The following is a 144,179-nucleotide window of genomic DNA, read 5'->3' as shown; positions in this document are numbered from 1 at the left end:
GCGCTTGCGCGCCTGGGTAACGATTGTAAACAAAACAACACCTTGATCCGTGAACTCCCAGCATCCCCCAAGGCGCGTGATTCAAGAGTTTTCGGCTGGTAGGCCTATAAGTATTTTTTCGCGAATTTTAAAATAAACTTTTGTAAGTCGACGTAAAATACGTCCAGTTGGCACACGGGAGACAAAAAATGTCGACGTAAAATACGTCCAGTCGGCGTAAGAGGGTTAATAACTAATTCACTCTACCTCAGAATTAATGTTTTCATATATGTTAACCAAAGAGGAATTTTTTAGTTAAGAAATTTGTTGGCTCATGGGCTCGAACCACAGAATCAAGAATTCAGGATGTACAGTGATGGTGTTTTACCCACAAGGCTATCATTGTAGCTTAAGGCATGTATATGAATCATGATGATGTGATAAAACATACTTTTGGGTCATGAAATTAATGTGCTTACTGATCACAAACCCATTTGTGACTTGTTTAAATAAAGAGCCTTCACCAATAACATGAAATTCAATAGATGGTTTATTAGCGTACGTATTAGAATTTGCCCCAGAATTCAGATATATTGCAGGAAAATTTAACACTTTGGTAGATGCATTATCCAAATCTCAAGAAGAAATAGAGAAATGCAATACAACTAATACCTTTGGTTTTAGTTGTCAAGTAGTAGATTTAGATTTAGAAAGAGTAAAAATACAACAAGAAAGAGATGCAGAAATCAGACAAATAGTAGGACAGTTATTACTAGATGAATCCTTAAAACCTGATTTTCAATTAATAAATGGATTGTTGTATATAAGGTCAACAGAGAAAAATGGTTGTTCTCAATTATACATCCCAAAAAGACTAACCAGAGAAGTTTTAGAACTAACACACTCATATAAGTTAGCAGAACATCCAGGAATTCAAAAGACAACAAGAATCATAACCACAAATTATTTTTGGCCAAATTGCAGTGAAGATGTCAAGAACTTTGTACAAAACTGTATAGTTTGTAATAAACACAAAGGTAACGTAAATCTTAAAAGTGTCACTTGAAAAATATCCATCAGAATTAAATCCATTCCAAGTAGTAACTTGGACTTTTTATGTCCATTTCCCAGTACTATTAGAGGAAATAAGCAAATATTAGTCTTCTTAGACTATCTAACACAATATGTAGAAATAATACCAGTAAAAAACAGAGATGCAGTTACAGTAGCAGAAGCTCTTAAATCTAGAATTATCACAAGACATTCATGTCCACAAGTTTTTCTTTCTGATAATGCGACTGAATTCACTAGTGATCTTTTAAAGAAAATACTATGTGAATTTTATGAAATAAATAAATGTCAAATAACCACTTATATACCAAGTTCTAATGGAGCAGTAAAATGAGCTAATCATAAAATAAAGGATATCCTGAAAACTTTAGTGAGTCCGCAAACAGAAGATTCAGACTTAGCACTGGGAGACATACAGTTCACGTTGAATAATACTGTAAATGAGACAATAGGAGAATCTCCACGTTATGTGCTATATGGTTATCAAAAGAGACCACCTAACACATTACTAAATGATGCAACACCATCCAAATATACTTATGCCTATGATGATTATGTTGCATGGAAAATGAGACTTACTTATGAGACAATCATGAAAACAAGGGCTAAGCTAAAAGAGGTCCATGAGACTCATGCCAAATATTACAATAAAAAGGCCATCAAACCAGACAATACAGTGGCTACCCAAATATATTTACAAAGGCACATTCAAGAAAGACCAAATGTAAACGTTTCTCCTAAGTTCACTGGACCATATAGTTATAGAATTGCTGAAATTAAACAAATACGTTTAGAGTAATTCATGAAAAATGATTTAAAGGAAAAAGTAGTCCATCATCTAAAAGTCATAAAAACAGACCCATGGTCCACTGAATTTATAAATAACATAAGACAAGAGAAAGCTGTTGAATGAGTTGCTGACAAATAATCGATATAATCTCAGAAACCAATGGAGTTAGATAATTGAATGTGTAAATTGTTAGATTGGTGTTGGACTGAGAATATAAGTGAACCTTATATAGAGATTCTGATAAGTCTATTTTTACAGATCCAAAATGAGGCTCATCATAATCTTAGTTATAATTGGACTCATCTTTTCTGAGTTAGATAAGAAAAGGATCATTGTTAAAAGTACATGTAAAAGTCAAAATGATCGGCGAGTTAGAAATAATTTCTATCAAGATAACAGTGCTAAATAGTGAAGAAACATAAGCCAAATTCAAACAGACATAGTCAATAATACAGAAGGATGACAATAATATATGCGCTGAATGCCCCCTCGGCTCCGGTGCTTGGCTATATGCCAAAATTTTATAATCTAATCTAATGACAATAATAATGTTATACAATTACGTATTAGAAAAATTTAACATAGATATAGAAAATACAGTGAACAAGAGGTCAAAGAGATCCCCCTTACCCTTCATTGTCCTTTGAATTTGTCCCGGAATTCGTGGCCAAGACCCAAAATCCCTCTGTGGACGATGACAAGTTCACTTCATTTTCCATTCCATCAATGCATGACTTTGTGGGTGGTGATGCTCAAGAGCTATTGTTGTGCCCTGTCCAGGCCCTGTGTTGCTGTCTTATAAGGACTCTGCACCTTAGACCAGGCTGCCGCAGACTTTTTGTTAGCACAGGACATACTTGTCTCTTGATGATTCTGCCACCACGTCTGTGCAGGCTAGAGCACATGACATTAGGGGTACTGGTCCCTCTCTTAATTTCAAAAAGAACTTGGCTGTACGTAGAGTGCTGAGCGCTGGTACTTGGTTACGCCAGTCCACATTCACCTCTTTTTATCTTAAGGATGTTGCCCACAGATCTACGGACACGTTTTCCTTGGGTCCTGTGGTGGCTGCCCAACAGGTTGTGTAACTCATAGTTGCCCTTAACAGGGCACTTTTGTATTTTACCTAAGAGGATTGTGTGGATGAGAGACTGAGTGAGTTGGCTGGTCTCCTTCTTTCTGTTGTACCTTTCCTTCTTCCTTCGCCCAGGTTAAGGAATAGACACGTCATTTGCTAGACTGGTCTGATACAGGTGAGTGAGGTAGTCATACTGATAGTGTGGTCACTTAATATACAAATATCAAACCCTCTATTCGGTAGCATATGCTCCACTCCTTGGCAAGGAGGAGTTGGGAGTGGTAACAAACCTTGGTGTATTAGTTTGCTATTGGACAGTCAAAGTTTCTCTTTGGTTCCCTATACAATGATTCTCCCATGTATCATTGTACGTCACTCAGGGTCTGAGTGGTTAGATATCAATTTATCTAGCTTCTCAATGGTCTTCAGTCCCTCTCCAGAAGTCATTTCTTCTGGAGCTGGACTAGTGGGTAGGCCCCCAGCAGATTTCAGATGTCTTGTACCTCCCTCCAAGTATGAGTCTATCCTATTGTTAAGACCAAAGGTTTGTTCGCTTATGAACAAATGACAAATTGTCTAAGACAATTTGTATTTTTCATAGCTATAAACCTGAGGTCTTAACATTATACTGCCCAACCTCTAGCTGCCACTCAGTTTGTTAAGACATCCGAGTTGGGAAAGACTTGACATGGTGGCGTAGATGCGTGGCCTTTGACCATTCTTCACCCAATATACGCACGCGTTGCCAGATCTCACAAGATTCCTTGCTTTAATCTGCGTTTTAACCGGATCCAGCTAGGCGCTAGAAATTATCCTATTGTTAAGACCTCAGATTTGTAGCTATGAAAAATACAAATTGTCGTAGAAAATTTATCATTTTTCCTTTATGTGACCACATGACCAGAGATTTCACATCACAAAGATTTGCAAAAAATTAAAAATTTTATTTGGTAGCATATTTTTTACAACTTTAGATACTGAATTTATCACTCACAGTTCTGCGTGGAAGCAGATATTATTTGATACAGCAGCAAATTGTAAGTCTGTCGAGTTTCAGTGTCATGAGTGAAAATTATATTACATGAATCTTTACATATGTGTACTAGTAATAGTTGTTTATGATGTATATACATATTTAGGTTATATAATACACATATAACTTTGGAGCTTATGGAAAGTCCAAGGCATAGAAGGTCCAGTACCGGTGGATTTGAAATCCTCTTATTAATAGTTGTTTGATCTAGATGAATTATTTTATTTTATTTTATTTTATTTTTTTTTGTCTTTCACAATCCTCCAATTTGACTGGGTGGTATTTATAGTGTGGGGTTCCAGGTTGCATCCTGCCTCCTTAGGAGTCCATCACTTTTCTTACTATGTGCGCTGTTGCTAGGACCACACTCTTCTGCATGAGTCCGGGAGCTACTTCAGCCTCTAGTTTTTCCAGATTCCTTTTCAGGGATCTTAGACTTGTGCCTAGTGTTCCTATGATTATGGGAACAATCTCCACTGGCATATCCCATATCCTTCATATTTCTATTTTCAGGTATTGATACTTATCTATTTTTTCCCTTCCTTTCTCTTTAACTCTAGTGTCCCACGGTATTGCGACATCAGTGAGGGATACTTTCCTCTTGATTTTGTCAATCAATGCCATTTTTGGTCTATTTGCACGTATCACCCTATTTGTTCTGATACCATAGTCCCAGAGGATCTTTGCCTGATAATTTTCTATCACACTTTCAGGTTGGTGCTTGTACCACTTATTACTGCAAGGTAGCTGGTGTTTCTTGCACAGACTTCAGTGAAGGACTTTTGCCACTGAATCATGTCTCTTTTTGTACTGGTTCTGTGCAAGTGCTGGGCATTCACTTGCTATGTGGTTTATGGTCTCGTTTTTCGTATTGCACTTCCTGCATGGCTGACATATTTCCATCTATCAAGTTCCACGTTGGCCGAGTGCATTTCGCGCACTGCTACCAATCCGGTGGTCCGAAGTTCGATTCTCGGCTCGGCCAACGCGGAACCAGAGGAATTTATTTCTGGTGATATAAATTCATTTCTCGATACAATGTGGTTCGGATCCCACAATAAGCTGTAGGTCCCGTGCTAGGTAACCAATTGGTTCCTAGTCACATAAAAGTATCTAATCCTTCGGGCCAGCCCTAGGAGCTCAGTGGTCTGGTAAAACTAAGATATATTTAACTTAACTTATTTCCATCTATCGCTCTTTGAACATATCTGGTTTTTAGGGCCTGATCTTGTGCCGCTGTTATTCCTTTTGTTTCTTTCTTGAGCTCTCACCTCCATAGCCAATGCCATGTTTTATTGCTGGCCATTTCTTTAGTCTGTTTCATGTATTGTCTGTGCATTGGTTTGTTGTGCCATTCCTCTGTTCTGTTTGTCATTCTCCTGTCGCTGTATATTTCTGGGTCTTCATCTACTTTTATCAGTCCTTCTTCCTATGCACTCTTGAGCCACTCGTCTTCACTGGTTTTCAGTTATTGCCCCAGTTCTCTGTTCTCGATGTTGACACAGTCCTCTAGACTTAGTAGTCCTCTCCCTCCTTCCTTTTATGTAATGTATAGTCTTTCTGTATATGCTCTTGGGTGTAGTGCTTTGTACATTGTAATGTTTCCCAGTTTTCTGGTCTATGCTGTGGAGTTCTGCCTTTGTCCATTCCACTACTCCTGCACTATATCTGATTACTGGTACTGCCCATGTGTATGGCTTTTATCATATTTCCGCCATTGAGTTTTGACTTGAGTATCGCCGTTAGTCTGCTTATATTCTTTTCTATCATGTCCTTCATTATCCCTGGGTATTTGTATCCCGTCTCATCTGTGTGTTTGTTGTTGTTCCCATCTGGTAGCTTTATCAGTTCACAGTGCAGTGGAAAGACACTATGTTCACTGCTTTATACTTGTAATGAAGTGTGTCCTTGAGGGATTATTGCAAAAAACCATTGCAGCTTCTGTCCTGCATTATGAATAGATTCTCCATTAGGTTTTAATGTCGAGTCAGGTATCTTTACTGGTAATACAGCTGTTTCGTGTAGTAGAAATATTGTTGACTTGTGAGTGCTCCAGGTTGCATGAAATATTCTCATATTTAAAACATCCTTGGACTTACCTGTCATATATGTTATGTGAGTTTTCATGTTTAGATGTCTCTTAGTTATTAGACCTACAAACTTTTGTTTGTGACAATTGTTATGTATTGTGTCTCAACTGCAGATGCATTTTTTTTGCCCTCTGGTGATTTGATAAAATGAGATGGCTTTTGCTGTCTTAGAATAACTAAAACCCTATGAAGAAATTTGTGTTTGCCCTATTTATAGCCAAATTAAGGATGTGTTTGGTTTGTCATTGGAGGGAAAAGGGGAGCTAAAGCTGTTTTGTAGACAGCCTTCTGGAATAAGTCATACTAAATGGTCATTTAGCAGTCAGACAGGAGAGTTGTTCCAAAATTAGTGATTTACCTCTCAATTATTTGTCGTCAGAGGACCCATTGGTACTTATATAATCGTTTATCTACTTAACATTGTTCTTTAATGACTTTTTTTAAAATTTTGTATCTGGTGTACAGTACCTAGAATGGTTCATGCACCAATTTCTAGAATTAGAGAAAGCCACAAATTAAAGGTAAAATAAGAGTCCACAAAATAATGCATAACCCAAACTGATATCAGTACTATTAATTATAGAAATTGACCCCTTAAAACCAGAGTTTATATGAGCTGTGTAACAAGCCCAAAAAAATAAAAAGGGGGAGAATTGAATCTCACAAGTAAAATAAGGTCTCAAGTGTATCAGTAGCACCTCAGTCCAAAAGGTATTGCAAAAGTATTGGAGCACTGTATTTTCTAGTCCCCCAAGGCATCCTTGAATTGAGTTGTGCCTTTGATATAGAAAGTAACCAGTACACAGTACTTTGTATGTAAACACTCTCCTGATGCACCACAGTAATTTAGTTGAGCACGTATACAAGATTAAAAAGGCGTACTAACTGCTGTGAACTTTAACAGCAGGAGATATATAATGATACAAACAACATTCCTATTCTGTGCAGTGGATCAGCCTAGGGGAAATGTAGCATTTCACTCTGAATTGTTAAGCATTTAACACTGCTACCTGAAATTTGGCTATTCAAATGCAGTTGCAGTTGGAAAACACTGTCCACCCCAGTAAAGACCCAAGCAGTGTAGGGAGTTGTAGACTAATTTCATAAAGTCGGTTTTTACAAAAGTAAATGGAGAAAATAGTAAGTTCTAAACTTTTTTGGTGTATCCACAGTAACATTACCTTAGATTCATTGTCCCTTACATGAATTTGGTTTGAGTGCAAACAAATAGCTTTGCTATATTATTAGAAATAGAAAACTCTTCAGATATTACTGACAGGTTCTGCATTGGATTGAACATTTCTATTGGGCATAGTCAGTATTTATTCTGATAAATAGAAAATGTTGCCATGGGAAATTTAGAATATCCTTACATATATACGTATATAGTTTTACTATATACGTATATATGGCAGGCAGATTGTATTCTTGAAGCTGCAGTGATGAAAATGGATACCTTAGACTTTTATCAGTAAGATTCCAGTCCTTCATAGAAAAAATCTGTTTTCCTTTATAATGAAGACGTCAGAGGGGCCAAAGAAAGATTTTACATATAGTAATTGGATAATGATGAGAGAGTACCTATCGGTTATACTCGCACTCATACCGGATTTTTCTGTAATAGTAAAACCTGTGAATTTTCATGTAACAGATACTGCCAACTATCCCCAAATGATGCATTTTTTCCTTGTTATTGCAATGGCTTTGCCTAACTTGACCAGCCTTAGCACAGTTCATTGTTTTTATGCTAAACTTTTTAGATTGAAAATATTTTACAGTAGTACTTATACAGTTTATACACAAAGATTATTGTAATATGCATTATGTCTAGTTAGTCTTGATAACTTTGCATATTGTAAAGGATATCAATCTAGAATTCTGTCATCTCTCTCTGGCCAGTGCCCACACACATCTGCTCAGACACACACATGCAGTAATACGTACAGGTCTTATTGGAAAATTAACACCTGAATTGCATAAGCTCTCTCTCTCTCTCTCTCTCTCTCTCTCTCTCTCTCTCTCTCTCTCTCTCTCTCTCTCTCTCTCTCTCTCTCTCTCCATTAATGTTGTAAAATTAAGTATATGAGGGAAGTTTTGTACATATGATAGTAAAGTAAGATATGAAGGATATTGTTAAGGTATTCTGATATGCAGATGATGAAAGTTGTTTTGGGAGTTATTGTTGAAGGTGCAGCTTGAATGACTGGATGTAAAGTACTATTCCTTACAAGAGTCAATTGCGATTAGCACTATCGGCAACAGATGTGGTGGCGTGGTAATTTTTGATAAAGAGTAGAGCAACCGGGCTCATACAAGAGAAGAACAGAGTGGCAATGTTTTGGGACAGGCAACAAAATCTCATTACATTGGAAAATGTAATCTAACACCTCAGCTGCGTGGTTGGTATGGTATTTGCGTTCCACCTCAGTGGTCACGGGTTCGATTCTCGGCCATTCCATTGAGGAGTGAGAGATGTGTATTTCTGGTGATAGAAGTTCACTCTCAACGTGGTTCAGAAGTCACGTAAAGCCGTTGGTCCCGTTGCTGAATAACCACTGGTTCCATGCAACATAAAAGCACCATACAAACAAATATATTGGAAAATAAAAATTTATTTACCCACAGAAAACTATGTATGGGAGTGGTGATAAAATTGGCTGTAACCTAGAAAAAAGGCATGAAGGTCAATTTGCATAATTCAGAACTTGACCACTCTTAACATTTGATAACTTTTTTGGTGATTAAAATTGAAAGGTGCTTTTTCCTCAAATTTGGAGTGTCATCGTTTAGCAAATTTTAGCTTAAATAGTTCTTGTTTGTTGCTGTAGGTAGATTTAGTTGAGGAAAAGCACAATTAAATTGTTTTTTCTTCAAATCTTTTTAAATTTCACGAACCTATACGTAAATGTTTTCTTTTCAGCCACCGAATATATTTTTCTCTGAGGATGGAAAGTTGATCAAGATTGGGGATTTTGGCCTGGCTCGAAATTTGCAAGAAAGTTCTGTTAATAGTATCAGCACAGTTGATGGAACTGGCGACGATTTATCTATCACTCCATTTGCTACTCTAACACCAAATACTTGTGGTGTGGGAACTGCCTTGTATGCTGCTCCAGAGGTCAGGCTTAGTGATTCTTATGGACAAAAGGTAAGGTTTTCGATTATCTTACTGTATGTGTACGAGAGAAAGAGATGATGTTGAGGTGTGTGTGCATGCCATCTTTGTATTATCCTCCTCACTTTCCAAGATTCCAGGAACTATAGCATTTGGAGAAAACATTGGGTGAACCATTCAAAGTGAATCTCTCTCTCTCTCTCTCTCTCTCTCTCTCTCTCTCTCTCTCTCTCTCTCTCTCTCTCTCTCTCTCTCTCTCTCTCTCTCAGATTGTCTTTACTGAAGTCTTATTTCATGTTCTAAATATCCCTCTACATGTCTAGTTCAGCCGATTTTGTTAGTTCATAAGTAAACACCTCCCCTATAGTAGTACTTTCTAAGTCAGGACCTCAAATTGCGTAAGATTGTATAAAATTAAGCATGTAGCTAGAAGAGCTAAAGCAACCTTTCTCAGAATATCACATGTAGAGGAATCAATGGATGTAGAATTAATGTTGGATGAAAGAAATATTGATCAAAAAGAAATCTTTAACAATGATGATACATATGTACTAATATTACAGTGTGTAGCCCTTAGAGACTCCATGTGTTACCAACTTTTTTGTGGAAGTCATGCCCTGACTACTGTGTACATCAGGGTATAATGCTGATTATTGTGTCATAATGATGCTGAATACTTACTTGTACTTTCTTGTAATATATGGAAAGCAGAAAATTTACATTAGCCAAACATTTTGTTTAGAGCATGTCAGTTGAAGTCTAAGAATCTCAAGCATTGACATTTGCATGATCAAAAATGACATCAGACTCTGAAAGGGGGTGTAATCATTATGTTGATGATGTATCTTTTTGATTAGAAATAGCGTGAGTATATCAATTTTCAGATAATATTATCTTCAAAGAGATGGAATTGTATATATCAGATATAACACCTCTAGGCCACCCTTGTACATGTATTGATTCCATTGAGAACTGTAGTGCAAGGTTTATTCCATTTATTTGACTTTCTGACTTGCCACAGATAACTTTCTGACTTGCCACAGATAAGTACAGCTATTATTCACAGATTTTGCCCATCCTAAACCTCACAGTCTTTAACTTCCCAGTTTGCTTTCTTCTCATTTTTTCCTTTAGTCAGAGGCCAGAAAAGTTTCTAAGTTTTTTTTTCTTTTTACAATGTTATGATATGAGTCTTGAAATAAAGATACAGAAATCAAACTATTACAAGCAGTATTGAGAAAGATGCAGACCATAGTAGAATTAGTTCTACTAGTATAGGTCATCACTTGTATGATAGATATTGTAATTTGTATTTTGTTTTCAGAGTGATATGTATAACTTGGGGATCATCTTATTAGAGCTCATTCAACCCTTTAAAACTGGTTCCGAAAGAGTCGATTCTATCAGCAAACTCAAGAAACATAAGTATTTGGATCCTGAAGTTGTTAAGCGATGGCCTGATATTGTAAGTACACAAGTTATACATTTCAGTTGCATGGTTTAGTATGCAGTATAGTATTAGTTTGCAATACATTTATTGGGAAGTGTCAGATTTGTGTCTCACCCTAAGGAACCAGTCTTGGATGTATGAGCTAAATTAAATAGTGTGCCTAATTCCTGTCTTATTGTAGCATTACACCATGAGGTAATACTTGTCAGCTTGGGAGTCGAGTAGACCTAGGTAGTTGCTTTGAGAATGTAGAATGTATAATTGTCTCAACAAATTAATACCTAGTTGCCTTCAGTAGTTGAAATACTAGTTAATTTTATAAAAGTGTTAAACATAGTGCAATGGCATGTTCAGAGTTGTGCATACTTTTGAGTTATTGTATACATAACTTACCAAGTAATTACATAGCTAAAAGTTTTAAAAGTACTGGCAGCTAAATTCTGAAATTTGCAGTAGCAATTCTTTTGTTTTAAAAGTGAAGGTAAATGGCCCCACCCACTTTCGGGAAAGAGAGGAACAACTGAGCAGTGAGAACCAGTTTGTTTATGCTGGCTCTCAGCGACTGTTGTGAGCAGCAGCAATGTTTTGAAATTCTCCTCAATGAATTTTGTGGAATTATTTTACAAATTGTGGAAGTACTTTTGTTTTGGTAGCCTTTTGGTGATTAGATATACAGGCAGTCACCTGTTATCGGCGGGTGTTCCATTCTTGGCGGGGTGCTGATAAGCAAACACCGCCATTAACCAAAACTCAGCGATTTATGGCACTTATGGCACCAAGTTTCAGTTAATGGCACCTCTGTTAGGTATGTTATGGCACCATAAATCACTGAATGTATGGTGGTAGACAGGCGCCATAAAACCTGAACCCATTAACCAAGTCCGCCGATAACCAGGACTGCCCGTATAGGATTTCTTCTGAATTTTGACTTATAGTGACGATTATAGATAAGGACTTGGTTTTTTACTTGTAAGTTTAAAGATGGCTGACACATGTTCAACAGTATTCATTATTGCAGCACAGGCTGCAATACTAGACCTACTTCAGTGAAGTATGATTCACTCTAAATGTACATCTTGCAGGGGACAGGTATGTTCAGGTAGTTTGATTTGTAATGAGTTTAAGAATTGGGAAAGTAAGGATTGGAAATTTTAAACTCTCATTTGAATAAACTAGAAAAAGACAGAAAGAGAAAAGCAACTGCCAGGGAAAAGTTGAGCTAGTCAGGAATCAGTTAATTCTCCTGTTGAATTACCTGTTGTTTCTCTTTCTGCATTGTCCCCCATTAATAGTCGTGCCTCTTTTCCACCTAACCCCAGCCCAGTTCCCACACACTCAAATCCAATGCCATTGCCATTCTTGAGAAAAAATTTGACATGTTAGTGAACACAGTACAGGCAGTCCCCGGCTTACGACGTTCCGAGGTTACTGCGCTTTTCAATCATATTCCTCAGAAATTATTTCCAGGGTTAAGGCGCCAATCTGACAGAAGAAATATTACTCCAAAAATGGAAAATAATCAATATTTGAAAGTTTTTTTATGAAAAATACAAAAAAATGCAGTTTACACAGTTTATAATACCCCTAAAGCATTAAAAGTAAGGTTTTCTTAGGATTTTTGATGATTTTCAGCTTATGACACGTCTCAAGAACGGAACCCCTGTCGTAAGTCAGGGACTGCCTGTAGCTCAAATTGGGGCTTCCGTAAAAGCTTTTATGGAAAATAAAGCTTTGTGAGTGATCGTGAAGTGACAGTGGAGGAGCTGGCTACTACTTGGCCTGCCGATTCTCTTAGGCAAAGGTCCCCAGCATACTCCCCCACACCAGGGAGAAGCTATACCTGAAGGCCAAGCGAGGTCAGTGGGGTCTTCCCCCAGGTCTCTCAGTCTCACCTGCCGCAAATGCCCAGGTGTCGACAGATAATCAGTGGAAAGATGTGTTTCGTGAAATTCATCGTCTTTCAGCTAGTTCTGATGATTTGAGTCCTGAACAGAGGCGCCAGTGGCGTAACAGTGATAAGTCAAGACCATCGAAAAGGTTAGCAAAAGTACCTTGCACCCCTCAGTTGCCTTGTGAGGGAGTGAGAGAAGCTGTTCCCTCATGTAGTTTATGGGACAGCCGAGAGTGTTTTTCCAATGAGCGTACAGACCAATGTCAAGTGATAGTGAGACGCAAACATGCGGTAACACTTGTAGATTCAGGTAATGAAGTTTCTTCAGATCAACTTCTAATGTCTAAGCGGCAGCTGGCACCACAACAACATGCTCTGACTGAGCTCCCATTTGCACCCGAGCAATCTTATGCTCTTGAGTACCCACTTGTGCCCAAGTGCCATTTGCACCCAAGCAACCACTTGCACTCGAATAGCCACTTGCACCCGAACACCCACTTGCGCCCGAACATCCACTTGCGCCCGAGCACCCTCTCACTCCTGGACGGTCTTTGGTGCCAGAGCTTCCCCGTCACAAACCTGGATTAGAGCCTTCTCGTACAGCAAGACAATGTCAGTCCTCACTTTTGGATGATCGCTCGGAGTCAACTAGACGGTCCTCTTTACCTTTGAATAGAGCTTCTCTTGTTGAGAATCAACCATTGAATACTGGGTTTGTAGCTCCAGCACCTTTACAACAACCTTCAGTGTTGTTGGATCCCTCTTTCACTCCGATTGAACAGTGCTTTGACGACATTTTGAGTTGTTTAAAGAAGCCGTCCACAACTACGAGGGACTCAGCAATGTCTCTGGTATCTTCAGTCGAGGAAGTGGAAGAGGCCGCTCCTCCTACAGCTCACACAGCTTTATTGCGCTACTTACTACAGAGCTACCACCCAACTTACTTCTCCCCTGCAACACCTTCGTCTCCATTGTCAATTTTCCAATGAAGCAGTCCTTCTGCAGTCTGCTTATGTAACCAGATGGTACTTTCTATTTCAGCTAGGAAGACTCAAAGTAGTGGAAAAATGGATGTCAGAGAAGAGAGAATATGGTAATTTAATTTTGGTTACCCACTGTTTCATCTAAGAAGATACTCATACTACGTGACAGGAGAAGTGCCATCCTTGGGTGTGGCTGCCTCCTCTCAAGGGGACTTCTCCAGTCTCATAGACTTGGCCCGGAGGTCAGCCTTTTGTGATGCCAAGACCATGTTTTTGTCAGCCGAGCTGGACCATTTTCTTAGGAATCTTTTTAAAGTCTTGGAATTAGTGAGTTTCCTTGACTGGACTATAGGCTCTCTGGCTCGCAAAATTCAGGAATATCCCAAATTATTATCTGAACCATCGTTGGATCTCCTTAACGTACTTCTTTGTGTGGATAAAGGAATTTCTGTTTTCACCTCACTAGAGAGAAGGTCTGTTCCCAGAGGCTGTAGTGGATGGGGTTTCCTGTGAACTACAGAAGAAGTCTAAGCAGTATTTACTTACAAAGTCATCCAGACAATCTAAGAAAATGCATGTTTCAGCTTGTAAGTGTTCGTCACCTTTGCAACCCTATTCCTTTCAAGGAAGGGGTCAAAGATTTCTGCCAGAATTCGAGCCATTGTACGGTTCTCATCGAGGTCCATTTAGAAGTTCACGACAAACCCCCTCTAAAAAGTGAGCACAATGTCCTCTGTATAAAAGTAGATGCCTGACTCCTTCAATACAGGTATTCTCAGCAGGTTGCTGATGAGCGATAAGTGGCATTAACTGAAACTCATTTAAGGCTTATCCGGTTAATGGTGCCTCTCTTAGTTATGTTATGGTGCCATAACTCTATTATCAGTGCCTTAAGGTGCCAGTAACCAGAAATTGGTGCATTATGGCACCATAAATAGCTGATTTTATGGCACTAGACAAGTGCCATAAAACCGGATCCACCATTAACCAAATCCACTGATAACCTGGGACTGCCTGTATTCCGTTTCTGGAAACTCCTCCCTTAGCCAAGAAGCCAATTGCCTTGATCAGTTACTCCAAGAATTCACAACGATTTTAGACTCTCAAGGAGGAAGTGTCCTTCTTGAGAAAGAAGTAATAGAAGTGATCCCAGATCAAGATTCGGAGGGGTTTTACAATTGCCTCTTCGTAGTGCCAAAGTTATCGGGGGATGGTGACTAACGCTGGAAGTAAACGCTCTGATTGTATTCGTCTAAAAGATGAAATTCAAAATGGAAACAACATGTTCAATTTTAGCATCCATCCGTCAAGAGAAATGGATGGTATCAATAGATCTAAAAGGCACTTACTTTCACATACCTGTACATCTGAATTCCTGAAAGTTCCTAAGATTTGTTTTGGGATCAAGTGTTTCAGTTTTGGGCACTATGCTTTGGGATGTCAACCGCCCCACAAGTCTTCACATGCATCCTCATTCCCGCAGGTTGGCTCCATCTAATGGGGGTCAACATAGCATTCTACTTGTGCAACTAGTTTCTTCTAGCAAAATTGAAGGAACAACGTACGGACGACCCTTGGAAAACTCTTCTACTGGCACAGGAGCTAGGATTAGTAATAAATTGCCAAAAATCACAGATGTCTCCTTGTCAGGAGATAGTTTATCAGGGAGTGACTCTCAACTCTCTTCGTTTTCAGGCTTTTCCCTCCCTGAAAAGAGTGGAGTCATGTCTGCAGAAAATAGATGAATACAGGCAGTCCACAGTTATTGGCGGGTGTTCCATTCTCGGTGGGGTGCTGATAAGCGAAAACCACCATTAACAGAAACTGCAATTTATTGCACCTATGGCGCCAAACTTTGGTTAGTGGCTCCTCTGTTAGGTATGTTGTGGTGCCATAACTCTATGTAAAAAAAATATCTTTCTCATTTCATTGTTTTTATTTAGATTGGGAATAGAATAGTCTACGTATCCCACCTCCTGTCAATGTGGGAATCAGCTATGTAATTTGGTAAGTTACATACGTATGCAAAAATAGTATTTTTATCATAAAATTAGATTTTGTATATACTACCCAAGTAATTACAGAATGGGAGCCTGCCCATCGCCCCACACATGGAGATTTACATAAACAATTTGGTTCTCTCTGTTCAGTTGTTCCCCTCATTCCCAAAAGTGGGCAGGGCCATTTACCTTCACTTTTAAAATAAAAGAATCTCTACCCCAAATTTCAGAATTTAGCTGCTGGTATTTTTAAACTTTTAGCTATGTAATTACTTGGTAAGTATATACAAAATCTAATTTTATTATAAAAATACCATTTTTTTAGAACCTTCAACATTGTGCCTGAAGTTTGAAGTCATAAGTTAAGTATATCTTAGTTTAACCAGACCACTGAGCTGATTAAGAGCTCTCCTAGGGCTGGCCCGAAGGATTAGATATTTTTATACAGCTAGGAACCGATTGGTTATGTAGGCAACAAGACATACAACTTATTGTGGGATCAGAACCACATTACATTGAGAAATTCCTCTGGTCCCACGTTAGCAGAGCGGAGAAACGAACTCTGGACTACTGAATTGGTAGACAAGCACGTAACCCACTCATCCAACGAGGAACTAGGTTGAAGTCATAAGAATAGCATTTTGTCAGTTTAGCATTTCTTTTTTTTCAGTGGTAAATATTAGTTGCTTTTGAATGAAATTTTGTAAATTTTTACCAGTTTACATTTCAATTTTCCAAATTTCATTTCAGGCATCTTGGATAATGCAGCTTACTTCTGTGGATCAAGCAAAACGACCATCTGCTACAGAACTTTTGAAGAGTGTCTCTTTATATATTTCATCAAAGAAACATCCCAGAAATTACACAAGTGCTGGGAATGTCAGCACACTTTCACCAATAGAAAATGTTCCGCATTTGGAACTTAATTGTCTAAAAGGGTATAAGAATAATTGTGATGATCTTTTAAGACTTGATGATTTAAAAATTTCTCTACCTGAAGGTTCATGTAGTAACTCTGATCCATTAAACAGCAGGAATAGTGATAGTATGATTGATTTGAAGTTTATAGCAGATATTGTAAGTGAAAACAGAGAAAAAGATGAGGAAATTAAAAAGTTGAGAGAAGAAAATAGTAAATTACTGAATATGGTAGCCTTTTTACAAGAGCAAATTAATCAAACTTCCAGTTGACTCATAGTTAGCAGCAGCTTTTATTTAATGTTCATACAATTTTTGACACTCCATTTCAATTTCCATCATATATTCCATTCTGTCCCGTTTCCTTTTCATGATACTTTTCATTCTTCTCGTAATCTGTGGTATTACCTATACCATTCATTAACATTTAAAGTTATATATCCTTGCCATAAACCAGTTGTATATAATAGGAATTAATATTGTTGAAATGTACAGACCCTCATGGAGGTGAAGGGAGAGATGCAGGTTTACCTCTTTGTTGAGTATTTTCAGTATAGTTTGATTCATTGTTAGTAGCCAAAGAGGGAGATTGTTCTCTTACTGGCTCTATCTCCCCCTCCTATATGCAGATTATGTTTTGAAAAAAGTGCTTGTACATAATAAAGATGATGCACTAAATGATCTAGAGAGGAAGACACTATTTACACTTAATTGTATGAAGGTGAGAATTCATAACCTTAAATTTTTTTTATGCAGCTTGTGTGAAAAGTTTATCGAAAGGTATGTATGATACATTGATTTGATTGGAAGTATTTTCAAATTTGAATGATCAATGCATAATTTATTTTGTCAGTGAAATTCTGATCGGTCAGTATAAATGTAGGAATTACTTCATGTCATTTGTTTGTAAATACAGTAGTAATTTGGTCTTTTTCTGTTTTTTAATCCCCTCATGGTGAGTTATGTAAACATCTGGTATTAATTTTAACGAAGGCAACAATTGCTACCACAATTTTAAACAAACCAACCCAGCTCCAATGATTATACTGCTCACTTACCTCTATAGTGAATGCTTTGTCACAGTTCCTAAATGTTTTACCCCATAGTTGCCAAGGGATCTCCCCGTTTCCCCTTCCCTCTACTCCATTTTTCTATTCTCGAGTTATCCAGACTAATTCCGAGGTAACAAATGGAGTACAACCTTGGATATTCCTATGACTGCTATTGTTAACATGAAGAAGATGACTGCTCTTGTTAACGTGAAGAAAATTAATGTTGGATGGCATGTGTCATTGCCTGTAAAATTTGACTGGCTGATTTGGTAAATCAAAGAGAAAGGATTATGTTAATCTTAACCTCAGTGTGTTCCTAGGTTAGCTATACATGTGGTGCCATGGTATTACTGCACATGTGCTATAAAGGAAAATATGAAATGGAATAGTGATAAATAACAATGACCTGGTATGTTGTTGTGATTATGTGCATGCTATTATTAAGTTGTGAAACTAATCTTAATTGTGCGTTACGAGTGAAAATCATATTACTCATTTTCGTAACTTATTTGTATCTTTATATCTTTATCTATTGAAGTTTCTTGCTGTTTACCTTATGGATATCACATGAAGTAAATAGCTAGAAATTTATATTGATACAGATATAAATGCATGTTAACAAAATTAGGAATATGATTTTCACTCAGAACACACTATTAGATTGTTTTGACATCATAATGATTGTGTGCATGTCATGATGATGACTATGATAGAAGGCAGTTGAGAAGGCACATGAGGCAACCGATCCCTGAATGGAGGGCTAACGGTGGAAAGAAGAAGAATCATATTCAACAATATATTATAATCAACTGCTTACCACATCAAGTACATGACACCCATGAACCAGGAAAAAAAGATTATTCTCCCATAGAACCAAATCAAGAATTCCTGAAAGAGGCAGGGCCGGTTTCTTGGAAATAACTTTTAATATAATAAGTTTGTACCTTGTATATCATGGTTCAGCGTTCACTGCTTCTAGAACTTGAAATTCCATTATCCTTGAGAGATACCCTGTTGTCATTTCTCCATAACTTTTGAGGTTACCAACAAAAGATTTTTGGAGGACAGCAGGAATAACCTAATGCAACATCAAGAGCCAATAACGATCTTAAAGGAACAGTGACACATTCCAGTTGTTCCAATTGCACCTGTAACCAGGATAAGAGCAGAAACCAGCTGAGACTTGCCCTAATGATAAGGGTAACAAAGGTAATGATATTGACAGTAAAACAATTGTTGATTCAGAATTTAGAACCAAATAATCATGGGAATTAAGCCATTGATCACACTCGAGAATTGGAACAAACTCCATGATATGAAAGATGCCTGCAAAAAGTTTTATTGATGGCAGTATAGCATGAATATATTCATAGATATATATGTATACACATTTCTTATACTATCCCTGATTGTGTATACATTTAATACCCACTGGGTCAGGTAGCAGTCCTTAGTTGTCAACATAATATGCAATAATAAAGTATTAGAAATATTATATACATAATATACAATATATGTAAAATTTTATTACTATAATGAAAATTTTATTAAAACTATGTACATAACTATCACTATCATATCCAATACTATTTTGTTAGCTACAGGATAAAAACTATACCTTGATGATTGGTCATGATAGTTAATGCTTAATGGACGGATACCCTCATATGAATAGCAATTACAGGTTGTTCCTACACTGTATACAAACCCTCTGTCCTTTACATTAGGAATTACCTTCAGCAAAGCTGGAAACGCCTGCTAGACTTTTATAGCAAGGTAGTTCGGTGTTAAACTACTGTCGGGGGGGGAGATGCGGTTCCTCCCACCTGGGTATACGCATATCACTTTGCTTTCGGCCTCTGTTGAGTTTGGACGCACATTGCATCGTTTTCTTCCAAACTGTAGCTAGATTTATCTGCCTGTGAATTATGGTGAGATTGTTCTTTTTTGTTTCCAGTGCGTTGCGTGTGTTTGCTGTTTTGAGAATTGCAACATGCAAACCCATGAGTAAATTGAACCAGCTTCTAAAGCCTGAAGATCGTCTGTGGTTGTCGATCCTCATGCTCTCTGCACATCTTGCAGGGGCCAGGATTGCAACCCAGAGTTAACTTGTGATGAGTGAATCTCATGGTCCACTGTGCAATGAGTGAGTTTGCAGGGAGGAAACATTACCAAAGGAAGGGCTACAGGACGCCGTAGGAGGATCACACTCCCCCGGCAGCTCCCTCGTTGCTGGACTGTTCATCCTTATCTCCATTACCCAGCAAACTTTAGCCTATTGCTCCCTCTTCCACGCAGGAGGCCTCCTCTTTGTCCTCCTTGCCCGAATCGTTGAGCGATTAGGATGGAGGAGAGGTGGAGGTTCATGATGCCCTCAGTACAGAGGTCTCGGTTCACTTTGAGGAAGCTGTCTTCCCCTTGGGGCGAAACCTGGCCTCCCCCATTAATGTCATGGTTCCTTTTTCAGGTCTGACAGGGAAGCTGCTCTCGGACCTCTTAGCAGCGTAGCGTTCTCTTAGTTGAGCAGAACTCCATCGTTATAGGTCTTGCTGATGCACCTGGCTGCCCTCGTCATGACTCACATAGTGAAGACATCCACTCCCACCTCAGTCGCCACTACAGCATTTGCAAAGGTTCCGCATCCGGTGTACTGTCATCATCCAACTACTACTACACCCTTAGTGGTGACCCTATCGACACCTCAGACTGTGGTGACTCTCCCTCCGGGGTTCATGACACCCCCGACCATCATCACCTTATCCATTGTTCCAGAGGGACCGATTGCTCATGCCGATATACCAACTAGCTTGGAATCTCTAAAAGCTCTGCAGCTGATACCTACCCCTGCAACCGCTCCGGTTCTTATGGCCCAAGTGCCTGATGTTCATATGTCACAGCCAGCATCCTGGATGAAGGACTTTGCGAACATCCTGAAGAAGGTAGTAAAGAAGAAGTTTCTCCTCCTCATCATCATCAGCTCCTGCCTCACCCATTCCACCATCTAAAGCCTCCCAGCCTAAGAAGAGGAAGGGCGCTTCTCTTTCCAAGAAGTCTTGATACGAGTCTTCTCGGGATCTGCCCCTCTCTTCGAAGGAAGCAGAGAGTTCTCTCGTGGACATTCACCCACCTGCAGTTGGTGGTACCAGCCCGAAGGCCCAGCATAGGTCAAAGAAGTACTCTTCTAAGACTAGTCCTGTGTCAAGGCCTTGGTCAGACCCTGATGCCCCGAATGTTCCAGCCTCCGCAGAGGATTGTACATCACAACTAGCTAATGGAGGTTCTTCTCTCCGTACAGGGGAGGACACAGCACGAGAGAAAGGGAACAGGCACCCGGGTGCCTCGACTCTTCCTACCAGTACCTCCACTGGTACTCGGTTAGATGCCCAAACCAGCACTGGGGAGTGTGAACAAACACCTGGAGAGGTAAAAGTACTCCGGGCATGAGTAGAGAGGATCGAAGGTTCTTGTCAGCAGGCTCCTTCCCCGACCCCCACCAGCTCCCCATCACGTACACGTCAGTGGAGTGGATTGATGGAGTCAAGGAGGCCGTGGGTTGAGCCGAGGTATCGGCCCAGCCTACCTGAGCCAGGGTATCAGCCCGGCATAGCAGAGCTGAATACCCAGCCTACCAAACAAGAAAAACTGTTACTCTCAGGATAGCACCTTCCCTCAAAGGAACTCTCCTTGTTCTGTATCGCAATCTTCATATGACAATCGCTTATAGGTTGTCTCTCCTCCCTGCCTGGCTGGTGGGAGAGATGACAGCGCGGGGTCCCCCTCGCCTGTTCCTTCAACCTCCTAGGGTTACATCAGGAGACGTGATCCAAACAGCGAGGGCTCCACAGATCCTATAAATAGGAGTCCTGCTTCTCAAGCCATCGAACCAACCAGAGGATACACACAATTGGTAAAGGAGGGGCCCCAGGGGTCGAAGGAGGTCTCCCCCATGGGGAAATTGGATCGGGAAGACCGCTCCCTAGAAGGACTAGAGGGTGGGTTCACACTTGCAGTTGCTTCAGGATTGTGATAATATGGAGGAGTTATGGAGTTCCATTTGACAACGTCTGTGTGAGAGAGAGAGAGAGAGAGAGGGTGTAATTGCTGTATGGATAGTTAGTGACAATTGGTTGTTGGTAGGTTCTGGGCTGTCTGCGAGGAGTTATTTGAAGGCACTGGAAGTCAGTTGAGTTTTGACTGTTATTGATTTGTTTTGTTGATTTATTGTAAGTTAGTGTTTGCTTAGAGTTGTTGTGCCTGTGCTGTTGTGATTTTTTGTGTTGTTTGTGCAGTGGTCTTTTGTTGCGTTTCGTTGTTATATGTGAGGTTGTGTTCCTTGGTTGGTTGTTGTGTTGTTAGGTTGTGGTTATGTTCCTTGGTTGGTTGTTGAAGGGATTCGTGGGAGAGGGAGCTGTAGGAGGTAGGCCTACTGGGCCTTGTGACGGGCCAGGAGTGGTAAAGAAAGTGAAAGAGCGAGTGGATGAGAGTACGAGTGACGAAGGTGATTCGGTTGTGATAGGTAAGGGAAATAAGGGGAAGACACAGGATAAGGATAAACCTGAGGACAAGAATAAGATAGTGGCTGAGGAAAAGAAGAAGTCTAAGGGAAAGAAGGTTAGTAAGGGTGATGGACAGGATGAGACTAGGTCAGAATACATAGGGAAAAGGGCTGAGAGTGATTTGGATAGCGGTGAGTGGAAACAGTTAGGTAGAAAGAAGAAGGGTAAGAAGAGCGTAGTCAGGGGTATGGAAGTGGATTCGCTGTGTTCGGAAGAGGAAAAGAGGGGTCAGAATGGAAGTAGCGGAAGTCAGAGTGAGAGTGAGCGGGAAGTACGAAAGGCTGTGTATATGAGAGAGGTACCCCGATGTGCACAATATGAGGAATATGGTAGTAGGGACATAAGGGACTTTTTTAAAGAATATGAAAGGTATTGTGTGGCTAAGTATGGGGATAACAAGAGAGCTTGGGCAAGGGAGTTAGGTAGCTTTTTGACGGGATTTTTGTTGAGTATGTATGGGGCAATGATGTATGTAGGAAATGTGCCGTATGAGAGTGTAAAAGCTAGGATTGTAGAACAGGCAAAGAGGATAAAGAGTAGCATTAGATTATAGGAGAAAGAAGGATTTTGAAGAGGCAAGAATGAATGTTGGTGAGTCGTCGTCAATGTATGTCTGTAGGTTAGAAACATTAGCTAGGAAAAAGTTTGGGGACGAAGGGATAAATGAGTGTAAGGAGTTAGTGCGAAAGTTGTTGGCGACTGTACCAGAGAGTGTATATGAGTTTATAAATCTGAAACATAAGGAGAAAATGCGATGGACGAATGAAAGGTTAACATGGAACGACATTTTAGAAATAGTAGAGGATTACGAGTTAGACAGGTGTATGAAAGAGAGTAGAAGTGTTAGTGTTAGGACTGAAATAGCTGAGGTTGTACCAGAGTTTAGAAGCTATAAGGAGGCAGTTTTGGAAGGGCCGAGGCAAATGGCAGAGCGAGTGGTAGATAGGAGCGTTAGGGCAAGTAATGTGAGTGTAGTTAGCCCTAAAAGAGATAGGAGTGCGAGTGTTGGAAGAGTAGGGTCAGTTAGTCGTGAGCGAGATCAGTGTTATAGATGTGGTAAGCCAGGACACAGGAAGAATGAATGTTGGTGGGCGTTAGGAGCATGCTTCGGGTGTGGGCAAACAGGGCATTTGGTGAGTGAGTGTAAGAAAGATAGGGATATTAAATGTTATAGGTATGGACAGGTAGGGCATGTAGCTAGTGGATGTCGGGGTACCCGTATGAACATAGTTTGCAGCAACTGCGGGAAGAACGGGTATTATGCTAGGATGTGTAAAGAACAGCGTGCAAAATGTGTTGAATGTGGAATGGAAGGTCATGTGGCGAGTGTGTGTAGGCGAAAGAGGATGAGTCGGGTTGGGAATTCGGGAAACCAAGTGAAAAGGGGATTCAGTTGGGTGGGTCCTCTAGTGTGCGGCAGTATGTTCAGGAGAATGTGATGAGTGGGTGGTTGAAACTGAATAAATGTGAGCCGAGTGTCAGTAAGCAAATGGGTCTGGAAGATTAGCAGTTAGTGTTAGTGTGTGGGTTTGAATTGACAGGGTTTAGTGAAGTTTCACCAGGAAGGGAATCAGGTGGTAAGGATGTAGTTGACAGTATGAATGAGTCTCTTTGGGAGTTTGGCAGGAGTGTAAATGAGGTAAGTGATTTGGTGGCAGAGTTACAAGAGATGTTCGGACAAGAGTTAGAAGGGGTAGATGAGGTAGTGAATGGGATTTGGGGGGATGGTAGTAAGGGAGATAGTAATGGTAGTCTGTCTGGAAGTGATCTGGGAGAAGTTGATGGCGGTGTAACTGAGAGTGTGTATGAGGGCCCTCAAACAAGATCCAGGGGACCTGCATCTGAGCATCTGTGGGTGTTGCGGAAGGCTATTTAGTGTGGGTGTTGTGAGTGAAAGGAGACGTCAAATGTAACGGGAGGAGTTATGGAGTTCCATTTGACAATGTCTGTGTGTGTGTGTGTAAGAGAGAGAAAGAGAGAGAGAGGGTGTAATTGCTGTATGGATAGTTAGTGACTGAATTGGTTGTTGGTAGGTTCTGGGCTGTCTGCTGGTGCTGTTGATTGTTAGAGTTCTGTGTTTTGAGTGAGTTTTTCAGTCGGTCTTTGGTGAGAGCTGGTGACAGTTAGTATTGTTGGAGGAGTTATTTGAAGGCACTGGAAGTCAGTTGAGTTTTGGCTGTTATTGATTTGTTTTGTTGATTTATTGTAAGTTAGTGTTTGCTTAGAGTTGTTGTGCCTGTGCTGTTGTGATTTTTTGTGTTGTTTGTGCAGTGGTCTTTTGTTGCGATTTGTTGTTATATGTGAGCTTGTGTTCCTTGGTTGGTTGTTGTGTTGTTAGGTTGTGGTTATGTTCCTTGGTTGGTTGTTGTGTTGTTAGGTTGTGGTAGTGTTCCTTGATTGTTGTTGTGTTGTTGCTGTCCATGGTTGTTGTGTTGTTGTTGAGTTGTTTGGTTGTAATCCTTGGTGGTGTTGTGATGTGTTGGGTTGTGGTGTCGTGGTTCTTGGTTGTTGTTGTTGTTGTTGGTGTCCCAGTGACCTTAACCAGCGGACAGCACAGGATAGCCCGGAGTAACTGGATTGGTTTGTAAGTACATGGGTTTTGAGAGTTTTTTGTTTTTTGTGTTTTGTTTTTGTATAGGTGTAGGTCAATTGTCCTGCTGTATTTTGTTGTGTAAAGAAGAAAGTGTGACTGAGGGTGGGTTTGGCAGCTGGATCGATTAGGTTAATGTGGGGAGGGTTTTGCCACTGGTTTTTTTTCTAGCTTGTGATTCCACCACAATAAATCAGAAGTCGGACCTCATACCCAAACAGAGGATGAAGTACCTGGGCAAGTTGATCAATACAGTGGCGGCAAAAGTCTTCCCTACAGACTTGCATCAGCAAGGTCAGGAAATTTGTGCAGCTTTTTTTGTCCAAACAGGAACAACCAGCATGGCAATGGCAAGTCATAGTTGGTCACCTGTCGTCCCTAGAGAAGCTGGTTCACCATAGGCATCTCCACTTATGTTCTCTTCAAAGAAGAATAAGGGGACACTGGTCCCAGTCTCGAGATCTGCAATCCTTCCTCGTTCCTCTGTCAGAGGAAGTAAGGAGGGATTTGGAATGGTGGTTGGAAAATAGGAACCTCTTAATAGGAGTACCCTTGAGTACTTCCCCTCCCAACATGCTTCTGTACTCGGATGCATCGACCGAGGGATGGGGTGCACCCCTCGAGGAACTACTGACCTTGGGGGTGTGGGACCAACACGAAATATACCTCCACATCAACGTCCTGGAACTCAAGGCGGCCTTCCTGTCTTCTCAAGAATTCCATGACAGAGTGATGGACCACTCTGTGGTGCTCATGACTGACAACACCACGGCAGTAGCATATGTCAACAAACAAGGGGGCCTCGCTTCTTCACAGCTCCACCAGTTGACAATGGAGGTACACGAGTGGGCAATTGCTCAATCAGTGGAACTGTCATCCAGGTACATTCCAGGCAAGAGGATGTAGTGGCAGATAAACTCAGCCACCAAAATCAGGTGATAGGAATGAAATGGTCCCTTCACCAGGATGTGGCCGAGAGGTGGTTCGACCTGTGGGGCCAACTAGTATTAGACTTGTTTGCCACCAGGCACAACAGAAAACTTCAAGTATTCTGCTCAATCATACCAGGCCCATGGGCAGCTGTGGAAGACGCATTCCAACACCCGTGGGACAACCTCAATGTCTACGCCTTCCCTCCATTCTGTCTAATCCACAAGGTAATCAACAGCGATGGCCACTCCAAACCTCAGGATGATTCAGGTAGCTCCCAAGTGGCCACAGGCCATTTGGTATCCGACTGGTTGGCCCTTCTTGTCGAGGTGCCAAGATTGCTACTCGAATGGCACAACCTCCTGTGCCAGCCACTCGTAGAACGGTACCATCAGGCAGTGCACACCCTTGCTCTTCACGGTTGGAGGCTATCCACCATCTCTTGTGAGCAAGAGGCTTTTCACACCGAGCTGCAACAGAGATGCTGGATACCTCAGGTAGTCCTCCGCAGCCGTATACCAGGGTAAGTGGGCCGTTTTCTGTGGTTGGAGCCATCAGAGGGGTGTCTCCAATCGGAACCACTCTTCAGCAGGTTGCGGACTTCTAAGTCTTCCTTCGCCGTGATAAACTCCTCTCAAGTGTTGGCAATAAAGGGCTATCGAGCAACCCTCGGCCTAGTCCTTCAGCTGAAAGGAGTCTATATCTCTTCATCACTAGAGATATCCCTCTTATTAAGAAGTTTCAAAAAGTCTTGCCCACCCAGTGAACTCGGACCCCTGCTTGGGACATGACTCATTCTGATGAGTCTGACGCATGTTCCATATGAACCCTTACAGGAATCATCAAACAGAGATCTGACACTCAAGACCATCTTTTTGCTTGCCCTGGTATCACCAAAAAGAGTAGGCAAATTGCATGGCTTATCTTTCGATGTTAAGCACTTTATAAAGGTTGGGGATTGGTTACGCTCGGATTCGTAACAAAGGCTCAAAACTCATCATTCCCTGACACCAGGTTCGATTCCTTTACAATCCCCTCCCTAAAGGACTTTGTAGATAATGGTGCAGATGAGATGCTGTGTCCTGTTATGTCGGCGGCACTATCTGAAGAGGACTTGACAACTCCAGCCTGAATGTCGACTTCGTTAGCACTGGCTTGTCCAAGAACACAATTTCCTTCTGGCTTTGTGAGGTGATCAAAATGGTATATGCGCCATCAGAATCGGCCAGGGAAGAGGTTCTATTACTTCTATTTGGCCCCCTGTCCAAAATGATCTTTCATAACTTTGTATGATCGGAATGCTGGGGGGAGAGTGAAATGAACTTTACTGATGTACAATCCCGTTCAAGTGCAGGATTGTCATCAGTTTATCATTTTCATTTAATTTCTCATTTTTCCATCTAGCCATACTTTCATATCAGCGCTGAATGATCTTATAGGTCCCAGCGCTTGGGCTATGCTCTAAATTCCATAATCCATCTATCCTATTACTTCTATTGCCTATATATTCACTAATGGCAGCTTTGGGATTGGCTCAGATTGCAATTGTAAGCAGTTCAGGAGTTAGTTGTGATCTTGACTTCAAGGGGGGTATGTTATGTTTCTCTTCCTCGCATGATTTTTTATTCCTTTGCTCATAAATATATCCAGGGGTTGCTGTTGGTTTTAGTTCTTGTCTTTTATGATAGTTTGTCAGTTATAACAGTCATTTTGCAAAGAAATATTAGAAAAGTATGTAAGGCAGTCCCCGGGTTACAACGAGTTCGGCTTACGACGTTCCAAGGTTAAGGCGCTTTTCAATTATATTCATCAGAAATTATTTCTAGGGTTACAACACATATTCCATGGTTACGACACCTACAAGCTAATCTGGCAGAAGAAATATGACACCAAAAATGCAAAATAATCAATATTTGAGGGTTTTTTGGATGAAAAATGCAATAAGAATGCAGTTTACATAGTTTTGAATGCACCCAAAGCATTAAAAGTAAGGTTTTCTTAGGATTTTTGACGAAGTTCCGGCTTGCGACGATTTTCAGCTTATGACACGTCTCAAGAACATAACCCCCGTTGTAACCCGGGGACTGCCAGTATAATCTAAAAAAGTTACTGGATCTTCAATCTCGGTAAGTTTACATAAATATTTTACAACAAATATACTCAAAATTTGTTACTGATTTTAATTCTTATCTATTTTTATATTGTTTGCGTTGTAATTATGATTTTACAAAATAAAATTATTAGAAAAAGTATGTAACTTGGTAAAATTCGTGATTGTCTTATAAGAGAGGCCCCACAAGGGGTGGTAAATAGTCTTTTTCAAATTCTCGTGGAAGGTAGGGAGAATATTTCTGAATGGTTTTCTTGCACCTTGTGCATTTGCATATCATTCCTCTCTCCATTGACATGTTTTTTTTCTTGAATTAGCTGACCTCAAAGTTTCCCCAGCCTGGGTTAGGGTGCTGCATTCGCATTTTTTAGCCCAGCTCTTAAGGGTTAAGGTATTATACAATATGAATAATGAGTTACAATATATATATATATATATATATATATATATATATATATATATATATATATATATATATATATAATATATATATATATATATATATATATATATAGATATTATATAATATATATCCTTTATATATATCTATATATTATATATATATATACATTTAGATATAATATATATATTATTATTAGATAGATTATTATATATATAATATAATATATATAACGTATGTATTGTAATTAACGCTAACTTTTAAATGAAATTACACTAACTTTAATTTTATTTGAAAGTTAGCTTAATACTTAAAGACACCTCTTTTCTCTCTCTCCCTCATTTGTAGTTAGTAGTAGATAATTTTTAATTGATCTATTTTTACCTTTACCATCTAGAACTGTACTAAATGCGCTGTTCTAAAACACAGACACAAAACTAAGAGTTGTATTAGTCCAAATAAAACACGCTGTTTTGTTCATGAAAAAGAATTTCAGAACAAAGAGGAGAGAGAATAAAGAATTTCTTAAAAGTGGCCGAGAAGACTTCTAAAAAGAGATCGGTCCTTCAGAAGGGGGAAAGAAGAGAGAAATACGTTGCACATATGCAATTTTTACGCACTTATATTTTTACCAATCATTTGTTTCTTTTTTTAAGGGTAATGTATTAAGCTAACTTTTAAATGAAATTACAGTAACTTTAATTTCATTTAAAAGTTAGCAAAATACTTAAGGAACAAGATTAGGGTCATATTTAGTGTTCAAACTCTAGAGGTAAGCTTTTATTAGCATTTTAGAGAACATGCCAAACTTATGCGAAAATTCCTTAATACATTACCCTTAAAAAAAGAAACAAATGATTGGTAAAAATATAGGTGTGTAAAGATTGCATATGTGCAACGTATTTCTCTCTTCTTTCCCCCTTCTGAAGGACCGATCTCTTTTTAGATATATATATCTATATATATAGTATCTATATATATTATATATTATGATATTATATATATATATATAGATATATATATATATATATATTATATAATATAGGTGGAAGCCACGAAGGAAAGTGAAACAAACACTGGAGCACTGCGAGATCTTTTGACTCAAAGATCCTGTACTGAGCAGACTGATGTACATGAGGTGAACAAGGAAGGGTCGTATAAGTGACAGATAGGAATTATAAAAGGAATAAGTACCTAGAATCCAACACCTGGAGAATTAGTAACCTTCTCAAACGAAACATCTGTACACTTTAGGAGGTTTACAAAAAGATTAAGTCCAACTGCTCAGACACAGGGACAAGACAATTAAAGGATTATACAGGGCGGCATCAGCAATTGAACCATTGATTACGTCACCTTAATGTAAGCCTGTGTTAAGATGATGGGTTCCTGTGGCTGTAGTACTTAATTAATATCATAAAATTTATGTTGGAGAATTTATATGGTTTCCTTTAACCCCTCCCTCTGTATATATAATATAATATATATCTTATATATTTATTATATATATATATTATATATATATATATAATATAGATTATATATATATGCCTTAACAAAAAATCACAGTAGATGCACGTGACTTGATAAATAAGCAAACTTCCACAGGAAAAATGATAAGTCAGAAATCCAAGCGCTTTTGTCTTTACTCAGACATGTCAAGGAGTTAATGAGGTACAATTGGAGAGAAAGGTCTCAGGTACAACATAAGATCAAGAATACCAGATGGTTAATTGTCAAAAGGGTAAATTAAAAGAGATAATCCAGGATTATCGGATATCACACGGTATTGACCCTAACCGAAATTACAAAGTTTCTACAGTCCAAAACATGTAAAAACTGAATATATTAATTTTGTTGCTTATATTTATCTACAACTTTTTTCATTATGAAAGCATCAAGTTTAAATAAACCAAGACTTAAATTTAGAACATTTCTATTATTTGACTTGATGAAACAAGATTCAATGATATTCCTTTTAACTGTTTCATTACATGGATTAGGCTCTTGCTTGACTCCAGTTTATAGGATGGTCTAAATCTCTCATATGTACGAATAATGCATCGATATTTGCCCAGTTTCTCACAGAATTACTCTGGATGCTGTTTGAGATCGTTAGTGAAAAGAGATTTACCGGTTTGTCCGTAATAGACTTTATCACACTTTTTGCAAGGAATTTCATATATGCAGCCTGGAAGATCTTTAAGGAAGAATTTAGATTATTAAACTCTTGACATTAATAATTACTGAAAACAACATTTATGTTAAAAAGCTTTAAAATTCTAGGAATATCTAAAAACCTTTCATCATAGGGTAATTTTAGAATGTTATTCTTACTAAATTCAAGTGTCATAGTTGAATAAATGTTTTCTAGCTCTTTTCCATGCCACATCTACAAAAGTCCTGGGTATTTAAGTTTCATTGCAAATCATAAATAGTTTTTAATTTCAGCGTCAATAAACTGCGGGCTACAGACACGTAAAGCCCTTAGAAACATCCCAGAAAAAACAGAGAATTTGACATTTGATGGTGATTGGAGTAGTAATGAACAAAAGAGGCAATATTAGTTGATTTTCGAGAGACTGAAAAGGTGAAATCTATATGGACCGGAGTTACATCAAGAAAATTCAAATTACAATTTCTTTCTTCCTCTACGGTAAATTTTATAGAAGGGACTAAATGATTGAGCCTATTAAGGAATTCCTGGAGATTTTCGTGAACTGGCCAAATACAGAAGATATCATCCACATATCTAAACCAAATAATTTTCTGGGGCAAAATTCTTGCTAAGAGTTTTGTCTAAAAAAATTCCATGTAAATATTGCTAAGGACAGGAGATAAGGGATTACCCATAGCCATGCCAAACTTTTGTACAAAAAAATCCCCATTAAAACAAAATTTACTATCTTTGATACATAACCTTATGAGACTAATGAGGTTTGCCACACTTAAGGGAATGTCATGACGTTCTAATTCCTCCTCCAAATATTCAAGTAAGTCATCTACAGGCACTTTTGTAAATAAAGAGACAACATCAAAACTAACCATATTAAAATCAAAATTCAAATTTAAACTATTCAATTTGTTTATAAAATCAACATTGTTTTTAACACTTGTGTTAGAAATGTTTCCTACCAAAGGAGTAAGAATTTTTACAAGCCATTTAAATAAATTATACTTAACTGAGCCCACTGAACTAATGATTGGTCTGATAGGATTATTGATTTTATGTGTCTTGACTAAACCATACATGTAAGGTAGGGAGGCACATTACGGTGTAAACTGTTTAATTAAATGGTCCAAGCCCTTCAAAATGGATTTAATTTGTTTATTAAAATGGGAGTTCACTGTCTGTGTAGGGTCAGACCTCAGTTTCGTATAAGTATCAGTATCATTTAGCAATGTCATTATTTTACTTATATAGTCACTTTTATTCATTATTACCACTGCATTAGATTTATCTGCTTTAGTCACTTTCACTGTATCGTCTTCTTTAATTTTCTTAAAAGCCTGGAGAAATCTCACGGGTACATTAGAGGAAGAAAGAAATTGTAATTTGAATTTTCTTGATGTAACTGTCCATAGAAATGATAGAAATTTCATCTTTTCAGTCTTTCGAAAATCAACTAACATTGCCTCTTTTGTTCATTACTACTCCAATCACCATCAAAATGTTAAATTCTCTGTTTTTTCTGGGATGTTTCTAAGGGCTTTACGTGTCTGTAGGCCGCAGTTTATTGACGCTGAAATTAAAACTATTTATGATATTGCAATGAAACTTAAATACCCAAGGTCTTTTGTAGATGTGGCATGGAAAAGAGCTAGAAAAACATTTTATTCAACTAATGACAAACTTGAATTTAGTAAGAATAACATTCTAAAATTACCCTATGATGAAAGGTTTTTAGATATTCCTAGAATTTTAAAGCTTTTTAACATAAATGTTGTTTTCAGTAATATTAATGTCAAGAGTTTAATAATCTAAATTCTCCTAAAGATCTTCCAGGCTGCATATATGAAATTCCTTGCAAAAAGTGTGATAAAGTCTATTGCGGACAAACCGGTAAATCTCTTTCACAACGTCTCAAACAGCATCAGTATTCTGTGAGAACTGGGCAAATATCGAATGCATTATTCGTACATATGAGAGATTTAGACCATCCTATTAACTGGAGTCAAGCAAGAGCCTTAATCCCATGTAATGACACATTTAAAAGGAATATCATTGAATCTTGTTTCATCAAGTCAAATAATAAAAATGTTCTAAATTTAAGTCTTGGTTTATTTAAACTTGATGCTTTCATAATGAAAAAAAGATTGTAGATTAAATATAGCAACAAAATTAATATATTCAGTTTTTACATGTTTTGGACTGTAAAGAAACTTTGTAATTTCGGTTAGGGTCAATACCGTGTGATATCCGATAATCCTGGATTATCTCTTTTAATTTTTACCCTTTTGACAATTAACCATCTGGTATTCTTGATCTTGTGTTGTATCTGAGACCTTTCTCTCCAATTGTACCTCATTAACTCCTTGACAATGTCTGAGTAAAGACGAAAGCGCTTGGATTTCTGACTATCATTTTCTTGTGGAATTCGCTTATTTATCAAGTCACGTGCATCTACTGTGATTTTTTAAGCATAATGGAAACCACACGCAACTTCTACGCCTTTTCTTTGAATTTTCCTAGCCTTGTTCTATTCGTGACATCCTTCTGTAATGCTCTTATCATCGCTCACAAACTGAAACTCCGACTTAACTTTCTACGGAAGTGTATGAACAAGCAAGTGATGCCCAAGTCAATTTTACCAGTGAGAATTCTTCGTCTAGCAGAGCGACCTTTCGACGAGTTTCAACGCATCATACTTCAGAAACACATCGACATCACAAAAGTGGAAGTAGATGATGCGTTTCTTACACTTAGAAGCAGACGGTATGGCTTTAATCAGACAGTTCCTTTAGATTGGAAGAATCGGATGCTGGATTATTGCTACGGAAAATTGAGAAAGTGCTGCAACCGTCTTGAAAGGAAGCTTCAAGTCAAGCTGAAGAATCTTATTGCTGAAAGCCGATGTGGACTAAGCATGCCAACGTGGACTTCATGATTTACTTTATCAGACAAACCAGTGGATAGTGCTACGACAGCGGCTTTGGGATATGGGTTAAGCTTTGGTGTACAATGGTACCTGGACTGTGTCGACATCTCAAAATCCTTTTGTTATTTAGAAAAATTTAATCAAAACCTATGCCCTGATGAATCAATATTTGTAAAGGTATTGTGTATGGTGCTATGTGTAAGCCTTCCCCCCTAATGTACCCGTGATATTTCTCCAGGCTTTTAAGAAAATTAAAGAAGAAGATACAGTGAAAGTGACTAAAGCAGATAAATCTAATGCCGTGGTAATATTGAATAAAAGTGACTATATAAGTAAAATAATGACATTGCTAAATGATACTGATACTTATACGAAACTGAGGTCTGACCCTACACAGACAGTGATCTCCCATTTTAATAAACAAATTAAATCCATTTTGAAGGGCTTGGACCATTTAATTAAACAGTTTACACCGCAATGCGCCTCCCTACCTTATATGTATGGTTTAGTCAAGACACATAAAATCAACAACCCTATCAGACCAATCATTAGTTCAGTGGGCTCAGTTACGTATAATTTATCTAAATGGCTTGTAAAAATTCTTACTCCTTTGGTAGGAAACATTTCTAACACGAGTGTTAAAAACAATGTTGATTTTATAAACAAATTGAATAGTTTAAATTTGAATTTTGATTTTGATATGGTTAGTTTTGATGTTGTCTCTTATTTACAAAAGTGCCTGTAGATGACTTACTTGAATATTTGGAGGAGGAATTAGAACGTCATGACATTCCCTTAAGTGTGGCAAACCTCATTAGTCTCATAAGATAGTAAATTTTGTTTTAATGGGGAATTTTTTGTACAAAAGTTTGGCATGGCTATGAGTAATCCCTTATCTCCTGTCCTTAGCAATATTTACATGGAATTTGTTTAGACAAAACTCTTAGCAAGAATTTTGCCCCAAAAAGTTATTTGGTTTAGATATGTAGATGATATCTTCTGTATGTGGCCAGTTCACGAAAATCTCCAGGAATTCCTTAATAATCTCAATAATTTTGTCCTTTTATAAAATTTACCGTAGAGGAAGAAAGAAATTGTAATTTGAATTTTCTTGATGTAACTGTCCATAGAAATGATAGAAATTTCACCTTTTCAGTCTTTCGAAAACCACTAACATTGCCTCTTTTGTTCATTACTACTCCAATCACCATCAAAATGTTAAATTCTCTGTTTTTTCTGGGATGTTTCTAAGGGCTTTACGTGTCTGTAGCCCGCAGTTTATTGATGCTGAAATTAAAACTATTTATGATATTGTAATGAAACTTAAATACCCAAGGACTTTTGTAGATGTGGCATGGAAAAGAGCTAGAAAAACATTTTATTCAACTAATGACAAACTTGAATTTAGTAAGAATAACATTCTAAAATTACCCTATGATGAAAGGTTTTTAGATATTCCTAGAATTTTAAAGCTTTTTAACATAAATGTTGTTTTCAGTAATATTAATGTCAAGAGTTTAATAATCTAAATTCTCCTAAAGATCTTCCAGGCTGCATATATGAAAACCCTTGCAAAAAGTGTGATAAAGTCTATTACGGACAAACCGGTAAATCTCTTTCACAACGTCTCAAACAGCATCAGTATTCTGTGAGAACTGGGCAAATATCGAATTGCATTATTCGTAACAATATGAGAGATTTAGACCATCCTATTAACTGGAGTCAAGCAAGAGCCTTAATCCCATGTAATGACACATTTAAAAGGAATATCATTGAATCTTGTTTCATCAAGTCAAATAATAGAAATGTTCTAAATTTAATCTTAGTTTATTTAAACTTGATGCTTTCATAATGAAAAAAGTTGTAGATAAATATAAGCAACAAAATTAATATATTCAGTTTTTACATGTTTTGGACTGTAAAGAAACTTTGTAATTTTGGTTAGGGTCAATCTGTTTAGGTTTGTGACCTTGTGATATCCGATAATCCTGGATTATCTCTTTTAATTTTTACCCTTTTGACAATCAACCATCTGGTATTCTTGATCTTGTGTTGTACCTGAGACCTTTCTCTCCAATTGTACCTCATTAACTCCTTGACAATGTCTGAGTAAAGACGAAAGCGCTTGGATTTCTGACTATTATTTTCCTGTGGAATTCGCTTATATACTATATATATATAATATATATAATATATATATATATATAATATATATATATATATATACATATATATTTCTATTTGGCACATTTCTTTTATTTTTACATATTTTTAGCACATTTTCTTATGTTTTCCCAATTTGAAACACACACAACACACACACACTGACACACACACACACACACACATATATATATATATATATATATATATATATATATATATATATATATATATATATATATAAATGTGTGTGTGTGTGTGTGCGTGGCTAAGGGAAACTCTCTCTCTCTCTCTCTTCTCTCTCTCTCTCTCTCTCTCTTCTCTCTCTCTCTCTCTTTATATATATATATATATATATATATATATATATATATATATATATATATATATATATATATGATATATATAGATAGAATAGATGATAGATAGATAGATAGATAGATAGATAGATAGATAGATAGATAGATAGTGAGAGAGGTTGAAGGAAACAATATAAATTCTGCTATAGAACCCAAATTTTATGATATTAAGTACTACAGCCACAGGAACCCATCATCCTAACCAGGCTTACATCAAGGTGACGTAATCAATGGTTCGATTGCTGATGCAACGGGCCATTAGTTTGAAGGCATGTACTAAATTCAACTAACACTGTAAGTACAAGTAAAAAAAAAAGAAAAAAAAAGCACAGGTCACCAGCGATATGTAGGTACATGAACGACTAGAACGGCGAGGCACTTTAGCTTAAATGACTTTTTTTTTTCTTTTCCCCACATACAACCATCACTAGAGAAGAGGTTTGGTGGATGATGGGAAAGAAGAAAATATTTCTTGGTAATATTTTCTTCTTTTTTCTCATCGTCCACCAAACATCTTCTCTCCATATCCCGTTGCATCTGCATTCAGCAATTTAACCGTAGATTACGTCACCTTAATGTAAGCCTAATTAGGATGATAAATTACTGTATTTAAATTCATAAAATTTCTTTAAATGATTTTTTATTGTTTCTTTTGATAACTATTAAAGACAGAGAGAGAGAGAGATTACGCTTTTGTTAACAAACACTAAGACCTGACATACAAATATAAATAGACTGGTCATAGTTTCTCCCAACTCTGCGCAAGTAAGTAATGGAGTAATCATCTTACCCCTCCTAAAACAATGAAACCCTGCATTTCGCTCAATAATTCTGGTGAAATGTTTAGACTATCTATATACGTATAATTTATTTCTTAGTAATTCGGTCATTTGATTAACATTATGAATAGATATACCAACTTTGTCCACGCATATGAGATATCACCCAAAACTTAGTTATTTTGCGTTTCATCCACTCTTGCAAATGTTTTTATCATGCGTCGACAAAAAACCTATCTTTAAGTTGTGAAGCATGTGGAGACATGAAACTATTTATGTTTTTACTCTCCTCCAGTGCAGTTTGCACACTAATTTTTTTTATTAAGAAGCTCAAATTCTTCCAATTTTCTATTTCATGACATCCGATTTCTTAATTTCTCTTCAGTGTTTCTTCCTCATTCCCGAGTTATCAGTTTCAGTAAATATGAAATGTTGCCGCATCAGCAACTCCCAAAGGAAACAAGAAGCCTCAGCAGAGCAATGTTAGTAATGATTTGCTTTCTTCCATATTTTTAACATCAATATATGTTTTGGTTATCGGTTTTAATAAAATCCTCTATCGAGTCAACAATACGCGACTGAAAGAAAATTGCTCCCCAAATGGCTTTAGCTGATCAGCATTGTATGTGGCTTTCTAACTGCAGTAGATGTTCAGCTGCGTTAATAAGCTTTACAGGACAAAAGGAAGGACAATAATTCTCAAAGTGTATTAAATTTATTTCCTAAAATACTTTCAATATATAAAACAACTGAATTTCAGTTACCAGCTACAGTAATTACTTAAAGTCCTAAACACTCCGTCTTATTCATACTGAAAGAAGCAGATGAAAGACTCCTTTTGCGCTAGTATTTATAGATGATATTACCCCATATTTCAGCTAATCTTATCCATAATTTCAAGAAACAGCAAGAATTCACAGCAGACGGTAGCGGATTATAGTAACTATGCATGGCTATTCAAAAATGATATGAAAATACAAATTATATATTCTGCTATAACTAAAACAAGAACTTGCAATTAGTAAAATGACAAAAGCAATAAGAGTACTATGTGTATAATATACCCAAGCATAAAGTGGACACAGCAATGGATTCATTTTATTTATCATTGTTTATGAGCTCTCGGTTCGTTTTAGAGATTTGCTAACGTAGTTTAATTGTCTGTTATTTACTTATCGCACACTGACAACCCACTATAAACATAACAACGTACAGCAACTGATGAGTGTAGAACATTTCTTACAAACTGATATTTTGGGAAAGAAATGTAGTTAAGTTTAAACTTTTAACTTTCAATTATAGAATAGAATGGCATAAGAAATTTATGCCAAAGGCCAAGCACTAGGACTCATGAGATCATTCAGCGCTGAATGGGAAACTGTGAGGAAAAGGTTTTAAAGGTGTAACAGGAGGAAAACTTCACAGTAGCGCGATTAAACAATTGTTGGGAGAGGGTGAAAAGTAAGGGGAAGGAACTGCAACTAGTGGCCGAGGAGACGCTGCAAAGAGCTTTAAGTAATACCTACAAACTGTGCAATTGTCACTGATGCACTATGTGAAATCCTTCAGCGGGTGAATATGTATCTGCATGCTCCGTGTGCATCGATGAGAATGCTTGTACCGCTTACAAAATTATTACGGTATATAGAAATTATTCACATAACGACTACAAAAAGATACTAATGATGATGAGCAGCAAATAACAGGAAAACACATGCGTTTAAACTTTGAAGGTTTTAAGATTGAGAGTGGCAAGATGGCAGCTCATAGTGTCATTCTGTTTGTCAGGTGAAACATATTGGACGATCTGTGCCATGTCACTCTATCGTAGTTTCTGGTTGAACTTCCGTTTTCTATAAACGTAGTCTTGCCGTCTGTCAGTTTCGTGACCAAGTAGATCCACTTTCATCTCTCGACTCTCGAAAGTGGTGCGGTTGCAGTGCCACTTGCCTACAAGATTCTGGTTAACAATGAAAGTCATCGGATCGAAGACGGACCCACCACTTGGTAAGAGAAGTGGTAATGGCCTTAGCGGTTTGCCTATTTTCGTCATTTCGGGCAAGATTGGCCTGGCGCTGTACCCAGGTCGTCAGGCCTTACTAGGCTAGCTAAGCTACCCACTTTGCTATGCCCATCGAAACACCCTGACTTCCTTTCTGTCTGTCTGTCTGTCTTGTGGCTTTTGTCAACACTATTTGGATCACATCATTCGACCTGCAAATCCCTCTTGCATCCCTAGTTAGCTAATTAGTACTTAGGTATGTTGTGGGAGCGGGTGGCTGATCGGCCCAGGGCAACCAGCCCTTAGCGCTGGGAAAGCATGAGTCGAGTGACTTAAGCCGAGAGAACATGTAAAACACGTATAAGCACAAGAATAGCCTACTTAGTAGGTATAGCCTGGGTAGTAGCTAGTACTAGCTAGGTAGTACCTACTACTACCTAGCCTATCTAGGGCTACTAGCTTTCTAGGGGAAACAACTGAGTGGACTACCTGGGCCAGTCTTGCCCGCTTGTTGACCCACCTTCCAGAAAAAGTTAATTTAACACGTCCTAACACCGGAGATGGACACCAGTCACGAGTCATTGGTCATGGAAGCAACACCTCGAGACCTCGACTTTCCTCTCGAAATGAGAATGTTCCCCCAAAGTTCAAAACAATGTCATGATGTAAGATTAAACAGAAGATATTGACAGTCTAATCATGCGCAGTACAAAGTTACCTCCATGACGCTTTCAAAATTTTTACTTAAAAACACTTTGTGTAGAAGATTGACGCCATCTCATGTTTGCGGAGTCACTTGTGCCAATAAACTTTCCATTTCATGTGCAAATCAGCACACCACTCGTACCCATAGACAGTGGGACACTTTCTTCACAACATTCTTAAACAATGACAACATTCGCTCTCGAGTCCAAGGAAACTCGCGATTTTTCGGGAGGAAAGGAGAAGAAGAGTGCGCTGGATAATTTTGAAATAAATAGTTAAATTACATAAATTTATTACGTATTCATGATAATTAATTTGAAAATATTCGTTGTTGAAAAATTAACTAGATTCCAGACTCTAGGGGGAAAACATCACACAGGCCAACCCTCATCACGGTAGACGGGTCTTATTCACTCGATATTTAATTGGTGAAACATGAATACAATTGCAACTCTAAGCATACCATTTAAAAGACTGAAGTTTCGTCAACATATTGTGATATATGAAAGCCCCATACGAAACTAAAATAAGCAGTGAGCTCTTCGTAAAATATGTTTTTCAAGGCAGTTTTGAAATCCAATATGGCGGCTACGTTTTTCATGGACGGTTCTCATCAGTGACGGCCACCATCTTTCCCCAGCCTTCCCAGCACTCATTTGAACAATGTTAGCGTATGTATGTAACGTTTATTGATCTTACTCAAGATTGCAGTTGTAATCAGCACAATAAAACAACATTTTGTTGCCTATATTAGTGAAAGTATGAAACTTGTTATTCCCGGGGTTATGGTTGGAACTGAATTCATTCTTACCTTGTAATCGGCGGTTTTTTATCCTTACTGCCATCACAACTGAAACTCCACAGTGCTTATTTGATTGTTATTATACACATTTTGGTCTCAGTTCACTCCACATGCACTTTTAAACCCGTTGCTGTTCCCTGGTTTCTAAGCGCGCGCCCATAAACACAATTACAAACAGCGAACGACGACAGACACGAAACTGCAAAGTTTTATTATTCCCTAAAACTGTTTACTTTACTCGTTATTTAGTTTAAATTACATTGTTATTTTAAAAAATTTTGATTTAATTCATGTATATTATCCCTTTTTTGCAACCAAATTACCCGAAAAATTACAGATCTAACGTAGATAAAATCAAATGTTTCTAACGTTTTCGTTACAATCTGGCTGCCGAACAAAACCATAGAGGAACGAATTACGGAAAAAGTGCATAGAGAACGACTACGTTTTTTTTTTTTTTTTGCTTTTTTGTTTTTGCTAGCACTTTTCATTGATTTCAGTCTTTATTAGTATTTTTGAATTTCTTAAATAATCGTATGCCAGAAATAAATGTAACCTTTAATGTTTGCATGCTTTAATGTTTGCATGCTAAGAATGGCAAAATCATCGTTGCCACATTAGTGGAGGCTTCACACATACGCCGTTCCATTATCCTGTTAAGCGTCCGCCCCTGATGAGCTCGCTGCTAACGTACCGTCACGCTTTTTTGTAATCAGCGATCATAGCACTGATGATAGTTTTTTCAAAGTTAATATTGATTTTTATGCTTGTTATTCATACTGTAATTAACTGTAGGAAATTCTCTCTCTCTCTCTCTCTCTCTCTCTCTCTCTCTCTCTCTCTCTCTCTCTCTCTCTCTCTCGGAGTCCAGTCACTCGGCAAAGAAAACAAAGTCATCTTCACTCCGCAATGGAAGAAAAGTTTGTATCATCACTGGAGGATCAGAACTAGAGCTCTCATCATCAAATAGGTTATCAATATCACACTCCTCATCTAGTATTTGATTGATCTCACCTAAAGAAATATGCTCCTCTTGGGACATCATTGTGAAAGACGCGAATCCAATTTGTCTCGATAAACGCCCGAAGCGTATTGAAAGAAAACCAACAGGGACAGGCAGTTTTCTAGCATAAGCGACCACCAGGAAAGAGTTGCCAGGGTGGAAATAAGTTTCCCATGTGCTGAGAGTGTTACCAAATGATGTTCCTACACTTTCTATACGAGTAAACGTATTATTACGGGGCGACGGCTTGACAAGCACAGTTAGTCTTGAACGTATATCCCGTTGAAGGCGCTACCGAGTAGATCGCGGTAAACGTATTATTACGTGGGTGACGCTTCAACAGGTATAAACTGTTTCCATGAATTCTGGTTGTCATAGTAATGCATAATGATAAAATTGCTTTAATATTTATGTATATATACTTCCAATACATAGCCTAATTTCACCAATTTCAACGTTTTGTGTGTAGTCTTATAACCAGTTTGGAGGGTCAACACATACCGATGGCAACAGAGAGAGAGAGAGAGAGAGAGAAAGAAAGGAAGGCGGAGGAACGAAGAAGAAAAGGGAAGGGATGGCGGTGGAGGGGGGGGGGAGAGGTAGGTGGAGCTTTATACGCGTGTTCGTATCCATTTCTGCATAATGGAGTTTTTGTCTCTTGGTACAAGGACAAGTGTCGTTATTCTTTACGATTAGTGATTCACGATACCCTATCTTTATAATTACGGCACTGGGTGTAATGCACTATAGCAAAATCTCGTTCTGTTAAGAGTGTTCGTTACAGAAATAGGTATTGCCCAAAAACCTGCTTGCACTGTCTCTGAAACCCATAGTAGACATGCTGCTTAGTTTGTCAATCAAGTTTTTATAACCAAGTATTTTTTACAAGCTAGCTATTGAATAAATTGTATTTTTCTCAGTCAAAACATATGCCCTCAATGCTAACTTTCCTCTTCTTTTAACGACTTCTGGTCATTGCAAATTCGGCCCCATAATTTCTTATGGTGCGAAAACAGACAAGAGGGCCCATGGACCGAAAACGATTGCGTCACACTACGGCGATAATCCAGCAGTAAAACATCTTCATATATCCAAAAAGTAAATAATAAAGATATATATGCGCATTACGATTATAACAATTACATGTATAGCTGATAACAATCTGCATGAATAACTGTAAACTGTTCTGCAATGACAGTTGAGTATAGCAATTATTTACAATAGGTACGAAAGTCAGATGTCGTGACGTCATAATACAGAACTTGAAAGAACGTTCTAATTCAGAAAAATAATTACTTAAATTTGAGTCAGAGTCGAGTTACTTTTTCAATAACGAATATTTTCAAATTAATCATCTAAATATGTAAAATATTGATGTTTTACTACTTATTTAAAAATTAGCTAAGAGCACGCTTCTCATCATCTTCTACCCCAACAGCTGTTTACGCTATGGCTTATTGTTGATGAGAAATCGTGTTTCGATTGTTGTGATAAAAGTGCTCCAGCATCTGTGGGTACAAGTGGTGTGCGGATTTATCACAGGAAATGGTTAGTTTATTGACACAAGCTACTCCGTAAACATCGAGAGGGTGTCAATCTTCTAAATACCTCGAGTTGTAAGTAAAAATGTTGAACGCGTTTGGTGAGATTTGCACTACGTTTGAGACCGTTTTCAGTACCCTCTGTTTAAATCTTAAAATTGGCCTTAATTTCTAACTTTGGAGGAAAAATACTTACTTCGAAAGGAGAGTAGAGGTCTTTTAGCTCCGTTTCTCACCAACAACAAGTCGCGACTGATGCCCATCTCGGGTGTCAGGACGCGTTATAATGTACTTTTTCGGAGGGTGGCTTGCATTGATGGTAGGTGGCCTGCTTGGCCTGCTGTGATGATCTACCCTAATATCAACGGTTTTGCTGTGAACAGTAGCTACAGTGTTGTTTGCGCCCTCCTATTTTTCAGTGTTACCCTCCAAACTGGGCATAAGACTTACACAAAACTGTGGAAGTAAGTGAATAAAAACACAAAACTGTGGAAATAAGTAAATGGTAGATCTAGGGTACTTATCCGCGGCAGCCTAGGCTATGGCAGTTGCGGTTTTTCTTTGCAGTTTTACCTACTGAACAAGAATTTTAAGTAATATTAATTTGGACGACTGTAATTAACCCCCCAGGGTCCAGTACTAAACACGGCGAAATACATTGGACACCCCAATCCTTAGTGGATGTCGTATCCGCGGTTACTTTCCTTGCAGTCAGTGCGGACTACTTCTGTAGAAATACCAAGTAAATAAAAACACAAAACTGGAAATAAGTGAATAAAAACACAAAACTGGAAATAAGTGAAAAAAATAGCATATCTGTTTGTAGTATATATACATATCAGAGCCATTTTATCATTATTGCATTACTATGATAACTAGAATTCATGGAAACAGTTTGTAAATGCATTGGCGTATGTGTGAAGCTCCACTAAATTGCAACAATGAACTTTTGCCATTCCTAGCATGCAAGCATTAAAGGTTACATTTATTTAAGGCATAAGTACAATTATTAAAAATAAAAAAGTCAAAATAGTAATGTAGACTTGAATCAGTGAAAAGTGCTATAAAAAAAATACAACATTTTTGTCATAAACAATTCACTAATCTGTTGTCTGCTAGCCGGTGCTTTTGGTAGCCATATGTACATACAGGGTGTCCATAAAGTCCCAGTACCATTACAAATATTTATTGCTCAGAAACCATATAGGTAACATAAAGTAATGCAGTTTTTTGTAGAATGTTCTACACTCAAGTTTACATTCAGAGCACTTCATTTTTCAAAAAACTCCATTACTCTGTCTCATGGTTTCTGAGTAATAAATACTTGTTATGGTATACTGAGCCTTTTTGGACACCCTGTACATTAAGTCAAAAATTGTTCCCACCATGGCATCGCTGTCAACACACACTCAACGTATTTCAAGTGCAGCTTGGAGTGATTTAAGAACAAAATGTGTATAATTACAATCAAATAAGTACTGGAGTTTCATTTGTGATGGCAGTAATGATAAAACCACCGATTAGAATGTTAATTTGAAATTCAGTTCAAACTATGACCCCAGGAATAAGAAGTCTCATACTTTCACTAATATAGGCAACAAAATGTTGTTTGTTCATGAAACTACCTGTCAGATATATATATGCTGTATTTCTGAAGTCCGACAGAATTTTAAAACTTCCGACACACGACGCAGTGGTCGGCCAGGTGGTTAGTACCCATTCCGCCGCTGGGGAGGCGGTATCAGGAACCATTCCATTTTCTATTCATAATTTTCTGTCGCTGGTGCTGAAAACACCTGTTTTCAGTACCTCCGTCTTAGGATTTTGGAAACTTCATTGCCGCTAAGTATCCTAATTGTCTTTTGATTTATTTACTTGGATTTGTGGGATTTGTGGCTAGGCATACGCTATCTTTAAATTGATTTGAATTTGATTGCATTTTTGCATAAAATATCTGAATCTAGTTAGGCTAGTTTCAGACGGGGTTGTCTGCAAAGATAGGGTGTGGCTACCGAAGCTTCGGTAGATCCGCACTTGGTATGTACGAGGGGTATGGGTCTTGCTTCTTTGTTGAGATTTGTCATGTAAGGAGTGTGAGACTTTGTCTATTCCGTAAGGAAGACGTATGATTCGTATGTACGCAATTAATCAGTAAACATGTCTAATTCCGTAAGGAAGACGTATGATTCGTATGTACGCAATTAATCAGTAACAAAAGTCAGGGTAGTGAACCTGCTAACCTTCCTGTAGACTTTATTTTGCCTAACCCTGTAGTATGGCCTACGGGCTATGAATATGTCTACGAGAGGTGCTCGCTCTCCTTCATTGCTGTGAAGTGCTACTTCTGTAATTGTTACTCCTAACCCTGCAGTGTTGCCTTCGGGCCCTAAGCAGTGTCTGTAGAGGAATTACCCTTTCTCTCTTGATACTCTTTCGATTCGTATCTTAGAATCGAAAGTGCTTGCTTTAGAGAGTAAAAGTGAAGTGCAGAAGTGCAGTGATACCCCTTGTGTAGTGGAGGGTGCGTCAGATCGGCCTCGTTTCGCCTCTAGGCCGGGACCTCTGCTTGACTCCAGGACCCGGGGAGGGAGCATGTCGAAAGCCTAAGGAGGGTTACAAGGAACCCCCACCGATCTGGCGTGCCTTCGGCAGTTCTGATGAAAATCCCCAGACTGCCAAAGTGCGTGCGCGTGCACGAATCCTGAAAGATTGCTTCTCGTCCTATGAAGCTTCCTCCCCTTGCAGGGGTTGGAGCTTTCGGAAGGACTCGCGCCCTCAAATAGAAGCTTATAGAAGAGACGCTTCACGTCCTCTCTCTCTCTCGTTATGCGTTTCAGTGAGAAGTAAGAAGGCGAACGTCGCCTGAACTCGTGTCCGTCTTTCCACCGAGAAATACGTAAAAGAAGTCATAGTACAGGAAGCTTTTTGAGAGCGGACGCAGCCCGGGACGCTCGGATGGACTCCAGGCGCGCGCGGGTGCACGCCGCTGTGGCGCGCCAGTGGACGCCGAGCGCGCCCAGTGGACGCCGAGCGCGCTCCAGTGGACGCCGAGCGCGCGCCAGTGGACGACCGACCTTTAGAGTGCCCCACCCGCGCACCAGCGCCTGGTGTCGCCTGGCTGAACGTTTCTGTTGAACTCTTCAAGCTGTTTTTTCAGATATGGCCTAAAGAATGTTTTACCTCTACCTCCGGTGATACCTTCTACCTCACCTGCAAAGAATGTGAAGTAGGCAGTGCTTCGGAGGAAGTTTAAAGTGAACAGACAACTTCTTCTTCGAAACCCAGCAAGACATCGGGTTTCGTGAATTCAAGAGGTCTCTGTCAATTAATATTGCTTTTCGCATAGGTGGATGGAGTTAAGGAAAGCTCAAGGGAAGATCTCGTTGCTCTACCGCAACCTTTGCCATTCGGCCAATAAATTTAAGTTGCCACTACCGCAGTCAAGACTTTGCGATAAGGCAGTTACGGGTTATGTAAGGCTCGATGTCCGCACTTCAGGACTCTCGGCAACGTTCAGTGGGATTCTTGCAAAGGCACTCATCAAAAGGACGCTCTTCAGGAAAGCGCAAAGACGGATTCCTTTTGCCATACTGCCAATAAATTTTAAGCTTTAGCAGGCATTAGTTGTGATACGGGAGAGGAAGCTGGTTGGAGAGTTTCTTCCTCTTCCCAGGATAATTTTGCAAGCTTTTTAGCCCATCTGAAAGGGTTTTTCAGATGATAGATTTTGTTAGTTTCTAGTCGGGATTACGCTGCCGAATTGAACATCGTCGTTCTACCTGCCGTAAGCCCAGTCTCTTAACAGGATTCTTGCCCCTTCCTCGTTTGAGACGGGAATCGAAAAAATTAAATGCTTGACTCCCTGGATTACGTTTTGTCAATTCAGTGACTTTCCCCCATTGACAATATACTTTCGTTTTGTCAAGTAAGTGGGTATCCCCTCATTGACAAAATATCTCTTTGTCCCGTAAATGGGTTAGGTCTCATTGACAAACATCTCATTAACTTGATATTGCGTAAGCGAATAAGCTCTTATTGACAAGATTCGGAAGAGCTCTCATTCGTCATTCGCAGACTCGTACAAGAAATAGACTTGTAGACTACGTCAATGAACGCTTATGTCCCAGTAACAAAAGAAGCTTGAGCTGACTGGCTTCGATTCTCTTAAGTTTTGTTCATGAAACTTGCTGTCAGATATGTATGTAGCTGTATTTCCGAATTCAGCTATATATATGTCTGCCAGGTAAGTATGAACAAACTTAATGTGATATAATTTCATATTTTGCCTTGCGTTATTTTACTTCTGGTTGGTTCAAGTCATATACGCTTGCTGTAGTTACCTCTTCGGATGGCAACCGAGAGGTCTATTGTCTATTTTAAGGACATTTAATCGTTACTCCTGCAGCCTTCCAGGAGTTTCCGATTTATCTTTTACCGTTGTATGGTAGTGTTCTGACGACACAAACGCATCTATATATTTAGCGTTTTCTGTTTTCGCTTAAATATACAGCTTGAGAGTCTTTCGGCTCAAAAAATAACGGACCTATTTCTTCGTAGAATAGGGTAGCTGGCAACCCAGACATAAAGTTAAGAGACGACGTTCGTAAGCTGCTGGCTGCTGCTGTCACGCTGTGTCTGTCTTCCAGTCCAACCGAGCCAGTAACAGATCGGGCGCTGTCATGCGCCGTAGGTTAACGTCTCTCTCTCCTGCGGGATTGACTGACTAACCGTATCTCTGTGCTGGCGGTTACGTCTCTCCTGCGGATTGACTGACTACTTGTAAACTCTGCCCTACAATCACGGACTTTAGCCTAAGATTGAGGGGATTTCTTACGTGAATGAATAAAACGTTGCATTCGTTTTGCCTTACTATGTTCAACAGAGTTATCTCTTAATCCTTTCGGTGCTCGTTACCGCACGGTATAGAACTACGAGTCTACCGCAACATTGCACTTTTATATGCTCTCCTGCTTAGGCAAAGCGCAGCCTTATTAGGGAAGTAAGCATACTCGGGGAGGGAATGGATGAGCTTGCTGGGGACCATTTCCTTCCTGAAGAAGTTTGTTTCCCCCGAATAGACTGCAATTCAGACCACAGTTTTTTCCTACCGGGTAAACTGAAATATTATTCAAGATCTAGGAATGATTCTGAACATCTCTCAGTGCGTTTATCACCTGAGGTGATAGAAAGAAGGTGCCGGACATCTGGATAGGGTTTCAGATGTCCTGGATCTTAATCTGAAAGAAGTAAAAGCGATTCGGTAGTCCCTCCAGTCCTCGTAACGAGTTTTGGGAACCAGTGGTCCAGATCAACTCTGATATTCCACAGCTCTCTCATATCTTAAGAAGTATCTTCTCTCGGTCCCTGTTCGAGTTTACGAGAAAGCCTATTATAACAACAGGCGTAGAATGTAACGATCCTCTAGAGGTTGGTTCGTTACCGGATTGCGAAAGTCTGTACGAATCGTCTCGATCGACAGCAGCAACTATTGACTTCCGAGTGGAATCTTTCTTTAGAAGTAAGTTGAGAGTTGTGGAGACTTAGGGACGCCCTTTCATTCTTCTCTTCGATATGTTGAGGACGAAGAGGCTTCTTCTTCTCTGCTCCCTTATTCTCGATCCGGGATCGGTACCATTAAACGCCATCCTATGATATTGAACGGGGATGGATATTTAGTCTCTTTTCCCCTTTTTTCAATCGCTTAGGAAATGTAATAAGAGGATTTATGACGTCACAGGGAGCGACAATGACGCTGATCGCCCCATGTTGGCCTTCAGGATCCTGGATTCACAGAGGTCACATACTTCCTAGTTCACTTTCCAAGGACCTTTTCCGAGAGAGTCGTCTACTCTAACTCGAAAAGGTACCTATAACCTCTTCGCCGCTCTGAGTCTTGACTACGTTCAGGCTATCGAGATGTTGACAGGAATAAGATTACCGTCTTCCATTTCCGTCTGAAGAATGGGATAAGCTGGCAGTCACAACTATTAAAGAATAACGCAAATATGTTGTTGACGGCCTTTGGGCTCAGAGATTTGCGTCTGTCAAACAACAAGCCCTTCACGATCTTTGAGTTCTGTGGAATCTCGAACCTCGCTCACCATCTACTTTTGTCTCACCTGTTTTCTCGGAGTCAGACACTCGTGCGAGATCAGGCGACATATAGTAGCCCCTGATTGTTTCTTGTTGACGAAGTCGGTTGCGTTTATACACCCCCGATGATCGTGTTAACATGAGACCAGGTGGACTGTCAGGCATTCTTCCTTCGGGACTGAATCGCCTTTATGCTCCTCGCTCCTTTTCCTGGCACCAGAAGCTCGAGTCAGGAGTTGATTCGCTGACGACGTTGGGTTGCGTTGATACACCCCCAAGGTTTGCTTAGATTGAATCGCCCAGGCAGTCCCAGACACTCATCCTCAGCGAAGAATAGTGCCTTATGGTCTTCAGGTCAGCCTTGCTGTCCTTGATTCGTCTGACTGGTCAACTGGTCGGTCACCTGACTTTAGTACAGACGGACTGACTGTGCATGTCCAGATCGAAGCTTTCAATATGGAACTTAGACGTAGTCTGAAGTTCTTGATGTCAAAGCATTCGAACCTCTCCTACCTGTTAACTTCTTGCATGTGATCAGGAAGGCCTTCTTCTAACCACCCTAGATACGACAAAGAGGGTTAGTGAGATTTTAAGCCATCGTCACAAGTTTTGGCTTTAGAGAACACAAGGCGGTGTGCTCTCTAAGCCTTCCGTTGTGGCCTAAGAATGGTAACCGGTTTTGGTCCTTGGGCCAGGAGCTTGGAAGCAAGGATGGCACAAGTTAGTGGGCAGGAGCCAGAGAGAGTCCTGTGCCCTGTCGGGTCTCTCAGGTTTTATCTACATAAAACTCAAGAAAGTCGAAGTCAATCGGCAATCTGCAGTGTTCCGAAAAAGACCAGACTTGCCCATATCGAAGAACAGCCTGGCTTTAGTGTTAAGGATTCGTTCTTTTCAAAAATGCTCTTCATTGTGTTGCACAAAGATTTGAAATCTTTTATCTGAATGCTCACGAGGTGAGGGCGCGGCCTCGGAAGCATTTCAACAGAGCATGGCACTCAGCAACATCCTGAGTACCATGTTTTAGCGAAGCAACTCGTGTGTTCACTTCACACTCCTGCGAGATGTGAAGATGGCATATGAGATCTGCTGCTCGCTAGGGCCATACGTGTCTGCAGACACAATCTTGGGGGCAAGAAGTACCACTCATCCTATCCTGTAGAAAAATGGTTAGGAAGAGCTCTTAATTTAGTTGTTGAGTCGCCGACAACGGCGACTTCTTAACTCTTAAGCCTTAGTTTAACACACCTTAACTTTGGCTAGGTTGGTCAGGTGGTGATATATATTTATATATATATATATTTATTTACTTCTTAGCCCTCATGGTATGGTCAATATGTCTAGTCACGTCGTGGTCTCGCCCCTGTTGACAGATCATCTGGAGTGCACCAGCTATATAGGTCTCTACCTCGCTGGCAACTCTAGTAGCACAAGCAGATTTCATACATTCAACTTACCTGTCAGATATATACATAGCTATCAACTCCGTCGTCCCCGACAGAAATTCGAATTTCGCGGCACACGCTACAGGTAGGTCAGGTGATCTACCGGCCTGCCGCTGGTGGCAGGACTAGGAACCATCCCCGTTTTCTAATCAGATTCTCTCTGTCGCTGGAAGGTAAACATATGTTTACTTTCCCTCTGATTGATTTTCGTGTTTCATCGCCATCGATCTTTCTGGGGCCGACTTTTACAGGAAGTACTGGATCGGGTTTTGGTTTGGCATTAACGTTTTTAATAACTTTTGTTAATAACGTTTTAATGAATTAACTTCGAAGTTTTTCAAATCAATAGAGGATGTGTAACTACCGAAGTTTTCGGTAGACAATTACATAGTTTGCAAGAAAGGGAAATAAATATTTATTCATTGATAAAGTGTAATAAATGTTAGAATTTGATTGAGGAAAATAAGGTAACTTCCTATTTGAGGAAGTCTGACAAACATAGAAACTAGATATGCTTTCTTTAGAAGCTTTAATAGCCCTCGTTCTGACAAGCAGTTAGAATATTAACAGTACTAGGTAGTGTTTGTTTCCTCATCACCTTCTTACTTCACAGAAACTACAAATTCATTTGCAATTTGAAGATAAAGGAATGTAGCTCAAGATACGAGCTATTATAAGGTAAGAAGTGATTATAGTGTTCCCCATTGCAATAGAGGGTGCGTCTGATCGGCTCTGTCTCGCTCCCAGGCCTAGACCTCTTCCAAGCTCCCTGGCCCGGAGGAGAAGGAAAGTCGAAAGCCGTACGGAGGTTATGGAGAACCCCCACCGTTCAGGCGTCCCCTCGGCAGGTTCTGTAGGACGTCCCAGACTGCCAGGGATAGCCATTGGAAAGGCATCCTAATTCAATGTGTTCCCCTTATTATTATCGTCTTGACGAATAAGGAGAAGAAACATTCAACGGCGTAGATTAAATGAAGATGCAAGATAATCTCGTCTGGCTATCGGAACCTCAGAAGAGACGGAGAAAGGAAGAAATCATTCGATAACAGTTGCGGTAGAGGCATTGCCCTATCCGGGTTCGTCCCCCCGTACGGTTGGACGGGGGGGGGGGGGGGGCTCTATCCCATGGGGGTTTGAAATAGTTATTTCAATAAATTCCTCATCGGTACATGTATATGAAAATATATCTATTCTGAGAAGAACGAATTAGATATTAAAGAATATTTGTTGATCGAATGAATTATATGGATCTCGTTTAGTGAGTACACATATATATATAACTTTTAAGCTTCTAGCTCCTTGGGCATGAAGCTCCGGTAACGAGGCTCAATGCGCCTAAAGCGTCTGAAACAAGGCGCAAAAGCGCCTGAAACGAGGCGCAAAGCACCTGAAGCCTGAATATAGGCGCAAAGCGCCTGAAGCACTATGAACCAGGATCTTCATCGGAAATGGAAGTCCTTCTCATTCAGAAGAAAGGGAGGGCTATGTCGAAAATGGAAGTATTGTCGAATTCTAAGCAAGAACAAATGTACAAGAGATCGGAACCTTCCGCACACAGAACCTTCCGCACAAGCGAACCTTCCAGAAGGCGGAAGATTCCAGATTCGAATAACCTTCCAGACGTACAGAACTTTCCAGGCGAGGATCGCCTTTCAGATGCTCGGAACTTTCCAACAAGAAAACTTTCCAAGGGCGATACGTCTGCTAGGATCCAGGAGTATTCTGATCACAATACTCCTCCTAGGCGCCAGGAGTATCGTGATCGGAACGTGATACTCTTGCCAGGTGCCAGGAGTGTTCCGATCACGATACTCCTCCCAGGCGCCAGGAGTATTCGGAACGCGATACTCCTGCCAAGCACCAGGAGTATTCCTACGAGCACGATACTCCTCCCAGGCGCCAGGAGTATTCGGAACGTGATACTCCTACCAGGCGCCAGGAGTATTCCGATCACGATACTCCTCCTAGGAAAGCGATACTTCTGCCAGGCGCCAGGAGTATTCCGAGCACGATACTCCTCCCAGGCGCCAGGAGTATTCGGAGCGCGATACTCCTGCCAGGCGCCAGGAGTATTCCGAGGACGAGGAGTATTCCGATCGCGATACTCCTCCCAGGCGCCAGGAGTATTCGGAGCGCGATACTCCTGCCAGGCGCCAGGAGTATTCCGAGAATGAGGAGTATTCCGATCGCGATACTCCTCATAGGCGCCAGGAGTATTCTAGGCAAGATACTCCTGCTTAGCGCCAGGCACTTTCTCCTACAAGAAGAGCCTGACAACCGCCAAGAGTCCTCCATGGCGAAAGGTGAAAGACATTGAGGCTTCTCCTGATAGGGACGGATTGTCGCACAGGCGGCCGTTGCCCTTGTCAGGATCGTCTTAATGCAATAAAGGCAAGAGCAAGTTCGGCTTTTTCCAGGCAGGGACTCAAGATGTAGACACAGGCTGCCGTAGCCCTTGTCAGGTTAGAGTCGGTACTGCTAAAAGCCCCCCTTCACCTTTCGAAGGAAAGCGCTCTCCTCCGGTTGCTCAATCTTGTCCCAACTTGAGGAATGGAAGATAGAGCAGAATTGTGAGAATTAGTTCAGTATTAGTAAGAGGATATTAAAATCATCCTCCTAAAAAATAATGCAACCAACCATTTACAGAAAGAGGGGCAATCGTTTGGAAGTTGAACAAGATTCGTACGAGCTCTCATTCATTGATTAGAGGAACTCTTCCAGATAAGAAAGGCGTAAAATACGGACTTATCTCCAAGATAATAAAAGCTGGAGAGATTCTCTTCGATCCTCGGTTGTCATTTGCGATCTCTTTCGACTAATACTCATTCGGGATTATTGACGAAATGAACTAAGAGAGTAAGATTTCCATTCTTCTCTGCATGTCGGAAAGGAAAGAGTGTCGTAGAAGGCTTGCTGTATACGACTACTGAATGACAAGTCATATACGCATACCATAGTTGCCTTTCGGTGTTCGCTACGGAATTATTATATCCTTACAGGATTTTCCTAGTAAGGACTTCGCTTAAAAGGTTTGTTACGACAATACCTACTCAGCTTCGGTATTTAACAAAGGTTGTTTGGCTTAAATTTGCATTATTGAGAGCTTTCTTAGACTCGAGAATAATTTTATTATATCCATTTATTGAAGGGAGTAACTGGCAACTCAGAATGAATGCAGCCAGGCAGTGAACGAGACGGCTGTAATTGTGAGCCAATCTAGTACCATCCGGTTCTCGGTCGTGAACGGTTGGTTACATCTTTCTCTCCTAAGGGATCGATGCTCACCGTATATTCCCCATACAATCAGGGACTTAACCACGAATTGAGGGGATTTTTTAGGCAAACATGAATAACATCGTATTCGTTTTGCTAAGGATATCTCTCTGCCTCAGCGAGGAAAGAATGTAGTAGGAAATTCACCTTAAGATAACGATACGGTTAAGCCTTATGCACACACCGTGGTTAATTACAGCGTTCCTACTATCTTTACAAGAGTTTCCTAGATGAATGCTGTTTACCACAATGTGACGGGATTATAAAGGATTTTAATTCGGCAGAGCACGATTTAACATTTATTGGAAAGAGTTGTCAGACCCTGCGGAAAGTATTCACAGATCTCTTCGCAAGGCAGAAGATGAACGAGCTTCTATAGATTGCTTCCTTTTCCTCGAAACAAGAGAGGTAGCAAGATACGCCATCTTTAATTTAAATAGGGGAATAAACTTTAGTCTTTTTTCCCTAGTTATATATATTTTCTTAACCACATAGTTAAAATAAATGGGGCGTCAAAGGAAGAAGATGAATGCATCATTTTGGCAATAAAAAGGTTGGATTCACAGAGGTCACGTTCTTCTTTCAGCATGTGTCGGAAGGTTTTTCTAAGAGAGTAGAGATTTTATCGGATTCTATTATAAATATTGGACCTGAAAAACCTATTCACTCTGAGTCTGTCTGCGTGCAGACTGACCAGAAGTAAATATGAATGAGAGGATTTTTCAAGGGAAGCTTGATAATTCCTTTAAATATGTTAAAGACATAGAGTTGCTGCAGATCGTGCTAGATAGAAAGGGGAAACTGTCCTCTTCCGAAAAAATAACCTCTGTGAACCACATAATAGTTTTCTTCCCTTTCAGAGGAAGAATCACCTTGGTATTTTATGCTATAATGAACACAGAAAAAGATATACTCTGTCTAGACAAAGAATATTAGAGATAGTAGAGAATTAAGATCTTCGGGATCTTATACAATACCTCTATACGATAGAGTAAGAGATCTTATACTTAGAATGGGATCCTAATTGGGCCTCAGATTCCGTGTTCCGACAAGATGGAACTGCTCCTAATCAAATATTTCTCTAGGTCCTAAACGATCAAAAGGACAAGTGAAATTTTGGGCTTTAGAATCTGGAATCAAATTCTATGAGACTCGGCAATGGGTTCTGGCCAGCATAGTATGTTTGGCAAAAGAACTAAAGCCTTTTATTCCTGGATCAAACGCTTCAGATAGAGGTTTCGTTGTCGGGTAATGTAGTGACATTGTCATCTACAGAAGAAGACAAGGTTTAAACGTTTACTGACAGAGTCTTTGGAACGCGAGGAGGGCTCAAACTACTTCCCAAAAGGTCAGAGAGATACATTCAAGAGCTAGAAATCAGGAGTCCTACCAATTTCAGCTCAGAATCTCTTTAAAATTCCAAGCTCCTTCCCTTCCTTCGGGCAAGGATAGGGAAGCTTCTGCAACGAGAAAACTCATCAACATGGTAGGAGGAGAACTCGTTAGCAACGGAAGTATGCAATAAGGATCCTCCACTCGGAGGAAGGACTGGTCTCTCGGACTTTTGAGATTTCCTTGATCGTCTACTGGATGTAGCTGACTAAATTTTGATGAATGTGCAGGAGCAATTAGCGTCTTTGGTAGGAGTACTTTCTAAAGAGCCTACTCGTAAAAAGGATGACAGGCTTCCGATTAAGAGATCCAAATACCGATCTCCTGTCGGGCGCGACGAACCCTACAGGGGAGTTGTCGCACAAGCGGCCATCTCTGGGGGAGCGATGCGTTAGGCAGGCGAGACGTGGGAAAGGAAGTAACTCCTGCCAAGCGTCTGGCGCCAACTAGGAGCCAGGCGCCAAGTAGGCGCAAAGAGCCTGACTTTACTGTAGATCGTTCTAGGCCCAGATCTTCATCCAAGCAAACAAGAGCCAACTGGAGAGAGAACTCCTGATAGGAGTATAGCGCCCGCTAAGCGCAATATACTTGCCATTCGAAAGGCGCATTCCATGAGCGATACTCCTACCAAGCCACAGGAGTATTCGGAACTAGATGCGCCTTCCATAGGTCAGGAGTATTTGGGAAGAGATACTCCTCCCAGGAGCCAGGAGTATTCTAGACTTTTTACTCCTACAGGCGCCAGGAGTATTCGAAGCGCGATGTGCCTACCAAGCGCCAGGAGTATTCTGAGCTTAATACTCCTAACAGGCGCCAGGAGTATTTGGAGCGAGATGCGCCTTCCAGACGGCAGGAGTATTCGAAGAGTTTTACGACTGTTAGGCGCCAGGAGTATTCCAAACAGGATACTCCTCTCCGCGCCAGCCAGGCGCAAGCCAGGCGCTAGGCTTCATCCATATGAGATCCAGTTCAAAGAAAGCTAGTCTTCTTTGAAACAATGGTGATCTCTAAAGCACTTCATAAGTGACTTGATGATACCTTCAAAACAGCTGAGAATTTAAAAGCTCATGAAGTGCGAGCTTTTGCAAATTCTTGTTCTTTTCGTAACAATATGTCAGGAAGACATATTAGCTTTAACATATGAGAGATGCAACTATGTGTTGACTGCTACATTACACGAAGGACTTCAAGTTAACCTACGAGAGATCCTCCTTCTCTCTTGGTTTATACGTATCAGCGGATACGTTGCTGGGATAAGGAGCCGACACTGATCCTTTAATAATGAGTTGAATTTATTTTAACTCAGTGATTTTTTTTGAGGTTTGAAAGGAGTTTGGGGATAACTCTTTTTCAATTTAGCGCGAACCCTCATGTTAGGAACAGGTGATCGGGATCGGTGTTGCGCTCCTTAGTTATGCCAATAGGCATAGGCATGTTGTCATATAAGCGGATAGCACCCATTGACAAATGCCAATTAGGATCGACCGAGTAAGTGGATAAGACCCCATCGGTAGACCCACAAGAAACTCTTGGCCACAGATCACTATCTTGCTAAGGCTCTGGAGACGAAGCAGACTCCTATGCAATAGCTAGGAAGTCAACCCTTCGTCTAGAAACACGAGGAAACCAAGGTCTATAAATACCTACCAACATATGTTGTTTACCTGTCTAGTCAGTAGTTAGCTGTCTCTTGCCCTCCACCAAAGGGTGTCAATCAGCTATGTATATATCTGACAGGTAAGTTGAATGTATGAAAATGATATTGTTATGATACAATAAAGTTTCATACATACTTACCTGGCAGATATATACAATTGAAGACCCACCCAGCCTCCCCGCAGGAGACAGGTGGAAGAGAGAATCTGATTAGAAAACGGGGATGGTTCCTAGTCCTGCCACCCAGCGGCAGGCCGGTAGATCACCTGACCTACCTGTAGCGTGTGCCGCGAAATTCGAATTTCTGTCGGGGACGACGGAGTCCGATAGCTATGTATATATCTGCCAGGTAAGTATGTATGAAACTTTATTGTATCATAACAATATCATCTTACGTGGCAGTAACCACGAAGCCAGCTATGCTAACAGGTGGAACCAAGATGTAAATCATCTGCATGCATTTGTTTCCCAAAATCCTTCTATTCTGTCCCTTCCCACCTCCAAAGGTGGGATTCAGCTATATATATATCTGACAGGTAAGTTTCATGAACAAAATGATATTGTTATGATACAATAAAGTTTGTTCATACTTACCTGGCAGATATATATAATCAAGTACCCACCCACCTCCCCTCAGGGGACAGTGGAAATAAAAATTATGAATAGAAAATGGGAATGGTTCCTGATACCCGCCTCTCAGCGGCGGGAATGGGTACTAACCACCTGGCCGACCACTGCGTGTGTCGGAAGTTTTTAAAATTCTGTCGGACTTCAGAAAATACAGCTATATATATATCTGCCAGGTAAGTATGAACAAACTTTATTGTATCATAACAATATCATTTTTATTGTGTTGATTACAACTGCAATCTGGAGTAAGATCAATAAACATTACTTATATATGCTAATATTGTTCAAATGAGCACTGGGAAGGACGTGATATTGATGCCGGACACAAAAGGGACTGGATGTGAAAGACGCCATATTGGTTTAAAAACTGCCTTGAAAACATATTTGACGAAGACTTCACATGCTTATTTTAGTTCGTGTGGCGCTGTCATATATCACATTTGTTGACGAAACTTCGATCTTTTGAATGGTATGCTTAAAGATGTAATTGTATTCTTGTTTCACCAATTAGATATTGAGTGAATAAGGGTGATCTACCCAAGCAAGATTGGACTCAAGGCAGGTGCTTCCCCTAGGTAGCTACCTACGACTAGATATTCCTCTTTTCCTAGGAGGTCCACTCTGCCAAAGGCACTCTGTGAGACCTGCAGTTGGAACTTGTCATGTAGCCTACGTCATAGATGCAGACGCATTCAGAGATTTTTTGCCCATGTGGGGTTACCTACTATTGCCTTCAGTGCACCTCATGCAATACACTGTAGGCATGACTTAACCCTCACAGTTTGGGTATCATATATATACGGTCACATATAGCTTTGGGGCATTGGCCAGATTGTAGATACTATAATACAATCAAGATTTGGCACCCCACAGTTTGAACTTATTTTGTGGGAAAAATGATCCTAGTTCCATATATCACTTTGGCAACTGTCAGATCACCCTATAAGAGTGTGAGTGAGCTGAGGAGCCCTGGACTAAGGGCTGCTCTAGTAGCAAGAGCTCATACTGGCATATGGCCAGCTTAATCTCAAACAACAACAAGAGGAGCCTTCAGTCTAGTCCGAGGTTGTAAGGGCGAATGTTGTCACAATTTCCTTCCAAGGATGTGTTGTAAATATTTTACAATTCATAGCCTACCTATGCTAAGAATTTGTTCCCCGTTTTATTTCTTATATTTTTTTTATATTGTTTGAGCTTTAATTTGAATTTGACAAAATAAAATAAAAAAAATACTAGAAAGAACACTTATAACTTTGTAAAAATTAGCATATTTTTTACAACTGTCATAGGGAAAAAGAGGCCCGCAAGGGATGGGATATATTCACAACTTCCCGTGGAAGGTTCAGACATTTTTTTAGACTTAATTTTCTTATACCATGTGAATATAAATATCTTCCTCTTTCCATTGATGAGTTTTTTTAGTTCTTTTAAATTGGCCATCCTTAAATTTAGCCCGGTCATGGGTGTATGCATTAGCGTATATTAGCCCGGACTGTGAGGTTAAAGTTCTGAGCAGCTACAACTTTCAATCCTTTTACTCTACCTCCTTTCATATTTTTTTCTTTCTTCCATCTCACTTTCCACCCTCTCCTAACAGTTGATTCATAATGCAACTGGCAGGTTTTCCTCTTGTTATACCTTTCAGTCCTTTTACTGTCAGGTACAAGTGCTTAGCATATGCCCTAATATCTATTCAATTAAATTTAGAACAGATTTTTTATACAACTACATGTTATTATTTTATTTTGTCATGTCCACACTGTCATAGTAATAAAAAGAATTACTTGGTAGTATCTCTCTCTCTCTCTCTTTCTTGTGTTTCAAGTTTGTCAATATTATATTTACACCTTTAATCCAGTAACGTGCTATTGCAACATTGCATTCTGTAGTTACCCAAAATACTTGGATGCAGTATACCTAACATAGTGTCATTCTACTTACTTGGGAATTAACCCCCTTAGATTCCCCACCTTATCTTGATATTGGTTGTGTAGGATAAATCTTAAGTTGGGAAATTTTTACTTTAAGCCATTGGTACATTGTAGATTTTAAAATATTATTTTCCAATGTTTTAATGTTTGCTTTGAATGTATATTACATTAATTTTGCATATACAGTAGAGCCTCGGTTCTCGACGATAATTCGTTCCAGAAGGAGCGTCGAAATTCGATTATTTCGAGAACTGAATCAAGTTTTCCCATACGAAATAACTGAAAATGGATTAATCTGTTCTTGACCATCAGTTATTACCCTAACCTTGCCTTTTTATACAATACATTACATGTAAATTACAACTAAATAAGTTTAAAGTTAAATAAATATCATGTTAAACGTGTATTTATAAATTTAAATGTATAATACACAGTATAAAAGAAAACTAGCCTGCGTCCAACCGATTGTTGACCAAGCGCCATAGGCTACCTAGGTAAATAGTAAGTAGAACGTAGTGTAGTGGGTAGGCATAAACGTGTTGCTAACATAATAAAAACATTGAAAAGCAAGTCTAATTATTACAGTAAATTAATAAACTATTAAAATTAAACCCAATTTATATTTATCAAAAACTTGCACAAATTTGCCTACAGTAAGTCGGCATTTAAGGAAACAAACCATAGCGCAGCCCTGGTGGTTTATATCGGGACTATGGTAGTAAACAAACCATATCTCGCTATAAGCCTAGAAACGTTTACATTCGATATTAATTTATGGTAAATCTTTACGGAGTCGACTGCAATACTGTATACAAATTCGCTTGAAAATTATCTTTCAGTAAATGTAATGTTATGATACTAACGATTTTGTTTCATAAATGTCCTTATAAAAAAGGTGCGTCTTTTACGGCAAATTGTCCAATATCAGGGCTGGTTTCAAGCTTATTAGACTTTGACAATTATTATGGTACTGCATGGTACATATATACGTACTTATAAGTAAAAGAATCTTCTTAATGCCTTTAATTACTATACCATTACGTACCAGCATCTCTTGAGTTTAATATCAAGCTAACCTCTTTTTTTTTTTTTTTTTTTTTTTTTTTTTTTTTTTTTTTTTTTTTTTTTTTTTTTTTTACGAGGACGCTTATAAACGAAGCATACAGATTGCGTTCGTTACCGCGCACGCGTTGCATATGTAAACTGTGTCACTACCAGACCTCATACGTAAACATTGACGTCTTTTTACAGTAGACATAAAAGAATCGTCTTAATTTCTATAATTATTCTATACCATAGCGGCTTCTCTGATTAAGCTAAGGCTAACCTCCTCTTTACCAGCAAGCTTAACAAAGATTAAGATTGCGTTCGCTACCGAACGGCACACGTTACGTATGTGACAGTGGTTTCACTACCAAATCTCACACGTAAACAATGACGTATTTTTACAGTAAACATAAAAGAATCTACTTAATTTCTATAATTAATGTATACTGTAGCAGATTCTGAGTTAACCTAAGGCTAACTTCTTTACCGGCACGCTTAAAAAGCTTAGATTGCGTTGCTACCGAACCGAACATGTTACGTATGTAACTGGTTTCACTACCATATCTTACACGTAAACATTGACGTATTACAGTACAATAAAAAGATTCTTCTTATTTCTTAAAATTTACTAGTAAGATTCTTCTAATTTCTTAATACTACGCACTTAATATGGCATAGTGGCTTCTCTGATATAAGCTATACTAACTTCTTCTTTACCGGCAAGCTTAACAAAGCTTAAAGATTGCATTCGCTACCAAACCACACATGTAACCTACGTACGTAACATTGCCTTCACTCCAAACCTAACACTTAAATACGTATTCCATTTGCTACCGAAACGCGCGCCTCAAGTGTGAGCATGGTTTTAGAATATGTCTACGCTTGAAAAAAAATCAAGCAAGGGTGCTTGATTAAATCTTTTTTTCGCTCATCACTCATGCAGAGGAGAGGATAGACGAAACTTCAGGTTTGTTTTGGAGTTGGAAATGATGGAAACATTTTGAAGAAGATGATGAATCAAAAGGTAACTGCGTATAGAGCTGATACCACCGAAAAAGCAAACGAAATGCGCGCAAGGTGTACAAGACACGACACATGCTTGAATTTTTGTAAACATTAGTTGCGGACTTTAAACAATGCTGAGTGTCGTCACCAGTGTTACTAACCGTTTTGCTAAATTATGCAAGTCGGTCCAAGCAAGAATTTATGCCAAATATGGTGCAATTTTGTGCCAGAATTATGCTATTAATCTATCATTATCTCATTTTTCTAATACTTTTGAGCTAAAACAACGATGTAATGGAAATTTAAAACATTTATATATTAGGTGAAATGATACAAAGTGACGAACAGACAATATTATAACTAATAATTTGATGATCTTTACATGTTAGGAAACTCGTAATAAAACACCATTTTTCTTTAATAGATCACATACGCAATCACTAGTACACTATTTGATATGCAATCACTATTATACTATTTGACAAATTCGTGAAGATCACACATACAAATGTGAAGAAAAACAACAAATTTTACTTATTACTGCATCATTATCATGCCACTCAGAACCATTTTTCTTTAACAGGTCACATAAACAATTAATAAATACTTGAAAATGTGTGAAAATTACTTCAAATATAACATTTTGTTATTTACTGATATTTACTGAAAAATTAAAACTAAAAAAAAATGGTAAACAAACAAACCAGTCTCTACTCAAGAAGAAAAACATACGTACTTATTACTTGATCATTATCATGCCACTGAAACACTATTTTTCTTTAACAGATCACATACACAATAAATAAATACTTGAAAATTGTGTGAAAATCACTTCAGACATAATTAAAATTTTGATAACTACTGAAAAAAATAAAACTTAAAAAAGGAAAAAAAGTAATTCTTTACTCATGAAGAAAAAACATTATTAACACTTTACTGATCGTTTGTCATGCCACTGTGGGTATCTATATATATTCACAAAATTTAACATTCCTTAGTTGGGTTCAAACTTAGCAATTAACTCATTTGTTAGTGCTGCTTTTGAGGCAATTTCACTTGAAGATCCATTCACTATAGCTGTGTATGAAATTGAGGAATTTTCTGCATTTTATGTAAAATTTTAGTGAAATTACATTCTAAAATTGTACTAGAACCCTAAGTGTGAAAGAAATTATGCTAAGCTCCAATTCTTGGGTCAAATTATGCTAAAAAAACATGAAATTATGCTACATTTGGTAGCACTGGATGACGCCAACTAGCGGTGGCTGGCGGAAACAGTTTTGTTTACAAACATCATATGGTCGTGGGTCAGAAACTGGTTTTTTGGTTGAAAACAGATACAAAGTTTATTGGAAATTTAGTGGCGAAATCCGATTATGTCGAGTTCTAATACGGTCGTGAACCGGGTCTACTGTACGTAGTTGTGAGGGATGATGGGTGGAAAAATGAAGAACAAATGATAGATTGATGTATTTAACTCTACCTTACCTAGGGTGCCGGATCCTTCTGTAGTTTGAGGAATGAATCCCTCCTGAATTGCCCTAACCTATAATCTAACCTGGGATGGTGACCTAACCTACCTTACCTAGTCTGCTTGGATCTTACCTGGCATGGGTTTCTATCTCCTTTCCTTGGACACCCTCTACCCAACCTAACCTAAAGCACTGTAAATTAAAATGAATAAGGTTGTGTTATATACAAACAAAATTGTGATAAGTTTAAAAAGGGGAACCAAAGTGAAGGGTATCAGATGATGAAACATTGAGGGGAGATGAGACACCACAGAAACAGCAAAGGCTGTACTACCAGAGAAGCTGTCTGTCTAAGATTGGTATACAGGCTGTTTCTTTTTGGGGGGGAGACCAGAGATAGATCTCTCCTCAACAAGATAAAACGGAAAACTGGAAGTGTTATTGCTCAGTAGTCCTAGGCTTGGCTGCAGTGACAGAGGACGCCCTGCAACATCCATGGGACAGCTAGGACATACTATGTGCTTTCGCTTGTTTTTTCTGATCCGTCAGGTCCTGAATAGAATGATGAGGTCCCAGAATCACAGGATGACATTGGTAGCTCCTCTATGGCTACAGGAGAATGGTTTCTGGATCTACTATCTCTGCTGTCAGAAGTTCCGAGGGAGTTACCTCCCTAACACAATCTACTATGTCAACAGTATGATCCTGCCAAACACCCACCCCCTTGATGTCAGGGGCCATCATCAAAGTCCTGGCTGTAATCAAAGTAACTACTCAATGAGCTGGTGGGAAGGCAGTGCTTCCCCACTGCCGGGCAGGTAACTACTGGCCCTGTAGTTAACTACCTTGGTTTTTAACTACCAGCCCGGTAGTTAACTACCTTGGTTTTATAAGAATGCATTAGTCGGTATTTTCAGCTGAGCTGCAATCTATCCTAAGTAAAGGACTCCAGGTTTGTATGGTTAAGGAAAATTACATTTTACTGTCAAAAGTGTCATTTTTATAATATATACTTGCCAAGTAATTACTAAATCAGAGCCTGCCCTCTTCCCCTCTGTTTTTCATGGACGTAAGGCAAAAAATAAGAATGACGCCGTTTGTTTCAGTCGCTTGCTATTTTCCGTTGCAGTGGGCTCGGCCTGTCACTCCCGCATTGCAACAATCTCCTGTCAGAGTATGGTAGACGGAGAGGAGGGGAGACCTTACCTTACAGACCTTACATCTTGTTCGGGTTGCCCCAGGTCCCTCAGTGTGAGGCACCTCTAATGTCTACCAGAGAGTTGCTAGTATATCTTCCGGTATATTCATCTTCCAACCTTGGATGGTCTGGGATGCAGCTTAGATATTTGTCGAGCTTATTCTTAAACACATCTACGCTCACTCCTGATATATTCCTCAGATGAGCTGGCAACGCATTGAATAGACGCTGCATTATCGATGCTGGTGCAAAGTGGATTAATGTCCTGTGTGCTTTCCTTATTTTTCCTGGTATAGTTTTGGGCACTATTAATCTACCTCTGCTTGCTCTTTCTGATATTTTTAGCTCCATGATGTTTTCAGCTATTCTTTCTATCTGTTTCCATGCCTGAATTATCATGTAGCGTTCTCTTCTCCTTTCTAGACTATATAATTTTAATGATTGTAGTCTTTCCCAGTAGTCAAGGTCCTTAATTTCTTCTATTCTAGCTGTAAAGGACCTTTGTACACTCTCTATTTGTGCAATATCCTTTTGATAGTGTGGGTACCATATCATATTGCAATATTCAAGTGGACTACGAACATATGTTTTATAAAGCATAATCATGTGTTCAGCTTTTCTTGTTTTGAAGTGCCGTAACAACATTCCCATTTTTTGCTTTACATTTTTGCCAACAGAATTGCTATTTGATCATTGCATAACATGTTCCTATTCATCATCACACCAAGGTCTTTAACTGCTTCCTTATTTGTGATTGTCTCATTATTAGGTCCCCTATATGCATATAGCTTTCCTTTTCTGTCTCCATAATTTATTGATTCAAATTTATCAGAGTTAAATACCATCCTATTTACCTCTGCCCAATCATATACTTTGTTAAGGTCTCTTTGTAGTGCGTTCCTATCTTCATCACAAATAATTTCTCTACTTATTCTTGTGTCATCGGCGAAACTACTCACTACCGAGTCTTTAACATTACTGTCTGTCTGCAATCATAATAACAAACAGTATTGCAGCTAACTCCGTACCTTATGGCACACCAGATATTACCTTAGCTTCATCCGATTTCTCATCGTTTGCAGTAACTATCTGTTTTCTGTTGTGTAAAAATTCTTTTAACCATCTTCCTACTTTATACACGATGTGTTTTCTAATTTTCTTGTCAAAAAGCTTTTGCAAAGTCTAGATAAACCACATCTGTTTCATTTCCGCTTTTCATATTTTTGTATATGTTCTCACGGTGGACTAACAGTTGGGTTTGTGTACTTTTTCCGGGTACGAAACCATGTTGTCCTATATTAAACAAATTATTTTTTATTAAATGTTTCATAATATTTTTCTTCATTACCCTTTCATAATATGTGATGTTAGACTCACAGGCCTATAATTACTTGCCTCTAGTCTTGATCCACTTTTGAAAGTAATGGTAATATATGCTAATTTGTGCTCATCATAAATCTTGCCTGTATCTACACTTTGTCTTAATAATATTGCAAGTGGCTTTGTGATAGAATGAACTACTTTCTTTAACAAAATAGCAGGAACACCATCAGGACCTGCAGCAGCTCCATTTTTAATTTCATTAATAGCCTGCACAATATCAGCTTCATTAATATCTATGTCAGCTAAATATTTACTATTTTCGTCCCTTACTTCTGTATCATTATCTTCATTATCAATTCTAGGGGTGAATTCTCTCTTATATCGTTCTGCCAATATGTTGCATATTTCCTTTTTTTTCATTCATTAATCTCCCTTCAATTCTTAGAGGGCCTATTTCTATTCTTCTTTTATTCATCTTTTTAGGGGGTATGAGTATAATAGTTTTGGGGTTTGGCTTGATATTTACTAGGGTTTTTTCTTCCAAGTCCCGTTTTTCATTTTCTTTTGATTGTATAATCTTTTGTTCTGCATTTTCTATATTACTTTTTAGTTCTATAACTTTCCATGCATTTTTTTTTTCCAAGACCTTTTTTCCACTTTCTGATTTTCTGGAACAAGATCCTTCTTTCATCTGCGTTTGAACCGGATTAGAAAATTTTTCATTAATGATGCTCGATATGGGGCCTGGTCATGCACTGGGCCCCAGATGGAGTGTTTCCGAGTGTACGATAACAGATATAAAATTTTGTAGAAAAAAGTCGTTGAAAACCGAAACATAGAAAAGAACGAAAAGAGAGGCATACGAAAACCGAGGTTTGACTGTATATTATAAAACTTAATTTTATTATAAGAATGTTTTAGGAAGGAAGAGCATAGTGTAGTCTTATCATAAGTATATGTGCCTGGATAGGTAGAATTATAGACCTAAACATGGTTGAATGATTGATATTGTATTAGCATGTTCCATCTAAAAGGCCATTTTTAAGTGGGTTACTACTGAACTCTTGTGTGCAAACTGAAAATGAAAATAGCAGGAAGGATTTTTCTTTGAAATTAGGATTGCATTGCTGCTAGTCACTAGAAACTTTTATTAAGTTAAGATTTATGTAGAGGAAGGTCACCATTGTATCATGCTCATGTGGAAGACAAGCAGTATCATGGTTAACAACGAGGTTTCATTCCTGCCCAAGCACTGCTAACCAGACATCTATGATAACAGCACCATGTGCCAAAAATCCAGTTAATTGCATCACTAGACAAGTGCCGCATAACCTGTTAACAGCATTTTAGTTTTACGGGGCCTTGGCTGATGATGCTAACCAGATTTTTGGTGCTGGCAAGAGTTTTATTGGTGCTAATAAACCGGTCAGCGGTGCCTTTAGGATTAACAGTGCCATTAAGGGGTCATAGGCACTTTCGCGGTTATAAATGCCATTTATTCCGTTATACACGATTTTCGGTTACGTGCGCTCGCTCAGTAACAGAATCCCCACCGCTAACTGGGGGCTGCCTGCACTGTACCATAATCTGGTGAAGGTTTGGAGTTAGATTTTCTCAAGTTGATTAGCACCTTGTCAGTTTCCACATTTTCAAGGTGTGAAGTTGAAGTGGCTACAATTTTGTTTTTTATTTTTCTTCTTGACTATTTTTGGCCCAATACCAAATCTGAACCCTACTAAAATGAGCACGTGGTTCTGTTGTGTTTGAGCTCCAGGTTTTAATACAACTGAAGCACTAGTATATAATGTACTTACCACAGCTTTTGTTTTCAGGTGCTGCTATTGTTTGTGCCAAGGCTGGAATCCCAGTTGAATGGGGTAAAGATACAAGTTTAGCCCTTAGTGAGACCTTTAGTGTTACATCGTCTCACGGTATATCACGGCATGTGGCACGAGTTAACCCTTCTCTGGACCTCTACCCATCTCATATTCTTCAGAGGACTGAGGTTTGTAGAAAAATATATATGTACGTAGTTTGCATTTCTAGTGATCATAGAAAGTAAAAGCTTCATTATTGTCAAGCTTACTCTTCTGGCTTAACCCTAATGATGAGGTTTGTTTTGTCAGGTTTTCTGAGTAGTACTTGTGTGAATGCTTGCTTTGAATACCAGTCTCCCATGAATCACATGTTGCTTTCCATGTAATGAAATCCTAATTACACTAACTTGGTCCATTTAAGACCAGGAGACCCTTACTGCACTTGCCAGAGCTACCAATAGTGCTCGGCCTCACTCTCCATACTTCAGTGTGCCTTGACAGAGTGAAGTTTATTTTCTTCTTAGAATATGCTGTGCTTTTTTGTCAATTTTCATTCTTATAATTTATTTTTAATAGTGTTCTTCATTTTGAAGTGGGCTGGGCATGGACAACGTTAGGTACCATTTGATTAACTAGGTTTGTATTAGGAGCTGTCATTTATTATGGAAACGGTTTTTATATAAGTAACTTACCAATTAATTACATAGCTAGTATAAGATTTTCAACCACAGCAGCCTAAAATTTCAAGTTTATAGAAGCGCTTCTATTGTTTTTTGTAGGTGACAGGCCCTGCCCACTCTCAAGGTGTTTTCTGCAGTCTTCATCATTTTTTGGATGTTATTTCTTGATTTTGGTGAAGTATTCAAATTTTGTTGTGGCCTTCAAGCTTTAGTCATATTGTTAGCTATGGCTAACTGTATTTCTAGTTTTTATTGTCAGAATGTTAGATTCTAGCTCTGAAGCATTTGATTCTGCATCAAAAGGTGTCAGACTAGATTAACTAAGTCTTCTTAGGACTCTCACACTGTGTTAAATGTAGGGGGCAAGAATGCTTTAGGGATAATACTTGCATAGAATTTCAGGATTGGGGTGACAAAAAGTGGAAGATATTGAAGTCCCATCTAGACAAACTTGAGAGGGACAGGAAGAGAAAGGAGGCCTTTAGAGCTGAAAATAGAGCTAGCTTAGAGAATAAACCTTTACTGAGTCTTATAGATGATAGCATTATTCTGTCTCCTCCAATTCCTGCTATGTTTTTTATCCTTAGCCCTCCTACTTCTTTACCACATACTCCTGTGCCAAGTTCCCATGCTTCCAGTTTCGATGCCATTGCCAGCCTCGAATCAAGATTCAACCAGAGGATTGGGTTATTGGTTAATACAGTGGTGGAAATGGGTTCTTCCCTTAGGGTCCTTATGGACAAAGTGTCTACCAATGTGTAAAGTGATAATGTTGTGCATGTTGAGGAGGTGGTTGCGCATCCCAACGGTGCTCCTAGATGGAGGTCCCTGACCTGCTTCCCCTTACTGGGGAGAAGACGTACCGTAGGTCCAAGGGAGGCCGGCGGTGTTTGCCCATGGGTAGTTGCCCCCTCTATCAAGCCTGTTACCTGTTCGCAGGCTGCAACAGAGTGCTGTTAGAAAAGTGTTGTATTGAGTGCTCATCAACTTTTGTAATTGGAAGGTCCCAGTCCCAACAAGAGGTGCCTGTGGCATTACCCAACTTTGTTGAGCCTGCTTAAGAGGCACACCAACTATGTGGACTGCTCCCCCCTTCCAGTCAAGAGGTACAAGGAGATCAGTACATAGTAGTCCTCAGCCATCCTGCAGATTTTCCTCTTCAGCTTGCTCTCTCCGGTCCACTTGGGACAGCCCGGAACCCTTCTTCGATTCCCAAGCGCCTGAAAGATCCGCTCAGGCAACTGTTCTCTTCTTTGTAGCTTCTTCCTGCCTCTGAGCACTTGGCGCCAGCCTCCTTGCACAAGGCTCCTGCTCCTGAGTGGGTGGCGCCAGCTTCTGAGTGTCCGGCGCCAATTCTCACATGCTCGGTGCCACTTTTTTTTTTTTTCTTTTAAGAAAATCCCAGCAGTTTCCAAGACCAAGGATGCATCTTTGTCTCCTGTCTTGTCAGATGAGGATAACGTTCAGCAAGAATCCACCCGGGTTGTGATCTCGACGGACATCACGACGCCTTAGCACTGAGGGTGAGGTGTATATCCAGGTAATACCCTTAGGGCAGCCTTTGTAAAAGGGATGACCCTGTCCTCTAACTGTGGCTCCGTGGTGGGTATGGGGATTACGTGGACGAATTATATCTTTTATGTATATATGGCAAACCCCCCTCTTTTATCATCTGACCCTGGCATGGAAATGGACTTGGCAATGGATAATTCAAGTTTGAACATCGTTACGATGGAACCTTTTTCTTCTCCTGTTTTGGAAAGAAAGAAAAATGCAAAATTGAATTCAAGGAACTTAAATATTCAGAGTAATAAGAAAGGGAAAATGGAGATTCTTCATGGTATGTATGAGTTAGTTTCATACAATAAGTTTTTAGTTCTTAGGCTCGAAGATGATGTATTGCACAATATCAGTGTATTTAAAGTAAGCAGAGAAATTAATAATGTATGTAACAGTGTACCAAAAATTCGTCCACAAGATGATGGGACCCTATTATTCGAAGTCCACTCACCTGAACAAAGTGAAAAATTGCTCAAGATGAATACCTTAGTAGGGCGAAAATTGACGTTTTTTCCTCATCCTATTCATGACCAAAGTCGAGGAGTAATATATGCTCCCGAACTGATTTTATTAGACACCAAAGAAATTCAGCTGGAATTACAGGAACACCTTTAAATTACCTAATGCTATCAAGGCAGGATGGCTGAACTTCAAAGTCAAGCCATACATACCATCACCTTTGAGATGTTACCACTGCCAGATGTTTTGGTCATTTGATCCAGAAATGTAGAAAGAAAATAAATGAAGAACCTGCTTTATGTTGTAATTGTGGCAAAGAAGCACATGGACCATGCAATGAACCACCATCTTGTATTAATTGTGGAGAAAACCATCCTGCATCCTTGAAAAGTTGCGTGAAATTTATTTTAGAGAAGGAGATGCAAACAGTTAAAGTTATGGATAAGATTTCGTTTAAAGACGCTAGAAAGAAAGTACTAGAACTTCAAATAAGACCGGGAGTTATATTTTCATCAGTAATTAAGAAGCCACAATCCAGTGTACAAGTGCCAGCTATTCATGCAGTGCAACAGCAACCATCCGCTGCAGTCACAAAGTCAAACCAGGCTGAGACAATGCATGATGATGATAAACCTAAAGCGGGATGTTCTTTAAATAATCAAAATAGCACATCACTACAGCAACCAAAACCACAAGTTTTTAAGTCATGTACAGCAGAAGTACCTAAAGGAATACAGTTGACTACATCCAATGGAACTCGGCCCAAATCAGATCACAGGAAAAGAGAGAGAACATCAGAAAAAAGAAAAGATAAATGTGAAAATGAAGGTAATGAACTTTCCTTTCAGAAATCCAGAGCAGTATCCCCAGGTTAAAATGTGTGAAAGATAATAATTAATTATCAGTAGTAATGGATCGCAGGCTTTCAATTTTGCAGTGGAACTGTCAGGGGAGGCAAGCCAAATATGAATCTCTACAAATTTTAATCAGAGAAAACTTAGCAATATGCATTGCCCTGCAAGAGACTATGCTTGGAAAAAAAAATCATATGTCCTAAAGAATACATTTTTTTTATCATTCTGAGTATGATGAGCAAGTAGGGATTCATGGTGGAAGTGCTATGTTAATTAGGCGAGATACAGCTCACAAAAAATATCCACTGCAAACAGACTTACAAGTAGTTGCTGTTCAGATTTTTCTGAAAAAGAAATATACCATATGTTCACTGTATTTACCTTCAAATAGAACATATAATCTGACTCGAGAATTAGAGAGATTAATAAATCAGCTTCCAAGGCCTTTTCTTATTGTTGGTGATTTTAATGGAAGACACCCCCTGTGGGGTGATGTAATCTCCAATCCTAGAGGAAACAATTTTTATCATTTTATTGAAGACCAAGAGCTTGCAATCCTTTATTCTGGAGAATGAACACATTTTCATATTCAAACTGGGACCTTTTCTATGATAGATTTATCAGTATGCAGTCCTGATTGTTATCTTGACTTTTCTTGGAATGCAATGAGTGAAGGATCAGGAAGTGATCATTTTCTAATCTTTATTAATGTAGTAGGTGAAATTGCTACACCAAGATCACCTCGTTGGATTCTGGATAAAGCCAACTGGGCATTATTCAAAACCCTAACTTTTTTAGAAATGGATGTTGATGATTTCCAGTCCCTGGATGATGCCCTGGATTTCCTTTGTAAACTAATGCTGCCCAGTAGAAAATTCCTTGTACAACTGGAAAATTGAAAAGAAAGCCAGTTCCAAGGAGGGAACACACACTTTCTTTCCCAACAGATTGGCAGAAGACCTCCTTCTCTGGCGAACGAGCGCAAGATCACTTTTTCCGAGGTTCGCCCAAGGAAGAATTAATGTCTTGGCAGACGAGCTGAGCCGCTCAAATCAGGTCCTTCGATGGAATGGACTCTGAACTAGAAAGTTTGCCAAGATCTGTGGAGATTAGGGGGGAAACCAGCAGTAGATCTCTTTGCCACCTCAAGGAACAGTTTTTCTGTTCCCCTGTTCCAGACCCACCAGCGTGGAGAACAGATGCAATGCTTTTCGACCGGATGGGCCTCAACGTGTATGCTTCTCCCCCCTTTGGTATGATAAGAGAAGTCATCAACAAGTTACAGTTGCATTGGAATGTGTCGAATGATTCTCGTGGCCCGGTTTTGGCCCAGGAAAGGATGGTTCCCAGACCAACTCAAGCTTCTAGTGGACTTCCCCAGGCTCTTAACACAAGGTCCATGTCTTCTCAAACAACTCCACTTCAATCGGTATCACCAAGGGTTGTCCGCTCTGACCTTGACAGGATTCAGACTGGTCAGGAGCCTTGTCAGTGCGAAAGACTTTTTGCAGAGAGAGGCAGAGGCTATTGTGAAATGTAGAAGAAGCTCTTCTTCCAAGTTCTATCAGTCGAAGTGGAGAATTTTTAGGATAGTGCAGATGACGTTACATCTCTTTTTCTACAACTTCTTTAACAGAAATTGCAGTTTCATACATTCAACTTCCCTGTCAGATATATACTTAGCTATAGACTCCGTCGTCCCCGACAGAAATTCAAATTTCGCGGCACACACTACAGGTAGGTCAGGTGATCCCGCCGCCTGCTGCTGGGTGGCAGGAATAGGAACTATTACCGTTTTAAGCCAGATTTTTCTCTGTCGCGGTACTAGTAACATCGTTGCTAGTTCCTCCTGACTTGAATTTCGAATTTCATTACGCCGTTGATCTTTTGGACTGCTATTTGGTGACGTATTGGATCTTTGGTTTGGCATACGCTATTGTGGACTGTTTTTTGGATTTGGCTTTGGAATTTCTCATAATGTCTGACGTGTCGATTTCGTTCAGAGTGTGTGTGAATGAGAATTGTTTTGTGAGACTGCCGAAAGCTTCGGTGGATCCTCACACCACTTGTAAAAATTGTAGAGGGAATGTATGCTCTCAATTGAATACATGTGATGAGTGCAAGAATTTGAATGAGGAGGAATGGAAGTTGCTTAATTCCTACCTAAGAAAGTTGGAGAGAGATAGGGCTAGAAAAGCCTCTTCCAAGAGTGTAAGTAGGTCGGTCTCTAACGAGCCAGTTAGCGGACTATTGCCTATTGATAACCCTATTGTTTCCTCCCATACAGCTTTACCTTCCCGATTATCGGACTCGGCAAGCTCAACATCTGAAATTGCGAGTCTGAAAGCTTCGCTGAAGCATATGGAACAAAAAATTAAAGAACTGGAAGGTAAGTTGCAGTGAAAGTGTTCCCAGTGAGTGAGGGTGGCGTCTGATCGGCTCTGTCTCGCTCCCAGGCCTAGACCTCTTTCAAGCTCCCAAGACCAGTGGAGAAGAAATGTCGAAAGCCGCAGGGAGGTTTCAGAGAATCCCCACCGGTCAGGCGTCCCCTCGGCAGATCCTGTAGTTACGTCCCGGGCTGCCAAGGATAGTCGTTGGAAAGACGTCCTGAAACAGTGTATTAATAAACATTACCTTAATATAATTTATCTAGCCCTAAATCCCCAAAAACCACACCAAAATTTACCACATTGGCAACCCTGTTACCTCCTATTCTGTCCGCCAGTTGGCAACACTGTCGTTGACAGATACAAAAACCTTCCCTCAAATCAGTTGTTAACGAGCGCCCGTGTTGTTTACATCACAGCCGCTCTTTATAAATTTCCTTAAACATTTTTGTGCCTTTAAAGCTTTCATTATTTGTTAAATGAGACTTTATGTGAATTACCACTCACACATTACATCACGAAATAGTGAATTAGCTTTGATTTCTGTTGTGGTTCTTATCTTAAATTACGAACTTTTGCGCGACCCGGAACTACTGACCTGTCCAATTCTACAATGGATTACCAAGAAATTACGATGCTTCCGTCTGCCAGCAACATCAGGAACTGCCCGGTCTGTGGGACAAGGATGAGTAGCAGGAGTATGAACCCCTTGGACATTTTGTAGCTCTTGTCGTGGACAGGTTTGTGACTTGACTTCTCGTTGTGACGTATGTAAGCCCTGGTCTGACGAGGATATGACTGCTTATATGAACAACGAAAAAAAACCAAAACAATCTTGCAGCGTAAAAGATCAGTTAAGGAGAAAAAGAAATCGATTGCTAGAACTGTATCTTACGAATTCTTTGACTTAGGCGCTCATGGTTCTGGCTCTTCGGTTTCGCTATCGTACGACTCCGATTCCGAATAATTGATCCTTTGCCCCCTATACAACCGGTAATTAGTGAAGTTATTTCTGATGTATTATTCAAAGATTTTGGCAATGGAAACTACTGGAAACAGAATTTTAAGAAATTACAGCTTAGTCTAGATAGAGATATTTCAGTAATAAGTTTAAACAATCTGTCAGAGAATTTTCAAGAAGCCTTTACTAGAATGTCTAACACACTTTTAGATTCATTTTCAGCTCCTTGTCAGGTACCTGTCGACAGCACCATGGGTAACGGTGTGACAAGATACCCCGGCTTGTGAACCCCGTCGTGGCGAAGGCCTATGGGGGGATCCGGTCCGGGCCAGGTGCCTAACGAATCTTTACCCAACGTGTCCCCTGTTAGTCCCGTAACAGTGCCAAGGGCGCTTATTTAGGAGAAGGGGGGAGGGATATTAGTGTCAGGCCTAAGATAGCTAGTCGTCAGGATTTACTTCAGGGGAAGTTTCTAAGTTAGGATCTGACGACGACGATGATGATGATGACGCGGATTCGTGTGATATTTGATGTTTCCTCGAATGGATGTCATGATGTAGAATTCAAGAAACTTTTTTGATTTAATTTTGAGTTTTTCTTTCCTCAGGCGAGGCCTAAAGAGCAAAAGCAGCCTACGCCTCGTTGTATTACAGAAGGGATTTTTCTTGACGGTCTTCCCGGTCACAGGAATTTTTACGTTTTCCCTTTGCCCAGAGGTTCGCGAGAGTGAGGGCGGACGTTGCCGCTAAACTTTTGAAGGTGATCGGGGAAGGGAAGAGGAAGCTCTCTTCTCTTCTACGACACCGGAGAGGAGTTTACCAGGTGGCGGATGATTCTTCTTCTATTCTCTCGACCCCCCCCAAGCCAAATCCTGATTTTTGTCCGAACTTTCAAGTCAACCCTTGCCTTTCTAAGGCTTCGGTCTCTGTCCTCAATTGAAGATTTTATTGCTATGGAGTCTGTTATGAGCTCCTTACAAGAAGCTCAATCCTTCAATATGTTGGTCCTCGGAGGGCTTTTAATGTATATCAAGAACTCCCGGGTTTGTTCCTCCTGATGCTCATCTTTTGAGAAATTCTGCTCATCCATTTCAATCGCTTCATGTACATCAGAACGAGCTTGCTGCTTCAATGCAGGCCTTTCTTGTTTCCTCTAAGGAAGGCGTAACCTGTATTTGTCGCAGTTACCCTCCTCTGGTATCGGAGATTCAGAGAACCCGTCTGTTGTCCTCTAAAATTTCTCCTTTTGGCGATTTCCTTTTCAGATATTTCTGTGCTTTCTGAGGTTTTGAAGGAACATCAAGGTGATGCCTCTTCCCAAGCTCACTGGGCCTTATCAAGAGCTTTTTCCTCTGGTCTTCCTCCGTTCCTTGCAAGGAGTAAGCGTAAGTTTAGGACCCAGATCTGTACCTTCTGCTCCAGCCCAACAACCTCCTTCTGGCTCTTTTTTCCAGAGTACATCTCAGGTTGCTGGTGCCTCTACTCATCCTCTGGTGCTCACCCTTTGCAAAAACGCGGGAGAGGTTCTTGGCGTGGCTCTAAGGGCAGAGAAAGAGCTCAACCTCCATGGAGGACCTTCTTCATTCTTCTTCTTCTTCCTTGTCTCTGCGTAAGAATTTTCGGAAGTAGGAGTCATCACCTCGCCTGGAGACCGCAGTAGGAGCTTGTCTCTCCCGCCATTGGTCAGCTTGGCAGGGAGAGAGCGGTGGATGCTTGGGTGGTGGAGGTCCTGAAGGAAGGTTACGAGATCCCTTTTGTTTCCAGACCTCCACTTTCCAATCGTCCTCTCGAGTTCAGCAGTTATTCCCCTCACTCAATCAGGGTCAAGCCTTGGAGAAGGAGCTTTCGGCCCTCTTGGAGAAGGATGCCATAGAGCGAGCTCCTCCTTCTCCCGGGTTTTACTCTCGGATGTTTTGTAGTTCTAAAGGCCTCGGGTCGCCTGGCGCGCCCCATCATAGATCTTTCGGTTTTGAACAAGTTCATTCTAAAGTCAAGTTCAGGATGGAGACGGTCCAGACTGTTCTTTCATCCGTCAGGAGGGGGGACTGGATGATTTCCATTGATCTGCAGGATGCTTATCTGCAAATCCCCATCCATACCAAGAAGCAGACCTTACCTTCGGTTTTTCGGACGGAATCGGGAGTTTTCCAGTTCAAGACCCTTTGTTTCGGCCTCACCACTGCTCCACAGGTCTTTTCTCGGGTGATGGCTCCTGTTTCAGCTATTCTGCATCAGTTAAATGTAAGGATGCTTCGGTATCTGGAAGATTGGCTAGTCCAGGCCGAATCTCTAGAGAAATGTCTCCGGTCGAGGGAGATAGTTCTGTCTCTTTGTGTTGAGTTGGGCATTCGTGTCAACTTCGACAAGTCCAATCTAATCCCTTGCCAGATCATGACTTATCTGGGGATTGTTTTGATTCCCAGATTTTGAGGGCTTCTTCTCCCGCTCAGAAACGGATAGACAAGCTTCCGAGTCTGATCGAGAATTTTTGTCCTCCGTAACACAGCCAGTTTGTCTTTGGAGGTCTCTCCTGGGCCATTTGTCATCCCTCATCCAACTGGTTCCCGGAGGTCGTCTCAGAATGAGGTCCCTTCAGTCGACACTTCCACAGTCATGGGATTTCGTGTCCGAGGACATGATAGTCGCCCTCTCTTCTCCACAATGTCGGAAGGATCTCCGTTGGTGGATGCAAGTTCACCGTCTCAAGTCAGGGACATCTCTTCTTTCGGTTCCTCCGGACCTAATGTTTTGGTCAGACGCCTCGGATCAAGGTTGGGGCGCACACCTGGGCTCCGAAGCCGCTTCGGGCCTTTGGTTAGAGGAGGAGAGGATCATGTCATAAATTGGAGGGAACTGAGGGCATGTACCTAGGCCTTCTTTCATTTCAGGAACAACTGTTGGAGTCGGTTGTCGCGATCTTTGTCGACAACACCACAGCAGTCTCGCACTTGAGAAACCAAGGCGGCACACAGTCGGATCTTCTCACTCAAGAAGCCCGATCAATCCTGTGTTGGGCAGAAGACAGGGGGATTACGTTGGTCCCTCAGTTTATCCTGGGCCATCACAACGTCTTAGCAGACGCCTTGTCGAGACCGAACGAAGTTCAAGGGTCGGAGTGGACACTTTGCCAGGAAGTCTTCGACAGCCTCAGGAAGAAATGGCCTGTCACAGTCGATCTGTTTGCCACCCCACTGAATTTTCGGTGCCAGATATTCTTCGCCCCTTACCAGACTCCTCAGAGTGCCGGGACAGACTCTCTTTTGCAGGACTGGGAGGGACTTTAAGCCTATGCTTTCCTCCGTTCTCTCTGGTGAGGTCAGTCCTCAACAAAGTGAGGGCAACCAAGCGTCTGGATCTCACCTTGATCGCCCCCTTCTGGCCACAGAAGGAGTGGTTTCCCGACCTTCTGGAAGCACTGGTGGAACCCCCCATTCGCCTGCCAGAGAGACCAGATCTTCTCAAACACCCCCATTTTCATCGGTTCCATCAGAGGCTCCACATGCTTCATCTTCATGCCTGGAGACTGTCAGGAGGTTTCTCCAAGCACGAAGGGTTCTCCTCCAGAGTGGCGCGACAGTTGGCTCTTGCCAGACGGCAATCAACAGAGTAAATTACAGGCTAAATGTCAGTTTACAGACGTTGGTGTAAGTCTCAAGGACCAATTCAATTTCTAGACCTTCCTTACCGAAAGTAGCAGAGTTTTTAGTTCATTTACATCATGACAGGGCCCTGTCACCTTCGTGCATAAGGGGTTATAGGTCTATGCTTTCCTATGTTTTTAAGGCAAGGCTCCCTGAGATCTCTTCATCTTATGTCATTAGAGATTTACTTCGATCTTTTTCCTATCTCGACCCAGGCCGCAGTGTTCGCCTCCGACATGGGACGTTAACAAAGTCCTTCAAGCCTTAAGGTTCCTTCCGTTTGAGCCTCTGAATTCTGCCAAAATTTAGGGACCTCTCTTCTAAGACCACTCTTCCTTGTCTCACTGGCTACAGCCAAGAGGGTGGGTGAACTGCAAGCACTCTCTTTCTGGTTGCAGATCTGGACAAGACATGATTTTGTCAAATACCTTCCTGAATTTGTCGCAAAGACAATCGTCTGATAATCCCATTCCCAGGTCTTTTCGTACTGAAGTCGGTGGTCGAATTTGTTGGTAATTTAAATGAGGCATTAGTTCTTTGCCCTGTTAGGGCGCTCTCATGTTATTTTACGCCGCACGAAGGACATTCAGGGTCGTCCCCGTCATCTGTTTGTTTCACCCGAAATGTCAAGAGACCTATTTCAAAGAATGGTGTATCCTTTTTTCTCAGAGATCTGATCGTTAAAATTTTTCTGGTGGTTCGGCTGCTGGGGAAGACCAGACGCCGAGAGCACACAGTATTAGAGCAGTTGCTACATCAGTAGCTTTTTATGAAGAACGTCTCAGTCGCCAAGGTGCTTGAGGCGGCGACTTGGCGTTCTAATTCTATTTTTGCCTCTTTTTACTTGAGGGATATTTCTCTAGTTCTAGGCGACCTTCGTTCTTTGGGCCCGTTGGTGATGGCAGGACAGGTCGTCAGACAGGAGAATTAGGTAGTCTTCTGTTTTACGTTTGGTTGCTACCTGTATATTATTCATTAATTTTTGTTTTTGTTGTATATATTTTTTGTTTTTGTATTATAACCCATGGCAGTTTTTGACGTAGTTTATAATAGGAATTAGGCAGTTTGGTATTTAGGTGTTGTTGATGGACAAGGATGACTGCTTGGCAACTCATGCTGCTTCCATTGTCAGTGTGAAATGGTTCCAGCCACTGGGTTTGTCGGCGCTGGCAACTATGCTTCTCCCAGAGTCGATGCTGACCTAGGACTAGCCACTGGTTCGCTTGTCCTGACGACTCCTGCTTCTCCACTGTCCTGGACAGGGAATTAGTCGTGGATCGTCTGCTGTCATCTGGTGCTCGCTCACCATCTACTTTTTGTCTAACTGTTTTCTCGGAGTCAGACACTCGTGTGAGATCAGGCGACATTTAGTAGTTAGCCCTGAGTTTCTTGTTGACGAAAGTCGGTTGCGTTGATACACCCCCGATGATCGCGTAACATGAGACCAGGTTGGACTGTCAGGCATTCGTCCTTCGGGATACTGAATCGCCTTTTTGCTCCGCGCTCCTTTCTCTTGGCACCAGAAAGCTCGAGTTAGGAGTTGCTCAGGAAGCCGATTCGTTGCTGGCGACGTCGGGTTGCATTGATACACCCTCAAGGTTTGCTTAGCTTTGAATCGCCCAGACAGTCCAGACACTCATCCTTTAGGGAAAAGGAATAGTGCTTGATAGTCTTCAGGGTGCAGCCTTGCTGTCCGCAATTCGTCTGGACTGGTCACCTGACTTTAGTACAGAACGGACTGACTATGCACTTACTCCTTGTCCTGTGTTCTACCGCAGTTTTGGTGGCATTATGGTAGGAGACTTTGAGTTGTTAGTATCTTAGACCTTGGGTTGAGTTTTTACTGCCTATGATATATATTTCTTTTTTTGTTTTCTCCTATTCTGTCCGAAGGGGAAATTGTATTCAGATTCCCTCCTCCTTTTCAATGTGGTTAATCGGGCTAGATAAATTATATTAAGGTAATGTTTATTAATATGGAATTTTTATTCTAAAATTAATATAATAATACTTACCTGTATAATTTATCTAGTCCCACCCATCCTACCCCACGATCTGCCTATCACAACTGATTTGAGGGAAGGTTTTTGTACCTGTCAACGACAGTGTTGCCAACTGGCGGACAGAATAGGAGGTAACAGGGTTGCCAATGTGGTAAATTTTGGTGCGGTTTTTGGGGATTTAGGGCTAGATAAATTATACAGGTAAGTATTATTAATATTAATTTTAGAATAAAAATTCCATTTTTCTTCGTCTGATTCCTCATCTAAAAAAGGATGGAGTTCAGATAGATTGTCGAGACCTTCGAAGAGATCTTGGAAGTCTCCTTCATTTGACTCAAGCCCTGAAGAATTTCCGGAAGAATATCCTCCAGAAAAAAAGAGGAGAAGAAGGTATATTCAGAAGACGTCCTTCTCCTGCATCGGAAATTGGAAGAAAGAGAGAACGTAGCTACGAAGATGTTAGAGGATATGCAGAAAGAATAGCCAGGAAATCTTCGCTAGTAGGAGTTCTTAAATCTGATCCGCCTAGAAGGAAGGATAGATTTCTCCCGATCAAAAGATCCGTCCTTTAGAATATCTGAGAGCTCGGACGAGGCGCCTGCCAGAAGCCTGGTGCCAGCCCAAGGAACGTCCAGGAGCTTCTGGGTCAAGCGCCAAAACGCCGTCAAGGCGACATGATATATATAGGGAACTTCCTACTAGAAAGAAAGCACATGAGATGTCCGAATCGAGGAGTAAAATTGGAACTCCCGAAATCGGACGAACTCCTGAAATGAGGCGCAAAGAGCCTGAAGCGCCTGAAGGGAGGTGCAAAGTAACTGAAGATCCTGGAACTCTTTTGGCGAGGCGAAAAGAGTCTGGAGCGCCTGAAATGAGGCGTAAAGCTCCTCAAGTAATAGAAATGAGGCGCAACGCGCCTGAAAAGCCTGAAGTGGCTAAAAGGAAATATTTAACTCCTGGAGAGCCTAGAGCGCCTGAAATGAAACATAGAGCGCCTGGAGAGCCTAGAACGCCTCAAAGGAAAAGCAAAGCGCCTAGGGAGCCTGAGGCGCCTGAAAGAAGAAGCAAAGCGCCTAAAGAGCCTGAGGCACCTGAAACGAGCCGCAAAGCGCCTGAAGAGCCTGAAGCGTCCGAATGGAGGCGCAAGGCGCCTGGAAAGCCTGAAGTGGCTGAAACAAGATGTAAAGCGTCTAGAGCGCCTGAAAGCAGGCGCAAGGATTTGTACAATCCAGAATACAATTTGGAGGAGTTATCGGAGTTTGAAGCGGACTTGGAGGCTCCTCTTTGGGATTTTTCTCAAGATCAATTTTCCCCTGACAGGGTCTCTAGGTGTCGCACAGGTGATCGTAGCCCCTGTCGGGAAGGAGTTGATCATGAGAAAAGGGAACGACATTTAAGGACTTCTCCTGGTAGAGACGAAAGTTGTCGCACAGGCGACCGTCGTCCTTGTCAGGAGGGCTTTAGGGTAAAAGAACAACATCGGCCTTCTCCTGGCAGGGACTGAAGATGTCGCACAAGTGACGTAGCCCTTGTCAGGTTGCAGCCGGTGTTGCTACAAGCCCTGTGCATTCCGAGAGGAGGAGTCCCTCCCGGTCGCACACTCTTCTCCGAATAAAACTCAACCGGGGAATTGGAGGATGTTTCGGACTCTGAAGAAAACAAGGGGGCAGGTCTTTCTGATTATAAGATATTAGCAGCCCTCTTGTTAAAAGAATTTGGAGAGTCTCTGAGTCCTGCTGCCCCTCCTTCTCCTCGGTCTTTATTTTCGAGTACGAAGGCTGCGAAGTCTTCCTCTTTCTTGAAGATGCAACCGACCATTTCAATGAAGAGGGCTTTGCAGTCGGTCGGAAATTGGCTTAAAACCAAGGAGGAGGCGGGGAAGACTGTGTTTACCTGTCCCCCTTCCAGGCTATCAGGAAGAGAGGGATTGGTATAGCACAGGAGAATCTATGGGACTTTCTCTTCCCTCATCTGCTGAGGCGGACTTCTCGACCTTGGTGGATTCGGCAAGGAGGCATCCATCGGCCAAAACAAGCTGGACAATGTCTGAAATGGACCATCTCCTCAAAGGAGATTGGTCCCTTGGGGCTTTGGCCAACAAGACGCAAGACCCTCAGTTTTTGGAACCAGAAGTCTTGCATAGTGTTTTGGCATGCATGGACAAGGCAGTGCAGGACGGATCGGCTGAAGTGGCATCCTTGTTCGGGACAGGAGTATTAAAGAAGAGGGCTGTCTTTGGTTCATTTCTTACCAAAGCACTCTCTCCAGTACAGAGGGCTTCTCTTTTATACGCCCTCTGTCTAAACAGCTGTTCCTTCTCAGTTGGTAAAGGACATTTCCCATACGCTTGCTGAGAAGGCACCACAGGATTGCTGGTACATTCTGCTAGAAGCCTAGACCAGCTGCTTTTGTCTCGAAGAAGGAGCCAAGACCCTGCCCAACAGCCCTTTCGAGGTAGAGCTTTTAGCCGAGCCCCAAGGAAGAGAGGAGGAGAGAAAAGAGGAAGATCTTCCATTAGAGTTCCAAAGAAGAACGCAAAATGAGATTCCAGTCCTCCAATCACCCGTAGGGGCCAGACTTCGGGATTCTCGGAAGCATGGGCTTCAATGAAAGCAGATTCTTGGTCCTACAAGTGCTGAGGAAAGGATACCTCATCCCTTCAAGAACAAGGACCTCCATTTGACGACGGGACTCCTAGGGAGCTGGTCAGCGAGATACAAAGACCCTGTAAAGAGAGAGATCCTTCTTGGGTTGGTGCAGCAAATGTTGGAGAGGGAGGCCATCGAGGTAGTACAGGATCCGCACTCCGAGGTTTTTTACAATCGCCTATTTTTGGTGCTGAAAAAGCCTCGGGGGGGTGGAGGCCCAGTCCCTGGACGTGAGTGCATTGAATCACTTCGTGGAGAAGACAAAGTTCTCCATGGAGACATCCAACTCGGTTCTCTCTGCTCTCCGTCCAGGAGATTGGATGGTTTCCCTCGACCTACAAGATGCATACTTTCACGTCCCCCTGCATCATTCGTCGAGGAAATATCTTCGATTCATGGTGCTAAGGATTTTATCAGTTCGGGGCTTTGTGTTTCGGCCTCTCAACGGCTCCTCAGGTGTTTACAGCGTTGATGAGAAACGTAGCAAGATGGCTACATCTGAAGGGGGTGAGGATATCTCTTTACCTAGACGATTGGCTTATAAGAGCGCAGACAAGACAAAAGTGCTTGGAGGACTTGGAGATAGCTCTTCAATTGACCAGATCTCTCGGATTGCTCGTAAACCTCGAGAAGTCTCACACAATCCCCAGTCAGACTATCGTCTATCTGGGTTTATCGGATGGATTCTCGGGGTTTTCGAGCGTATCCATCCCAGGAAAGATCTCGAAAGGGTTGGAAAAAATTCGTCTTCCTAGAGAAAGAACGAAGCTCAGCGAGGAATGGCTCAGTCTTCTGGGCACTCTTTCCTCGCTGGAGCAGTTCATCTCTCTAGGGAGACTGAATCTGAGACCCTTGCAGTTCCATCTCAGAAGGAGTTGGAACAGAAGAAAAGGAGATCTTTTGGATACCTTTCCTATAGGAGAGAGTATCAAAAACCACTTACGATGGTGGTTAGAACCACTGAGAAGAAACGAAGGAGTGTCCTTGGCCCTTCAGAACCCTCACCTAGTGTTATTCTTCATGGACGCTTCGGACACGGGTGGGGGAGCAACACTAGGGTACGAAGGAACGGTGTCAGGCAGTTGGACAGAAGAACAGAAGGCCTGGCACATAAATGCAAAGGAACTCTTAGCAGTGCACTTAGCACTGCAGTTTTTTGAGAACGAAGTCCGAGGCGTGGTGGTCCAAGTCAGCTCGGACAACACCACGGCTCTGGCTTATATAAGAAAACAAGGGGGGACACACTCTTTCTCCCTTTACCAACTAGGAAGGGATCTGTTGATATGGACAGAAGAAAGAGGAATTCGACTCCTGAGACGAGGTTCGTTCAAGGAGGGAAGATATAAGAGCAGAGATTGAGCAGGAAAAACCAGGTCCTTCCAACAGAGTGGACCCTTCATTCACAAGTCTGCCAGCAACTATGGTCTCTTTGGGGGAAGCCTCAAGTGGACCTGTTTGCAACATTCCTATCCAGGAGGATGGAGAACTTTTGCTCGTTGGGGGACGATCCCAGAGCCCTATCCATGATGCCATGCTCATGGATTGGAAGGGCATAGACGCTTATGTGTTTTCCCATTCAAGATGCTGGGGGAAGTAATGAGAAAGTTCGTGTCCTCGAGGAAATGAGGATGACATTGATCGCTCCTTATGGCCTGCAAGAGAATGGTTCACAGAGGTACAGGAATGGATAGTGGACTTCCCCAGATCTCTTCCCGAAAGGACAGATCTGCTCAAACAACCCCACTTCGAGATGGTATCACAAAAATATCCACGCTATCGCTCTGACGCCTTTCGACTATCGAAAGACTGGTCAGAGCGAGAGGCTTTCTCGCAAAGCGGCAAAAGCAATTGCTGGAGCAAGAAGGTCCTCAACCATGCGGATATACCAATCGAAGTGGGAAGTTTTCCGTAGATGGTGTAATGGCGAAGAAAGCTGTCCTCCTCCGATACCTCTGTGACCGAAATTGCTGATTTTCTTTTGTTTTTACGAGAAGAATCTCATCTGGCAGTGTCAACCATTAAAGGTTATAAGAGCATGTTATCAGCTGTGTTCAGGAATAGGGGCCTGAACATAGAGAATAACAAAGATCTGCATGATTTAATTAGATCATTTGAAACTACAAAATTAAGAACTTCTCTCACCCCTAGTTGGAATCTGGATGTGGTTCTCAAATATCTAATGTCGGAGAGATTTGAACCTCCCGATAAAGCTACTTTCGGGGACTTGACTAGAAAAATGCATTTTACTTAATAGCTCTCGCAACTGCGGAAAGAGTGAGTGAGCTGCAAGCGCTTGACTCTAGAGTGGGTTTTAAGAAGGATTCAGCTGTATTGTCCTTTAAACCTTTATTTCTAGCTAAAAAATGAAAACCCCTCAAGACCTTGGCCTAGGACTTATGAAGTAAAAGGCCTTTCTCAATTAGTTGGGAATGAAATGGAAAGAACTTTATGTCCTGTGAGAACTTGAAGTTTTTACCTGCAGAAGAAGAAGCAGTTGCAGGGTTGCAATCAAAGTTTATGGTGTGCAGTTAAAGACCCTAGAAGAGCTATGTCAAGAATGCCATTAGCATTTTTTGTTAGGAACATCATAACTGAAGCCCACATGAGCTGTGATAGTGAGGCCAATATAATACCTTAAGGGTAAAAGCACACGAAGTACGTGCAGTCGCTACATCATTGTCGTTCAACAAGAACATGTCAATGAAGAACATCTTAGCGGCCACGTATTGGAGATGTAACTTCAGTTGGTTCCTGCCTCACATTACTTGAAAGATGTGAAGAGTGACATATGAGAAATGCTTCTCTCTAGGCTTATGTATCAGCGGATACAGTGCTGGGGAAAGGAGAGAAGACTGATCCTTAATATTAATTTTTGTCCTTATATTTATATTGTGATTTAAAAAATTATTGAAGTTGAGTTTTTTAGGTTGTTTGAAAGGTGTTTGGGGATAACGCCTTTCAATCATATTTACTAATCCACGGTTAGGATCGGGTGATCGGGATCAGTATTTTACTCCTTTATATGCCAAGAGGCATAGGTATATTGTCATGTAAGTGAATAAGACTCCAGTGACAATTGCCATTAGGTTCTGTTGAGTAAGTGGATAAGACCCCATTGACAGTCCTTTTCAAGAGTTCTCAGCCATAGGGCCACACCCCTGCTGAAGTCTTTTGAGGCGAAGAGCAGGACTTCTTCAGGCACAAGCTAAGAATCTTCCGCCTAAAAACAGGTAGGAACTAGGGTATTATTAATTAACTTGTATTACCTACAACATATGTTGTTTACCTATTAGGTCAGTAATTAGCTGTCTCTTGCCCTCCGCCAAAGGTGCCAATCAGCAAAGTATATATCTGAACAGGAAGTTGAAATGTATGAAAATGATATTGTTATTGTACAATAAAGTTTCATACATACTTACCTGCAGATATATACGATCGTATGGCCCAGCCCAACCCCTCCCTCAGGAGACAGGTGGAAGAGAAAAATCTGGCTTAAAACGGTAATAGTTCTATTTCCTGCCACCAGCGGCAGGCGGCGGGATCACCTGACCTACCTGTAGTGTGTGCCGCAAAATTTGAATTTCTGTCGGGGACGACGGAGTCTATAGCTAAGTATATATCTGCCAGGTAAGTATGTATGAAACTTTATTGTACAATAACAATATCATATTTCCTGTTATTTCTGCGAGACTCAAGAAAGCTATCCATCCCTATTAATAAAGGTTATAGGTCTATGCTTTCTTCAGTTTTTAAACATAGAGGCCTCGACATCTTGAACAATCAGGATATCAGTGACCTTAATAAATCTTATGATTCCTCAAAAGTAGTTAAGCGTGGGGAGGTGAATTTCCAGTCCCCAGTTCAAGCCTCTAAATTTTTTGTCTCAGGGATCCAACGAAGAAGACTTTGTTTTTAGTCACCTTAGCTACTGCAGGTAGAGTAAGTGAAATGCAGGCTATTAGTAAAGAGGTCGGGTTCTCCCAGAGTAAAGCATTTGTGTTTTTACATTATAGAATTCCTTGTGAAGACTGAGGATCCATCGCATCTATGGCCTTGCTCATTTATGATAAAAAACCGAATGGACATAGTAGGAACAGAAGAGGAGGAACGTACATTATATCATGTCAGAGCCATTAGACACTACCTACATAGGACAGAGGAATTAAGAGGAAGTTACAATCAACAATGGTGTCTGGTGAGAGGCCCATCCTGTCCTCTCTCTAAGAATGTGATTTCGTTCTTCCTGAGAAGCTCGACTTTGGAAGCTCATACTCAATTCCAAGATGAAGCTCTTAACGTACTGAAAGTGAAGGCGCACAAAATTCGTGCAGTGGTGACTTCTCTAGCACTTAGACATGTCTATCCTCCATCCTGCAAACGATGGTGTTGGGATAGGAAGCATAGGGGGACCTCTTTCCCTCTTATATTTTTTTAAGGTTGTCAAGTTATTGGGAAGCTGGGGGGTACAATGTACCCAGAGTACCCTCCAATTTTTTTATGGTTAGGGTTGTTCTTTATTATTATTTTTAGTGTAGGTGATGGTTCTGTGGATTGGTTGTCTGGTCTTCGCCCAGGGCAAGGACAAAATTTTGATTTTTGTTAAACATTGTGAACCTCCATGGTTACAAAATCCCACCATTAGTAAGGACGATGCTGGCCATTACTGCCACATCCCCTACAGATGATGAGAACACTGACCAGAGGCAGTATCCACCTGCAGCGGCTCTTTCACAAGTTAAGGTACTGCAAACATTATATAATGTGAGCATATTATTGTTGTCTTTTTTTAAGTTGTCCCCACCTTCCTGGTAATTTGGACTCAGCTTTGTAATTGTTTGGTTAAGTCACTTATGTGAAAATTATATTTTTATAATAAAATTAGGTTTTCACATGTACTTTCCAAACAATTACATAATCAGAGCCCTCCCTCCTCCACACAGATGTACATTGTGGCTCCACGAATTGACAATAGTTAGCTCAGCAGTACCAGGTGTTCCTGAAAGTGGGCGGGACCTGTATCACCTACACTAACGATGGCAGTGCTGCTGCCACCAAATAATTTGAATTTTCAACTGCCAGGTAAGAAAGCTCAGAGGTTTGTAATTATTTTGTAAGTACATGTGAAACCTTATTTTATTATAAAAATATAATAGGAGCCACTATGGATCAAGGGACGATCGATTTTCACGGGGAAAAATTGCTAAGAATAACGTTTTTGGCCCGTTTTTGTAGTTGACCCAGTGAAAATAATAAAGCCTAAAAAACATAAAACGGCATAAATTAAAAAGTTTCACATGAAGGGACAGCAATGCTTTAAGGGTAAACCATTCTTTGCCAAAGAAAGCTACAGAATAGACACTTATATATTTGAGAATTCGTCAAGGCCATAACTCCTGTATGAAGTTCAGAAAGAGAAATGTTCTGTGTATTAGTTAACCTTACTTGTACAAGACACAGGATGTCTAAGAGAGAAAAAATCTTTGCTTGTTTATATTTTTTTATATTTAGTATGCAAAAATATAACTTCTTATTGCAGATCTCAGATATAATTTTTTTGTAGGTTGATCATTGGTTGTCAGTGGCTTCAGGCCCTTTGACTTGTGGAGGAGAATTAGGAGCAACCCTTGGTCAGTTGAATAAAGCTTTAGCCCCTTCAACTGTATTAGTGGGTAGCGGTGTGACAGTTGCTGACTATGAAGTGTTTGCTGCTCTGTACAGTAAGTATGATGGCTAGTTATCGTTATTTGTTGGATGCTACAGGTTTTAATTTTTATATATGATTAATCGAATCATTACATATTAGGATTAGTTTAGATTAAGTTGAGATTATATTACAGTTCAAGTAGAATTACAAATTGCAGTGAATTCTCAGATATTGAAGAAAATTTGGAAGGTGGGCAGAAAATTAATTTAAAAATGTATGGTTTTAATAGTGTAAACTTCATTGAGGTACTGCTGTAAATTGTAATGCTAAGTGAGATTTCATCTCATTATGCTTCATGGAACATTAGACAGATACTGTAAATACTCACGTATCATGCGACTTTTGAAGACCCAATTTTGAAGCTAATTTTAAGGGGGTTTCATCGTACATGAGATATAAAATTTGAGTTTAATAATCACATAGTATTAGTATTGTATGATAAAATACAAATATATAATGGATATGCATCTTTTCCATGGCTCTTTTAAAAGTTATGCTTTACTTCAATGCATCCAATAATATTACGTATATGTATTTTCATATTACTATCTGTTTGTATTATAGGATACAAACATAGCAATCAATGTTTTGGTTTGGGAATCAGCTGAGGGCGATTGCGGGTTAAGTTTGTTTTGCTGTATTGAAGCCAAATCAGAGCGACTTTCTTGCTTCTATTTATATGGGATAAGGTTATTTTATGTTATTTGAAGCGTTTTAAAGTCAAAATGTGACTTAAAAACTTACTGTTTGTGAACGAAATTTGGTTATTTTTTTTGTTAGTAGATGCCGCTGAGGGCATGTTTATTGCGTAAACAAAAATCAACAGATTCCATTCAATATTTTCACTTGATCTCATCAGAATACCTCTAGCTTTACATATTTATCTTTTATTGAAGTGAAAACAATAAGATGTGTTCTTTCATGCCCAATAGTTTTGAATAAAATGCGTTTCTCTCAAATATTGTTTATGGTCAAGTTTGATGGTACTATACTGAAGTTTGCGAGTTTCACCTACGTTGCCGATGCATGATAATAGTCGTTAGTGGCTCAACATCTTTCCTTAACTTCACCTAAAACTTTCGGATTAAATTTAGAAGTGTATATGCCCTTGCCAATTTTTTCTACATAGCGAGTAAGGATATACTACGTAGTAATGTAAAAATATATCATTCCTATTCTCCTTAACGTCATTTGTAACATGACTACGGTAATTTTTTTTTACTATCGTACGACGGTTGAAATGCAAGCAAATCTGCTGTTTCTGGCTGTGTATGTTCAAAACAAGTATATCATTGCTAAGGATACTTTTGGCATTGTCTTTTACTTTTTTAAACTTAACTAGAAGATGGAATAGATAAAGAGATGGTGGAAAAGAGGTTAGCCTAACTAAAAAAAGGAATAGATAAAGAGGAGGAAAAGTTTAGCCTATTGTTACTTGGTCTCATAAATTTTACTTGCATGATACATGAGATAAATGATAAAATAATTTTTAAGGGTGAAAATTTTGGGGGTCGCATGATATGTGAGGTCGCGTCTTACACAAGTATATATGATATATATGAATCTGATTTTGATATTACTAAAGCTTTATTTTTTCCTCTGCAACAGGGAATGCAGCATGGCATGCTCTATTAAGCAGCAGTAAAGCCCCTTCACATGTATTACGCTGGTACAATTTTATGGAAACTCAGGTAAGCTAAATGGCTGTTTTGTTTTACTTTTTAAGAATGGTTTGCCATTCTAATATGTTGGAGTTGTGTGGGACCAGGAACTGTGCTCTTTTCTAGGCTCAGATGTAGAGGAAGGGGAAAGAAAGAAGGCTATAGGGGTCAGAAAAAAATTGGGAAACTTCACTGTTGTATGAAAATCATAAGGAAAGAAACATTGCTCTCTTTTAATATATGTATGTGATATTGTGGTATGTTTGATAGCCACCTAAATAGAAGGTGGAATCATTTGGAATGGAATAGAAAACAAAATATTATCTGTAGAAAGCTGGTTGGAGAGGGAAAGGAAATCAAAATTAACAGTTGCTGTTTCAGCAGGATCTTTGCCCTCTTATGTGGGCTCATGTAAATGATAGTAAATTATCAGATTGATACTATTCCAACGAATAATGAATACAATTTTTTAACTTGGAAAAAAGAAAAAAAAGAGTGACTGGTTCAAGAGAAATCTGAAGCAGTTTAAGCACCAAAACAGTAATAAAGGAGAGTAGTGGTGATTCATAGCAAATAAATTCATCTCTTGGTGAATATTAGTGCGGTTCCATTCCTTAGAAGGAAAAAACAGAATAAAGTACTGTATATACTCGCATATCATGCGACTTTTGAAGCCCTAGTTTTGGAGCTAATTTTAAGGGTGTATCTTACACGAGATACAAAATTTGAGTATGTAATAATCATATATTAGTATCAGATGATAAAATACAAACATAATAGATATGCATATTTTCCATGGATATTTTAAAAAGTTTTGTTTTACTTCACTGCATCCAATAATATTATATGTATTTTCATATTACTATTTGCTTATATTATAAAATACAAGCAGCAATCAATGTTTTGTTTATGGAAATCAGCTGAGGGCGATAGGGAAGTAAGTTTGTTTTGCTGAGTTGAACTCAAATCAGAGCGACTTTCTTGCCTCTAGTTAGAGCAAATGAATCTCAAGATACTCTTATTTATATGTGACAAGATTATATTACGTTATACAAGGTGTTTTCAGGGAAATATCACTTGAAAACGTATCGTTTGTGAACGAAATTTAGTTAATTATTTCGTTAGTAGATGGCACTGAGGGCATGTTTATTGCGTAAACAAAAATCAACATTCCGTTCAATATTTTCACTTTATCTCATCAGAATACTACGAGCTTTACGTATTTATCTTTTATTGGAGTGAAAACAGTAAAATGTGTTCTTTTCATGCCCACAAAGTTTGCGAAAGTTTCATCCATGTTGCCGATGTACGATAATAGTCGTTAGCGTATCAACATTCTTTCCTAAATTTCAGCTAAAACTTACAGATTAAGTTTAGCCGTATATGCCCTTGCCGATCTTTTATCCATAGTGAGTAAGGCTATAATACTATTATCGTGCATCGGCAACAAGGCTATAACTCCAGTAAACTTATGCCATCAAACACAACCGTATATAAAATTGAGAGACAATGATTTTAATCAAAACTTCAGGTCTTGAAGGAACACATTTTACTGTTGTTTTCACGCTGATAAAAGTTAAGTAACATAACGGTAAAGTTCCTACTACGATGAAATGAAGTGAAAATAGCGAACGGAATCACGTAATATTTTGACACATTTAACATGCCCACAATGCAATCTGTTAACAAAAAAAATACTTTAGTTCATGAGACGTATTGAATTCATATTTCGACTTAAAAACACATCGTATAATGACAAATTACTTTGTCTCAAATAAGTAGAGTACCTAGATATTTTACGCTGACTAAAAGAAAGGCAATTCGCTCCGAAATTAGTTAAATACGGAGAAATAAACTCTTATTCGCCATCAGCTGATTTCCAAACAAAACACTGACCGCTTTGTTAGTATGTTATGATACAATAGTATGAGAGTACATACATTATTATTGGATATTGTAATGTATAATTTTTTAAAAGAATCAGAAAAGATGCATACTCATTTTGTATTTATGTCGTAAATATACGTAGCCGCCAGCAGCCTGAGATTGCTCAATTAGGTATGCCGATGTCGGTCCGAATCTGATTCCAGTTTCGTGTCCATTTTTTTTTTTCGCCGATATGTCATGGTCAGAATGCATTGAAACTCCAAAATTAGCTTTTATTAATAAATTACTAAATTATATTGTATATGTAGTATACAATATACTGAAGGCTAGGCTACTGTATTTGTATATATATGATATATGTACCATGATATCATCATCGTATTGGCGAGGCTAACTTGTTAAATGTTATTCAATTTCTCTTGGTACTGAATCATCATAAGCCATTGTGCATTGAACCTAGAGAATTAGCTGAAATTAATAATTGGTATGTCATATATGTATAAAGTATGCTGTGTAGTGTAGGTTAGGATACCCTATATGTAAAGATGGTACTGATTACCAGTGTAGGCTACGCTAGTATAACATTCTTATGGTAAATTAACATGGGCCGACTTACGTCCAAATCGATTTGACTGGTTGTTCTTAACCAATTACGGTAGTAAGTCGTCTACTACCTGTAATGTAAAAATATATCTGTCCTATTCTCATTAATGTCATTTGTAACGATGGATGAAATGCAAGCAAAAAGGTTGTTTTTATCGGATAGGTTGTTCACAGCAAATCAGCTGTTTCTGGCTGTATGCATTTTCCAAACAAGCATATCATTACTACTGATACTTTTTACATTCTCTTTTATTTTTTTAAACTTAACTAGAAGATGGGATAGATTAACCCTTAAATGCCGAATGGACGTATTAAACGTTGAGTCAAAATGTCTCCCGTATGCCGAATGGACGTACCATACGTCGACTCAAAAATTTTTTTTTAAAAATTCGCGGAAAAATACTTATTGGCCTACCAGCCAAAAACTTTTGAATCACGCGCCTTGGGGGATGCTGGGAGTTCATGGATCGAGGTGTTGTTTTGTTTACAATCGTTACGCAGGCGCGCAAGCGCGAATTTCTTTCTTGCCGCACTAAAAAGTATCTGTGACACATCTTGGAAATTATTTAGTCTCTTTGACATAATTTTTGTACCATTTTAAATTAGCCGTTACATGGAGTATTATTTATGAAAATGTGTGCATTTTTATGTAGAATACAACAAAAAAATACTCATGATTGTAGCTTTTATCAGTTTTTAGATATTTTTATATAAATAACGATAAGTGCCAACATTTCAACCTTCGGTCAACTTTGACTCTACCGAAATGGTCAAAAAACGCAATTGTAAGCTAAAACTCTTGTTTTTTAGTAATATTCAATCATTTATCTTAATTTTGCAACTAATTGAAAGTCTCTAGCACAATATTTCGATTTATGGTGAATTTATGAAAAAACTTTTTCCTTAAGTCCGCGCGGTAACTCTTCCGAAAAAAATCGTACATGCGATTGTGGTAATGTTTGCACCATTTTAAAATTAGCCGTTACAAAAAGTTTTATATATGAAAATGTGTGCAATTTCATGCACAATACAACTAAAAACAACCCATGGTTGTAGCTTTTATCAATTTTGAAATATTTTTATATAAAAAATGATAAGTGACAAATTTTCAACCTTCTGTCAATTTTGACTACCGAAATGGTCGAAAAACGCAATTATAAGCTAAAACGTTTATATTCTAGTAATATTCAAGCATTTACCTTCATTTTGCAACAAATTCGAAGTCTCTAGCACAATATTTCGATTTATGGTGAATTTATGAAAAAAATAACATTTTCTTTACGTCCGCGCGGTAACTCTTCCAAAAAAATTATACGTGCGATTTTGGTAAAGTTTTGCACCATTTTAAATTAGCCGTTACATAAAGTTTTATATATGAAAATGTGTGCAATTTTATGTAGAATAGAACAAAAAATAAAAAATAATTGAAGGTTGTAGCTTTTCTCATTTTTGAAAGATTTGCATATAAATCACGATAAATAGAAAAAAAACCACGTTCGGTGAACTTTGACTACCGAAATGGTCGAAAAACGCAATTGTAAGCTAAAACTCTTACAGTCTAGTAATATTCAGTCATTTATCTTCATCTTGAAACAAATTGGAAGTCTCTTGCACAATATTTAGAGTTATGGTGAATTTAAAAAAAAAAAACTTTCCTTCCCTCTGCGCGCGGATTCTCCGCCACAAATCTCCGAAATGCGTGCGTCCCATTCTCGGAATATTTGCTCTGTTTTATATTATGCATTTCATAGAGTTTTATATATGAAAATGTGCGCAATTTCATGTAGAATAAAATGAAAAATATTTGAAGGTTGTAGCTTTTCTTATTTCCGAAATAATTGCATATAAAAAATATATATATAAAAAAATAAAAAAATCGACATTCAGTCAACTTTAACTCTTCAGATATGGTCGAAAACTGCATTTGTAAGCTAATACTTTTACAGTATAGTAATATTCAATCATTTTTCTTCATTTTGAAAGAAAATTTGGAGTCTCTAGGACAATATTTAGATTTATGGTGAATTTTGAAAAAAATATTTGTTTACGTCCGCGCGTTTACAATTCATGCATTATTTTGTGATAATATTTTCTCTGTGTTGCTTTTATCGTTTTACAATGTGTTATATACCAAAATGATCGAAATTTAGTGTACATTACAACGAAAAAAAGTAACTTGTTACCTTTAACTGTTTTGCGCAAAGCGCGATTTGAATACAATTATATATGAAATTTCGTTTTTGCGCTATCATATATCGCATTATTTAGATATGATAATGATAATTTTTTTCAGTTTTGATAGTTGCATACTAAACTTCAGCCAATGACAAAAAAAGGAGCCAAAAATGAACTCTTAATCTTAAAAACTAAGCGCGCTGTGATTTTTTGAAAAAAATATTTTTTCCGCTTCCGCGCTCACTCTGAAACACCTCCGGCACACGGGAGACATTTTTGTTTTTACCGCTTCGGCGTTTAAGGGTTAAGAGATGTAGGAAAAGTGGTTAGCCTAACTAAAAAATGGAATAGATGAAGAGGAGGAAAAGAGGTTAGCCTATTGTTAAATTTTGGTCTCGTAAATTTAACTAGCATGATATGTGAGATATGTAATAAAATAATTTTTTGAGGGTGAAAATTTGAGGGTCGCACGATATGCGAGATCGTGTGTTATGCGAGTATATATGATATGTATATTATGTTTTCATAAAGACATCAGACAGAAGAAAGGTCCTGAAAGTTAGTTAAAGATAAGCCAAACTGTTAAATTATTAGAAAGCTAAGACAATTTCATGGCAGGAACATTCCTCCCTTGAACTTGGCCACCTTCTGCTTGGCTTTCCTTGTCTCCCTTTTAGTTGTCTGTATCCTCTTTCGTGTGCTGCAGTGTGAAGGCTTTCTTCCTTTTTCTTCAGTTGCCTTGTAGAAACCTTAGTTATACCTCCATATCTTTCTTTACAGCTTTCTGACGGCAAATTCCTTACTTATGCTACTATTGCATGCCACCTCCTGTTGGATTCCATGTATGATTCTGTATTGCTCCATTTTCTGCATACCTCTTGATTGCATTTCTCGTTTCATGTTTTTTTTATACTGTGTTGCACCTTATCTCGCTCACTATTAACTCATAGCTTAGTAATCTCCAGTGTCCAGGTTGTCTTGATCTAATTCTTTTCCTTGTATTGGATACACTATTTTACAATTAAATCTTTTTTTCAGCCTTTTTTGTGTTTTGTCATCTTTTCCTCATGCTTCTTAATCATTGTTTAGCTAATTTAAATTGTTGAATCTGGCAAAATTACTTGCAGCTTCATCTTATCTAGAATTTTAGTAAGAAATTCAGTTATTCATATCAAATACTGTAAGCAAATGTTAAATGAAATAACTGATCTGTTACCTGATTTCCTTAGGTGATTGTAACTACTATCAGGTATATTATTAGTAAGAAATAGCTGGGATGTATGCTGTTTGGCAATGTGTGATGTAGGTACCCAGATGATATTGCTTCTCAGTAGTGTGATGAGTGAAGAAATTAGGGGATTCTACCAAGTTCGCACTGTAGGCATTACTAAAGGTTCTTTGCAACGTGTCTTTGGTCCCTATCTGCAACCCCTTTCATTCATTTACCTAACCTCCTTTCATATGCTCTTTCTTCCATCTTACTTTTCACCCTCCCTTAACATTTGATTCATAGCACAACTGCTTTGTGGTTTTACTGCTGTTACACTTTTCAAACCTTTTCTCAATTTCCATCTCAGCGCTGAATGACTTCATAGGTCCCTAATGTTTGGCCTTTGGCCTAATTTCTATATTCTGGTCAATTCTACTAAGTTCTGTGTGTATTTCTGATATGATCTGTATGATGGCTCTGTTTATCCAGCAATTTATTTATGGCTTGCTTGTGCATCCAATTTTTTTATCCATACAGTATAGAACAACTTTTATCTTTTGTGTTCCATGCGTTATTAAATAAACTTCATTTTTATGATCCTTCTATTTTTGTTATTTTATTCCACATTTAATTGCCTTATTTATGTGATTGTGCAAAAAAAACTAGCATATATGACAACTGCTTTCCTACTAGTAATTTTACAAAATTTGTTAGAAGAGTTTGTGGCCAACAATGGCCTATCCAATGTTGGGTTATGTGCTGAGCATATCTTTACATATGTGCATTAGCACATATGTAAACATCGTAGGAAGTAGTAAAGGTCCACATCCTAATGCAGTATAGTATTTCCTGCAAGTCAAAAATATGTAATTTTTGCAACAATCTGTCAGAATTGTCAACAGTAAAGATTTTTTTAAAACATGCCACCTTCCCAAAATTTTTTTTTCAATAACTACAGTACAATCCCCAATTATGCGAGAATTTGGTCGATCCGCGGCCTCGTAGAGCTGGAAAATCGTAGATTTTGATACACGTACCTTATATGAATAATTCCATTAGGGACTCAAACTTTTTTATTACCCATTTTCAATACTTTCTATGTACTACATATACTGTATTTTTTCTAATATTAAATTATTCTTATGGATAAATAAAAAATTAAAAAGGTTTTAAAGTTCTAATAACTTGAAAAAGTGTAAAATTATACCCAGGATGGTGAAAACTCCCACATACAAACACTACCACCATTGGGTGCAAGTGTACTGTACGATAGTCATTTCCTGCTGTTAAAATCTTTAAAAAACTTTTTGGGTGGAATTTCCTTTACCCATCCTCTGCCAAACTACCTTCAAACTCCTCTATCTCATCCTCCGAGAAGAGTTCTTCTGCAGAAGGAAGGCTTTGTGACCCATGATGTCACAATTGTGTGAGGCGGAGCCTTTCGTCTTAGCCAGTGGCTGAGTAGGAGCCTTCCGTCTTAACCAATGGCTGAGCATGAAATCTTTCTCTGGCATTCCCCCTCCCCCCCTTCTTTCAGACATCAGCAAACCCCCCCCCCCCCCCCCTCAAATACTTAAAAAGGCAATAGATTTTTGATATGTTTTGCAGCGCATGACTTGCAGACTTTTGAAGGCTTTGCAAATACAGCAAATCTAGTTTTGAGAACTAGCGACCGCATAAAGGGCAATCGCACAATCTGATCATGTGTTACAGATCTGAGATCTCAGAGACAATGTTACGGTGTCGAAATATCCTGGAAAGGGTCGACACAATGTTATGGCCTCTGAAAGAGGTCCGCTTCAGGTTCGATATGAAATAATAGAAAAAAAAAATTTCAACACCAACAGTTGAAACTGGGGATAGGAATATAGAAAGAAACACTAACAAAACAAAGGTTTATTTACAAGCTTACTAACAAAGGTAAATGCAGAATGGTATCTCCTATTTACATAAAAAGATAGAATCTTACACTGCATGAACTGGGGGAACAGTGAGGCAATTCAAATACTTGCTTGTCAATTTGGCAATTCGACGCGGTGGCTTCACAAAAGTAGAGCGGCAATTGCAGACGTCCTCTTGACTCCGTATTGCAGAAACTAGTCTACTTGAAAGGCAGGAACTACCCAAAACCTCTAGCAGGACCCTTTCTTCTCTGAAGTCTGTTCGAATTTGAGATAACACGAGATAATTCGTCCACTCTTGAAGACGACTAGACCGATATCCAACCAACTCTCGAACAACTCTTCTGATGATTGATACTTCGTCGGTTCCTTCGTCTCTAGTCTCTCTCTGACGATCACTGCTGCTGATCTCTCACTGATAATCTGATCTGTGGCTCTTACTGAGGATATCTCTGTGTGACTAACTGGTGATCTCTCTCTTTTACGATCTCTTCCTTCTCTTCTACGATCACTCTTTGCTCCTACTTCCTCCGTCGTATTTATACGGCATCCCGGGGGCGGGGCCTACGGTGAGCGTCACAGGTTCCCGAGATTGCTAGAATTTCTTAGATGAATCTAGACGAGGTATTGCATCAGAAATCGCGGCATTTCTCACGTCCCGATGAGATCCACAACACTCCTGCCGATTCTAGAACCACCATGATAACAGGCACCTCCAACACATTGCGCTAGCGCCTCCTTGCTGCCGAACTTCTCGAAAATGCGTTCTCCTTTCCTTTATCTTTGTTTGCTAGGAAGCAGTTACCATCACATCATGCATATATTGGGTCCATACTGTAGTTTGTTTTAGAACCCTTCAATTTACAGTGGTCCCTCCGTATTTGCGGGGGATGCGCACCAGACCCCCCCTGCGAATAGTTAGAACCCGCGAATAATTGGACTATAAAAATGCTGAAAACAGACTATTTTGTTAGTTAAAACTCAAAAAAAAAAACCAATAAAAATTTTGATACTTTGTTGTTTTTTAATATTTTTATCACAAAAAGTGCATTTTATGATGAAATTAATAAATAAAAAAGGAATTTGTGAATATTTCTCATAGAAAATACCGCGAACATGCGGATTTTCTGCAAATAATGCAGGGAAACGTTCCCGAGAGAAATCGGCGAATGTGTGAGTCCACGAATCCAGAGAACGCGAATACGGGGGTCCACCGTTTATAACAATCTGTCCCTGTTCACCTAGTTAAGTTTTCCTTCCACAAATGATTTGGTGCCAATATCACAACTGGACTAGGTCAAATAGATATGATTTGGTCAGTGGTTCTTTACCATATATAAATCCTTTCACCCTTAATAATGTCACTAGCCAGGTCTTGAGAGCTAAATTTGTAGAACAGTGAATGGTATAAATTGAGTTGGGAATTTTATCCAGATATCCAGATGTTGCATTGGGATGCTTTTAATTCCAAACAGAATAAGAATATTGCTTTGAAGTACTGTTATCCTGCCTCTGAATTGATTATATATGTATAAAATTGTTGAGACTTGTTTACAGGTATTCTCCCGCTTATGATGGGGTTAAGTTCCAAAAAACCCATCGTTTGTTGAAAAAATCGTATCTCGATTATAGCCCAGCCTACACTAGGGTAATCAGTATCATCTTCACATATACCTAGCCTACACTACACTATAGCTACTCTATGCATATACGTTATAGTAGTTATTATTCTAAGAGGTCCACAATAATAAAAAAAATGGGAGTTAAGTGTATAATTTTTAAAAGTATATACGAATTCACAACATTATTTTTTTATTATTGTGGACCTCTTATAACTTTATACATACTCTTGCTATAGAGAGTTTTTCCCAAGTAGTAGTTATTAATATCAGCTAATTCTCTCAGTTCAATAGATATTGACTTACGATAATTCATTACAAAGAGAAATTGAATAACACTAACAAAGAGTTAGCTTAGCGTACTCTGTGATACATCATATGCATATACAGTAGCCTAGCCTACAGTATACTCTATGCTACATAAATGGTATAGTAATTATCAATATTGGCTAATTTTGGAGGTTCAATGCATTCTGACGTATGATAATTCAGTACAGAAAGAAATTGAGCATGAAACGAGAATCAGATCATACGACAATTCAGTACAAAAAGAAATTGAACAAGAAACGGTATGTATAATTATAAAATACAAATGAAGTAAATGTGCATCTTTTCCATGAAGTTTTTCAAGTTAAAGATTACCTCTGTATCCAGTAATACTGTATGTATCCTCATATTGTATTATTATAAAATACTAAAGTAGCTGTCAATGTTTTGGTTTGCAAATCAGCTGATGACGAATACGAGTGTATTTCATCGTATTTAACTCAATTCTCAGTGTATGTTCTTGCTCCAAGTTAGCATAAATGAACACTATCTAGATACTCTACTTATATGGAACAAAATAATTTTTTGTTGTACGACCGTGTTTTTAACCCTTAAAACGCCTATTGGACGTATTTTACATCAACGAAAATTGTCTGTCGGGTGCTTAATTGATGTAAAATACGTCTATGCTAAAAAGTTTTTTAAATATTCGTGGAAAAATAGTTATAGGCCTACTTGGCGAAATATTTTGAATCACGTGCCAAGCTGTTGGTTTGTTTACAAGTGTTACCCAGGCGTATGCAAGAATTCTTTCTTCTAGCAGTAAAAAGCATCAGCGACACATCTCAGAAATTATTTCGTCACTTTGTCGTCATTTTTGCACCGTTTTATATTAGCCGTTACATAGAGTTTTATATATGAAAATGTGCGCAATTTCATGTAGAATACAACTAAAAACAACCCATGGTTGTAGCTTTTATCAGTTTTGAAATATTTTCATATAAATCACGATAAGTGCCAAAATTTCAACCTTCGTCAACTTCACTCGATCGAAATGGTCGAAAAACGCAATTGTAAGCTAAAACTCTTACATTCTAGTAATGTTCAATCATTTACCTTCATTTTGCAACAAATTGGAAGTCTCTAGCACAATATTTCGATTTAAGGTGAATTTTTGAAAAAAACTTTTTCCTTGTGTCCGCAAGGTAACTGCCGAAAAAATCAGAAATTCTTTCCTCAGGTTGTCATAGTGTTTGCACCGCATGGTATCTTTGCCGAAAAAATCAGAAATTCTTTCGTGAGATTGTCGTAATGTTTGTTGCACCGTTTTATATTAGCCGTTACATAAAGTTTTATACATGAAAATGTGTGCATTTTCATGTAGAATACAACAAAAAACAACCATTTTGTAGCTTTATCAGTTTTGAAATATTTTCATATAAATAACGATAAGTGCCCAAATTTCAACCTTCGGTCAACTTTGACTTGACCGAAATGGTCGAAAAACGTAATTGTAAGCTAAAACTCTTAATTCTAGTAATATTCAATCATTTACCTTCATTTTGCAACAAATTGGAAGTCTCTAGCACAATATTTCGATTTATGGTGAATTTTTGAAAAAAACTTTTTCCTTACATCCGCGTTGTAACTGCCGAAAAAATCTGAAATTCTTTCGTCAGATTGTCATAATGTTTGCGCTGTTTTATATTAGCCGTTACATAAAGTTTTACATATATATGAAAATGTGCGCATTTTTATATAGAATACAAAAAGAATAACCTATGTTGTAACTTTTATCAGTTTTGAAATATTTTCATATAAATAACTATAAGTGCCAAAATTTCAACCTTCGGTCAACTTTGATTCCACCGAAATGGTCGAAAACTGCAATTGTAAGCTAAAACTCTTACATTCTAGTAATATTCAATCATTTACCATCATTTTGCAACAAATTGGAAGTCTCTAGCACAATATTTCGATTTATGGTGAATTTTTGAAAAAAGCTTTTCCTTACGTCAGCGTGGTAACTCTGCCGCAAAAATCAGAAATTGTCGTAATGTTTGCACCGTTTTATATTAGCTGTTACATAAAGTTTTATATATGAAATTGTGTGCAATTTCATGTAGAATACAACAAAAAACAACCCATGGTTGTAGCTTTTATCAGTTTTGAGATATTTTCATATAAATAACGATAAGTGCCAAAATTTCAACCTTCGGTCAACTTTGACTCCACCGAAATGGTTGAAAAACGCAATTGTAAGCTAAAACTCTTACATTCTAGTAATATTCAATCATTTACCTTTATTTTGCAACAAATTGGAAGTCTCTAGCACAATATTTCAATTTATGGTGAATTTAAAAAAAAAAACTCTTGTACATCCGTGCTGTAACTGCTGAAAAAATCCGAAATTCTCTTGTCAGATTGTCGTAATGTTTGCACCGTTTTATATTAGCCGTTACATAAAGTTTTATGTCAGATTGTCGTAATGTTTGCACCGTTTTATATTAGCCGTTACATAAAGTTTTATATATGAAAATGTGCACAATTTCATGTAGAATTCAACTAAAAACAACCCATGGTTGTAACTTTTATGAGTTTTGAAATATTTTCATATATAAATCACGATAAGTGCCAAAATTTCAACCTTCAGTCAACTTTAACTCGACCGAAATGGTCGAAAAACGCAATTGCAAACTAAAACGCTTACATTTTAGTAATATTCAATCATTTACCTTCATTTGCAACAAATTGGAAGTCTCTAGCACAGTATTTCGATTTATGATGAATTTCTGAAAAAACTTTTTCCTTACGTCCGTGCGGTAACTCTGCCGAAAAAATCAGAAATTCTTTCGTCAGATTGTCGTAATGTTTGCACTGTTTTATATTAGCCATTACATAAAGTTATATATATGAAAATGTGTGCAATTTCATGTAGAATACAACAATAAACAACCCATGGTTGTAGCTTTTATCAGTTTTGAAATATTTTCATATAAATAATGATGTGCCAAAATTTCAACCTTCGGTCAACTTTGACTCCACCGAAATGGTCGAAAACCGCAATTGTGCAAGCTAAAACTCGTACACTCTAGTAATATTCAATCATTTACCTTCATTTTGCAACAAATTCGAAGTCTCTAGCAGAATATTTCGATTTATGGTGAATTTTTGAAAAAACTTTCCGCTTGGTAACTCTGCCAAAAAAATCAGAAATTCTTTTTTCAGATTGTCGTAATGTTTGCATCGTTCTATATTAGCCGTACAATAAATTTTATATATGAAAATGTGTGCAATTTCATGTAGAAAACAACTAAAAATAACAAATGGTTTTAGCTTTTGTCAGTTTTGAAATATTTTCATATAAATAACGATAAATAGAAAAAATTCGACCTTCGGTCAACTTTGACTCAACTGAAATGGTCAAAAACTGCAGTTGTAAGCTACAACACTTACAGTCTAGTAATATTCAATCAATTACCTTCATTTTGCAAACAAACGGGAATCTCTAGCAGAATATTTCGATTTATGGTGAATTTTTGAAAAAACTTTCCGCTTGGTAACTCTGCCAAAAAAATCAGAAATTCTTTTTTCAGATTGTCGTAATGTTTGCATCGTTCTATATTAGCCGTTACATAAAATTTTATATATGAAAATGTGTGCAATTTCATGTAGAAAACAACTAAAAATAACAAATGGTTTTAGCTTTTGTCAGTTTTGAAATATTTTCCATAAAATAAACGGATAAATAGAAAAATTCGACCTTTCGGGGGTCCAAACTTTGACTCAAACTGAAATGGTTCAAAAACTGCAAGTTTTAAGCTTACAACACTTACGTCGAAGTAATTTCAATCAATTACCTTCATTTTGCAACAAACGGGAAATCTCTAGCACAATATTTCGATTTATGGTGAATTTTTTGTTGAAAACAACTTTAATTCGTATGTGCCCTCGCGACAATTCAGCATCATATTGTGATAATATTTTCTCTGTGTTGCTTTGATTGTTTTACAATGTGTTATATACCAAAATCATCACAATTTAGTGTACAATACAACGAAAAAAAATTAACTTATTAGCTTTAACCATTTTGCTCACAGCGCAATTTGTATACAATTATATATGAAATTTTTTTTCGCACTGTCATATATTCCAATATTTATATATGATAATGATATTTTTTTTTTCATTTATGATGGTTGCATACTAAACTTCAGGCAATGACAAAAAAGGAGCCAAAAATGAACTCTTAATCTTGAAAACTAAGTGTGCTTTGATTTTTTGAAAAAAACTTTATTTCCTCTTCGGCGCTCACTCCCAAACACCACCGGCATACTGGAGACGCTTTCGGAAATACCGGCTCAGCGTTTAAGGGTTAAGTTGAAATGTGAGTTTAATACGTCTCATTGTGAATTAAATTATTTTTTTGTTAATAAATTGCATAAAAATCCAGCGATTTCATTCATTATTTTTACTAGTTTTCATTGTAATACAAGCATTACGTTATCTTTTATCAATGTGAAACAGTGAAATGTGCGTTTTCATGCCCATTAGTGTTGATTAGAATAATTTTACCCATGTTGCCGATGCACGATAATAGTCATTAGCAGCATTAACTCATTATTTTCTCAGTTTCAGCTACAACTAGCAGTTTAAATTTAACAGTACATTTCCTTGATGATTTTTTATTCATAGCAGGTAAAGTTATGACATAAAATTATATCAGTACTATTCTACATAACATCATTTATAACAAAACTATGGTAATTATTTACAATCGTAGGATGGTTGAAACAAACAAAACAGATGTTATCAGATTTAGTTGTACATAGCAAAAAAGTTGTTTCTTGTTTGGTTGTCCATGGTTGTACACATTTATGCAACAGGTATAATGTAAAAACAATACTTTCATCATTAACATGAACTTTTTTTAACTTACTTAACTAGAAGATGGTATAACGATATGGAGGTAAAGAAGTTAGGCGATTGTGATTTGGCCTCTCTTGCTGTGTGATTGTACGGTGCTGCTTGCGCCCATTGCGCACGATATTTAAAAATACATATATTCAAAATAAAGTCGTACCAGTATTAAATGCTAAACCCATCGTAAAATTGGATTATCGTAACTCAAACACTACCTGTATTTTATGAAAATCCATACAATCCAATCCCAGAATGCTCAAATGCAAACTAGTTCTTACAAATAATGATATTTTATATGTTAGTAGGCGAGGAAGACCTAAGACCAGGTGGAGAGATTGCATTAGAGATGACATGAGAGAGGAGGGAGTATGGGAGGAAATGGCACAGGACAGAGGTAGATGGAAGAGACAAATTAAAAATGGCAACCCCGAATAGGGATAAAGCTGGGAAGAAGAAGAAGAAGTAGATTTTTCAACCAGTACCAAGTATCACGTTTGGAGAACAGATTTTTGAAGAAAATTTCGTTAGCAAAATCTTCAGTTTCAGTTATATCTTTTCTATAATTTTGAAACAGTAACATCGAAACACGTCATGAAAGCTCCTCAGTTTTAGTTTTATCCTTTCAGCAAGTTTTTCAAGTTGTAACTTATTAAAATATGTCATCAAGTATTTCTTAATAACAAATAACAAGCACTTCAGACTAGCCCTATAGTGAACTGATTAAACTGTTTTGTTCAAGTAACTTACCAAGTAATTACATAGCTAAGAATTTCAAGTACCGGTAGCTAAAATTTGAAATTTGCAGTAGCGATTCTTGTTTTGGTGTAGGTCGGTACCCCGCCCACTACTGGGGAGTAGGTAAACAACTAGGCAAAGAAGCTCAATTTTATCTCTACCGGCTTCCGACGAAGGTCGTAAGTTGTAGCTTTCTTTAAATTTGGATTTCATCGTTCCTCAAGAGTTTCCAGTACCTTCGGTGAAGTACTCTGATTCTGTTGTCTTATCCTTTTGATGTTTGAGATTTTCTCTAAAGATGTCTGACTCTCGTAAGTCGAGTATCTGTTTTTGCAGAAAAGTCTGGAATACACTGTTAACTTATGCAAAGTATGATTCCCATTCTGTTTGTGTTAGATGTGGGGGTCAGGTTTGCACTATTGATTCAACTTGTAATGAGTATAGGCTGGGATGAAAAACAATGGAGGATTCTGTCTTCTTACCGCTCAAATTTAGAAAAAGATGGGAATCTTAAGGCTACTGCTAGGTACGAAAGGTCATTAGCTAGCCAGGAATCTTCCTCTGAAATACCTGTGATTTCTATTTTGTCCCCCAAACCCAGTCTTTCCTCTTTTCCACTTAATCCTGTTCCTGACTCCCATGCTTCCAATCCCAGTGGCATTGTCAATCTCAAGACAGAGTTTGAACTTAAATTTGAGCTGTTTGTTAACTCTATGGCTCAGCTAGGTGAGTCAGTGTGTATGCTTCTCGATAAAGACAAAAGTAAAGTGTTAGTGGAGGAACTGGCTGTCCGTCCTGCCGATTCTCCTAGGCGAAGGTCCCCGACATACTCCCCCGCACCTGGGAGAAGTCATACCGGAGGCCCAAGGGAGGTCGGTGGGGTCTGCCCATGTAGGTGTTTCCCAGGTAGCGAAAGACAGCCATTGGAAAGGCATCTTGGACAGTGGTCATTGTCTTTCTTCAAGCTCTGATACGTTGAGTCAGGAGAAACGGTGCCGATGGCGCGATAGTGACAAATCCAGACCACTGAAAAGGTCTGCAGTGGACTTTTCTTGTACCCATCAGCTACCACATAAAAAGGTAAAGGAGGTTAAACCTTCTTGTAGTTTCTGGAGTAACCCAGACACCTTTTCTTTGGATAATTCTGGTAATCTTCCGGAAGGAGAACATTCCCGACCTGGAGCGAGATGTAAGCATCCAAGTTCAGAGCGCGCTTTGGCACCAGTGTCGCATTTGGCTCTTCAAGCTGTGCCAGTTATGGTTCATGAGCGGCCTAGGACACCAGGGCGTGTTTTGTCTCCTGCGCAGGAGTGCCCATTAGCGCCAGAGCTCCATTTTCCAGAGTTGCTCACAGCACCAAATGCACCCATGGGTCCTCGTATTTTGTCTTCTCCTGTATCTTCTGTGGAAGAGGGAGAACTTGCTACAGAATTCTAACCTGCCGACAGCTTATGAAGCTCTTTTGCGATTTTTTCTTGAAAAGTTATCTCAACTTTTTCAATCCAGCTACTCCTGCCTCTCTTGCTACAACTCTTCAGATGAGTAAAGTTTCTTCAGATTCTCGTGATCTCCCTCAGTTAGTGCTTTCTATTTCAACCAAGAAAGCTATGGGTCAGGTCAAAAGTTGGCTAGCAGAAAAGAGAGGACAAGGGAGGGCAGTCTTCTGTTTACCTCCTTCTTGCCTGAATAAGAGAAGACATTCATATTATTTTATGGGGAGTCTCCCTCTTTGGTTGTTTCTGCCACAGCCCAAGGGGACTTCTCAGGACTAATAGTCTTCTCGGAGATCGGCGAAATTCAGGTTTTCCTTGGCTGAGATTGACTATCTCAGCCAAGATTTTACAAGTTGTTATTAGTTTTATGGACTGGTAAGAAAATTCAAGACTCTTCTTTGGCAATTTCTCCATCTGTGTCTTCTGATCTTTTAGGAGTTATCTCTTGCTTAGATAGAGGCATTAGTGACTGTTCCCGGCAAATCGCCTCTACCCTTGCAATGTGCATCCTTAAGAAGCATAAGTTGTGGTGCTCCTTCACGGCTATAGGAGTGACTTCAGTCCAGAAATCTGCTCTTCTGTTCTCACCACTGGTTCACAAATTCCTTTCTCCTGAGGATGTTGTTAGTGGGATCGCTTCTGACTTGTAGAAGTCAACCCAGGATTTGCTCTCCCAATCATCCAAGTGTTCCAGGGAGACTCCATCTTTATTCCTAAGTTTACTTCTCCCCTGCAACGGTTGCCCTTTCGTGGTGGCAAACAGAGACAGCAATCCAAGTCAAGAGGAAATGTCCACTTTCCAATCAAGACAGTTAACAGGTCTTCCTCCAAGGCCACCTCTAAGAAATGAGGACAGTCTTCCCCATGCAGCAGTAGGTGCCAGACTTCATTGTTTCTGGTAAGAATGGAGCAGAAGAGGAGCAGAACAATGGGTGATATAGGTCCTAAGAGTGGGATACTCTATTCTGCTTGTCAACTATCCATCCTTAGTCAAACAACCCATTATGTTGATGGCATACTCTCTTGACTGAGATAAGTATTCCGCTCTGACTGACAAGGTGGACTTTTTGTGGTTCCGAAGTCTTCAGGTGGGTGGAGGCCAGTCCTTAACGTAGGTACACTGATGTCTTTGTCTTGAAGACAAAATTGAAAATGGAGACAAATTACTCAAAATTTGCTTCCATCCACTGAAGGGACTGGATGGTCTCCATTGACATGCAGGACGCATACTTCCATGTCCCCATTCATCTGGAATTGAAGTACCCGAGATTTTTCTTCAAAGACCAAGGCTTTCAGTTTCAGGTCCTATGCTTCGGTCTGACTACTGCTCCCCAGGTGTTCACTTGTGTTCTGGTTCCTCTGGCGGGTTGCCTACATCCGATGGGGGTCAACATCGCCCTCTATCTGGACGATTGGCTTCTCCACTCTTCGACGGAATTAAGCTGCATGGGAGATCTACAAAAGACCTTGAAGTTAGTTTAGGAACTCAGTCTTCTAATCAACCCGCAAAAATCCCAACTAGTCCCGACTCAACTGATAGCGCATTTGGGAATGACTCTGGACTCTCTTTCTTTTTCAGGCTTTTCCCTCCCTGAAGAGAGTAGAGTCATGTCTTCACACAGTAGACAAATTCCTATCTCTCCCAAAGTGCTCTGCCAGATCTTAGATGAGCCTGCTCGGAACTCTATCCTCCATCGAACAGTTCATGTTGCTGGGCAGACTTCGTATGAGGATCCTTCAGTTTTACCATCAGTCCCGGTGGAACAGAAAAAAGTTCTCAGATGACTTCATGTTCCCAATTTTGCTAGAAGTCAAACAGCATCTGCTTTGTTGGAGATGAGAGAGAAGAATACAGGAGGGAAGTCGCTTCCTCCTCTGAACCCAGAGCTCAACTTGTTTGCAGACGCATCCGACATGGGTTGGGGAGTGCTGCTGGGCAACAGAGAATTCTCAGGAATGTGGAACTCGGCTCAAAAGGCTTGGCACATCAACCTGAAAGAGCTGACTGCAATCAGTCTGGGCTTACAAGTATTTTCTCCAGAAGTCTGAGGTTGTATAGTGGCAGTAAACTTGGACAATACAGCATTTCCAAGCAAGGAGGGACCCACTTGTTCTCTCTCAGTGAGGCCCACTTGAATCACACAAAACTAGTGACAAGGTTCATGCAGGGCAGGATGAATGTTTTAGCAGACCAACTCAGTTGCCACAGCCAGGTCATTCCTACAGAATGGACTCTGGATCCAGCAGTCTGCCGTGATCCTTGGAAGTTGTTATAAAGACCAATGATTGACTTCTTTGCAACTACCAAAAATCATTGGCTTCCACTTTACTGCTCTCCAGTGCTGGACCCAGCGGTATGGGCAGTGGATGCAATGCTTCTGGACTGGTTACACAAGGAACTTTATGCCTTTCCACCTCTAGGAATGATCAGGGAAGTGTTACAAAAGTTACAGTCACACAAGAATGTGTCAGTGATCCTCGTAGTTCCTTTCTGGCCTCAAGGGGAATGGTTTCCCGACCTGATAAGTCTGTTAGCAGATTTTTCCAGGTTATTCCCCCAAAGGCAAAAAGTGCTCAGACAACCACACATGCTAAGGTTTCACCAAGGATTGTGTACTCTGGCTCTGACAGGATTCAAACTGTCGTCCAACTCCTCAGAGCAAAGGGTTTTTTGATAGCAGCTGCAGAGGCGATTTCGAAATGTAGAAGTTGTCCTCCAACGTCTACCAGTACGAGTGGAACATTTTCCGAGCTTGATGCAGAAGAAATCAAGTCTCTTCTCGAACATCTGTGACAGATTGCCAATTTTCTGCTGTACCTAAGGATTTCTAGAGAATTGTCTACTTCTACAGTCAGAGGTTATAGGGCTGTGGTAAGCTCTGTATTTAGGCACAGAGGTTTAGACTTCTCTTCAAATCAAGATTTACTGGACTCGAGTAAGTCTTTTGATACCTACAAACGTAAGGACACTCAGCAGGTATCTTGGAATTTAGACGTAGTCCTGAAATGGCTGCCTGGTCCTCCTTTTGAACCTCAAGCTTCTGCCTCACTCAGGAATTTGTTTAGAAAGATACTCTTCCTGATTGCCTTAACTTCGGCCTGAAGAGGGAGTGAAATTCAGGCCCTAGATAAGAGTCAGTTTCTCTAAATGAGATGCTTTAGTCTCATTTACTTTAGGCTTCCTTGCTAAGAATGAAAATCCTACAAAACCTTGGCCTCGTTCTTTTACTATTAAGAACTTGTCCAGTATAGTAGGAGTGGAAGATGAAGAGGGAATTCTGTCCAGTGAGAGCTCTGAAGTTTTATATTCACAGGACTGAAAAAATTAGAGGATCTTCCAATAGCTTGTGGTGCTCTGTTAAGGACCCCTCACGCCCTCTCTCTAAGAACGCCCTTTCATTCTTTCTGACAGACCTCATTCAGGATGGCTATTCTCAGTTAGCAGTGGAGGCTCTACCTGTTTTGAAAGTAAAGGCTCATGAGATTAGAGGAGTGGCGACATCTCTGGCCTTCAGATAAAATCTTTTGTTGGTTTCCATTCTCCAGTCCACATACTGGAAATGTAAGTCCAGCTTTGCGAATCATTATCTTAAAGAAGTGGAAATTATTTTTAAAAATTGCATTACCGTGGGTCCGTTCACGGTGACTGGGAGAAGAAGCATGTGAAGTATTCCTTCCTACTTTACACTTTGCCTTGAAAGTGGACGTTGAGTCCTTTGGGAGTCTGGGGGTACTTGGTACTGGATACACTCCAGAATCATTGGTAGGGTGGTGGTTTTTCATATATGGTGAAGGTAGTTTTGTCGGTATTCTGGCTTTTTGTTGTTGTTCATGGTACTTCGCCCAGGCAGGGGCAATGTCTGTGCTGTACTAGCGCTTAGTGAATTCTTCGCTGTAAGGCCCCCACTGTAGTAGGTGACCCTGGTCAACAACACACCTCTACCAAGTTGAGAGTAGCTGCACCAGAGTTAGTTTTGTCTGCTATAGCTCTCTTAACAGGTAAGGAAACAACAAGCATTATGTTAATGCTAGCAAGATTTTCTGTTTGCATGCTTTATCAATTACAATTGCAATAGTTGTTCATCCATGAATCCCACCTCCTAACAATGTGGGAATCAGCTATGTAATTACTTGGTAAGTTACTTAATTAAAAATTATATTTTATAATAAAATAATGTTTTGTTTATATTTAACAAGTAATTACAGAATAGGTGCCCACCCTCCCCCCTCTCATGAACGATAAGGCATAAATAAAATTCAGCTTCTTTGCTGAGTTGTTTACCTATTCCCTGTTAGTCGGTGGAGTACCGACCTATACCGAACAAAAGAATCGCTACCGCGATTTTCACATTTTAGCTACTGGTACTTGAAATACTTAGCTATGTAATTACTTGGTAAGTATAAACAAAACATCATTTTATTATAAAAATATCATTTTCCTATTAAAACTACTACTACTAATGGTGAAAATAATAACCTTCCAAAATGGTACTGGAGTACAAAATTAGTTGAGTATGCCTGTTTATATTGAACGTACCTTGTAGTAGATAGGAACATATTCTGTCCAATGAAATGTTTTGAAATTTTTATGACAGATATATTTTGAAGTTTTATATCAGATTAGTTTTTATAAGATCTATTGTAAAAAAATATAAAAAATAGATCTTATAAAGCAATTTTGAAGTTTTACATCATATTTTTTTAATAAGATCTAATGTAAAAAAATCTTATAAAAAATAAACCTTTTAAAGCAAAAAGATTGAAATTGCTCATGAAAGTAACATTATACATGAGTCTAGTATGGTCCATATAATTTGTTATATATGCATGAATCATGGTATGACAATGAAACTGAAAAAGATTTTGATTTACGGATGAAGTTAAAAAATATCAGGAGTCAGATGGTATGATAAAATTCCAAGTGATACAATAAGTATATAAGATATTTTGAAAGTGAGATTGTGATATCTTGGATGTGTGTCCTTTGCACAATTTCTGAGAAAATAGAAAATGATAATATCAGGGCTTCAAAAGAGGTGGAGGACCCAGACTTCCTTTGATGGAAACTGTGAGAAGGGAGGTTAGAAATGAGGTGTGAGATTCAGGGAATATAAAGCATAGGAGAGACATTTGTGGCAGAATTTCACAGAGGCCCGTTGTGGTGCAGATTGTTGGAGATGATGATGATTATTTTTCATAAGCGACGCAATTAAAATAAAATAATGCAGTAATGTATAATTTTTCAGGTTGCTGATATTTTGTCTGCTCTTCCTGGAGATGTTCGTGCCATGCTTAAACCATCCGTTAAATCAAGAGATTCACCAGAAAAAGCTGCTAGTGGAGGTAAAAAGATGGAAGAAGGCGGTAAATTTGTTGAGCTTCCTGGCGCTAAGATGGGTGAAGTTGTAGTGCGTTTCCCTCCTGAAGCAAGTGGCTACCTGCACATTGGTCATGCTAAAGCAGCCCTTCTCAACCAGTACTATCAAGAGAAATTTAAGGTAAGTTTGTGTTAAAGATTAGCTTATAGTATAAAAGGGTGTTTATTATAATTTTTTGCCAAGTTTTTCTTTAGATATGAAATAGGAGCCTGTAAGTTGTTCTTATGAGGGTACAAACACTTGTTATTGTATGGATACATTTCTTGCATAGCTGAGGTCAGTTCATGCTTGGAAACAAGATTCTAAAATTTGCCCATCTCCTTTGTTCTTAGTTGTGGGTAATTACCCTTTAGACATTGTAGCCAAAGCACCAGTTTTTCCTTGGCTGGCAGTCCATTTATACATATTACTTGCGCTCTCATTATGGCTATGTTTGAGGTTGTTTCCTTAGGCTTTCATGCTTAAATGACTTTTGTGTTGGGCTTTCCTACCCATGGTTTTTGTGGTGTGTCTATTTAGTGTGATGTTGCCTGAGAATTCTGCATCTCCTCTTAAAGATAACCATCACAGGTGGTAAGGGTTGTGCGAGAGATTCTCGACATATCCTGCTGTTGACCCTCGAGTTTTGTGTTCAGCATACAGAGGCCAAGAGTGTTCACTGTCTTGGGACTTTTACATAATACACCTCTTGGTGTCATTATTTGTGGGAAAGATTGGGCTCAAGGAGAAAGGTAAAGGCAATGAATGTCATCAGTGTCTTCAGGTATTTCCCCTCTCCTCATAGTGTAGCTTTTGTAGGGTTGTGGACCCTGCTTGTTCCTCTTGTTCATGAGTTCATGGCAAAAACTCAAAGGCCATCTCTGGGCTCAAGGTAAGATGATGTCCTGTCCTCTGCAAGTTCATGATACTATCTGTGCATTACTTGACATCTAGTACCAAATGTCAACCAGTGGGCACAAGGAAGGGAGGATCCAAGAACATCTCATTATGACTTTGGAAGATTGCAAAGCAGGTTTATGAGATGTCTGGCAAGGGGTTAAACTCAATAGCCCTCATAAAGACTTGAAGTTACGGGCTGTGACCCTTTCCTAGTATTCAAGAACTAATCAGTGTCACAGGTACTAAGGTCAAATATTTGGTAGTACCAAATCACCTTTACACCTATATCTGAGGGATGTTATCCTCAAGCCCTTAATTACTTTTATGGGGAATGGGAGATTTGCTGTCTTCCATGATGATTTTTCTTTCCCATACCAGGAATCTAAGTTCTAATTTTCCAGAGTATGAAGACAAATAAGCCATACTCTGTCACAGAACCTCACCAGGATGCATACATTGTTACAAAGTCATCCTTCTCCAGATCACATACTTAACTAGGAAGTTGATCTATCTTGGTGGGAGATCAACACCATTCATGTTTTCTGTACGAGAAGTGAATCTCGACTCAAAAGACAAAAGTTTGTAATCTCTTTGGAACAAGTTGCAGATTTTTAAGGTAATTTGCGTTTTTCGTGGATATACAAGCCTAAATTCTTTTATCAGAATACCACCTGTAACCCTCCTTGCATTTGTCAGTGTTGCTGAAGGAGAAAATGTTGTTGTTTATAAGTGGGTGATATGGTCACACACCTCACTTCCTTGCTATTAGTTAACAATCTTGTTACTAAGTTCAGATAAGGTTATGGCCAATTTGGAATTCCTGCTATGTATACTCAGGAAATATGCAAATTATTTTAAATTATTTGCATTTTTTATTTACCTAACTCGTTCCCTCTTGTTTCATCTATGCTACAGCTTTTCTTTTTAAATACCCTCCTAGTTCGTGCTTCATAGTTAGTGCTCTTTTTATATGAAGACCTGTCTATCAATTACAACAGGTTTGCTAATTACCCTCTTTACTCCATTTACTTTTACAATGCAATTTTCGGCTTAATCTCTTTGGAACAAGTTGCAGATTTTTAAGGTAATTTGCATTTTTCGTGGATATACAAGCCTAAATTCTTTTATCAGAATACCACCTGTAACCCTCCTTGCATTTGTCAGTGTTGCTGAAGGAGAAAATGTTGTTGTTTATAAGTGGGTGATATGGTCACACACCTCACTTCCTTGCTATTAGTTAACAATCTTGTTACTAAGTTCAGATAAGGTTATGGCCAATTTGGAATTCCTGCTATGTATACTCAGGAAATTTGCAAATTATTTTAAATTATTTGCATTTTTTATTTACCTAACTCTTTCCCTCTTGTTTCATCTATGCTACAGCTTTTCTTTTTAAATACCCTCCTAGTTCGTGCTTCATAGTTGCTTCATAGTTAGTGCTCTTTTTATATGAAGACCTGTCTATCAATTACAACAGGTTTGTTAATTACCCTCTTTACTCCATTTACTTTTACAATGCAATTTTCGGCTTAATCTCTTTGGAACAAGTTGCAGATTTTTAAGGTAATTTGCATTTTTCGTGGATATACAAGCCTAAATTCTTTTATCAGAATACCACCTGTAACCCTCCTTGCATTTGTCAGTGTTGCTGAAGGAGAAAATGTTGTTGTTTATAAGTGGGTGATATGGTCACACACCTCACTTCCTTGCTATTAGTTAACAATCTTGTTACTAAGTTCAGATAAGGTTATGGCCAATTTGGAATTCCTGCTATGTATACTCAGGAAATATGCAAATTATTTTAAATTATTTGCATTTTTTATTTACCTAACTCTTTCCCTCTTGTTTCATCTATGCTACAGCTTTTCCTTTTAAATACTCTCCTAGTTCGTGCTTCATAGTTGCTTCATAGTTAGTGCTCTTTTTATATGAAGACCTGTCTATCAATTACAACAGGGTTGTTAATTACCCTCTTTACTCCATTTACTTTTACAATGCAATTTTTGGCTTAAAAAATCTATTACTGTATGTGAATTTTGCTGTTTTGTGTGCCATTTGTGACACCACCTATTACACTGTGTAAAGTAGAGTTTATCCCCAGGCCTTTCTCATTTCAACCACATGGCCATTTCTTGTTTGCACTTTGTTCTTTACTTCCTTTTCAGTCATCTGAAGGTTTGTTTTGCATTTTGAAAATTGAATGATGCAGAAAATCATGCACAAAGTACTGCTCAAGGACAAGGAAATTCACTAAAGAGAGACTATTTCTTGTGCATGATGATGATGTAATTGATTAAAAATGGATTGAAGCTTCTTAAATTGTTTTTTACTATGGTTTTCATGGAAGCTACCAGAAGCATGACTGCAGTAGAAATATAAAAAAAAAAATAACCAGTGAAAGAGAAAGGTAACCTTTTTGTGTTTGAAGTCTTTGGAGCACCAAGCACTCAGGGTCTTAACTAAGCTTAAGTGTTGCAACAATTTGGTATTGTATTAGAATTGTTATTGTTTTTAGTATATTTGTAATAAAGACAGGAACATTTAATTGTCTCAGAATAATTCCACTGTTGGCCTATTAGTTTCCGCATAACAAAGTGCCACCCTTCCTCCATTAAAAAAGTATTTAATATCCAAGCTTATTGTTAATAACAATGTTTTTAAACATTTTACTCCAATAAATTTTATTTGCTTTTGATTATTGTTGTGTGGACGTAGTGATGAATAAATAGGTAAACAGCAGTTTTAGATCTAAGCAGCAATGGCCTAACACTGTAGAGTAGAATGAGAAGAATAGTGGAGTTGGGTAGTGTGAAAAAAGTGCAAATGGTGATACAAGCAACAGATTTGCTATGAGAACTCTTTATCTCCATAAATCAAAATCAACCTCTGGCCACCTTTCCAAAGGGGCGGCAAATTTACTCTATATTTGAAATATTTTCATTCCATAAGCCTACAAAAGTTCCATACTATCCGTATAATGATTGAGTGCGTCCGTGGCATGATCAGTACGGTCTTGGCCTGCCACCTCGTTGGCCGCGAGTTCGATTCTCGGCCATTCACATTTTGGCATTCTTACTGACATTAAGAGATAAACTGAACCCATCTTTCCACTATTGCCACCATATAGTGGAACCTTGGTTTTCATACATAATATGTTCTGGAACCTGTGACAAAGTCCGAAACTACGAAAACCAAAACACAAATAAATACTACATGATCTCAACAGCCAGCGCCTCAGTGGCGTGATTGGTATGGTCTTGACCTGCCACCTCAGTGGCTGCAAGTTTGATTCTTCAGCATTCCACTGAGGGGTTAGAGATGTGTATTTCTGGTGATAGAAGTTCACTCTTGGCGTGGTTCGGAAGTCACGTAAAGCCGTTGGTCCCGTTTACTGAATAACCACTGGTTCCATGCAACATAAAAACACTATACAAACAAAGCAAGCAAACAAAGATCTCAACAGCAATACAAATCACGAAACTCTCTCTCTCTCTCTCTCTCTCTCTCTCTCTCTCTCTCTCTCTCTCTCTCTCTCTCTCTCTCTCTCAATCCTCAAGGACGTTGTCAAATGGAACTCCCATAACTCCTCCATAGCCTTTTGCAACACCCAAGGTGTGGTTCGGAAATCACGTAAAGCTATTGGTTCCGTTGCTAAATAACCACTGGTTCCATACAGTGTAAAAACACTATACAGTCAGTCCCCCGGTTACAACGGGTTTGGCTTATGACGTTCCGAGGTTAAGGCGCTTTTCAATTATATTCATCAGAAATTATTTCCAGGGTTACGACGCCTACAACGCTCATCTGGCACAAGAAATATGACACCGAAAATGCAAAATAATCAATATTTTAAGGTTTTTTTGATGGAAAATGCAATAAGAATGCAGTTTACATAGTTTTCAATGCACCCAAAGCATTAAAAGTAAGGTTTTCTTAGGATTTTTTATGATGTTCCGGCTTACGACGATTTTCGGGTTACAATGCGTCTCAAGAACGGAACCCCCGTCGTAACCCGGGGACTGCCTGTACAAACAAACAACTTCTTCCAAACCACTTTCATTCAAACTCCCATTATCTCCCTCACTGCTATCCTCCCAAATCTCATTCACTGTTTCATCGGCATCATCTAGCTGTGGTCCTAATATCTCCCTTATTTCTGCTACCAAACCACTCGGTTCATCCATACTTCTGTCAAACCCTTACAAAGCTTCATCCATACTATCAATTACTTCCCTACTACTCGGTTCCCTTCCCACTGAAATCTCACTCACCTCTGTTAACTCAAACCCACATACACTATACGTATCATTCATTCCTCAAAGTCATCCGTATTACACGCCTTATCAACCGTTTTTACTCTAACACTAACACCCTTATCATGCAATTCATGCTTCTCCCTTTTATTCCCTTTCTTACACTCTCGCTCCCCTTTCCTTACACTCTCGCTTACTGCTATACTCAACCAATACCAACTGTTGATCTTCCAGACCCATTAGTTCACTGACACTTGGCTCATACTGTCGCATACTAGAGGACCCACCCAACTGAATTTCCTTAACACCTAGTTTCCCGAATTCCCAGCCTGATTCATCCTCTTCCGCCTACACACTCGCCACATGACCTTCCATTCCACATTCAATTCAACACACTTCGCACGCTGTTCCTTACACATCCTAGCATAATGCCCATTCTTCCTGCAGTTACCGTAAATCACATTCTCACAGGTACTCACTATGTGCCCTACCTATCCACACCTGTAACACTTAATTCTTACACTCACTCACTAAATGGCCTGTTTGCCCACACCCGAAGCACGCTCCTAACGCCCACCGACATTCATTCATTCTTGTGTCCTGGCTTTCCACATCTTGTAACACTGCTCCTCTTGTTCACGACTAACTGATCCTACTCTTCCAACGCTTCCGATCTCTTAGGTTTTACTACACTTACGTTACTTCCTCTCACACTCCTATCAACCACTCGCTCTGCCATTCGCATCGGCCCTTCTAAAACTGCTTCCCTATAGCTCTAAAACTCTGGTACTTCAGTCCTAACACAACACTTCTACTCTCTTTCTTACACCTATCTAACTCATAATCCTCTACTATTTCTAAAATGTTGTTCCACGTCAACCTTTTATTCGTCCATCTCATTTTTTCCTTACATTTCAGATTCATAAACTTGTATATGCTCTCTGGTACAGTCGCCAACAACTTTCGCACTAATTCCTTACACTCATTTATCCCTTCGTCTCCAAACTTTTTCCTGGCTAATGTTTCCAACCTGCCCACATACATTACAACAGCTCACCAACATTCATTCTTGCCTTTTCAGAATCATGCTTTCTCCTATATCTAACACTACTCTTATCCTCTTTGCCTGTTCCACAATCCTGGCTTTCACACACTCATACGGCACATTCCCTACAGTCATCATTACCCCATACATACTCAATAAAAATCCTATCAAAAAGCTACCTAACTCTCTTGTTATCCCCTTACTTAGCCACACAATACTTCTCATATTCCTTAAAAAAGTCCCCTATATCCCTACTACCATATTCCTCGTATTATGCACATGGACTACCTCTCTCACATACACAGCCTTTTGTACTTCCTGCTCATTCTCACTCTTACTTTCACTACTTCCATTCTGATCCCTCTTAACCTCTTCCAAATACAATGAATAAACTTCCATACTACATACTACCTCCATCTTCTTGATTACTCTCTTCTTACCTTCTTTCTGCCGACCTGTTTCCACTCACCACTATCTAAATCACTCTCAGCACTTTCCCCAACGTATTCAGTCCTAGTCTCATCCTGTCTGTCATCCTTACTAGCCTTCTTTCCCTTAGTTGTCATTTTTTCCTCACCCCCCTTCTTATTCTTGTCCTCAGGTTTATCCTTATCCTGTGTCTTCCCCTTCTTTCCCTTACTTATCACAACCAAATCACCTTCGTCACTTGTACTCTCATCCACTTGTTCTTTGACTTTCTTAATTGCTCCTGGCCGGTCACAATACCCAGTAGGCCTACCTCCTCCTGCTCCCTCTCCCATGAATCCCTTCATCATCTCCTGCACTGCATTTATCATTACTCCAAATTTTTCATCCATGTTCTCAACCATTCTCTCTTCTGCTCCTTTCACCTCTTCTTTCATTTCCACTTTTGCACTTCTTAGCATTCCTCTCATTTCCTCTAACTTGCTCTTCAGCTCCTCACACTGTACCCTCAACCTCTCATTTTCTACTTCCAATCATCATCTCACTTCTCTCTCCAACCTCAACTCCTCCTTCAGCCTCTCCACTTTAGTTAAATCCATACTCATTTTCCTTCACCAATCATACAACCCACCACACCAACTGTCCTGCAGCTGCCACACCAGCAGCCCCATGTTGGGCACCAATAAATAACGTGGTGGGATCACAAACTAAAAAACAAAAACTCTCAAAACACATGTACTTAATCATATACTTGACACACTCAGGGTGAGGAGCTGCACTGTCCACTGGATACGGCGGTCGTAACACAACACACTAACAACCCAACAAGAACTACAACCATACAACAATTCAACAACAAATCCAAGAAAAGCCCACTGCACACAATCACTAACAACATCAAAAAATAATAACGACAAGGAACCTCAACAACTCACAACTCCTACAACTCATCTACAACACAACAGAACTCACAAGCTTAACAACCCTCCACACAAGCACAACAACTTCAGCAACTAGGCACAACAACTCTTAAGCATACAACATCAGCAAAGCAATAACAGTACAACTGACATCAAGAAACTCTTCCAAGACTGCTGCCGACTATACTGTCCATCACAAGCTATGATCTCAGACTGACTAACTTCCCAGAACTCTGATCATAACGACCAACTCCAACCGCACCAGCAGACAACCCAGAACTCACAAACAGCAATGCAATCGCTAACCATCCATCCACCAATTACGCTCTCTCTCTCTCTCTCTCTCTCTCTCTCTCTCTCTCTCTCTCTCTCTCTCTCTCTCTCTCTCTCTCTTATGGAAAACCAAAAACATAAACACATACTACAAGATCTTAACAGCGATACCAACCGCGAAGCACTCTCTCTCTCTCTCTCTCTCTCTGAGACGTTGTCAAATGAAACGACAGATCATCCCTCCATATTGGTTGGTCTTGGAGCATTTACAAAAGCTGCCCCATCCATTATGACAACATCAGTGATAGGATCTTTATCATGGATGTCTGATGCCAGCTGTTCTAATAGAGACAGCAGCTGTAACTTGGTATCCCTAACGCATCTGCCCATCTTTGCCAGTGATGGTGGGCAGTTTTGATTTTCATGTTGAAAGAATTCATTTAAGTCACACTGTCTTCTGGCATGATATGAAAAAGCGTGAGAATAGATTACAGTCTTCCTTTATGGTTTGCAGTGACTGTTTGCCCTTTGAATCTGTAGCAGGCATCTTGCAACTGAACAATCAAATTTTGTTCTTGTGTACTGGCTCATAGAATTTGCTGGATGTCTTGAGCCTCTCAATAAAGTTTGTGAATTGTGTCTGTCCAAGGCTCTTCAAAGATCTCAAGGATTCACTTCTTTTGCTGTCCATAATTTCATGACTTCTAGCACAATCAGATCCACTGAATTTTCCTCAAAAGGGTTGCCATTTCTTTGATTAGTTTTGCTAGATTCTAAACCATTTTAAGAAACCTTTTCTGCACAGTTTCAGTTTCATCATGATGCTCACCCTCAGATTTTGGATCAGCATCACCTCTAGTCTCAAACTCATTAATCAGATGGCTTACTTCAGCACCAACCACTGTCCACCTTCTTGAGAGCATCTGTATCTTCAAATAAGCCGATGGCTCCCCCATCTCCTTTCACATGAACATTATTCTGCTCGTGCTCTTAGTCTGTAGCCATTGAGGAAAAAGGCCAAGTGGTTTTATGGACAGTAAAATTTCCTCTTGTGAATTCAATAAATGTGTCATTTTGGAGAGCATCCATGTCTCAAATGAATTGAAAGCCACCTGGCATAATGTACACGGTCCAGGGCAAAGAAGAAAGGAACGAGTTCCTGCAGCACGTGTTTGTGCAAATGAAAATTAGACTACTGGTATGACCTGATGAAAACGAACTCTAGAAGTTCTGGCTGAAGCACAAGATTCCAAAAGTAGATTATGGAGAGACTGACTTGTTTTCTGATCCAGTTTTCACAACTAAGCTCACTTTCTTCTTCTGTTTCCTAGATATATGTCATATAGGCGGCTTTGCACTGCTGATATAAACTGCAGTCTGTCACATGGTGGGCTAGACATGTTTTTTTCACATGTGAAGCAGAGCTTCTGCTTTTGCAAGAGCACCAGTCCAACCACTGTCTTTCAAGATATCATTTTTAAATGCAGCTCTTCAAACATGATAACCATATCACCATACTGCAATAGCCATTCCCATTGGATTTGCTTGTCAATTGCAAATAGTATGTAGTTGCTGATCAACTGCTAGAACTGGTTTGGCCATGATTGAGAAACTGTGGTTGCTCTTGCAATATCCATGGCATGTTTCATCATTGCAACCGAATGAGCTGCCTCTTGAAAAAGAAGCAACATTAATGAAAAGCTTATTTCAAAGGGGCCCCTGTCACTTCTGAGAAGGATGAAGTACTGCCCAAGATATGGACACAGCATTTTCACTTTTGTCCTACAGACTGACTTTCTCAAGCCATTTGTACTCAAGAAATATGCTTAGAAAGCACTGCTTGTCTTCTCATCCTTGATGATGCCCCTGGCCACCCTCCAAGTCTTGAAGATGACATTCTTGATGAATTTGATTTCATTAAGGTCCTATATCTCCCCCCCAAACACCACTTCACTTCTCCAGCCCATGAACCAACAGGTCATTTCTAATTTCAAGAAGCTGTACACAAAGCATTTGTCCAAATAATACTTTGACGTCACAGATAATACTAACCTCACCCTTCGTGAATTTTGGAAGGACCATTTCAACATTGTTAATTGTTTGAAAATTATGGGTGATGCATGGCAGGGTGTAACGTGAAGAACTTTAAATTCAGCATGGAAGAAATTGTGGCCTGATTCTGTAGCTGAAATGGATTTCGAAGGGTTTGATCCGCAGCCTGAACCTGAGCCCGCTATGTTGGAAGAGATTGTGTCTTTAGGAAAGTCCATAGGGCAAGAGCTAGATGAGGCAGATGTCAACGACTTTGTCGAGGAGCATCAAGATACTACACACGACTGAGGAGTTGATCGAGCTACGGACGATGCAACATTCAGAGGTGTTGCAAGAGATCAGTAGCAAGGAGGAGGTTGAACTGGAGGAATTTATTTCCTCAAGGGAGATTAAGGAAGTGTTGGCTATGTGGCAGGATGTTTCTGATTTCATTGAAAAGAAACACTGATAAATTGTTTACTAGTCATGCTTCAGCTCTTTTTAATGACACTTGCCTGACTCATTTCCACAACATTTTGAAAGGGAAGCAGAAACAAAGCTCCTTGGGTAGGTTTTTTAAAAAGCCTGCAGCACGTGAGAGTGAAAGTGAGGCAAAAAGAGCTAAGACAAGTGAAGAACAGTAAATAAACACAAATTGGAAAAGTAAAAAAGAAAAAATTAAGAAAAAATTAAGCCAAGTTCAGTTTAGTTAATTTTAAATTTTAAGTGTTATGCTATGTGTAAGGAACAGTATTAAATACGGTACCAGCCAGCTCTCTCTCCTTCCCTTCCTCCCTCCTTCCTTCTCCGCACACACCACCATTAGCCCCTATTGTCTGTCTCGAAGGTAAGAACTCATAATAAAACCACATTTTATTTCATATCAAAGTAATCATTTATTATATCATTGTGTGTGCGTGTGTGTGTGTGTGGACAGAATGTCTATACAGTATACCAATTAAAATAATTTTTTTTATCATTTTTATCATTATTGATTTGGGTGTTTTTAGAGGGCCGGAATGGATTAAATTTTTGTCATATGGGAAAAATTGAATTGACTTACGGGCTTGGTCCAGTAATGAATTATACTCGTATCTCAAGGTATTACCGTACATGTCAAGCTCAGCAAAAGCATGGGGACATGCCTGTTGTCTATACTGCACATAATCTCCAATTTTCTGGGAATTTAGCCAAGCTCTTTTCCTGTTGTACATGCCTGTTAGACAAGATGGGTGATGCATATGGTCCTGGGAAACAATATCTCTAGCATTAAGCTTGGCCAGAAGTTTCTCATCTAGTAGGTTCGTGGCACATCGTTGTAGTTTTTCGTGTAAAGCTAATGTCATGGCCAATGGTAAATCTTTTGATTGGTGCTGGATTGTCACAAATAAAGCAGATTCCTTCTTTCTCAGCTTTAGATTCTTCTGCGTCTTCTTCACCTGCCTTGTGGCTACCACATATGAATTTTGCTGATGGGGCATCATCATCTTTTTACTTACATGATGACTTCCTTTTCATTTCTAGTTTTGTGGTTTTGAACTTCAGCATACGTGATTCATGATATGCAGTTTTGTTATTTTCAAAGGTGTGCAGAATTCCATCACCTTCATCAAGCCTTTGGGAATGAAATGGTATAGGCATTGCATTTAACTTATAAAATTCAGGAATGTTTGTAGCAAGGAAACACAGCCAGCACCAGATACATACAATAGTCTTTGACGTGTGTCTGTTTGGCACAAGCAACAAAGCCTCCAGTTAGTCGTACCATCTCCCTTCATAAAAGATGTTGACTTCCAAGATTGTGCTGCCATTGCTTTTGTTCTATAGGGTGAGGGTTTATCCCTTTACCACTTATACAGCATATATGTGCTTTCAGATATGGACTTACAACTAGGCTTTGATGTCTTAGTCCTACCCCTAGCCCGATCATTCATCCAATGTTATTTAATGCCGGTGTGTTCTGTACATCTTCTGGAAGACTAAAGGCCCATCTTCCTTGGCTCAGCTGTCCCGCACTGGCACATCCTGTCAATTCAGGTGCAGCTGTTTAACTTTGAACTGGGGCTAGCTAAACAGCATTTGGGAAACTGAGAAATATCTACCATTAGCTAGCATTGAACCCCATGCCGTCTCTCACAGATTTAGTGTCAACCAGTGTGCGCACTACACAATTACATGAGTTGATTAACCATTTTTTTTAAAATAAGGATGAAAATGAATTAAATGGTGCTTAATTCATTTATAACTTGCAAAAAATGAACTGATCAAGCTGAGGTTACCCCAAGTCCATGTACAGATCCAGTTTTATGGTGCTTGTCTAGCACCATAAAATCGGCGATTTATGGCGCCCATAATGGGCCGAGTTCCAGTTATCGGCGCCATAAGCCCCATTATGGTGCCATAAATTGCCAAGTTTCAGTTAATGGGGTTTTCGTTTACTGGCGGCCCCATGGGCTCCCCCCCCCCCAAATAGAACCCCCCACTGATAACAGGACTGCCTTGATTTACCTGACCTTTTACTTTGTATATGAACTTAAATACCAATTTTGGTGACATATTGACAACCATCTTGGATATTTTTAGGCAGCAAAATTATGTATCTAAGTTTGTAAAGGTTTGCTTTCAATATTTTAACAAACTGGGAGTGACTGAAGAATTTGAATGTGATTAACCAATTGTAAATGTCAATATCAGATATCCAATGGAAGCCATTTTGAAAACCTGTCAGCCATCTTGGAAAATGGCAAAATTTTGTGTCGCCAGAGGTTGATGATGAGACAAGAAGGTCAAGAAAATTGTTGTGCCAGATTTCATGCTGGTATCACCATTTGCACTTTTCCCCTGGTATTTTGAAGTTACCTGCTCCACTAATCGACAAATGAATCTAATTGTTTGATGTGAAGAGAATGCTGTTTAAATTTTTCCTCAAATACCTATCTGAGTCACTGGTTAAACTAAGATATTACTTACAATGATAGAAAGTACTGGAATGAGGACTGTTCCATGTGGAATACAAGGTATGAATTATTAATATAACAAAACGCTAGGATCATATTGGTGTGCCTGTTGTGAATTTTGTCTTCCCTGAACTAATTGAGCGATAAGTGGTATAGTACTTTTTAATAAGCTTCAGGATGTCTTTATATTTGATTGATCAGCTGAGGTATTGTAGATAATCCGTAGACTAGTATTGCATGTTATGATGTAGGATGAAATAGTTATCTAAGTTGTTTTACTGTTTCTCAGGATGAAGCATTCTTAAATACCAGTAAGTATACATATCTTAGTTTAACCAGACCACTAGGCTGATTAACAGCTCTCCTAGGGCTGGCACGAAGGATTAGATTTGTATTTATGTGGATAGGAACCTATTGGTTACTTAGTAATGGGACTTACAGCTTATTGTGGGATCCAACCCAGATTATATTGAGAAATGAATTTCTTATCACCAGAAACAAATTCCTCTGATTCCGCACTGGCGGCAGCTGGGAGTGAACTTGGTCTACCACAATGGTAGGAGAGTGCATAACCAACTTGTTCAATGAGGAACTTTAGATACCAATAAGATTTAATATTGGTAATAAAAAGGCTGGAAAAATTGTGTTAGACAGGTTACTTGTTGGGTGTTAGCACTAAGTAGGGTTGAAGATTTTTGCCATTTCATAATTTATTAAGGGTTCTGATCATAATTTTGAACCACACTTAAAGGCTGTGAGTGGTGTATACATGAAACAAAAACAGTTTAATGTAAAACCATTTTTCTGTGAATTTAAAAAGATTCTTAGCTTTTGTTTTTAATCATTTCAGGGTAGATTGGTTATGCGTTTTGATGATACAAATCCTGCAAAAGAGAATCTTGAATTTGAGAAGGTAATTTTGGAAGATTTGAAGCTCTTGGAGGTAAAGCCTGATATCTTTACGCATACATCTGACCATTTTGATCTCATGCTGGAGAAGTGTGAGAAGCTCATTAGACAAGGTTTTGCTTACTGTGATGATACTGATGCAGAAACCATGAAGAAGGAGCGTGAAGAAAGGAAAGAGGGTAAGAATTATCACAACACGGTAGAGAAGAACCTCTCAATGTGGGAAGAAATGAAGAAAGGGACACCTTTTGGTCAAACATGCTGTGTTCGTGCCAAGATAGATATAAAGAGTGACAATGGCTGTATGAGGGATCCTACTATATACCGTTGCAAGGATGAGCCCCATGTGAGGACAGGAACAAAATATAAGGTTTATCCCACATATGATTTTGCATGCCCAATAGTAGATAGTATAGAGGGTGTGACCCATGCCTTAAGAACTACTGAATATCATGATCGAGATGATCAGTACTACTGGTTCATTGAGAAAATGGAGCTGAGAAGGTTACATATTTATGAATATTCCAGGCTGAATATGAATAACACAGTGTTGTCAAAGCGTAAACTGACATGGTTTGTAGATGAGGGACTTGTAGATGGATGGGATGACCCAAGGTTTCCAACAGTTAGAGGTATTCTGCGACGTGGCATGACAGTAGAAGGGCTGAAAGATTTTATTGTCGCTCAAGGATCCTCACGTTCAGTTGTTAACATGGAGTGGGATAAAATCTGGTCATTTAATAAGAAAGTCATTGATCGTATAGCACCACGCTTCACGGCACTCGAAGGCGACCTAATCCCTGTTTGCATAGCTGGTGCTAAGGAAGAATCAACAACCGCCCAAAAACATCCTAAAGACCCCTCCATTGGAGAAAAGGTGGTGTGGCGTGCACCACGTGTCTTCATTGAGGCGGTTGATGCTGCAGATTTGAAGGAAGGTGAAAATGCTACTTTCATTAACTGGGGTAATATTATGATTAGGAAAATCAACAGAGTTAATGGTAAAATAGAATCTGTTGATGCAGAACCTAATTTAGACAATACTGATTTTAAGAAAACTTTGAAAATTACCTGGCTTGCTGATACTGCTAATGCCCCCTTTACCCCAGTTATATGTGTCTACTTTGACAATCTTATCAACAAAAGTGTTTTGGGCAAGGATGAAAATTTCAAAGATTTTATTGGTCATAACACGAGGGCTGAAGTGAAAATGGTAGGAGATACACAACTGCAAAGTCTGGCTGAAGGAGACATTATCCAACTGCAAAGGAAGGGTTATTTCCGTGTAGATGAAGCTTACAAGCCAGTTGGGCTAAGCACATGTAAGGAAAAACCCATCATTTTATTCTCTGTTCCTGATGGACATCAAAAGGAAAGTCCCACAAGCAGCTCTGTTAAGAAGTTAGCGGGCATGAGTGATAAGGAAAAAGCAAAGAGTGCCCAAGGTAAGAAGGCTGAAAAAAGCCCTCAGGATGAAGCTAAGCCTATTGTAGGATCTAGTAATGCAGGACAAGAATTGCTAGATAAAATAAAGGTACAAGGTGACAAAATCCGCCAGCTGAAGAATGATAAAGCAGATAAAAATGTTGTAATGGCTGAGGTAGAGGTACTGAAGCAACTGAAAAAGGACTTCCAAACAGCAACAGGAACTGAGTGGAAACCTGATATAGTGCTTCCTGCATCAAATGTGCCAATTGAAACTACTGCTGCAACAAGTGGTGGAAGTAAGGTTGAAGATATTCATTCAAAAATTAAGGTGCAAGGAAATAAAGTGCGAGACCTCAAGACTAACAAGGCAGATAAAGACACTGTGAAACAACAAGTTGACATCCTGTTGGAGTTGAAGAAGCAGTTTAAAGCTGTAACAAGTGTAGAATGGAAACCTGATATTGATATTTCACAGTTTACAAATTCACAGCAGTCCCCTGCTGCATCTGGTGCAGTTGGAGGAGTATCCCCTGGAAACATAGTACAAGAAATTCATAATAAGATTAAGAAACAAGGTGATGAAGTAAGAGCATTGAAAGCTAGCAGTGCTGATAAAGATATTGTGAAGAAAGCTGTAGATGTCCTTCTAGACCTTAAGAAACAGTTCAAAGATGCAGCAGGTGTTGACTGGAAACCAGATATTGACATCACTCCATTGTGCGAGTCATCAAAACAAGGTGCAAAATCAGTAGCTGGGACTTCACCTTTGGATATCCATAACAAAATCAAGAAGCAAGGGGATGAGGTAAGAAGTCTCAAAGCAAGTAAAGCTGATAAAGAGATAATTAAACAAGCGGTGGATGCTCTTCTTGCTTTGAAAAAGGAGTTTAAAGATTGTACCAATGTAGAATGGAAACCAGATATTGATGTGTCACAATTTTCAGAATCTGCAAGTGTTCCAGCTGGAACTTCAGCTACAGCCACAGCAGGCAATGCAGCGGTTAAAGCAAACTCTAAAGGGAGAGATAAAAAATCAAAGGAGAAATCTCCTACAAAGGGAGAAGCAAAACAGGATGAGGGTGGTGCTAAGAAGCAAACTAGGCTAGGACTAGAAGCTAAAAAGGAAGAAAATCTGGCTGATTGGTATTCTCAGGTTATCACTAAAGCTGAAATGATTGAGTACTACAATGTTTCTGGTTGCTATATTCTGAGACCATGGTCTTACTTTATTTGGGAATTTATCAAGGAATTTTTAGACAAGAAGATTAAAAGTTTAGGTGTTGAAAATGCTTATTTCCCAATATTTGTTGCTCGGGAGGCCTTAGAAAAAGAAAAGACCCACATTGCTGATTTTTCACCTGAAGTTGCTTGGGTTACAAAGTCGGGTTCAAGTGACATGGCTGAACCTGTTGCTATTCGTCCTACTTCAGAAACTGTAATGTATCCAGCAGTTGCTAAGTGGGTTCAGTCTCATAGGGATTTACCTGTGAAATTGAATCAGTGGAATAATGTTGTTCGATGGGAATTCAAGCAGCCAACACCTTTCTTGAGAACTCGTGAATTCTTGTGGCAAGAGGGTCATTCAACCTTTGCCAATAAACCAGAGGCAGAAGAAGAAGTATACCAGATTCTTGATTTCTATGAACAGGTTTATGAAAATCTTCTAGCTGTTCCTGTAGTCAAGGGACGAAAGACTGAAAAAGAAAAATTTGCTGGTGGTGACTATACAACAACAGTGGAGGCCTTTGTCTCTGCAAGTGGTCGAGGAATCCAGGGTGCAACTTCTCACCACCTTGGTCAAAATTTCTCCAAGATGTTTGATATTGTATTTGAAGACCCAGAAACCCAACAAAAGCAGTACTGCTACCAGAATAGTTGGGGCCTAACTACTAGAACCATTGGAGTCATGGTCATGGTACATGGTGACAACAAGGGCTTGGTGTTGCCTCCACGTGTTGCCACAATCCAGGCAGTAGTATTACCTGTAGGAATTACTGTAAAAACATCAGAGCAAGAGAGAGCAGATATTTATAATGCCTGTAGTAAATTAACAGAGGAGCTTAAAGCTTGTGGAGTCCGAGCACGTTGTGATCTTCGAGACAATGTGACACCTGCTTGGAAATTCAATCATTGGGAATTAAAAGGTGTTCCTCTGAGACTTGAACTTGGACCTCGTGAAGTAGCTGCAGGACAGGTGTTTGCAGTCAGGAGGGATAGTGGAGAAAAGCAAGCTTTAATTCAAAAGAATGCTACAACCGAGATACCAGCCCTCTTGAATGTTATCCACGACAGCATGTTGGCAAATGCACGCACTGATCTGGAGAAACATAAGGTTGTAGTGAAGGCATGGAAAGAGTTTACTGATAATCTTGATCAGGGTAATATTATGCTGGCTCCTTTCTGTGGTCATGAAGCTTGTGAGGATGCCATAAAGAAAGATTCTGCACGTGAAGAGGCAGCTGAACCAGGAGCTCCTGCAATGGGAGCCAAAGGTCTTTGCATACCTTTTGTTCAGCCTGGAGATGTCAAAGGTCTTTCCTGTATTCATCCATCATGCAGCACCAAGCCACAGTATTATACACTATTTGGTCGTTCATATTAAACTGATTCAACCTTCAAGAATTTTGTGTTACAGCATAGCAGTGTTGTGCTTAATGTATTTCTGATTGTTTTTGTTATTTGCCATGTTGAATAAATATCAGGATGCATAGTTACAGGATCAGTTGGTTATGAAGGGTTTAAAATGGGGTTTAAAATGGTAAAAGTTTTTATATAATTTCATACATAGTATTATTTGTTTGTAAACTTTTGTAGTGGTCTGGTATACAAATAAATATTGTTTATTTAAATGTTTTTATACAACTGATTATCAATTTTATAAATTGGGTGAATAGTATTATGCACTTGTTTGATGCCATAAGGTAACAAATGTATAACACATGAAAGTGAATTATGATGTATCAATAAATTTTATTTGTGCGACTCCTCTTTTGAATTTCTTCTTACTCTTTCAACAACAGCAATGACTTGGTATTGTCTTTTAGTCAAGATTTGTATGCTGAATATAAAAATATGCAATGATATAACTTCACTTCATGTACAAGGTAAAAAACATGACAGTAAAAATAGGCGGAACCCATTGGACGTGCTATGAATGTAAAATGTTTCTAAGGTGTGTGCTGGAAATTGATTTAGAGGTGATATCTTAAAGGCTAAAATATTAGCTATTGTCTGAATTCCTTTTGAATGGTTGAAAGCATGACTAGTACACTTCAGTTAGAAAACTACAAGATGATTGCTAACATTGAGAAGGTAAATATACATGGCTATTATTTGACTAGGCAAGGCAACATGGAAAGTGTGCTAAGGCAAAGAATGAGTTGTGAAGACGATAGTATGTTATCCTCGAAAATATAGTATGTTATCCTCGAAAATATAATGTTAAAAAAATCTTAATATACGCCACATTTAGAAAGGAAAAGAGTCTGCTTAACTGAAGTGCCACAGAAAATTCAGTTGGTAGAACTTACTCCAAATAAGTAAATCTTATGAAATAAACCGAAAAATACTATTACAGCGCCAGGTCATTAGATCCAGCTCCATAATCAAGTCAAAACAGGAATTTCAGGCTATGCACCAGATATTTCTCTGGCTGTAGAAACTTGCAATTGTAACCATGCCACAAAATTAATAGCAACCAAAGATGGTCTGTCTCCAGATCAAGCATCTGTAACTGTGACAACAGTACACCCCAAATGTAACGACTGTTGGCAAAACCTGCTCAGTCCACAAAAAAAAAAAAAAATTTTAAGGTAACAGTTACAAGGAAAGTTAATATTGTCGAAAAATATTACAAATGTGAGCATTCAAACAAAAATATCAATTGTCGCCCAAATTATGTAAGAAGGCTTCACTAACTCAAAATCAGAGGAATCTAAACCTTCGAAGTAATACAATAACATTAATATAATAATAATAATAATACATATAATAATAGTACTTATTAGCTACATCCCTACTTGGGGTCACTATGTGTATGAGCCTTTTCAAGCTGTCTGTATCTTGTGTCGTTCATTAGACTATGCCTTATGTCATTTTAATGCAATCACTCCAGCTTCTCATAGACAGAACCTCCTCTTCAGTGTGTTTCTAGCTCTTCCATTTCCGTGATCTCTCTTGGATCATGTCGCTAATTATCCCCCCTCCTCATCAAGAATGAAGTGGCTTGGGCACCTGATGGGGGGAAGGATTGAGATGGGCAACATGTCAAAGAGGTGATTATGGAAATGGAAGTGTTAAGGACATGCACAAGAGGAAGGCCTGGGAGCAGATCAAAAGACCATATACAGAAAGATGAGAAGCAAAGGAATAGAGAAGGGAGCATGAACAAGACAGCTAGGAAAGGCTCATTAAACACACCAACCCCCCTGGCTAGGAATAGATAACTGTAATATATAATATAATAATAATTTTAACTACAAGAAAGCCTTCGACATGATATCATAGGTGGCTAATAGAATGTCAGGAAATATATGGGCCAGAGAAAAACACCATTAGCTTACTAAAATATACAATGCACAACTGGAATACAATACTTAAAAAAAACTCTGGAATAAGGCTAGCAGAGGTTAACACCAGGAGAGGGATCTTCGAGGGTGACTCCCTGTCCACACTACTTTTCGTAATATGTAGTAGCCATGATTCCCACTAGTCCAGCTGCTTAATGACAATTTTGAGCTGAATTGTGCATCTTTTGCTACAAGCATGAAATTTTGCACAGGTGCCTTTTGCTACCCTAAAAAGATATAGATATGGAGGCGTTTGACAAAAGTATAAACCATTTTTTTGGCTATTTTTCAAAATGGCCACCATAATTGCTAATTTCGTCTATCTTTGCTTCTAAGATGCTGAAATGACAATTTTGGTGTGGTAACATATGTTTTTGGGGCCAAGGAATTCTGTAAAACATGGAAACACACTAGGCTTTATAGTTTTAATAACTAGCAGGTGGCCTGGCTGTGGGCAACCATAGGCAGGCATTGTTTGAACCGCAATATCATCGTTATTTTTAATCTTAGACGAAACATGAGAGCATATTTGGAATCCCACCCCTAATATCATCTCTATTGTTCATCGCAGAAGAAAAGTAGACCGTCTTTAGAACCCCCAGGAAACGTTTTTTTCAGAATAATGCTTTATTTCTTTCTCTACGAATAATAATAAGGGATATAGCATGCCTGCATATCCGGCTGGATATCTGTATCAAAAGTAATAGCACATTATGACATAAATCGTGTTTTAAAAAATTTAGTAATACTATGATAAAAAGTCCAGAAAAGAAACTTTAGGCAACAATATAATCATCTGAAGTTAGTTCCACAAAATATATCCGAAAACGGGACATTGTTTACTCACGTAGTACCCTTGGTATTTTTTTTTCTTTTTGTGAAAAGTCAGGAAAATCGGCAGAATTACAGTGCAGCAACCTTTCAACTATATTTCAAAGTGCGTACAAGGGCTTGAGAGATGTGTATTTCTGGTGATAGAAGTTCACTCTTGACGTGGTTCGGAAGTCACGTAAAGCTGTTTGTCCCGTTGCTGAATAACCACTGGTTCCATGCAACAAAAACACCATACAAACAAACAAAGGTACAAGTGCTTTACAAATGCAGGACCAAAAACTTTTAGTAGTGACAAGGTGGTGCAATGGGAGGGACACAAAATCCAGTAGCTCTTAGAAAGTGGACAGTAGGCGGACCTTGTAGCAGGATCACAAACAAGCAAAGAAAGCAACCAAATCTCCCCACAGTTACTTTAGTCATACCGACTATCAATGTTCCCCCAGCCATACTTACCCCTTTATGATACTATTTACCGACGGGACAATTGGTTCACCGACAGACACAAACAAGACTCTTACACTCATGTACTCACCAGATATGAATGACTTCAGGTGAGAAACTGTGTTGTCCACTGGCTATAGTCGTTGAGACGCAAATAACCGCTGCATTTCAACACACCAGAACATACAAACATCGAAACCATACCATAACTCCAATACAACTCACAAATCACTACATAAACATCAACAACAAAATAAATCTTACAGCAACTCAAAAACACAACTCATTGCACAAATCAATACACAAACAACCGCCAACACTGTCTCCAACAAACAACTCACAAAGTCTAATACAACAGACACTCTTTAGCTCAACAACAACCAGACACACGCACAACAACTGTACAAATGCGCCTCAGTGGCATGGTCGGTATGGTGTTGGCGTACCACCTTGGTGGCCGCGAGTTCAATTCTCGGGTATTCCACTGAGGGGTAGTGTCCTCCAAAATCCCATTCACTATCTCATCTACCCCTTCTAACTCTTGCCCGAATATCTCTCGTAACACTGCCACTAAATCACTCACCTCATTTATATTCCTGCCAAACTCCCGAAGAGACTCATTCATACTGCCAACCACGTCCTTACTACTCGATTCCCTTCCTGTTGAAATCTCACTAAACCTGCATAAGTACCTTCCATTCCCTCAGGCTTATCTATATTTCATGCTTTATCCAACATTTTTACCCTAACACTAACCCCTCTATCGTGTAATTCTCACTTCTCCCTTTCATTCTCTTTCTTTACTTTCATCCGCTTTCTTCCATACTCAACCAATACTAATTGTCGATCCCCCAAAGCCATTTGTTCACTGATGCTCAGCTCATATTTATTTACTTTCAACCACCCACTCATTGCATCCTCCTGAACATACTTTGGCCGCACACTAGAGAACCCACCCAAGTGAATCCCCTTAACACCAAGTTTCCCAAATTTCCAGTCTGACTCATCCTCTTTCGCCTACACACACTTGCTACATGACCTTCCATTCCACATTCAGCACACTTGCACCCTGTTCTTACACATCCTAGCATAATGCCCATTCTTTTCACAGTTGCCGCAAACCACGTTTATAATGGGTACCACGATATCCACTAGCTATATGCTCTGTTTGCTCACATCTAAAACATTTAATTTCCCTATCTCTCTGGCACTCACTAACCAAATGACCCTTTTTCCCTCACCCGAAACAAGCTCCTAACGCCCACCGACATTCATTCTTCTTATGCCCTGATTTCCCACATCTATAACACTTCTGCTCTCGCTCACAGCTTACTGACCCTAACCCTCCAAAACTTGCACTTCAATCTCTCTTAGGTTTTACCACACTTACATTGCTTGCTCTAATGCTCCTATCAACCACTTGCTCTGCCATCTGCCTCGGCCCTTCTAAAACTGCATCCCTATAGCTCTTAAATTCAGGTATGCCCTCATTTACTTCGGTCCTGACACTGACACTTCTGCTCTCTTTCATCACTTATATAGCTTGTAATCCCCAACTATCTAAGATATTCCACATTAACCTCTCATTCGTCCATCTCATTTTCTCCTTATGTTTCAGATTTATAAACTCATATACACTCTCAGCCACAGTCGCTAATAATTTCCTCACTAATCTTTACGCTCATTTATTCCCTCGTCTCCAAACTTTTTCCTAGCTAATGTCTCCAGCTGTCATACATACAAAGACTGACTCACCAACATTCATTTTGGCCTCTTCAAAATCATTCTTCCGCTTATACTATTACCCTCCTAGCCTGTTCCATAATCCTATTTTTAATACTTTCATATGACACATCTCCTATACTCATCACCATCCTATATATGTCTACAAGAACCCTGTCAAAAAGTTCCCTAACTCTCTAACCCAGACTCTCCTATTATTCCCATACTTAGCTATGCAATATTTCTCATACTCTTTAAAAAAGTCCCCTATGTCCCTACTACCACATTCCTTATACCTTGCACATCGGGGTACCTCTCTCATATACACAGCTTTTCGTATTTCTCGCTCATTCTCACTCTCACTTCCACTACTTCCATCCTGACCCCTCTTAACCTCTTCTGAATACAATGAATCCACTTCCATGACATCCATACTCTTGATTATGCTCTTACCGTTCTCTCTACCGACCTGTTCTCACTCATCGCTATCTGGATCACTCTCATTCTGTTCCATACTCTTCCTTTTTTCATCTTCATTCGTCCTTTTCTTATCCTGACCATCATTCTTACTAATCTTCTTTCCCTTAGCCCTTTTCTTATTTTTAACTCCCTTCTTATCCTTCTGCTCAGGTTTCTCCTTATCCTGTGTCTTCTCCTTTTTCCCCTCACTTGCCTCAACCATATCACTTTCTTCACTCATACTCTCATCCATTCGCTCTACCACTTTCTTTACCACTCCTGTCCCATTACAAGACCCAGGAGACCTACCTCCGACACTCCCTCTCCAAAAAACCCTTTCATTATTTCCTTCATCATCTCTTGCACATTACTCACCATCGATCCCAACTTTTCATCCATCTTCTCAACCACCTGCTGCTTGGCCTCTTTCACTCCCTCTTTCATTCTCTCTTTTGCACTCCTCATTGCTCCTCTCAACCCTTCCAATTCCCTCTTATACTCCCCATTCTCAATCCTAATCCTCTTGTACTCTTGTTCCACTCTTTCCTTAGCTTCCCTCAACAACCGCAACTCCTCCTTCAGGCTCTCTACTTCAGTCAAACCTTCCATGCTTATTTTCTTTACCAGTCACACAACTCACTATACCAATCGTTCTGCAGCTGCCACACCAGCAGTCCCTGTTTGGGCACCAAAAATAATGTGGCAGGATCACAAGCAAGCAAAGAAAGCAAGCATATCTCCCCACGGTCACTTTAGTCGTACTGACTATCAATGTTCCCCCAACCACACTTTCCCCTTTACGATAATATTTACCGATAGGACAATTGGTTCTCTGACAGACACAAACAAAACTCTCACACTCATTTACTCACCAGATATGACTGACTTCAGGCGAGAAACTGTGATGTCTGCTGGATATAGTCGTCGAGACACAAATAACTGCTGAATTTCAACACATCAGAACAAACAAACACCGAAACCATACCACAACTCCAATACAACACAATAATCACTACATAACAAACATCAACTCGAAAACAACACCAACAACATCAACGACAACCTGACAAATCAATACACAAACAACCACCAAAACTGTCTCCAACAAACAACTCACAAACATCAAAACACAAAATCAAATACAACAGAAACTCTTTAGCTCAACGAAAACCAGACAGACACATGCACAACAACTATACAACACCAAAATCAATCAAATCACACAGTAACAGCTGACCCTCAACAGACTGCTGATCTCTAAGACCACTGCCTTTTATGACTGTTCATAACCGATTGACTGACTGACCCAGCAATCGCGCCAGCAGACAACCTAGCCGATCGCCCAACAAGCAAACCACTTGCTAACTATCCATCCACCACTTATGCTCCCTCCCTCTCTCTCTCTCTCTTACTCTCTTCTGCTCTCTTTTGGAAAACCACAGGCATAAATACATACTACATGATCCTAACAGCACTACCAACACAAAACACGACATATCAACCATACAAAACATTTAAACTTCCAATCACTTCCGTTCTCTCTCACAAGCAACCCTCATGAACGTTGTCAAATGCAACAACCAGATCTTTCCTCCATAACCTGAGGTTGCAAGACAAGTAAATGCATTTGAGATAGTGTTGGAAAATGAGCACCAGGTATCCAACACACACTCAGTGAAGCCTTATAGCACGATGAACAGATGCCCATTTGCTATTGGAAGTTATTGAAGACTATGGTCAACCATTCCTGGAAGACAGTAATGATCTTGTTACAATGCACAGCAAAAATATTGCAGATGCCTCAGTTATGAACACTATTGAAAAAACCGAAAACATTGGGAGGTTCAATATCAAACCTATATTAAAATAAGATTTGTTGAGAGAACAGTCCCTCTTTTTGATCATGTCAAGAAAATCAAGATGCCCCTGATGTCCTGCCAGTTCAAAAAGACAACACCTTTATCTAAAGCACAAGTTGCTAGTTTACAAAGTGACTACCCTAATTTGTTTTCAAGACTTTACATTTCATGCCAGCCAAGAGAGGGAAATCTTGAGGATTTCTTCAGTTATGAAAATCAACCTTACCTTCCACCCATATCACATTTGGGGAAACTCCCGCCCTGTATGAAATCAAATCGTTTTCAGCGTTTAGAGGAGTATATATTGCCAACTGATATTCGTCCACCTGTAGACACAAGGGAGCTGCAATAGCTAATGTACTAAACCCTGGCATTTCTAAAACATTTGCAGCATATGTCAAAGATGTCTTTTTGTTGCATCTCCAGAAACAGTTAGAGCAAAGTACCAGTAGAATAGACCTCGTGTGGGAGCAATACCTTATGGATTCATTGAAAACATCGTGGAAGAGGTGTAAAACGACTTGGACAAGGGAACACTACAATTCCAGCCAAATTGCAGTGTTTCTCTGAGCTGATGAAAACAAAACTGAACTGTTTGAATATTTTTCAGAGCAATCAATGTCAATTGAGAGCGATAAGGTTATTGCAACATCTGGACAAAAAGTCCTTTGCAACACAGAATATGAAACAGCCAGATCACAGCCATGTAAGCATTAAGAGGCTGACTCCAGAATGATTTTACATCTGATGGATGCAAGAGAGCACTTTTGAGAACAGTTGATACAAATGAAGTAGTTTTGGCAATAGCTTTTGTTAACCAACTTGCTCTTGATGAGGTGTGGATAGCATTTAAGATCGGAAAAGATCTTTCTTTACCTCCCAGCACATGATATAGCTACACATCTTGGGTCATTGAAATCCAGCAGTCTACCAATGTTCCATAGCATAACTGGTTGTGATGTTGTGTCCTCCTTTGGTGGAATTAGGAAGAAAAGTGCTTGGCAGACTTGGAAGGCATTTGCCAAAGTTACACCAACATTCCATACGCTATCATATGTTCCTAACATTATTGAGAGTGATTTTAATGTAATGGAACGATTTGTTATAGCAGAAGTAATTGGAGCTAGACAACACCTATTTACAGAGAGGAATAGGTCTAAAGAAAATATTCCCTCTACAAAAGCTACTCTTAAGGAACATGTTCAAAGAGCAGTGCATCAAGGAGGATATGTATAGGGACAGGCTTGTGTTGGTACCATTATGAGGGCAAGAGAGAGAGAGACAGGTAACTGGGTACTGATGATTTATTACAGACGAACTGGGTTGACATGACAGGAGCGGACGGATAAGTAGCACCCGGCTCGCACTGAGAGAAAACTGACTTGGAGCCAGTCGATTTTGTTTTCTCACGAGTACATATACTAAATAAATAAATGCAGACAGTTTGTAAAATACATAATTATATCGGCGGAAAGGCCAGAGAATTCTGCATAAGATGATCTATATTGGAATTTAGCATGTTGTTACGGTGGGATAAAAATAGTGAAGGGACGTTGTCCTTACACCATCAACACTACTTCCAGACTCGAGCCACTGCGGATGGACTAGAAATGCCAATGACCAATGGGAACCAAAGTGGACAACCCTCGCACAGGCATCCAAGTCTTGCTGAGAATTTTTTACATGCCGGCTGTACAAAGGGTTGCAAGGAGAGATGCAAACGCTACAGGGCATCACTAAAGTGTACTACTGCCCTGTATCATGCGAAAATGACGAATTTAGGAGTAAAGTAACACATTGTAAAGAACTTCGAAGAAGACTTAATTCACCATAGTTGATAGAATTCTGGTATAAATTATTAAATTTGAATATGGATTTCAATTTCTTTTCTCCATAATTATGGTAACACTATGGAAACTATATTTGTGTCTTCACAATGGAGATATTTTAGTGTCTATGGATTTTTGTTTATTTCTTAACATAGGTTTACTCATTACATTTACTATTTAACCTGTAATGACAACACTTTTTCCTGTATATATTGTATATGATCATCATAGCTGCATTGTTCCTCATACCATTCTGTAGAGCATTCTCCGGCCTTTCTGCCGGTGTATAATTCTCATTTATTCAATGTTTGTACCCAATATTATCTATGTATATGTGTCTATTTGAAAACACAAATTGGCTCGCTCCGACCCAGTTTTTTCTCTCTCAGGTCGGGTACGACATCTCCGTACGCACACTATACTGATAAACTTTTTGTACCTGTAATAAAGTTAGTACTGCTTTACCTGCCTTTTTGTCTATACCTCACAACTGGTGACCTCCCAGATTGGACAGTGACACAGCGGTGTTGGCTCGGCCATTAACGGACTTATTTCAGGTGCTCACCTTCAGAGAACTTTAGTGGACTTATTATGGCGCCACAGTCTAGGTCTCTGAAAGTTCCTCTCCACGGACAAACCAACGCCATTAGCGGACTCAATATGGCACATCTTCCCCAAGTGTGTTTTGGCGTTTCACGAACGGTTTGGCCCACTATTTACGACTCCCGTCTATTGATTTGAGTGAGGTGACAATGCCAGGCTCCACTGAAGCAGACAGTTCCTCGGAGGCTACCCACGACCCACAGACCTCCGCTGTGCATTTATGTACAGCCACTGCCCAGGCTGTCAGGTTGCTGCCTTTCTCCACACAGGACCCACCCTCATGGTTCTACTGGGCAGAAGGCCAATTCAGGATTGCGGGGCTCTCGGACAAAGTGCTCAAAGCCGACATAGTCATAGCAGCTTTCCTGGAGGAGGTTTATAGCCGCATATCCCCGTGGGTGAACTCACAGACAAGCCCAGTCACCCTCAGCAAACTGAAGCAGAAGCTCGTCAGCACCTACTCCATTCCCATTCATGTGAGAGCCGCATGTGTCCTCGACCTTGTCACCAACCCGATGCTCGACGCTGACCTGAAGGATGCCTTGGACAAGTTGATGGGTTTTCATCAGCTACCAGAGATCGGCATGAAAGGTCAGAAAAAGCAGATCAGCCGCTCGTGTGAGATATTGCTCCGCCAACTGTCCCCGGAGGTTCGTGGGCAGATTCCCGACGCCGAGACCCTACCCGAGGAGGAGCTGGTCAACAAAGCCCAGAAGCTGAATGAGGCCGCCAGGGCCACCAAACTCGCTGCCCCGCCATCGACCAACTGCCTGATGATGGAAGATCCCGAAACAACGTTTGTGAACGCCGTACACCAGAGGAAGGGCCCTACGCAGCAGTGAGGTGACAACGCACCCTGGCGCTTTTACCACAGGAAGTTTGGGAAGTATGCCAGGAGGTGCGAATCCCCCTCTCATATTGTAGAGTTTTTGTTTGTTTTATTGACCGCTACAGCTCTGGGAATCTCTGGTAGCTGTACGGCAGTTCTTTCTTTTTCCAACTGGTGCTCTCCTTCACAGCTGGGCTTCTCGAAGATTCTACAAAGGAGAATGTCCCACCTTAGAATAGGCGGGGATAAGTTCATGTCCCGCCAGTTGCTCATTCATATTGGCTGTGGATTATCTAACGTCTCCTTTAGGTGTGATGAATTGACTTAATTCCTCCCCTTGTGGGTGGTACTAATGACGTCATCGGAACTGTCGAGTTTCCGGCGAGAGTGTAAAGGTCATGTCACAGGTGAAGATTTTTAAGGGAGCGCTTAGATTAAAACTTTGCGTGTGTTATGGCTACTGTTCAAGACTCTTCCTGTGACTAATTCTCTCTCTCTCTCTCTCTCTCTCTCTCTCTCTCTCTCTCTCTCTCTCTCTTTTATATTTACGCTATTCCTAACCGACATTCTCCTAGCTATCATTACATCACTCAGTTTATATACATAATAAAAATGGACATAATAAGGATTGACAATAAATGCAAAAAATTGTTTCTCCAACTGTAGATGAAAAGACATAAGTTCATCAAAATATCATTAAAAATAGTCATAATAAATGTCAAACATATTAAATTATAAGTGCATCAAATCATAAGCATAATAAATGAACACTCAGAATACTTAACATATGAAAACAATAATATATAAGAAATAATGTGGACATTAAATGCCAATTATGGTTCATTTCTTTTAATTTCTGTCAATATCCCTTGTATCTTTTTGATAATCAAATGCCTCACTATTATGATAAACAAAACAATAGTGACTACTATTACCACCAGATTTACTAATGATAAAACTGGCGAAATTTGTTGCTTGTAAAAAACCATAGTCATCAACATAGTTCAAGTTTTCAAGTTTCTTTAATTCTAACTGAGACAATTTAAACTTATCGAATTCATATGTGTAATTCTAATATGGTACATGTTTGTTGAATTTATATTCAGTGAAAAGGTATGGTTCATGTATAATTAATGATGTACAATGCTTTTAAATTACATAGAACTTAATAATATCTTCTAATTCTTTTGGAGTGATTAGTGTTGGGCTCAAAATACCTTTGTAAGCAAGTAAGACAGCATTGAGCATGTCTTTATGTTCCTGTAACATCATTTCACTTTATAAAAACCTTTAATTTTTCTATTTGTTCTTCATTTTCATTGTGAGAGGTATGAAATCACTTATTTATCACTGTACCCCTCGCGGCCGCCCACTTTTCCAGTCTATCGATTCTTTCCTTTTCTTGTTCTACATTTGCTTCTGTTGCTAAACCGAAAAGTTGATTTAAAGCAGTTCCAATGAAGGGTAAAAGGGATCTCTTTGACCTTGTGCTTAGTGTCTTTTCGATGTTGTGACTTAACTTTTCCAATAATGACAAAGCACTGTTGTTATTATTCCTTTGTAGAATTGATTTAATGCCACTTTGATTTTCTTTTAGTTCATTTTCACTGTTCAGCACTGTTGCTATATCTATATACTAACTATTCCTAGGTCCTTTATAATTTTGACTTTTCCATGTATTTGCAACAAGGCACCCTTCCTTATCTCCACCTCTGAAGAGATGAGTTCAATTATAACTATACTCTGTTTTTTTTCCAACTGTCCACCCGCCTGTTGTGTATGCGTATGGTAACACTGCGTCCCGGGCTTTAGATAGTTACGATATGTGTAAGTTTTAGGTAAATAAAAGGATATCTAGGTGTACATTTGCAACTGAAAAGTTTTTTAATAATTTACTGTATGCGAATTACACCATTAATATTCGAAATAGGATATTATGACTGTTGAATGTAAGCTGAATGTAACTATCTAAAGCCTGGGACGTAGTGTTACCATACGCAAACACCACAGGCGGGTGGACAGATGGAAAAAAACCGAGTATAGTGCTATGATGAGCCACATGTTTGCATCAGCAAGAATAGATTTTATCAGATTTTCTATATATATAGACATAGTTGCACTACATACATCATACTTATGGTATTTTCAGTCCAACACTATTTACATATATGTATAGACATATATTTAACTCTTTCTGTATCTTAGATTATGCCTTGTTGTAATTGGATTTTCTACAGTATTTTAGTTTCTTAAGTTATCTATATCTTTAGTAGACTATGGATCCGTTTTCACTACCTTTACATGAATCCAGTGAACTACCTTTTCCTTTAGATCACTTTCATTAATTACTCTATATTTGTTCAATTTTAACACTCCTATTACTCTATGTGGTCCAGTGAATTTGGGAGAAACCTTTACATTTGGATCTTCTGGCACGTGATTCCGAACATAAATTTGAGTACCCACTGTAATGTCTGGTTTAGTGGTATTCTCATTATGGTACTTTGCATGAACATTATGTATGTATTTCAGTCTAGCTCGTGTTTTCATGAAGGTCTCTTAATTAAGTACGTCTGGTTTTCCATGCAACATAGTCATCTTAGTTATTAGTATGTTTGGGTGGTGTTGCATTGTCTAACAATGTATTTGACATCCTTTTCTGATAACCATATAGCAAATAATGTGGGGATTTTCCTATAGTTTCATTTATATTATTATTCAATGTGAATTGGACGTCTTCCAGGGCTAAGCTCCAGTCTTCTGTCCGTGGGCTCACTAAAGTTTTCAGGATATCATTTATTTTACGATTAGTTCATTCCACTGCTCCATTAGAACTTGGTTTATAAGCGGTTATTTGACATTTATTTATTTCATAAAATTCACATATTTTCTTTAAGAGATCACAAGTAAACTCTGCAGCGTTATCAGAAAGAAGAACTTGCGGACATGAATGTCTTGTGATAATTCTAGATTTAAGAGCTTCTGCCTCGGTAGCAGCATTTGTTTCTTACTGGTATTATTTCTACATCTCGTGTTAGATAGTTTGCTTATTTCCTAGTACTGGGAAATGGACCTAAATTCTGATGGATATTTTTTAAGTGGAGCTCTTGGATTTACGTTACCTTTATGTTGATTGCAAACTACACAATTTTGTACCAAGTTCTTGGCATCTTCACTACAATTTGACTAAAAATAATTTCTGGTTATGATTCTTGTCTTTTTAATTCTTGGATGTCCTGTTAACTTATATGAGTGTGTTAGTTCTAAAACTTCTGCGGTTAGTGTTTTTGGGATATATAGTCGAGAACAACCATTTTTCTCCGTCGGTATTTTATACAACATACCATCTATTAACAGAAAATCAGGTTTTAAGAATTCATCAAGTAATAGCTGTTCTACTATCTGTTTGATTTCTGCATTGTTTTCTCGTTGTATTTTCCCCCTTTCTAAATCTAAATCTACAACTTGACAACTAAAACAGAAGGTATTAGTTGTGATGCATTTTTCTGTTTCTTCTTGAGATCTAGATAATGCATCTGCCAAGGTGTTATATTTCCCTCGAATATATCTGAATTCTGGAGCAAACTCTTAATACACTAATGAATCAACTATTGGTAAAAGTTCTCCTTTTTTTTTTTTTTTTAACAAATCACAAATGGTTTTGTGATCAGTAAGCACATTAACTTTATGACCTAAAAGTGTGTCTAAATTTCTTTAAACCCCAAAATAACGCTAAACACTCTTTTTGTGGTACTATAGGGTTTTTCCGTTGGGTTTAAAATTTCACTAGTATAATATACTGACATCATCTTAGTTTTGGCCTTTTGTAACAATACAGCTCCTGCCCTGTACTCGAGGCATCACAAGCTAAATAAAAATCTTTTGAAAAATCTGGGTAGACCAAAACAGGGTTCCTGGTCATTTTACTCTTTAATGTTTGAAAAGCTGATTCTTGTTCATTGTTCCATTCACATTTAACATCCTTTTTGGTTAGTTCTGTCAAAGGTTTAGCCATAGTAGCAAATCCTTTTATAAAAGGCCAATAATATCCAACCAAACCTAGGAACTTTCTTAATGCCTTCAAATTAGTGGGAGAGGGATAATCAATTATTGCCTTTATTTTACCTGCCTGCATGCGCAGTCCGTCTTCACAAATTATATGACCCAAGTATTCTAATGACTTCATCAGGAACTGACATTTCTTTAAAATTTTTAGTCCTGCAATACTTAATCTCTCGAGGACCAATTCTAACGTTCTGGGATGGCTTTCTAAGTCAATACCAAAAAGGATAACAACGTCCAAGTATACTGCAACATTTTCTATATCTCTAAAATTTGTGACATTAATCTAACAAACGTTAAAGGAGTCCAAATAGCATTAGTACTTCAAACAGTAAA

The 144,179-nt window shown here is 39.3% G+C and overlaps 2 protein-coding genes across 3 annotated transcripts in view; both read left to right on the top strand.

Moving 5' to 3' along the window:
* LOC135226553 (eukaryotic translation initiation factor 2-alpha kinase 1-like) overlaps window positions 1-17,329 on the top strand; it is a 63,631-nt gene extending 46,302 nt beyond the window's left edge. For both annotated transcript variants that reach the window (XM_064266220.1, XM_064266218.1), the window contains exons 4-6: window positions 8,962-9,189; window positions 10,481-10,621; window positions 16,231-17,329. In XM_064266220.1, coding sequence (XP_064122290.1) covers window positions 8,962-9,189; window positions 10,481-10,621; window positions 16,231-16,671 — 810 coding nt within the window. In that variant the 3' untranslated portion in view covers window positions 16,672-17,329. The remainder of the gene's footprint in view (window positions 1-8,961; window positions 9,190-10,480; window positions 10,622-16,230) is intronic.
* Window positions 17,330-38,286: 20,957 nt separating this feature from the next.
* LOC135226550 (bifunctional glutamate/proline--tRNA ligase-like) lies at window positions 38,287-129,619 on the top strand. Its single transcript, XM_064266210.1, has 6 exons — window positions 38,287-38,443; window positions 66,784-66,956; window positions 87,521-87,677; window positions 89,273-89,355; window positions 111,385-111,636; window positions 125,151-129,619. The coding sequence occupies exons 1-6, from the start codon at window positions 38,407-38,409 to the stop codon at window positions 129,237-129,239; spliced, it is 4,791 nt and encodes a 1,596-aa protein (XP_064122280.1). The 5' UTR covers window positions 38,287-38,406; the 3' UTR covers window positions 129,240-129,619.
* The last annotated feature ends 14,560 nt before the right edge of the window (window positions 129,620-144,179 follow it).

This window comes from Macrobrachium nipponense, chromosome 14 (genome assembly GCF_015104395.2).
Source record: "Macrobrachium nipponense isolate FS-2020 chromosome 14, ASM1510439v2, whole genome shotgun sequence".
Taxonomy (NCBI): Eukaryota; Metazoa; Arthropoda; class Malacostraca; order Decapoda; family Palaemonidae; genus Macrobrachium; species Macrobrachium nipponense.
The sequence above is the reverse complement of the archived record's forward strand: the minus strand, read 5'-3'. Positions and strand labels throughout refer to the sequence as shown.

Coding starts and splice junctions, on each gene's coding strand:
- LOC135226550 (XM_064266210.1), top strand. CDS start 38,407: ATGAAAGTCATCGGATCGAAGACGGACCCACCACTTG. Junction 38,444..66,783: donor GAAGACGGACCCACCACTTG/GTAAGAGAAGTG, acceptor TTTTGTTTTCAG/GTGCTGCTATTGTTTGTGCC. Junction 89,356..111,384: donor ACAATTTTATGGAAACTCAG/GTAAGCTAAATG, acceptor ATAATTTTTCAG/GTTGCTGATATTTTGTCTGC.